This window comes from Lygodium microphyllum, chromosome 25, assembly GCF_053477565.2.
Source record: "Lygodium microphyllum isolate KBCC chromosome 25, Lygodium_microphyllum_v1.1.10, whole genome shotgun sequence".
Taxonomy (NCBI): domain Eukaryota; kingdom Viridiplantae; phylum Streptophyta; class Polypodiopsida; order Schizaeales; family Lygodiaceae; genus Lygodium; species Lygodium microphyllum.
This window is the reverse complement of record NC_141159.1, coordinates 100,843,981-100,988,159: the sequence shown is the minus strand read 5'-3', so window position 1 is coordinate 100,988,159 and position 144,179 is coordinate 100,843,981. Positions and strand designations below refer to the sequence as shown.

General features: G+C 40.3%; 1 protein-coding gene across 1 annotated transcript; it reads left to right on the top strand.

Moving 5' to 3' along the window:
- Window positions 1–88,364: 88,364 nt before the first annotated feature.
- On the top strand, window positions 88,365–122,631 carry RPL24 (Translation protein SH3-like family protein). The gene is made up of 4 exons (XM_087666836.1): window positions 88,365–88,595; window positions 89,063–89,101; window positions 121,744–121,977; window positions 122,057–122,631. Exons 1-4 carry the CDS (start codon window positions 88,461–88,463, stop codon window positions 122,258–122,260), a joined length of 612 nt encoding a protein of 203 aa, XP_087522962.1. The 5' UTR covers window positions 88,365–88,460; the 3' UTR covers window positions 122,261–122,631.
- The last annotated feature ends 21,548 nt before the right edge of the window (window positions 122,632–144,179 follow it).

The window sequence follows — 144,179 nt, the reverse complement described above, 5'->3', positions numbered from 1 at the left end:
AGGCATGCTCCTCTAAATCTAGTCCATGTTGCAGTATATGGACCTATGCCTTCCTAGTCACTTGGTGGAGTGTCGTATTTTGTGACCTTCATGGATCGTACTATCCAGCGTGTTTGGGCTTACCCTTTGGTACGGATTGAGGATGTTGTTACTATGCTTGACAGGTTTATGGATTTTGTTGGTAGCAAGCCTAGATGCTTGCAGATGGATTATGAGAGTCATGCTATCTCTCCCAGCTTACGAATCTCTTGTCAGCAGTATGGCATTGATTTCTTATGCCCCCGATATTATGGGATTGCTCATGGCATGTGCCTGACCTTACTTGCGAAGGTTGTTGCTATGCTTACCACAGCTGGATTGTCTTATGGCTTTTGGGCTAAGGCCCTTATGACGGCAGTCTACTTGGTTAACAGGATGTCGTGCTTGACTTTGGACGGTATTACACCGCATGAGGTATGGAGTGGTATGAGACCGGCCTCCTATGATCACTTGAGGATATTTGGCTGCAACGCCACTGTCAGTATACCACATGAGCCTATGTCACGCAGACGTCTTTTCCTTGGTTATGGAAATGGTAACTTTATAGCTTACAGGTTTTGGGATTTGGATGCCCAGCAGGTTCTACGCAGCCGTCACGTTGTCTTTTATGAGATGCAGACATCTCTCAGGCCTCTTGATGCACGTTTAGTGCACTTTATGGCTGATTCTATAGCTATATGTCAATCTTCCGCTTCGTTGAGGTTGCATACTGTCTTGAGACCCTGTCTGACTTGTGTTCGGGATGCTGGCCCTCTTTCAGTAATTGACTGTGGAGAGTTTGGATGCTCTCTATTGTCTTGTATGCGCCAAGCTGATACTATGCGCTACTCTGATGATGATGATATACAACCTTGCACTCATGAGTTGTGCTGGATTGCTCCGTTGTATGGAGCTGTGGGATCACTTGCCTCTTGGATGTCTTGGAATCGAAGATTCCCGACACTTATTGCATAGCTCGCTTTCTGATTGGGTGTTGGGTGAGATGTCATGATTTCTCACCCTGTCTCTTTTCTTTTCTTTTGTTTTTTTTACTCCCTGGCCCATTGGCCTTTTAGTGGGAGGTTATTGGGGTAAAATGCCCTTGGGCCTATCCGTGTATAGTGACCGCCCATATTCTTTATTCATATATATATGAAAGTGCAATAAGGCTGTCACAAGATTATTGACAGCACCTACATTGTGTGTCCTGCATCTCCTGCATCCCTTTTAGCTTGGAATACAGGTGCTACTCCTCGCTCTCGTGGCGGTTCGAGAGAGCATGGCTCAAGTGGTTGTTGTGGAGATACCGACGTAGTGTCTCCGTCTCGTCGTTCTGCTGGAGTTGTGCCATCCATGGGATTTGTCACACCTATGGAGATGTCTACTCCAGTCACTCCATCTTTTGCTCAGTCGTCTACAGGTGGCACCCCTATGGGTGCTACTCCGAGAGATACTACCCCCGTAGCTACACCAGATGTATAGGGGTCTCCTGGATATGCCCAAGAGCATGGTCTCAGGTGGGAGAGGACATATCTTAGGCATACCCCAGAGGGGTATGGATACCTTGTAGATGATAGGATAAGAGCCATCATCATGAATGATGAGGGGAGGAGGGTGATGGCTCGTATGAGAGAGTTGTGCCAACAGGTTTTTCGGCACAACATCTTGGATCATTGGAATAACATACCATAGAGGAGCAAGGACTACATAGTAACATCCTTGCATGAGGGGTTTTCAGTTCCTGCGATAGCAGATAGGTTTTCCACAGGTTAGATGATGGAGTGCATGCGTGCGTACATGTCACACAAACGATCGGACGCACACAAGGCACTTAAGAGTGGGGCCTCAAAGCCCGAATGGCTAGACGCGGATGACTAGCGCCGACTCAAGGAGGAGGCTATACATTCTCCAAGACGTTGGAGACAGCAGCGCAAGGCAGTGAGGGCACGACTAGAGGCAAGAGTGGTCCATCATCTTGGGAGTGGTAGCCACATGACATATCTAGAGGACTTTGTAAGTTTTTCTTTTGTTATGCTTACTTATTTTTTTGCAATATCCCTTGTACTGACAATCGTGTTTTTAACAGTTGTATTTTGTTTTCTTTGTAGCACTCCATTACAAACCACGATCCCACCGACCTAGAGACTCGATATGCAGAGACACATGGTCTCATTGCATTGATCGATCGATTGTATGGATGCATCGGCCCTGTAAGTCACTCATCTTTCTTGTTCAAAGTTACTAAATTTAATTAAAATTCATTATTGTATGGTGGACTGATGTGTAGTTTTTTTTTTTTGCAAAGTCTGTTCGATACTCCTTTGTGGCGAGACAAGGTTTCGAATGGCAAGGATCTATAGCTCGCCCTTGGATCCGTGGAGCTCACATACTCTTCTTTTTTGGTCACGTGATTTGTGTAAGCATTTTCTATGTAGTAGTAGTATATTGCTATGATTGTACCGTCGCTTTTATTATGCAATCATATATTTATTTCATATATCAGTGTTATGATTCAAGTACACTTTGCCTTCATTTACACGAGCATTGTACACATTACTGAAACTCTTTTGTATGGCCCGAATAAAGCACATCATAAATTTTTTTCCCTGTTACCGTCGCTATTAGCGTTACAAATTTACTGCACACGTTGCTATTAGCGTCGTAATATATGTCGCAAAGCGACACTGAAACCGACTGTTCTATGGCATCGCTAATACCGACGGTTTTTTGCGATGGCAGGGATAAATTTCTTTATGAACATTTTCATCGCTGTGAACGTCGGTATAAGGCCTATATCTTGTAGTGAGATGAACATAGAAACTACTTAAAATCACAAGACTGCTAACTCATAGAATAAGTACAAGACTAGAGATGGAAACTCATGACATTACATGGAACCATGGAGAGGAGAGCCAAAACAAACATGAAAATCTATCTGTAAATATCACAAAGTGTGATTTTATACAAAGGATGATAAGTATATCTAAGGAATGCTATATGGAAGAGGCTTGCACAGATCGCAAGACCAAAAAACACTACAAGATATAGACCTTATACCGACGTTAAAAGCGACAAAAATATAAATAACAAAATTTGCCCCTGCTATCGCAAAAAGCGTCGTTATTGGCGACGGGATAGAATAGTCGGTATCAGTGTCGCTATTTATACCAACGCAAATAATGATGCTGATACCAATGCTCTACGACGCTAATAACGACGCATGCAGGTAAATTTGCGACGCTAATAGCGACGGTAACAAGGGAAAAAATATTTGTGGCAATCTGCCCTACCACATATAGCACTGTGTGCTTTATTTGGGCCATACAAAATAGTTTATGCACTGTGTACAATGCTCATGTAAACAAAAACAAAGTGTACTTAAATCATAACACTGATACATGAAATAAATACATGATCGCATAATGAATGTGACTGGTACAATCATGACAAGATATCACTACTACATAGAAAATATCTACACAAATCAGGCGACCAAAAAAGAAGGGTGTGTGAGCTCCAGGGATCCAAGGGTGAGCTACATATCCTCGCCATTCAAAAGCTCGTCCCGCCGTAAAGGAGCATCGAACAGACTCTGCAAAAAAAGAAACAACTATACATCAGTCCACCATACAATAATGCGTTCTAATTAAACATGGTAACTACGGATAAGAAAGATGAGTGACTTACAGGGCCACCGTGTCTATACAATCGGTCGATCAATGCAGTGAGACTGTGCATCTCTGCATATCAAGTCTCAAGGCCGGTCAAATCGCGATTTGTAATGGAGTGCTGCAAAGAAAACAAAATAATAACGGTTAGAAACATGATTGTCAGTACAAAGGATATTGCAAAAAAATAAGCAAGCAAAACAAAAGAAAAACTTACAAAGTCCTCCAGATATGTCCTGTGGCCACCACTCCCAAGATGATGGACCACTCTGGCCTCTAGTCGTGCCCTCATCGCCTTGCACTACTAACTCCAACGTCCTGGAGAATCTACAGCCTCCTCCCTCAGTCGGCGTCAGTCGTCCGTGTCTAGCCACTCAGACTTTGCAGCCCTACTCTTGAGTACCTTGCGTGGGTTCGATCGTCTGTGTGACATATATGTACGCATACAGTCCATCATCCAGCCCATAGAAAATCTATCTACTGTGGCTAGAACTGGAAACTCCTCATGCAAGGATGCTACTATGTAGTCCTTGCTCTCCTCTCCGGTATGTTTTTTCAATGATCTAAGATGTTGTGCCAAAAAACTTGTTGGCACAACTCTCTCGTGTGAGCCATCACCCTCCTCCCCTCATCATTCATGATGATGGCTCATGACCTATCATCGACAAGATAGGCATATCCTTATGGAATATGCCTAAGATGGGTCCTCTCCCACCTGCGTCCACGCTCCTGGGCATATCCAGGAGACCCTTTACATCCGGTGTACTGACCGGGGTAGTATCTATCGGTGTAACACCCATAGGGGTGCCACCTGCGGTTGAGCAAAAGCCAGAGTAACTTGAATAGACATCCCCACAAGTGTAACAAATCCTGGAGGTGACACAACTCCAACAAAACGACGAGATGGAGACACCGCATCCCTGCCTCCACAGCAATCACCTGAGCCACGCTCCCTGGAACCGCCACGAGAGTGAGGACTCGCATCTGTATCCCGTACCGACTACGGGCTCACTGCCTCTATATCTCTACAACATCCCCCTAACCCTGAAGCACTCCCTCCCTCTGGCCCAAGTCTGGAGTGTCCTCCTCATTTGCTTGAAGTTGAAGCATCAAATCATGCCGAAGTAGATCTAATAGAGCGGCCTGACGATGTCGGAGACAGCTCCTGGTCTGCCATGTCTCTGAATCTCACCATCTAATCTGGAGACATGCGCGTGAAGATATCCTGCAACTCCTCATCGCTCATCCCTTGACTCATCCTAAAAAGATCACCTGCACATACAAAAAATGATGTTAGCATAATTAATTTAAATCATACAAAGCATGGTAATATAAATCCTAAAAAAATGATCTCACTTAAAATGCATATCTTATATACCCTTATACCTCTATTAGGTCTGTAACAATTGTCAAGACCAGTGCTACTCCAAAAGGGTCTCCAAAATGCATGTTTCCTTGGCAAATCCATCATCTCAACTTAGCACTCTCCAAATTCAACCTTGTCTTGCTACTTTGGCCTTGTCCACCATCAAGGGTCTTTTTGTTGATGACAAGGCTAAAAGAAAAGAATCAATATGGGAGGAGCCTCTATAGATGAACAACCATTGCTCCCAACTTTCCCTAATGATCTACTAGAGGTGCAGATGGAAGTTCAAATAATCTGAAAATGGAACTACTACTAGAGCATTGCCACGTCCTAGAGAAACAAAGTGCGGATCTATTAACATAGTTGCAAACCTTTTAAGTAAGTTGCATGTTTCTCCTAAGAAGATTCCCTTAAATTTTTTTAAAACCATATAACTTTTGATGGACCATCAAAATTTTAACATATATGTTTTCAATAAAGCTCAAATTTTAGAAAACTTTTTAAGCAAGAGAACTCATTAACATCATAATTCTGAAAAGCACCCTAGATTTGGTAGCATAAGCATATGTTGAAGCAACCCCAAAATCATGTATCATAAAATAGAAATTATTTATACACTAACTAATAATTGCATCTTAGTTAGTCATAGCTAACTCCTCCAAAAATTTCACATTTCATCCTTCAATATTTGAGTCGTTCTTTTAGATCATTGAATGCTCTTGTTAAAATGGGTCTATCATAATATCATAATGTCCATGTAAAAGATTAGTTGTGCTAAAATTGCTTCATGAGAACATGGACCAATAATTATCTCAGTGTATAAGTAAGAAAGTTATGGTTAATTTTAAGTGACCATGGCCATGGATGTTCAAAATACAAATAATCAATATGATATTGTAGATAGAATTATAGTATAAACTCCAAGAAGCATTTTTTATTGAGACCATAAAAAGTATATATACATGTACACTCTACATTAGGAATTTTATTATTATGACACAAAAGGTTTATAAAAGAGATATAACTTTTCATTATAATAAGGTTGGGCCAAATAGTATAATTGTAAGGAGATCATAGCCCCTACATTTTATATCGCACTTTTTGGATTCCAAGTTTTACATTAGATAATAATGACCTTGTGCATGTGCAACATAGTATTCCATGTACTACATTTACCTTGTCAAGTTTTAGGACCATGCAAAATAAGTTCATTTAAGGGCCATTCAAATGAGTTTTATTAACTAGTTAGTGTGAAAAACATGTTAGTTCATCACATTTGTTGCATTTCAAGAAAATAATCATATTAACCTTTTATAGTGGTTAAATTAGGCAAGGAGTATTTTATCTCTTACTACCCTTGACAATCTAATGCAAAGAGATTTAATTTTAGTTTAGCAATAATGCCCAAAAATCAAATCTTCCCAAACATGTTTTATTTTTTCAATGGAAAAATGCATTAAGATGACAATGCAATTGTATTTTTGAGTGCAATATAAACATCAAAATGGAGGATTGCAACATAACATTTGTGCACCAATTTTTTATGAGACTTGATGCATTGCATCAAGTGCAAGAGTAAAAAGCTAAATTTTCTCTATAAAATCTTTGAGACTTGATGCACCAAAAGAAAAAACAATAGTTTTTCTATTTTTATGGCAAGTTGATGAGTTACATATGAACAAATAAAAAAGTCTCTAGTATTTGCTAGATCTTTGGAGTACCTGATGTAATGCATGAAAAAAGGTGAAAATTTTGCAAGTTTTTTGGGGCATTGAATGCAATGCATCAAAAGAAGCAAAAATAAAAAAAGTTTTTTGAAGAACTTGATGCAATGCATCAAAAAAGGGTGAAAGACTAACAAGTATTTTCAAAAATTGATGCATTGCATCAGATTTCAAGACACATATTCTTGCACTTGTGATTCTCCGAATGGCACATTATGATCTTATCTTATGGCTTTTCTTGTTGTTAAGAAGTGGCTATGACATATCATAAAAACCTCACTTGCTGTGGCTATTGTGTTCCTTTTTTTAGCAATTGCCACTACCGCACTACTTGAAGAATTTTTCTATGGAGGAATCCCCTCACTATGCTTGATAAAGAAGGAGATTTTGGAAGAAGGAAGCTATGCTCCTTACTAGTGAAAACAAGAGGAGAGTTGAGCCGAAAATGAGTAGTTGGTAGAGAAGGTGAATGAGAGGCAAACATATATTGACCTTTCAAACCTAGAGGTACTTCAAGAGAAGGAGAGGCAGCCAGAACAGTCCCTATTATAGTGTGTTTTAACTTTGTTACAGGAACAATAGATGGCCTTGGGACATTCAAATCCATTGTGCAAAGCAGAGCCGCATTATAGCTACACCATGGCGCCTTTGTTACAACTGCCCATAGCGGGATGGTTGCAAAACTAGTCTTGTTTCTTTAATTCCAAGATTTAGAAAATGAAATGTTGTATATTAATGACTTAGGGGAACTCCTATCTCTCTCTATTGAGATTTTATTTTTGAGGGTGTATGATTTACAATGCAAAACAGAGTATGGCTTCTGTCACAACTTGAGACAAGATGTCCAATGTAACAATGTCTCTCTATCTATCGATTTGTCTACGTGCATTCACTCTACTTGAACATCTATTTAAGTTTTCCCTTGACTTTTAGATCAATGGCCTTGCATACACCATTTTTCCATTGGCCCTTGAGGCTATCACATGAGCTCATGTGGTAAGAGCCATAACTTGTAGCAAAGCTATTATTATCATATTTGTTCTCTACCTTTTGCTTTGCTTTTATAATAGGGTCACCGTCTTCTACAAATATATGTAGATCCTCCTAGCTTATACCAAGCATGTATACACTTAGCTTCAAGCACTTTGACTTATCTTCCATTATATCAAATGAAAAGCTGATTGAACTAGTTGCAAGTGGAGGAAATGACAATAATGCACTTTCAAAAATACTATTCATTGTGTCCATCATATGCATTAGAGGTTGTCTCCATCATATGCATCGGAGATATTGGTTGATCAAATGGGAAGAGCTGATCTATTATAAGACCACCTTGAGCTGCCTTTGTTTTTCTAAAGATAAAAGTAGGGTTGCCCTTCCTCTAACTCAATTGGCTATCATTTTGCCTATTACTTGGTGATACTAGGAGGTAGAAGTGACAAAATAAGGGGACAATATTGGCATAATCCATTATTGATCACGATGGCAACAAGGGAGGCAAGCAACAAGTCTCTTGGTGAGGGCATGGGCAAACATAGATGATTTCTTTAGAAGGTTAGAGATATGAAATTTGTGAGTAAGGAATCCTATTGCAAGGTTTCACTTATATACACATGGTAGGATTGATAACATCTGCCTATATTTGGGAGGATAGAATTTTGCAGAGTGTGTATATAATGTGTCCATCTATGCATGTGCAAGCAAATTTATCAATGTGTGTATGTTGGGGGGAGAGAGAGAGAGAGAGAGCTAGAAATATATTTATATTTGTAAAAAATATTTCACTTATTTATGAAAATAGAAATTATGGATGGATTAAAGTCATAAGACTAGATATTGAAGAAGAGCAAGTCAACTTGTGAACTTGTATGTATACTCAAAAATACCTAAAACTAAGTAGATTAAGTGTTCAAGAAGAGAAACTTCACGTATAATTTTGTAGCGGATCTAAAATATAACACTACTTGTATAATAAAAAGTTGGCTCTAAGCAAGAAACCTAAAATAACCTTCACATTAGCTCCACTTTTTAAAGATTGAAAAGTTTGAATTCCTTAAGTTGAATGTTTTTTGGGTCATTTTCATAAACTCGTGACTCAAAAACATTCAATTTTTAAAGATAGGATTGATTTTGATAAATTTTCATGGGAATCTTATAAAAGATTCCAAATGTTTCTCCTAAGATGCAATATTACCCAAAAGGTTCACAACTATGTTTATTTAGGGAGCAAGAAAGTGTTTGAAGACAATGCCCTCCACTACCATTCTAACTTTGATGCAGAGTGGCTACAGATGAAGTTCAAATAATTTGAAATGGAACTACTATTGGAGCACTACCAAGTCCTATATAGTGTGGATCGATTTAGGGATCAAGAAAGTGTTTGCATACGATGCCCTCCACTACATAGCTAACTTTGATGCGGAGGTAAAGTATCTTCTTAAGCATATCCCTAAGCAAGTGTGGGATATCTTGGCTCCTTGATTGCAGATGGCTCCTATTGCTATTCCTGCCTTTGTTTCTTTTGAATTAGCCCTAGTCCCAAGGGTTCAAAAGACCATTTGTCTCACCATGACAAATCATGTAGTAAGGAGATTGGAAGGACCTTACAAAATACTCACCTACAAGACATTGTGTAGTAGGATGGATGAACTAATACAAATTGATCGTGATAATGATCCTTATATCAAGGCACAATTGAAGCTGGTGCATTTGCAAGGTAGGTCAATTTCTATAGAGACTCTTGCTACGAAACATATATTATAGATACATTCTCTAGAGGAGCAAAAGGAGAGACTTCTACACCACATTGATCATACAAATCACTTGTTGATAACCATACACAATGTAAACTATGAATGGTTGTAGGATGAGGTGTGGGATGTTTATTGAGGCATTGGCAATGTAGTTAGTATTTTCCAATGTGCCTAAGTCGCCTTTGTGGAACTGGATTGACCTCTTGTGGATGCAATAGAATCAACATAATTAGCATCTATTTCTACCACTTCCATAATACCCTCATAATTCACTTATAGTCTAGAATTGGCCTCTGACTGTTGCACCTCCTCATCAAGGTCAATAATTGGGTGGTGTGTTTCTTGCTTAAGTGTGATCTCTAGTGCATGTTCCTATTTTCTAGTCCTATGGCCATGTTGAATGAACCTATTTTGGATGACTCTAGTGACCTTGAAGATTGACTATAGTGGGTTCAAGTCCTCCATGCATGCCATGTGTTGGATACTGAATGGATGATCACAACACATGGGTGCAATGAATAGTCATGTCTTTCACAATCTACCAATTAGTAGTACGGCTTTAATCGCAGATACATTTTGTTGCATTTGATTTCCTTTGATGGAAATGATCGTAATGAAGATATCAATGTTATTCTCTATGCAATCTTTTTTTTAAAAAACAATCTCTAAGTATCATTTCTTTTATTAAGTATTATTGTTCTCTATGCTCGATTATCTATTTCTCTGTGTCAAGTAGTGTGGATATGGGGTTCTCATGTATTTTGTGGGAATATTCATACGTGATTATATTCGTCATGGGATTGTCAAGGCTAGAACAGGTATAAGAATCCTAAGCTAGAAGTTTTGCAAGCATGGGTTAGAATGAGATTCATTGTCTCAGACACTTTAAGTAGTTAACATTTGGGCAATAATATTATCACATTTTTGCTTGCTTAAGTGTGCACATGTACTTCTATGTGCACATATACATTCACATTCCTCTATGCTCTTATGTGGGTGTTTTGCAATTACATCCTGATATATTAATACATCAATTCTACACACATGAGTGAAACTGCTACATAAATAGTTTCACTACATTCAATTGTGTATTATTGCATGAACTTACTACAAAAGGGTACGATATCAAATAATTTGGTACACTTATATATATTTTATTATTGCATGAACTTACTATAAAAACATGTGATATTTGTTGTTTTTAAACTGTTCAAATAGTTAATATCAAGATAACACTATTATCTCACTCTTACTCAATCATTTGCACACACATACATTGACATTGTACCCCTTCCTCGGTTCTTTGCATGTGCTTTATTTACAAATCTTATAGTACTGCAATTGTGCACACATGAGTGAAAATACATGTAGAATTTGCTTCACTACACATTCCTCTCTCTTTCTCCTATTTTATCTCATCCTCATTTGGTTATACTTGCAATAACCCTTGCAATTGCTAAACAATCTTTGTAAAGTGCATCTATCTATTGCTCATTGCATGTTCTAACTATTACTTCCAATTGTGTACCATTCAACACTCAAACCTTAATATAATCAAATAATTATGGAAAGGTATACTAAGTCTATAGCTACATTTGCAAGATGGTAAACTAGTGTGCATAAAACAAATGTGCACATTCATTATGCACATCAAATATCAATCAAGTTCCATTGCTAGAGGGTGGAATGGGTGATCCCTAACAACGTTCTAGACTATCCCATGAAAATATGCTAGCTCAGTCGAGTAAGGAAGCTTTTGTTCCAAGAGAACTCTATCCATGGGATTTCCCTTGAATGTGGGTAGGTATATAAAGGTGGTGGGTGGGCTCCTTTGTATCTTCCCCACACTGTTATCTACAAATAGAATCGTTGGGATGAAGTGTGGCCAATTGATGTCATCAAAATATTTTTAAAAAAGGGGCTTCATATGACTCCTTCTAAAAGAAGTGGTTGTAGGAGTTGTTTTGCGATTGCCTTGTCCATATTAAAATACAAATGTTGGCACTTGCTTTATCAGCTTCACACAATCACTTCTAACTAGTTGGACTAGCTCACTCGAGTTGTCCTTCATCATTGAGCTCCTAATGGCAATGTCAAACAAAATAGATATTTTCTTCAAGAACTTAGCAAGTCCTGGCTACAAAATCTCCCAATACATGCCCACTTTCAAGGGCTTCATTAGTAATGATCCTTTTGCATTGGTTGCCTATGTAGAAGTACCTCTTTTACATCGAACATTTAATTTTTGAGTTATGGGGAGAAGTTATACATGAGTATGTGGAAAGGTGAGCATGCATATATTGATATGATGAAAAAAAGAGCTACATCATGATCAAATATTGTACGAGTTTATGTAAGCATCTTACCTTTACTCTTAACAATCTTCCATCTTCGATAAAAGCGATATAAGCATACGAGTTGTCTATTGGAATCCAGCGCTATTGATACAAGATCATCACATCTTGCATTACAAGCTAATATAGTGTCCCCTTCTTTTGTGTACATTTGAAAAAATGAGCTTCAGAAATCCCTACCAGGTTGCATGCCACCTACAATAGGTGATATTGATACTAAGGGATTAGAAATCTATTAAATGCCTAGAAAAGAACTTTGCAATAGTTTACAACAATCGATCTCATATTGGCCTCTCATTAGGGCTCCTTATGTATCTTGCACCCACTCATCCATAGTAATGCTACCTTTCATGAATTTTAAAGGGATAGTTTCTCCATAATAAAATATATATCACATGTACTTGCATTTAAAGCATGAAATAAAATTTTTAGCAATTGCAATTAGTAAATGGAGCTACCAAGTGTGATATGTAAATAGAAGCTAACAGTGCCATATTGTGACTTTAAACCTCTCACCTCTCTATCACCAAATGACATAAACATGTGTCTCATTGTCAACAACCTGTACCATGCACAAGGTCCAAGACTCCATCCTTTGGTGCCCATCCTCCACAATGTACTCAATGAGCTCTGCCATGGGTGTGTTGTGGCAATGAAAATTAACATCCCTACATCCTTAAGCATGCATCTAGCTAGATGCATAGTGTTGATTGACTTTACCTTAGTATGGGAGTTCTATTATGGGGTTCCATCCCCCATTCCATGCACGACACTATCGTTAGGGAGGCATGAACCACCATCATATCACATGCCTTGTTTGTGGTTTCTTAGTCAACCTCAACCATTTTGTATTGGTGGATCTCCTCTAATGCATTTGTCAATCGTGAGAATACCTCACTTGGTTGATCACTTTGTAGAGCATTTCTTATCTCAAATAGGCAAAGAGAATAGTATGCCACTCCACCTTTGCCGTCGTAGAGGTGTAGGAGATAGTGTCTTGCGAAGGGGTTTCCACATGACTGCTAGTATGGCCCTCTATAAATGGACCTCACTTTTAGCAATATATTTTTCTTTTTGAACATTAGTATGCATAATATTCTTGATGCACATTTGTTTACCTATGTGTGTGGCTCATACATCCTTTGAAAGGTAGAGCTCGAGTGGAAGTACACAAGTGGAAGTAAGAGCTATGGCAAATGGAGCAAGAGAGAGCAAGAGAGAGAGAGGTACTATATATGTGGAAAATCCAATAGTCACAATGTGTGACTAGCCTTCCCTTATTCAATAGTCACTAAAAGAACAAAGAATAAAATGACAACAATGATGGGTGTCTATCACTTGTAGTGTGCAGATGTGCAATCATAATGTGTGAAGTAAATATAGGGTGATGTAGGGACACGCACCTTTACCCCCAATAACCTCCCACTTAAAGGCAAATGTGCCTCTAGTAAGAAGAGAACAAGGAAAAATGACAAAGTACAAGTGTACATAAAGTACAACAAGATGCAAAATAGATGTAATCTCATCCTACACCCATCATCTTCGTAAGGAAGGCAAAATATTCTATTGAGAGACTTTTAATGAGCAGATCTACAATATTCTCATTAGTCAAGATCTTGATAAGCTCAACAGACTTGTCCTCTATCAACTCCCTAATGAAGTGTTAGCACACCTCAGTGCTTTGCCTTCGCATGGAAGATTGAATTCTTGGCCAACTCAAATAGCACTCATAGAATTTGAATGCAATGTAGGAGTAATAGTAATATACTAAGGTATGCCACTAGATGACCTAACAATAGGGCCTCCATGTTGAAAGCTTTTGAACCTTCTTTCAATATATGATATTAATAGTGATGTTTTTGTCTTATGCAAGGAAGGAAAGAATGCAAGAATATGGATTAGCAATGCCAAGGAACATGATAACTACACATATCAATAAACAAACGTGACTCGTGATTTTTATATTCAATGTTGTATTATGTGAAAGCTTTTGAATCTTCTTCCACATTGCAAAGTCAATAATGATATTATGTCTTTTGTAGAGAGGGAGACAATTCATGATTATGAACCTACTATTTAGTAGGGAATGTTGGGGGTAAAGGCCCTAATGCCTATGCCACCTTGTATTTACTTCACATACCATGACCGCACACCTATACACTACATGTGGTAGGCACCTATCACTATGACCTTATTCTTTATTATTTCAATGGCTATTGAATAAGGGAAGATCTGTTACACATTTTAACTATTGGAGTTCCCACATACGATGTCTCTCTCTCTTGCTCCCTTGCTCCATTTACCATAGCTCTTGCTTTTGCTCGTGTGCTTTCACCCAGCTTTATCTTTCAATTTGTATTGGAGCCAACCATTCGAGGAGCTTCTTCATTCTTTACTTTAGCTTGGATTCACAACTTCAGCTCAAGGTTTTATGGCACCCATTGTTTCTTCCTCTCAAGGTATGCATTAAGTCTTTCCTTCTCCCCACTTATTCCAACTTGCTCTAGGCTTATTGAGGAGCTTCCCAAGGCTTAATTAAGCATGTTGAGTAATTATTAAGCTAAGGATCAGCCATTCTATCCATTTTGAGTGGATATAGGGCATAATATAGAAGTCATGGATAGCAATAGCAACTTGACAGCATTGTTGTATTTTGGCCATAACTTTTGCATACAGTATCGAATTCATGAGTTCTATGGATATAAAAAAAAGAGCATGGCAAGATATACAAATGTAAGCACTCATAGAGTTATCTCTATGCAACTTTTTGTTCTCTATTCCACACATAACAAAACAATTTTAGTTTGGATAGTAAACAATAAATTCAATAATACATGTTTGATGCTTCAAGGATGCTATTTTGGTACATGGATTGTAGGATTATGCTTTTGGGATGTTATTTGGATTATTTAGAACTTGATTAGCTCAATTTTGCAAAGGTTTATTACTGTCATAACAATATGGATAGCAAGATGTAGACAATAATAAGCTCCATGCTTTAAATGTCCATTGTGCCTATACGGTATTTGGGGTATGCAACATGTCTATAGCGATGTCTAGCATTGATGTATGATCCCAAATATGGTTATGATATGCTTTGACATTGGGATTTGGGCTACATTTGATGTCCTTAGGCTTTGGTTAGTTGTTTTGAGCTTTTGTATTTACTCGAAAATATTGAAGCTTCATTTGACACTTATGCTCTTGAATGTATTTGTGATGCACTTAGGCTTCTTGAATTCTTTGATATATGTGTATTGTGCTTTGCTTTCTTACTTTGCATTCTAGATTCACTTCCAATGGAAGATGATTATAGTTACTTTAGTAGAGCTTGGTTCTTTGAGATAATAGTGAGACTCTTGGTTCATGTATATGCTCTCTTCTATGCTATTGTCACTGTGAGACTCTTGGTTCGCGTATATGCTCTCTTATATGCTATTTGGATGCAATTACCTCCACTTGTGGGTTGATTTGATTCCATATTCTTTGGTTACTAATACTTACCTTTGTTACTAGTTTTTCACTGATGTATATGCTTATGGGATATATGGCTTACTGACAATTTGAGTTTGTGATAGTCTTTGATACTGGTGGTTTATGCTTAGTCACTACTAGTTGTATTCTTTGTATCTTGGTTGCTACTTAGATATCCTTGGCAATGAAAGCTTGCTTTCTTGGATATTTCCCCATAGTTGGATTGATATATACAATTATCTTTATTTCAGCATTGTCATAATTATAGTTTTCAATATTGTCTTAGAGAGCAAACATTGTATTTTGACACACTCAATTGCTTATAGTTGGTGGATAGCTCTATACTTTGGTATTCACTATTATATTTTCATTCGGGATGAGCTATATAAATCCATATTATATTTTCATTGTGAAAACATGTTTATTTCAATGTTGTGGCACATGAGGATAATGCTTGGTAGGTATGGGAGAATATATATAATCTTTACGATAAGCAAAGCCTTGCTTTACAAATGTATCGGTTGAAGCAAATCACCGATCTTTGCATGAAGAAAGAGACTAATGCATTCATGCATTTGATTTTCACTCGATTGACTTTGCAAGAAATTAAGTTTAAGGATAATCTTTCACTCTTGTTCTTGCTTGTGACACTTTCTTAGTCATGGGACACTTTTTGTACTACCATGTGTGCTAATATGCCTAAGGATGGTTTGAAACTCAAGGATGTTGAGGGTCTCTTACTCACAAGGAGATAAATAGAAAGAATGTGGATGCAACTCATACTTCTCATACATTAACTATTAGGGATAGAGACATGATGGTGAGAGATGTAATGACTACCATGGTAGAGACTCACAGTGTAAAGGCGATCAACCGCCAAGACCTAAGGACCACTTATTGCTTCAAGCATTCCAAGCTGAGCACTAATGGCTATCTCTCACATAACTGACACGCTATCCATTCCTACGAGTGTAGTGAGCTTACCTCCACGCCAGATCGAGTTGCCTCCTCTCCCAAGCACTCCGGTAGCTCCATGATCCAAGTGCAAGCTTCAAGCAAGCTCCATCCTCAAGCTCCACACTCCAAGCTCCATCGCTACGAGCAAGACAAAAGAAGAAGAGAGAAGAAGATGGAGAGCTTCTCCACCACGGTCCCTCACCCTCACACACTCACTCTCTCATACTCTCACACTCCCTCTTTCAAGCACAAGCTCAAGCAAGCAAGAAGAAGAAGAAGAATAAGAATAAGAAGAATAAGAAGAAGCAGAAGAGAGCTACTTTTGGTCACACACAGGAATGAGCTTCTCATTCACTTTTCAACTTTATATACAAAACCCTAAATCCCTTTTGGGCAGTCATCCCTTTTTTTACATGGCTGACCGTGGCCTAGGCCTTTTATCCCATTTTCCTCCTATTTTCCTAGCTTCCTTCCTTCCACCCATCTACCTTTACAATTTGCACGGGTGAGAGCGCTTGACACTCTTAAAATAAATCATGGTGTGCCTTGCGCTTTTTCTTGTGCACCTTTCTCCTTGATTTAAGACTTTTTTCACTTCTTGTGTTCCCAGATTCTTCTTGATGTGTCTTTGCCTTAGCTTTGCATTTGCTTTAGATTTTTTGGATTTTCCACCTTGTTCGTTTGAGGGTTAACATTACCCCCCTCCTAGATGAGTGCCAATCCCATGGCACTCACCATCGTAGGTAGCAGGCTTTGGCATCCACAGAAGACTTGGGTGGAAGGGACATTTGTGGTTTGCCTTGGAGGAGTTTTAGTGGTGGTGTGGATGAAGGTTGGTGGGGGCATGCTGTTGGCATGGGGGGCTGGTGGTAGGGTTGTTGGAGCTGGGGATAGGGCTGTTCGTTGTTGGGAATTGCACTAGTGGCTGGCATAGGTGGTGGTTTGTGGGGATTCTGCATAGAACAATTCTTTGGTGGGCTTGCATGATGAAAATGGATAAGAGTTCAAAGTTAAGTGTTGATGAAGAGCTGATGATGACACTTTCGTTGGAGTCTTCAATACTTGCAATTGGAAACCTCACAGATGTGGTCTCTCCCTAGGGGTAGTGCTAGTCTTCTTATCGTGCACAAGATGTAGTTTGATTAGTTTGGGAGATAGGTCGAACTCTAAGCGCAAGCTGAGAGTAATGTCTTGCAGTTGAGGACCCAAAGTGTGTATAGAGTGTGGTTTAAATAGTATGTAAGTGCTTGTGCATACTTAGATATTACGTAGTTTGGAAGACAGGTCGAACTCTAAGCGAGCTGAGAGTAATGTCCTACACTTGAAGACCCAAACTGTGTATAGAGTGTGGTTTAAATAGTATATAAGTGCATGTGCATACTTAGATATTATGTAGTCAGAAGATTGATGGTCTAGTACCTTGTAGCAACATGTGGATGAAGCAAGGGCTCAGTGGGGTGGAAAAATTTGTCAAGGTTGAGGAGAAGCACACAAGGAGGATGAGACATCATTTGTGCTGTTACAACATAATGGAGCATAATTGAACTCATCGACACCTTAACTTTTGGTAGCTGGTAGCTATTTGTATTGCTTGATGAGTACGGTATACTTTCCATGGTCATTTCGGCATTGCTTACCATGATCAATTACAATGGTACTGAAGTCAAGTGCAAAAAAGGAATCGTGCAAATGGGTCAGGGTGACAGGTCTAACAATAGCTGAGACAAGCTCCCTAGGTATGTCCTGCCCTTGATGTGCCCTAAACAATTGTGAGGGATGTGAAAAGGGCTAGGAGACCAGGGACGGAACCAATCGACAAAGGTCACTAGACGCACCTAAGTTGAGGACCCCTAGGTGTTGTGCTATGATTGTGAGTGCTTTTTGCTTGTTCTTTCATTGTTTCTTTCTTTCTTTTCTTTTATTGTCCTTTCTTTTTGTTTTCTCTTTTTCTTTTTTCTTTTTTAAAATACAACCATTGCAATATGTTGAGGCCATTAGCCTTTCATTTGGATTGGGAAATGTAGAGATTCAAATGCTTTGAAAATGGATATTACATCGATGATTGTGTTACTAGCCTTATTGCCAGGGGAATAGTTGTTTAGATGGGGAGATACACTTGAGATTTTTCAAAACCTCTTTGTAACATGTGATGTGGGTACAATTGAGGTAACAACTGCCATGAGCCAAATGTAGAGTTTGACCCAGAAAGAGAGAGTAGTCAATGACTATGCTTCGGGCCATGCAAAGCGGGCGGGTTGCAAGGGTAATTTTCGCTTTCAGTAGTGAGGCTTCCGTCATGGCTCTTTGTGGTGTTGGTGGTCTTATGGTACCTTGGACATTGAACGCTTTCATATAAAGACATGTGCCATCTTGTATCCACTTGAAAACTCGTGAGGGTACATGCAAGTCATACGTTTCAATTATTATGATTATTATTGGCTACCTCTCATGTAGCCGATGCGCTATCCATCCCTACCTCCACGCCCGATCAAGTTGCCTCCTCACCTGAGCACTCCGGTAGCTCCACTATCCAAGTGCAAACATCAAGTAAGCTCCATCCTCAAGCTCCACGCTCCAAACTCCATCGTCGCGAGCAAGAGAAGAGAAGAGAAGAGAAGAAGAGAGGAGAAGATGGAGATCTTCTCTACAATAGTCCCTCACCTTCACACACTCACTCCCTCACACTCTCACACTCCCTCTCTCAAGCACAAGCTCAAGCAAGCAAGCAAGCAAGCAAGCAAGCAAGAAGAAGAAGAAGAAGAAGAAGAAGAAGAAGAAGAAGAGCTACTTTTGGCCACACACAAGAATAATCTTCTCATTCACTTTTCAACTTTATATACAAAACCCTAAATCCCTTTTGGGTGGTCATCCCCTTATTCCCTTTTTTACTAGGCCCCTTTTCCCATTGTCCTCCTATCTTCCTAGCTTCCTTCTTACTGCCCATCTACCTTTACAATTTGCACAGGTGAGAGCTCGACACTCTTAAAATAAATCATAATGTGCATTGCGCTCTTTTACAAAAGCATTAACTTGCATTTTTTCTTGTGCACCTTTCTCCTTGATTTAGGACTTTTTTGCACTTCTTGTGTTTCCAAATTCTTCTTGGCACGCCTTCGCCTTCCATGTCACTTTCACCTTAGCCTTGCATCTGCTTTAGATTTTTTGAATTTTCCACCTTGTTCATTTTAGGGTTAATACACAGAGGTCTCATTCTTGTGGTAATTCTTGTGTTTGCAAGGCCTCTCTTAAATGTTATTAATGTGGGAATTAGGGTCATATAAGGCCATAATGCCATAAGATGTGCAATGATAAGCGCAAGGAGAAATGCAAAAACAAAGTGCAAGATAAGTTCGATGATGGTAGCATTATTTCTAGTAAGTCTAGTGTAGAAATTTAGGAGATAAATGCAATGGAGCCTAAGCCTAATGATTATTACATCTTAGTAGCTTCTTCTCTTGATACTAGTCAATTGACTAATGCCTCGTCAATTTTTTCTCAGTGTTGGTGGCTGTTTGATTTGAGGGCTTTTTTTCATGTTACCCTCATGTTACCCTGCGTAAGGATTGATTTCATCCCTTTCGTAGCATAACAAGTTCTGTGAGACTAGAAAATGACTTGGTATTGGATATTATTGGCATTGGTGATGCTAGTAGATGCCATGTTTTGGCTTTGACCAAAAGCTACTCTCTATTGGACAATTGGATGATGCAGGGTATCATGTATCTTTTGGTGATTTTGCATAGAAGATTACATACGGGAAGCTTGTCTTTGCTTGAGATATCAAGGTTGACAGTCTCTATCCTTTGCTTGTATTTGGATCTATTAACCATGTTTTGGTTATGGCTTACATACCACATGCATCTTTATGGCATCATCGCCTTGGGCACATGTCCTTAAAAGGAATAAACTGCTTTCTCGTTTGTAGTATCTTGAATCCCTTGACTATAAATGTTTTGATTCATATGATCATTGTCTTTATGTTGGCAGCAGACATGTAATTTTCATAAGAATTCTGGCATTACATGCATGGGTCAGCCTCTGGCTCTTGCTCATTTAGATATATGTGGTTCCATAGGTGGTGTGAAGTACTTTGTGACTTTCATTGATGATTATTTGCATAAGGTTTAGGCATATTTATTCAAAGCAGAAATCAAATGTATTGGCTACCTTTTAGCATTAGCTTACTCTTGTTGAGAACCATTCTAGGTATAGGTTGAAATGCCTAAGATTAGATAATGGAAGTGAAATGTCTCTAAAGCATTTGACTAGTTTTGCGATGAGCAAGGTATTAAGCATCAGTTGAACAACCCTTATATCCCATCCCAGAATGGTGTTATAGAGCATATGAATAGGATGATTCAAAGAGAGAGTTCATAGTATGCTTAGCTAGGCATGCTTACTACAATATTTTAGGATTGAGGTGGTTACTATTGTTGTATACATGATAAACAGATCCCTATGCACTGCTATTGATTGTTAGCTTATAGAGGAGGTATGGTTTGGAAAACCTCCATTATACACTCATTTGCATGTCTTTGGATGTGAGGATTTTTGTCAAATTTCCAAGGACAAATGCAATACGTTGGATCCTAAATTTGTTATGAAGATGTAAGTGAGATGGACTATTGCCTATGGGATCCACATGCTAAAAGGTCATTTATAGCCATGATGTTGTTTTCCATTAGTAGAAGATGCATAAGCAACCTTGATGTACGTTGAGCGATATTTCAAGAGGAGCCTCCTATTACCATACAACTAGCTAGATAGTCTACTATTGATGTTCTAGTGGCCATAATCATGATTTTGGATAGGATGTCTAGGCTACACAACCTATTTTGCAATGGGATTTACTAGAGATAGACATCAACTTGATCGGTTTGTACCTCCATGGACTATGTTATGATTACATATGTTGGTAAGCCTCTTACCTATGATGAGGCTATGCACACAAATGATAGTCACTCTTGGGAGAGGGCCATGCAATCAAAATATGACTCATTGTAGAAAAATCATATGTGAAATTCAGTTCCCTTTCCTAGTGGAAAGCATACTTTGCCATGCAAGTGGGTGTACAAGTTGAAGAGTATCCTTGGACACCCCAAGCCAGAATATAAGGCTAGATTGGTTGCAAAGGATTTTAAGGAGAAGCATGGTGGTGACTTTAATGAAGTCTTCTCTCTTGTGGTTAAGGTGACTACCCTATGCTTAGTACTGTCTTTGGTTGAGCAATTAGATTTGGACCTTTTTCATGTGGATGTGTAGAGGCGATCAGCTACCAAGACCCATAGACTACTTATTGCTTCAAGCGTTTCAAGCAAGCACTAATGGCTACCTCTCACATAGCCGATGCGCTATCCTGCTCTACGAGTGTAGTGAGCTTACCTTGAGGCCCGATTGAGTTGCTTCCTCTCTCAAGCACTCTGATAGCTCCACGATTCTCAATGCAAGCTCAAGCATCCTCAAGCCTCCACCTTCAAGCTCCATCTTCCACAGTCATACGCATAACAAGAGAAGAGAAGAGAAGAGAAGAGAGGGGATGGTGGAGAGCTTCACCTCCTTGATTCTTCACCCCCACGCACTCGCTCCCTCACACTCTCACACTCCCTCCCTCAAGCATACACAAGCAAGAAAATAGAAGAGAAAGAGAGAAGAAAAAGAGTCCACTTTGCCAAACACCAAAGAATAAGCTCTCATTCATCTTTTGAACTTTATATACAAAGCCCTAAATCCCATTTGGGTGGTCATTTCCTTTTTACATGGTCGGCCATAGCTTAGGCCCTTTTTTCCATTATTCTCCTATCTTCCTAGCTTCCTTCCTATCGCCCTTCTATATTTACAATTTCCATAGGTCAGAGCCCAGTGCTCTTAAAATAAATTACGATGCTTCTTGTGCTCTTTTACAAAAGTATCAACTTGTGTTTTTTCTTGAGCACCTCTCAGTGACTTCGGACTTTTTCACACTTCTTGTGTTTCTCAAATTTTCTTGGCATGTCTTCGTTTTCCATTCTTCTTTTGCCTTGGCTCTATCTTCTACTTTAGATTTTCTTGATTTTCCACCTTTTTCATTTGAGGATTAACATTACCCCCCTCCTAGTTGAGTGCCAGTCCCATGGCACTTGTTAGGGGATGAGTCGAACTCTGTTGCTGGAGTAGCCAAGTAGCTCTTTGAGTTTGTGCACGAGTCGAGTCGGAAGGTGTGTTGGAGGGATTTATGGACCTAAAGGGCCCTTGATTTTGGACTGAGCCCTGGTCGTGGAGAGAGGCTGGTGGGTGGATCTGGTGTTGAAATTGAATATTGTGTTGGATGGATCCGTCGTCTGGCCTTTTGTGGTGACCTTTTGATGCATTGTTCGAAATGAGCTTCTTCATTCACTTTTCGATTGGGGTTGTTGCATCCACCCCTAGTTTTGTTGGGTCACTATGGTAGGATGTTTCATAAGATGGGGAGCACATTGCATGGATGATGGGGTCACTGAAGCTGGTGGGAGCCTTCAGTTGTGCATTACGTGTGGGTGTGTGCCATTGTCGTGTGGTGCATTGTGTGCAAGCTAGTGGGATGGAGCTTAGGGTGACATGTCTAACCACAAGCGAGTGTTACCTCCCTGGGTGTGTCCTGCCCTTGATGTGCCCTAAGCATGACGTGGGGGGACCAAAATGAGGCTAGGGAGTTAGGGATGGAGCCGATCGACCGAAGCCACCGAATGCACCTAACTTGAGGTGCGGTGGTTGTGGTGGTTGTGCAACTTACAGTGGCGACACATTTTTTAAATAAAATAACAATAATAATAAAATTACACAGTCATGATAGAAGTCTAATCTTCGTCATTGAAGTGAGGTCGAGAAGGGGGCTTAAGAGATTTACTAAGGAATTGACAGCTTTAGAGATACCCCTTGAGGTTTAGGCAGACTTGAAGGGTGATGGTGGAGAGGAATGGATGATTGCATCGGGTGAAGCGGTTATCATTCATGTCCTCTAGTAGAGTTAAGCAAAATGAAGGCAATAGAGTAGCTCACATCATTAGCTGAGCCATCCCGCAACTATCTATGGCATTAGGATCAAAATGGAAAACTAGAAGGTCGTGCTCCTGCGGGGTGGGGTCTTGCCTAAGGAGTATCCTAAGCAATCTAAGGTAATTACAAGTGGTACATAGAGTGGTGGGGAATTGGAAGTTGAGTTTAAAGGGGCTCCTAGCCATTTCATGCCTCTTCGAGATTATGAGGTCGGTGTGAAAGCTTGTTGGGGTGTCGTCCGCACATGGTGGAATAGGTGCTTGGGGTGCCCTCACTTCCCCGGCATTTCATTTTCTCCTTGTCTCCTCCACCATTTGCTTTCTTCTTTCTCTTAGTGCCACCATTCTTTCTGCTGAGGTGTCTGTGTGTGGTTGCTCTTCAGGCCTCAGGGAAGGAGGCAGAGAGACAAGCTCGTCTTCATGTAGTCCCGTTTCAAAGTTCTCGTCCACCTCCCTTTCCCGGCTTGGCTCTTGCTACTCCTCTTCGAGGAACCTGAGTGCATCCACTTCTTGTGAGGTTAGTCCTGTTGATAGGAGATGGTGATGTTGTTCTTCTAGGCTTGGGCCAACTCCACTAGGTTGTGGTGGCATTTGCAGTCCAGCCTTCAGTGCCCTACAAGCCATTTCTAGTTTCTTTTTCATTGCTTCCATGGACTCTCCCTTCGTCGCCTGGGTGGTGTCCAATAGGGTGCAGAAGCTCACTTGGGCAGCCTCTACTTTGCTTTTGGCAAGTATCTTGTCTTTTTTGGCTTGAACGCGGCGATGCACCAAAGCCTTGACCCTTTTTCCATTTTGATTGGCCCATTCCTCCACCCTTTTGTTCATGTCTTTGAGGCTTTCCCCTTGCCTCTAGGCCAACATTGTCAACCTTCATTCTTGGTCTTCCCTTTCTGCCCTTAGCTATTGCTACTCTTCTTGTGCTGAGGTAGCCTCTTGTGTTAGTCTCTCTTTCACACCTGCGAGCTCTTTCCTCCCTCAGCTCCTCCAGCTCTTCTGTGGCTTTAGTGAGTTTCTCCATTTGAGCTTACAGACCTTCGTAGAGTGCCACAATCTCTTCATTGTGCTTCCGTAGGCATTGTGTGGCCTCGGTTTCTTCGTTCAAGTGCACCTACCATTCCGCTTCTGCCTCTTCCTTAGCTTGCAATTGCTCTTTCAGCTCATTGACTTCCCTTTGGGCCATGGACATTTGGCGTTTTCTCTTCAGCTAGAATGTCACCATGGCCTCCTTTTCAGTTTCAAGCTCTCCCATCATGCTTCTCTTCTCCTCCTTGGCTCTGTCTAGTTAAGAGAGGAGCTATTTGACGTCCTCATTGTATTCTTCGGGTGGCCTCTCTATTGTGGGGACGGAGATCGTAGAGCCTACCACCTTTTGCTTCTTGGGGTCTCACCTTGACTCGGTGTCTACCGCAGCTGATCTTTTGGTCTCTACTAGGGGGGTTCCTTCTACTGCTCCTTGGCCTATTTCCTTATTTACAAAGTACTAGACCCAAGCCATTAGGTTGCTGGCATCCACCTGGGTTGTAGAACTGGGAGTGGAAATGGCAGTGGTGATGGCGGGCGTCAGGAGTGGGTATGGGGGTAATCAGGGCCTTGCCTTTGCCTTCTTATACTACAGGTGACACGAAGTCAAGCACACAGGCACTTGAGCTAGGCCCTTCATCTTTGATGGGGCTTGCGGGTTCTGGCTCATCATGCGTGGACTACTGCTCAATAGGCCTGTGCATGGCAAGGGCCGTCTTCCTCCTCCTTTTTAATCAGCTCCTCCTCCTCTTCCTGCTTTCTCTTCCTTTCCTCCTCAGCCTTTCTAGATTCCTGTAGGCCTTTTGCAAGTCCGCCTTTTCTTGTCTCCTCTTCTTGCTATTCTTATGCAGTTTTCTTTTTCGTCTTCCTAGCCTCTCCCTAGCCAGTTTTCTCTTCTTGTTCTTTGCTTTCCTCTTCTTTGCTCAGCGTCCTCTCACTAGATTGTACCTCTCGTTCCTGGTGAGGTGGCAACCTGCTTGGTGTTTTATCCACCCCCTCTCCTCCTTCTTCCTGCCCCTGTCCCAAGGCTTTTCCTTATGATTGCGGTGAGGATCTCATCGAATCCAATGGTTGCAACCTTTGAAGACGAAGCTTTCCTTTTAGCTTTGGTGGCGAGAGATTCTCCTTCAGTGGGTTGCCCTCTCATTGCCAAGGCTTTTACTGAGGTCTCAATGGTCTTTCTCACAAACCCATTGAGGTTGACCTCATCCAGCAACTTTGCTGCGATACTCTCTAGTAGGGGGATGTTGATGTGGCTCATGATGGAGTTGTATCTTTGACTAGAAAATAGCACGTGCACCATCTTGGCTTGGAGTTGGATTTCAGGATCACGAATGTCCGCCAAGTTGATGCCGTCATTGGTGTGGACTTTTACCTTGTCCATCCCTAGTAAGGCATATACGTCTCTTTTTGGCTTCCTTTTCACTTTGTTTACTAGGCCCAATGCCTTTTCGACCAGCTCCGAGGTCAATTCAATCTGCACTTAGTGAGTCCCCTTCCCCTCATGCACAGTTATGGTGCCACGGTTTTTGTGGAAAGTCCTTAGGAACTCTATACAATGGAAGTAGTCCACTCCCTGACTCACTACTTCCACGTATTTCTATAGATTGCATTGCTCGATGATTTGTCTTATCGCCCATTCTTCAATGGCCACGGCATCTAGGTTCGCAATTTGAACTAGTTGAAGGCTCACGTTTCCACCAAAGTCCATATTTTGCTTGTTCTTCCTCTGAGAAAGGCAGTTTGCTAGTCTTCTCTTGGCCTCCCATGATGGGTGCCTGTCATGAAGCCATATTCACCATTAGTGGTTTTTAGAATAAGCAACATGAATGACTACATGCTTGTTGAACTGAGATGCTTGCGTGTGGAAGTAGACTTTTTCTTCCAGTAGCCTCTTGATTTTAACTTTTATCGACCTTTTCCTTAATCATAAGTTGTTGCTTTTTACCCTTGCAATGGTTGCTTTTCCTTTATTGTTTTGGTTTGATTTGCCTAACCGCTTCCCCCTTCACAATGGAAAGAATCCTTTGTAGGATGAAACAGTTAGAGGATGAAGGGTCTTTAGCACACAATCTTAGGGTTTTACTTGCACATGAGCCAGGCATAGAAACTTGAATTATATTCTAATTGAGCATTGTTGTCCATATCAAAAGGGTGGATGCCCACATGTGTAATGTAAGTGAGGACATCAAGTAAGAAGTCACCAGAGGCCACTCTACTAGCAACGTGCAACTCTTCCTTGGTGAGGATGCAATCTAGATAAGGGTGTTCTTTGATGTGGTCTTCCATGGGTCAATTATGGAGAGAATTCAACACCCTATATGAAGTTGGGGCATGGGTCATATTCAAATGCTTTGATTGTATGTCGCTATTCAGCATTGGTCATTATTTGGCATCCCTGTAGCTCCCATTGCAATCATAGAGCATACCATTTTAGCAAGAAGGGGGAATTGTTGTCGGCAAGCCATTGCAAATTCTCAAGTTCTTGGTTCGTGGCCATGATCGTGCTCTTGCTATATGATGTGATGAGACGCTGTTTGGTTGCTTGTTCTTTGGATACCTCGATTGCAATTAACTCTGTAGTTGCTTGCTTTAACGAATATGAATTCCGACTCCTCCCAAGAGCAAGGGAGCATTCGCAGTTCCGTCGCTATAGGTTCCAAGGGTCTTAGATCTAGTTGATCATAGCTTTTAGCCAATGTCATGAAAGTAGTGTCCAAGTGTCGGAAGCAAGCAACCAAGTCGTCGCCAGTATTTGCAACTAAATCTGTGGCGGCCAAGGTTAGAATTGAGTGCCGCTCATAAGAGGGTCAAAGCCCAGCCAGGTGGTTGAGGTTTGACAGTGCTAGAGAGGTCAGTAGCGAATGGTTGATGCGTGGTTTACTCACAAGTTTGAAGCTGGACCTTATGTTCGATGGGCGTGGTTGTGGCTGTAGGTGATGCACTACTTAGTGCACTTGAGAGTTGAGGGGGGGCATCACTGGGACTAGATGGAGTCACTTTGTTAGTAACAGGTTGTGGTTTTGGTCGATAGATTGGCTTAGGCCTTACTAACCTAGGCTTTAGGGGTTTTGTGCATTTAGCCATTTGAGTCGCTTTCAGTTTGAGTGGTTCTAATGGGACGTTTCGTGTGGGCAAGCTTGAGGATGGCATTTGAGTAGTGCCTTTGGATGGTTGATGGGCTTTCGGCAGCCAAATCTAGGTGTTACCTACATAGTAGCCTTGCGCTTGCAAAAAGGCCTTAGGGACCCATTATGGCTTGGTGTGGGCAAGCTTGAGGATGGCGTTTGAGTAGTGCCTTTGGATGGTTGGTGGGCTTTCGGCAGGCAAATCCAGGTGTTACCTACATAGTAGCCTTGCGCTTGCAAAAAGGCCTTGGGGACCCATTATGGCTTGGTGTGGGCAAGCTTGAGGATGGCGTTTGAATAGTGCCTTTGGATGGTTGGTGGGCTTTAGGCAGCCAAATCCAGGTGTTACCTGCATAGTAGCCTTGCGTTTGCAAAAAGGCCTTGGGGACCCATTATGGCTTGATTGTACGCCGATGTTTATAATCTCGTCTCAGCCTCTAGGGCTTTGGGTGCGGATCCTTAGCCTTCCAAAGCCACAGGTTTCCTTTTCTAGGTTGTGCTCTCTATTTAGGTACCCGTTTGAACTAAGCCTCATGGGCTTTAGTGTTGGTTCTAGTGGGTTTCGAGCCTCGAGGCCGGGCAAGCTGTGACAAGTCTCAACCCCCCTCCTGAGACTTGGCGGTGGGCTTCTCCACTAGTGGCTATGTGGACTTGGAAAGAGTCACACCGCCCTTGCTGAAAGCTATAACTATGTGGACGTTACCCATGGCTAGGTGGATACAGTGTGACTCATAGTCGACATGTCAAGAGGCTTACTTCTTGAAAGTTCATCCTAGCAATGATTCCGTGCCTGCATTCTTAGTGTTGGGCAACACATAGAAGATTATCGGCATGCTTTCGAACTCGATAGATACTGCAACCTTACACTTTCCCAAAAGTGTGTAGGGTTGGCCTCCATAAGGGGTGAGATTAGCAATAGTGGATTACAACTGCAATTTGCCAATTTGGGTCTAATGGTTATGAGTCAAGATGTTAAAATTGGCTCCCTCATCGATCAATGTGTCAATGGTGCATGTGCGTTTAGCAATGACCGTCATGTGTAGGTAAGTTAGTGGCACTGCTTCCTCATCCTCACCATCCAGCTCAGTGATAGTGGCTACTTGTACGTGGATGGGCGGTGCTAGCATTGGGGAACTCATGCAATGGGTGCATGGGAGGGAAATACTTTTTTAGGCAACTGCCATTGAAGAAACCTATGCCCTCACCCTCTAGGGTTTCCAACTCGACGTTGCGAGTTTGGCTGATGGTTCGAACCTTAAAAGGTCCTAGCCCTCAAAACTTCAGTTTTTGCTTATGTCCCTTGACCGAGTAGAGCAGTACTAAGTCACCTTGTTCGAAGTTTCATTGCTTGACATTCTTGTCAAACTAGATTTTGCGGCTTGCCTTCTCGCATATGAGTGCATGGGTGGCTAGAAGTTAGGTTTTCGTTAAGCATTCCATTTCAGTCAAACGTTCTGTCCATGTACCCTTCCCATCCCATCTTTCTTGAAGGGATATCCTGAGGCTTGGTACGAAGAATTTCAAGGAAAGGATTGCCTCAGTACCATATGTTAATCTAAAGGGGGTCTGTCGCGACCGCCGTCTTGTAAGCCGTGTGGTAGGCCCACAAGGCTGCCATCAGTTTGTTATCCCAATCCCTGCGTGACACAAAGACGACCTTGGTCAGCAGAACGTTTACCAGGATTTTATTTGTTGACTTGTCTTGATCTTTTGCCTGAGGGTAGTAAGGCGAGGATTTCCAATGGATGATTAGGAAGGAGGATAGGAGGTGAGCTATTACTTCGTTGATGAAATGTGTGCCTTGGTCGCTAACTAATTCGATGGGGTAGCCAAATTGTGAGATCACCTATTCCCATAAGAACTTAGTGGTGGTCCTAGCGTCATTCTTTCTCGTAGCTCATGCTTCTACCCATTTGGTTAGATAGTCAGTGGCCACAATGATGTACTTAGCCTGTGAATATTGTGTCACAAGACTAATGGGTCTGATGAAGTCAACTCTCCATTTCTCGAAGGATTGTCATGCGATAATTGGGGTTAGTTCCATGCGATCTTTATGGATGGGGACTTTAGTTCATTGGCACTCATCACGATGCTTCACAAATCGTATCGCATCTCGAAAAAGAGTAGGCCACCATAGCTGGGGCTACAGCACCTTGTGAGCTATCATATCTCCACTAAAATGTACTCCTACAATTCCACCGTATGCCTCCGTCAGTACATCTTGGATCTCATGCTCACACACGCATCTGTGCAGTAATGCATCTTGCCCCAGCCTATAAAGTTGGCCCGCTATTAACTAATAGGGTTGGATTTTCAAGATAAGCTGCCTAAGGCAAGCCTTTTCTATCGATCATTCTGGTAGTCCATGCTGAAGCACTTGAACTGTGTCATCTACCCAATACAACGTCAAGTTAGTTTTAAACAAATCTTTTTCACTAGATAAGCGGAAGAGGTGTGCGTCCGGCAATACATTCTCAATTTCTTGTCTAGCCACTTTTCCCGTGGGGACACGAGACAGATGGTCAACCATGTAATGCTGCTTTCCTTTATACATTACCATGGAGAAGTCAAATTCCAAAAGCAGAAGCAGTCATATCTGGCAATGCGTCCTATGGTGCATGGTTTATTAACCAGATACAACAAGGCTTGATGGTCAACAAAGAAAGTAAAAGGCGTAGCCAAAAGATAATGTCGGAATTTCTTCACGGCAAATACCATGGCCAAGCCCTCTCTTTCCGTTGTCGAGTAATTCATTTCAGCCTCAGTGAGTTGTCTGCTAGTAAAGCTCATTGGATAATCTAGATTGTGTTCACAAGGTTGTCACAAAATAGCTCCCACAGTGAATTTCAAAGCATCGGTGTGCACAAGGAACGTGAGTGTCCAATCTAGGGCTCGTAGTATCAGAGCGGTGGTTAGAGTCTTTTTTAGTTCCTCATACGCGCGTTGGCACTCCGTGGTCCATTCAAACACAACCAACAACTTATATAGAGATCTAGCAATCAATGCATAGTTTAACACAAACCGTTGATAGTACCTGGTATGTCTTAAGAAGCACTGAACACCCTTGTAATCAGTTGGGGGTGGAAGATCAACAATGACCTTGATCTTTGAGAAATCTGTGGCAATGCCATTCTTTGACACCAAATGTCCTAGGATACATCCGTGCTTCACCCTAATTGGCATTTCAAGGGGTTCAATGCGAGGCGGTATAGCCGACATCATTCAAAGACCGCTCGGAGTCTGCCTAAGTGTTCTTGCCAAGCAGAGTGAATGCACAAGTTGTCCACGAAGACTTCTAACTCCTTCCTCAGCATGTCTTTGAATATTCTACACATCAATCATTGGAAAGTGGCTAGTGCGTTAGTCAATCCAAAAGGCATGACTATGTAGGCAAAGACTCCCCATTCGGTAGCGAATGCTGTCTTATGCCTCTCGTTAGGATGCACTTGCACCTGATTGTATCCCGAGAAGCCATCCAAGAAATTGTAAGCCTCTTTTCCAGCCACTCTCTCCAACATGTGCTCGGTGTATGGTAGTGGGGTAATTATCTCTTTTTGTAGCTGCATTCACCTTCTTGTAATTGACACACACTCAAATCTTCCCATTTTTCTTTAAGATGATGACTATGGGTGAGACCTAGTCTGTGTGTTCAATTTCTTAGATGAATCCCGCTCTCATCAATTTGTCAATTTCTTCCTTAACAGCATGAGCGTGCTTTGGATTCATAGGATATGGTCGTTGTTTACCGGTGTTGTGTTAGGTGTCACGGGTACTTTATGAGTCACCACACTTGGGTCTACCCCTTTGAGCTCTTCTAGGGACTAGGCAAAGATGTGTACATACTCTCACAAGAGAATAATGAGACTTGCCTCATCTTGCTCAGCCAAGTCATAGCTATATAGATAGGTCGTTGGGTTTCCTCTTCCCTAGCTAAATCGACCTCGTTGACCTTGGTGGGTCCCTCAATGGGTTCACTTGCTTGCCCTTGCCATTCAACTCCAAACAAGATCACCACCCTATCTCCCTTTTTTAACTTCGTGAACCATTTTGGTAGGTCTTGTGATTTTCATTGCTCCTTTGTTCATGTATCTTTGCTTAGCATTTGTCGTTCCTCCCTTAATCGTCGGCGTCGTAGGTGAATAGGTAGGTCCCCCTTAGTGCGTCTAGTCTTGGGAGGTCGATGTATTTCAGGGTCACTATCTGAGCTGACTTCCGATTCGGAATCAAACTCTCTGTCTTCGCTAGAAGAGGGGCTCTCTCCTGGTGGTCATAGCTCAGAAGGTGAGTTCATTCTCGCAGTAGTGGTGTATCATTTAGCAGAGCTAGGCCTGCTTCTTCTAGTCAATTGCACCCATGTGCTCCAAGCAAATTCAATCACAACCCTTGTGCCTAACTCCTTTCTCTAATCTAAGTGCACTGTGCTTGCGTGGTCTAGGGTCTACTTGTATTTGTTCGATCATATGCCCCCCAATGTTGTACTTTAAGGTATCGACTTCCTTTTCGCTCTCCTTCTCACTGAAGAAACAACAATCCTCATATTCATCATCAGAGCTATCTTTTTCTAATTGCTCCTGACTCTCCTGGTTCTGACTATCGCCTTCTTGTTGGTAGAGAAGTAAGGCCCAATTGTACTTTAGGTTCAAATCGTGCACCTTGGACCATCTCCATTCAGGCTCATCCAAGAGATCCTGGAACGGCTTAAGGTTAGTCGTTAGATTACCAGCCAACTACTTGGTTAGAGATCCTAGGATCTCCTAGAGCTCGTGTCTATTGCTTGGGTCTCAAAATGCGACTTGAGCGGGTCTTCCATGTAGACTCCGAGTCATCATGCAGACTAGCACTGAAGGTGTGCCTTTGAACTTACCAGTTGCCTTGATGGTTTGTTTGTACTCCTCAATATCTGAGAATGGTAGGTCGATGGTGGCAAGAACGTGCATCCAGTCTTGCTCGTCCTCAGGGCACGGGATATATTTCCAAGAATCGCATGATGGGGGAACTTGTTTGAGCTGCTGCACCAAACACACATTATATACACAAGAGGAAGCTCACTTAAGAACACAAGAAGAGAGATGGAGGCCAAAACGTTTTCTTGCTAGTTTCTTCTTCTTCCACACACTATACAATGTACACAAAGTATAGATAAGATACAACATAAAGGAAAATGACCTACTAAGTCAAACAATGCATAACAGACTACACTAATTGACTGGCGCTATATCTTTGTCGGCTGTAGGTAGGTGTAACAAACTAACTATAATAAGTGATAAGTCAGTGGCCATGTGAGTATCATAATGACCACCAACATGCTAAGTGTAGATGTGCAAACCCATCTAGCCAGGCAGTCCATCATCAATGTCTGCAAGTGTTGAGCTTGCCATCTCAACACTCCCCCGCAAGCTCAAATCGATCTCTGCAACTCCAAGTGAGCTTCGAAACTTTTGAAGCTTCTCTGCACCCAATGCCTTTATGAAAATGTCAACTATCTGATCTTATGTGCTGACATATACCAAGTCAATCTCTCCTGCAAGTACCTTCTCTCTCACAAAATGGTAGTGTATCTCTGTGTATTGTCCTAGCATGGAACACTGGATTCCTAGCTAGTTGTATGATGCTCATGTTGTCACAATGAATGACAAATGGATCATCTCCCTACACATCCAAATCACCTAATAAATTTTGCAATCATACTACCTCACACGTTGCCATAGCAGCACCTCTATACTCTACCTCTGTACTCAATAAAGCAACTGTAGGTTGCTTTTTGCTGCTCCATGTAATTGCTACACTACCAAGGGAAAACATGAATCCACTAGTAGATCTTTTGTCTAACATGCTACCAGCCCAATCTACATCTGTGTATCCAAAGGCTTGTACATCCTTACCTGCCTCATAAAAAAGTCCATAATGTAAAGTGGATTTCACATATCTCAGTATACATCTAGTTGCATCCAAATGAATCTTTCTAGGCATCTGCATAAATTGATTGACAAGGCCAATAGTATAGCTCAAGTCTGGCATTGTGATAGTCATGTAAATCAAACTCCCTACCATCCTCCTAAACATAATAGGGTCTTCTATCTCATCCCAACGTCAGCACTCAACTTCACATTTTGCTCCAATGGTACTGAAAGAGGCTTACATGCTGTCATACCATACTTGGATAACATATCCAAGCAATACTGCCTTTGTGATAGCCATATAACATCATCACATATCACCTCAATACCAAGAAAGTATCTCAGCTCACCCAAATCCTTCATCTCAAACTTCTTCTTCAAGAAGTCCTTAACTTCAGCAATCCCATTGTCACTATCACCTGTAATAATCAAGTCATCCACATAGATGACTATGATGACTAAACCTGCATCTCCCTTTCTCACATAAAGTGAGTTATCAGCATCAGAAATACAAAATCCAATATTGACAAGATACTCTCCAATCTTGTCAAACCATGCTCTAGGTGCTTGCTTCAGCCCATCGAGTGCCTTCTTTAACCTGCACACATATGTGGGATGCTCTAAATCCTCATTACCTATTGGCTACTCCATATACACTTCTTGCAATTCGCCATGCAAGAAGGCATTCTTAACATCCATTTGCTGCAAACTCCAACCTTTGGCTGCTGCCAAGGCAATCGCACATCTAACATTTGCCATCCTAGCAACTGGACTGAATGTCTCTTAACACAATATTAATGAGTTTGGAAATCTCCCAATTCCCATTTTTTGAATACTAAAAATGTGGCACCCGGATAAGATGCCTATAAGTTTCTCAAAACCATATGATGTGACATATCATTGGAAAATGCTTGAAAAATAGAATCTATTGAGCTATAGAGTGCTTGATTTAGAGTTATAGTGTTCAAGTTATGACAAAACCAAAGATTTGACCATGTGTCCCAAACTTATGGAAAATTTCCATATGGTGTTTCTTCATAATCTATGCCATATGTTTGAGCATAGCCTTTTGCAACCAGCCTAGCCTTATACCTGCTAACTGAACCATCTGCATTATGCTTGACTTTCTAAATCCACTTACAACTAATAGCTTTCTTACCCTTAGGCAAGGATACCAAATCCCAAGTCTTATTGGCTTCTAATGCAGCCATCTCCTCATTCATTACTGCATCCCAATGAGCATGACCAATAGCATTCTCAAAACAAGTGGGCTCAACATCCTCAACTAGTTTCACCATATAAGCATAATGGTGAGCTACATAACCTTCAAAGCTAAATATTTTAATAGGGTATCTAACCCTGCCCTGTATATCACTAGATCCCTCAATGGAGACTTTACATTACTATGAGCTCTCTATACACCTGGTGTCCTGACTGAAGGAATATTAAGCTCATCATCCAAACTCTCTGAACCACTAGAATCTCCATCAAATCCCAAATGACTAGTAGATGCATCATTACCATCCAGCACTTTCTTCTTTCCTTTGTCTTTGCCTGCAACACTTATAGATCCACCTAAAGATGTGGGGCTACCCCTTAGTCTCCCAGACCAAGGGCTCACTATAGGTGTAGTACTAGATGATGTTTCTCGTCCACTAAGAATCCGTGATTCTTGCTTTTCTTTTTGCACATGGCTATCATGATCATTATCATCATCTAATACATCACCAGAGGTACATACCAACTACTCATCTCATAAAAAATAACATCTCTACTCACTCTGAACTCACATGTGACAAGGTTATAACAACAATACCCTTTCTGCTCTAAAGAGTATCCAATAAAAATACATTTTTTAACCTTTAGATCAAGCTTCTTCTGTAGCTCATCTAGCACATGAACATATGCAACACATCCAAATACTTCAACTGTGATACATTGGGCTTCTTGCCAGTAAAGCATTCTTCGGGAGTCATCCCATGAACTGCAACTGTGGGGGTTCTGTTCATAATATAGACAACAGTATGAACAACTTCAAACCAAAAATGTTTTGGCATATTCTTTTCAGCCATTAACGCCCATGCAACTTCTGTAATATGCATGTTCTTTCTTTCTGCAACCCCATTTTGTTGTGGGGTATACTTGCAAGTAAATTGCCTCTTTATCCCATGAGTCCTCAAGAAGCTAGTAAACTCATTAGAGAGGTACTCTCCCTCCATCTGATCTCAAGCACTTAACTTTCAAGCCTATTTCTGTTTCAACAACTGCCTTGAAATATTTGAAGTGCTCAAATACATCACTCTTTTTCTTCATGAAATATACCCATAAGTCAAACTGTGCATAACAGACTACACTAATCGACTGGAGCTATATCTTTGCCATCTGTAGGTAGGTGTAACAAACTAAATATAATAAGTGATAAATCAGTGGCCATGTGAGTATCATAATGACAACCAACATGCTAAGTGTAGACGTGCGAACCCATCTAGCCAAGTGGTCCATCATCAATGTCCGCACGTGTTGAGCTTGCCATCTCAACCTATATTTGGTAAGAGCTTCACAAGATCTCTCAATCTGTCCATTGCCCTTCAACATGGTAGAGATGGCGTCTGGGTCGACGGGTGTGGTATTCCAAGTGTCCATCTCCACTTTCACAACTTTTGTTCAATTGCCTAAGAAGATAAGACCATTGCCCCAGTTTTCTACGACTCTCGCATTGCGCATCTAGGGTCGGACCAGTAGGATATCATAGTCCACTCCCTTCATGACTATGAAGTCAATAGAGAATAGAATCCCTATGATCTTTACTAGCCAATTTTTAACACTCCGAACGGATTCACCTTCATTCCATTTGCCAATGTGACGTTAAATCTAGCAGTCTCAACCGATGGGTTGCCCCAAGTTTGGAGTACCACGAGGCTCATCATTGTCCACATAGTGGATTGGAGTGTCACTCAGTGGTGGGTGGGTCATGTAGGGTCCAGGTGGTCTAGGGATTCCTATAGGATTGATTTCCATCCTAGGGATAGTTGGTTTAGCATCATTTCGTGCCGGAAGAGCCAATGGGGCTCCCCTTCCAAAGAAATTTAGTGGTCTGTTCATAGGGTGGAGTTGACCGTAAGGTTGCGGGTATGGGAGCCTTCGAGGTAATCGACAATGCAGGGTTCATGGCCGAACCTACCACAATTAGCACAAGGTCGTGACCTAGGGTCATGACACTCAGGTGTTGGCAAGTGGTTTTCACTGCAATGCACACATTGGACATGTGGGCGCATTGGTCACCTCATCATTTCCTGCAAGTTTGGCTTTATCCATCTTAATCTCTGCTAGCTCTTGTCCCATCTTAGTGCCCTTCCCTTTGTCCTAAGTGCTTGATTCTATTCTCTCACTCGGCATTGAGGCTCTCTCGGAACTCATGGCAATGGACTCTTCCTGCAATAAGGAGCTCAACCTAGGAAACTTTCATGAGGTCGTCCAACATTTAGTGAACCAATATGACGCTCAAACCCGGCTAGAACACCACGGTAGGCCAGTAGAGGACATCATAGTAGACCTAGAGGAAGAGAGAAAACCGGCCCGCAAGGCTCTGCAAGGCCTATCTAGCTGCATACAACTAGGATTAGCAAACCAGCTCCAGAGCTTAGAAATGTGAGAGATCCAGAGAGTGCTAGCCTTAGCAATCAGGAATCGGTCAAAGAGTGAGAGAGCGTTGGAAGGAGACCCCACACTAAGTGAGCTCCTGACAAAGCGGCCGCTAGGTAACACAGCCGCAGAACAAAGTGCTACAGCATTGGCAACATCGCTACTGACAGGGTTGGGAGTTAATCAAGGCTCTAAGAGTCAGTCAAAAATCCCTGTGGTAGCCAAACAATTGAACAAATACCAAGCTACTAATGACCCATATAGCTTCGTGGAGCAGTTTGAGTAGGTCTACAAGGCCAACAGCCTCACTGACCCTACTCAATACTCCCAAGCCTTTGGATTGCGCATAGGCAACAAGGGTCAACCTGGTACACAAGTCTGGATGATGTGGAGCGTGCTAATTTCAATGGCTTGAAAAATCTCTTCATTAATAGATTTTTTGAACTTGGATACTCCGACAACCTGCCTAGTGCAACTCATGAATGTCAAGCAGAGAGAGAAAGAGGATATTCAAGATTATGTGGTCCATGTGAGGACCCTCTTTAAGAGAATCCCACTGGGTGAGAGACCAATCGAAAGAGCGATATCCACAGTATTCATCAGCGGAATACAAAGTGATGAGCTCCACAAAGCTTTGGCTGGCAACTCGAGCTTGCAGCGAGATGCACTGGATAGGGTCTTTGAGGAAGCTATTAGAGTGGACGACCAGCTCAAGACTGAGTTGCCTCCTTCCATATCTAGGACTTCATGTTCTTCCAATTTGTCGATCAAGTTGATAAGGCCGGGCAAATCCACTTCCATGGTACTATCTGTCCTTGTTGCATTCAGATTTTTGGCCATGTTCTCTGCTTGGTCCTACCTTTGTGGATTCGATATCCCTTCTTTGTCTTTGAGTCTTCTCTTGTTGGTGGGTTCCTTCAAGTCCTTAGGTCCAGGTGTGTTCCTTGTTACTTACAATCAACCCTCAACTTACCCTCACTCTAAGCGTGGGTGCACGTGCGTGCTCTTTTCTGTGCACTATGCGAAATCAGGCTTTTAGCTTTCCCTAATTGAGCTTCGAGTGGTGGAATTGAGAGTGAGGAAAAAAACAAGGTGTGCGTAGCTTCGGTGCTCTTGTCCACGAGTTGACTCGAAAGGGTCGTGTGCTTAGTCCCTGCGCTATCTCGTTAACTGGGGTTCATCAAATTCCCAGATTTTCCTTCTTCCTGTTGTGTCTGATTTACCAATGTCTGATTCTGGGGATCCGGGCAAGTTTAGGTCCAATTGTCACAATCGGATAGGGTCTATCCAATCGGACAGCTGGAGCTTTGGTCTGATTCTTAAGGTGGTCCAATTACTGTGCCAGGTTCGGCTGTCACAATCGGAAAGGGTCTATCCGATTGGACAATACTGATGGTTTGATTATAAGGGTTGATTGTCGCAACCAAATGGTTGTGTGTCCGATTCGACAGGTGGGTATTCGATCAGAACAAAATGTATGGTCCCGACTCTCGTAGTCGGATGGTTTGACTGTTCGATCCTGGATGGTTAGATTATGGAATCGGACAAGATGGACTGGTCCAACTCTATGGATCATCACAATCAGACAGTAGGAGTCTGAGCGATGATGGGTTGTCCGACTATCACAATCAAATAGGGTGTCCAATTGGACCGGGTAGGTTTGTTCGTTGGTCCGACTCTAGAAATCGCAGAGGTCGTTTGGTCCGCTAACTCTAGATATCGGACACTGTTGGGGGCATTCGATTCCGCTAGCCGAAACACATGTCAAGCCCAGACTCGAAAGACAGCTAGTGCTAGTAGCTATCAGAACTTTCAGGAATCAAGGAGGAGTGTAGGCCAATGGCATTCCATACCTGAATGTCACTGAGAGTCCCGATATGCTCTGATCAACCTGATGTAGACCTGGACCTGCAAGCTCTCTCTCTCTCTCTCTCTCTCTCTCTCTCTCTCTCTCTCTCTCTCTCTCTCTCTCTCTCTCTCTCTCTCTCTCTCTCTCTCTCTCTCTCTCTCTCTCTCTCTCTCTCTCTCTCTCTCTCTTTCTCTCAAAGCCAGAACTGTAAATGAAGTTTTTCCTGGTCACCCAGGACCTTAAGCCCTCACTGACCTGCACCTTAGCCTTCTCAATCACTTGACCTTAGAATTCGACACATCTGAGCACTCTTTTTTTTTCATTTTCCCTTGTTATGGCCTTGTTCAGGATTGTTTTACAACAATGAACTTCAAGATTCCCTCTCTGATCTCTCTTACCTATCCTACTCTAAATGCGACAAAAATCAGGTACTGAATGGATTTCTCCTACTCAACCAATCATCAAAACCAGAAATACTTACTTGTAGTTTCAGATTAAAATCCAAAACCTCCTATCTATCTCAAGCTCTGGTTCAGGGGTGAAACCCTTACTTCGATGCTCGATTTGAAGCATGCAAGCACTCAAGCTTGAATCCGTTGCTCCCGGCAATGGAACTAAAATGTAGAGGCAATCAGCTGCCAAGAACCACGGACCGCTTATTGCTTCAAGCATTTCAAGCGAGCACTAATGGCTACCTCTCACATAGCCGACATGCTATGCCTCTCTACGAGTGTAGTGAGCTTACCTTGAGGCCCGATTGAGTTGCTTCCTCTCTCAAGGACTCCAATAGCTCCATGATTCTCAATATAAGGCCAAGCATCCTCAAGCCTCCACCTCTAAACTCCATCCTTCTAGCCACGTGTGGAACAAGAGAAGAGAAGAGAGAAGATAGTGGAGAGCTTCACCTCCTTTATCCCTCACCCCAACACACTCTCTTCCTCACACTCTCACACTCCCTCCCTCAAGCACATACAAGCAAGCAAATAGAAGAGAAAGAGAGAAGAAGAAGAGTCCACTTTGCCACACACCAAAGAATGAGCTCTCATTCATCTTTTGAACTTTATATACAAAGCCCTAAATCCCATTTGGGCGGTCATCCCCTCTTTACATGACTAGCCATAGCCTAGGCCATTTTTTCCATTGTTCTCCTATCTTCCTAGCTTCCTTCCTACCACCCATCTATATTTACAATTTGCACAGGTCAGAGCTCAGCACTCTTAAAATAAATCACGGTGCTCCTTGTGCTCTTTTACAAAAGTATTAACTTGTGCTTTTTCTTGAGCGCCTCTCCTTGACTTCGAACTTTTTCACACTTCTTGTGTTTCCCAACTTTTCTTGGCATGCCTTCGTTCTCCATTTTGCTTTTGCCTTGGCTCTGTCTTCTGCTTTAGATTTTTCTAATTTTCCACCTTGTTCATTTGAGGGTTAACAGGATGTAAAGATGGATTTCTTACACATGGAGACCTTCATAATGAGATTTATATGTATCAACTTAAGGGCTTTAAGAAAAAGGCAAAGAACACCTAGTGTGCAAGTTGAGAAAGAGTATTTATGGCCTTAAGCAAGCACCTATAGAATGGTACTATAAGTTTGATACTTCATGCATTCATGAGACGGGGATATACATGTGATATGGATTGGTGTCTCTACACAAAGAAAGTTCATTATGAGCTAGATACCTTGAAAAGTCAGCTCAAGAAAAGCTTTGAGGTGAAGGATAGCATGCACATCATGTGCGATTGCTCTAAGGGGCTCCTTTACTTGTCATAGAAGGACTACATATAGAAGGCCCTTGAGCACTTCAATATGTAGGATATTAAGCCTATTATTTGTCCTTTACCTCCCCATGTGAAGGTTAGTGACATATGGCAAAGATCCTTTATGCATCCATAGTGGATAATTTGACATATGCCATGATAGCCACTTGTCTAGACATAGCATTTGCAATGGGAGTTGTGGCATGCTATATGGATACACCTGGTTGGTGACATTAGGACACTGTGAAGGGTATCATGAGGTACCTAAAAGGCATTGCAGATATGAGTGTTTGCTATGGTAGTCATAAGATACTATTAGCATGGTTACATTGACTCTAATTATGTAGGATATGTAGTTAGTAGCAAGTCTATCTCTTAGTATGTCTTTACTTTTATTGAAGATACTATTCTTGGATGTCCAAGGTGTAAAAATGGATGGCCTTATCTACTACCACTGAGGCTTACACGGTGTTGGAGGGATTTTAGTCAAGAGGTCGTATCCACTAGGGATTAGAGAGAGAAGGAAGCAGAGAATATAAGATAGAAGAGAAGAAAAATAATAGACAAGAGGTATACAAGATAAAGACAAAGCACTATGTATTGATAGAACCTGAAAAGATAAACAAAATCTTTGTTTGGGACTACTTTGAAGCAATCTCCAAGCATTAGATCTCCTGGAGCCCCTTGGTAGACCAAAAACGCATACCCAAATATTAACTTCTTCTCTGCTGCTCCTTAGAGTACAAATCTAATGGTTCTGTTAGCTCTAAAAGAAGGGGGTAAAACCATAGGACACCTGTTTAAGATTCTTCTAGACCACTCCTTCTTCTTCTCCTAGTTCGGAGTGTTGTTTGTTGCCTCTAAACTCTGCAATCGTGCACCATGTGATTTCGCAAGTCCTTTTCGCATGAAATCTCCCAAACTGGCTGAAAAAGCCACTTGCTTTTTACATGTCACCCTATTCTTGAAGTTTTCTACATCTTTTTAGGATATTTACAATAAATAATATCAAAAATAGACTAAACTTATTCAAAAATCTAGTATTTTTGAACCATCCATACTATGGACACTAACACTAATGACTTATATGGCATTGACTCTCTACATCAATAAGAAAGTCAAATGATGATGCACTCTGGGTTTTTTCACACTATGTCCGCATTAGTGGCACGACAACGGGCATGAAATTCATGAGCTATATTTCTACCTATATGTATACATGCCACATTCATTGTCACTGCAAATCCAAGATCTTCAATTCTTTCAACTCCTACACAATATAAAACATTATTGTTGATATTGTAAAGCTGAAGAATCTTTAAATGCTTTCATATCATGAGTTTGCTTCACAATCAAGTTTACCGTCTTGATGCTCTATAATATACATTTGAGTGAAGTGTGATATCATGTCCTCGGCTCTCTTCTCACCATTTTCATTACTATCGTACATCTCTCTAAAATGGTGTATAAGGTAAGCCTCTCCATCAAAAGATCTTGACAAACCTGCTCTATTATTCTATCAATGCCAATGATACAAACCTCCTTGGTGGTGCCTTCCACTACAAATCAAGTCCATTGGAAACATGCGTAACATAGAACAATATAGAACCTTTGGAACAATCTAGATGAATATGTTATACATGGTAAACTTACAACTATCTTCATACCTCTATTGCTTGAGTGCGTTGTGCATTCTAGTGGTGGGATTGTGATATGCTCTACTATGGTAATGAATCTTGGGGCCTACATAAACATGGTTACAAGTTATGTTTAGCGATATATTTTTACTATAAGAACACAAGAGATGTCTTGGTTACAATACTTTAAAACATAAAACCTTTGTGGTATGGAGAAAACAAATTAATCAACAATGAGGATAGATTTGGCCTTTCTTTGACAATAGCAAGTGTTTTCTTGCTCTTCTATTCTCCTTTTTTAACTACTGCACCATTGGTATCACTTTCCTACAAAGATCGCAAGCCATAATCTCTTTACTAGGAGACAACAAAGTGTAATATATTCCAAAGAATGTGTGGCTTTGTACTTGCCATGGCTCTAGATCCTTGTGTCTCTTGTGTTTGTTTTTTCTTTGAATATTTCTTGCTCTTCTATTCTCCTTTTTTAACTACTGCACCATTGGTATCACTTTCCTACAAAGATCGCAAGCCATAATCTCTTTACTAGGAGACAACAAAGTGTAATATATTCCAAAGAATGTGTGGCTTTGTACTTGCCATGGCTCTAGATCCTTGTGTCTCTTGTGTTTGTTTTTTCTTTGAATATTTCTGGTACAAAGCTTTCTCATTGGAGGGATATTCACCTTTTGGGTAATCGAAGAATATAGGGCATCTCCAATTACACCCCCTCATCCCCTTGTTGCTCTATCTCGTAATCCTTATACATGCACTGATCATTCTCTAGGTCCACCTAGTCCTTGTATTCTCTTGGAAAAGTTTGTATAGCCCCCCCTCTCTCCAATTGTATCTATATGAACTTATCAGATAAAGTCACTATTATTTGTGGAATGCATTAGTAAGATAGCATCACAAATATAGTATTAAATCAAGATAATGTGATATGCATGTATAAAAGCTTTCATGCTACCAACTTGAATCACTTATGTGACTCTATATCTTCATATGGTATGGAATCATAAAAGACGATACAAAACATTTGCTTTCTATGTTGTTTCGTTATCTCTTGTTGTGTGGATTAGAAGAACAAATCATTATGCACTCAAATGTTATAATAGTTCTCCCAACTTGAGAGTAGTCTCTTTTTGCCATCTTGTAACATGGCCCAAAAGGTATCTTGTCTCATCCAATTTTAAAAATGTGCATTTTTATATGCTCAAATCAAAGTGTAAATGTCATTTAATAATAATGTGTTAGACATGATGCAATTAATATAGATGAAAGAGAATAACCTACATTTAGGCATGCCCATCAATGTTCAAATTTTTCAATTAAAACTCTCAGTGGACTTTAATATTCTTACACAATCTACCTCGTTTAGCTTCAAGGATACCAATGTATATACTCTCTCCTCATTCAGAACAACCCCAATCTCGAAGCCCCACTCCAAGCATGAGACTGTTTCTGCAATGGTAAAAACACTATTACTTTAGACCAACGTAGTTTGAATATATATGTCAAGTAATTATTGAGAGGTAGCAACTTAATGATACCACTTCTCTCCAAGGCTAGGGTCTGTAACTCTTAGTAAATGTTGAGTTTTCTTAATGAACTTTTCATTAAGATTATAGTACACCTTGCTCCACTTGGTTCTAAATCCAAAGTTAATGAGTTGTGTTCATCTTTATTCGATTGGCCACACAACCATATCATACTTGTCATGCACTTGGTAATTTAGAACAATGTTATTCCATTGAGGAAAAAGGCATTACGATTAAATGAATCATTAACTTAGCTTGAAGAACCACCTTCCACATGACATGGGTACGAACGATCAATGGTGCCTTGTACCATACGCGGGAATGGGTGCTAACTTTCTATGTGCTTGCACCTATGTCTTCGCATCCTCGGTTACCTTGCCAAAAATAAATGCATGGGTAGCCTACCCTAGCAACCTTGCTTCGTCAGACAAGATCTAGATACAAGGTATGGATAGCCCCCTTTTTTGTACCAACCTTTATACATTTTGGATTAGGATATCAAGCACATTTATTCATGAGGGTAACATTTAGCCCATAAAAGCATTCTAAGCATATGAAAAAATGGTCCTCCATATACCCATCCCATCAGAACTCTCCAATGATACTATGAATATACCCATCTCTCTAATGTACCCATTGCTAAAAAAAGTCTCAAAGAGTTCCTTGTATGTCATTGTTGTAACTTGTCTTAAGCATGGCAACTAAACAATATAATAGGATGAGAGACAAAAGGATGGATGTGTGCATTTGTGTGAAAAGATGTAGTAATACTAAATTTAATATTCAAAGAAAAAATCATATTCAATAACACATCACCATGTCTTACAACTACTCATCGTCAAGGTTTCTAGCTGTTCTTCGATGTAACCTTGCACAATACATTTATCACAAGTGACTTTGAGAGCAGTCTCACAGCTCATATCCCGAGTTGGTCTTTGATGTAAGTTTGCACAATACATTTATCATAGGTGACTGTGAGAGCAGTATCGCCACTCTTTCATGTGCTCTTTTTTTGTTCTTTGCATTTGCTTCTTTTTGCTTTACATACATCCACGCCCTTATTGTGCATTAAACAAGTCGATGCTCTGCTGATCATCACTCTCCTCAACTCCAATCTTGTTGATTTTTAATACTACAAGCTTTCTCTTACCCTTCCTTGCCTACATCGTCAAAGCATGTCCACCCTCTTGTGATATCACTCCTCCCTCACATGCAAGTGCAATGGTTGTCTTCACCTCTATGGATGTTAGTAACTACATTTGTGTTGCTCTCCCCCTCGCTCTTGGAGGGTGTTCCCCCCCCCCCCTTGTGATTGATAATTGTTGGTTACATCAAATTGTCTTGCTCTAGGTCAAGGAGGTAAGTCAAAGTCCTTTGAAGACTTGTTAGGTCATCACTCTCTTTTCAGTAAAACGATCCAAAATAAGGTAAGAGGGGGAGGTAAAGTGGCCATTAAAAAAATCAAGAGATGAGATGCTTACCATTAATTCAATAGGCTATTGCACCGCTACATTTTCCTCAAAGTCAACCTCAATATTACTTATACCATAGGCCTTCACACCTCTCCAATGCACGACAATGACGAGAACTCCAACTCATCCAAGGAGCAAGCTCTGTGAGGGGAACATCTGACAAACACCAAGTCTTCTCCTATGCTTTGATCACTCTCAAAAAGGGAGGTGATGTGATCTCGTCTCTTGAAACTCGATCTCACTATGATGGCGGGGTTGATATTTACTTCTTGTAGATATATTGCTTCCTAGATTTCCTACCATCAATAATCCATTATGAATTAAGCAAAGACGATGACCAAGTGAGAACAAAGTCAAGTTGACAAGTTGAGACTCTCCTAGAGAGAGACACACACACACACAGAGAGAGAGAGCGCAATAACCATATTGAGAGTCGGGGGCAAAAATCACAATAAGGAGTGGGAGGAGTCCTTTTATAGACAAAGAAGAGAGAGATAGAGAGAGAGAGTTGTGAAAATAAGTCGCAATTTGGATACGGGGAAGGAGTCAAAAATGGAGAGAGAGAGAGAGAGAGAGAGAGAGAGAGAATGCAATTGCCCCTTCTAGGTGAATAAGAATTCCACATCTCTCGAAGGTGAATGTGGAAATATTTTTCCTTTGGAGAAGAAGCTGTTGACAGTCCCTTTCTAATGAAAAAAGTTTCCATGAGTTCCTTATGGATGGGGACTTGTGGAATTATTTTTTGTCAAATAAGGAGCTATCAACAACCCCTTCTCGACAAAAAATAATTCCACAAGTCCTCCAAGATGAAGGATTGGCTTCGTGGACTTTTTCTTCATTGAGAAGGGGTTGCCAATAACCCCTTCCTGGGTGAAAAATAAATTCACAAGTCCCCTCCTTTATCTCTTGGAGGGGACTTTTGAAATCATTTTTTGCCAAAGAATGGGCTATCATCAAGACCCCTTCTCAATGGAAAAAGAATACACAGATCTCTCTCTCTCTCTCTCTCTCTCTCTCTCTCTCTCTCTCTCTCTCTCTCTCTCTCTCTCTCTCTCTCTCTCTCTCTCTCTCTCTCTCTCTCTCTCTCTCTAATAGTTCCAAACAAATGTCTAATCTGTCTTTGCTAACTAAACAACTAATTTGTTAATTAGTATTAGTACTAGTAGTTAATAGAATTAATTTGAACCAATGTATTAGATATAATGAAATCTAATTAACTAGAACTACAATAAGTATTGTAATTAGACTAATTAATTACATAAACCTAGATATAAACTAATCATGCTTTTAATTAATTGATCATTTTAAATAATCATTTAATTTATCTAATTAATTATTCTAACTAATTAATATTTGTAAATAATTAATTAGTGCTACGAATTAATCTATTAATTAACAATAGTATCAGTAGTTAGGATTGATTAAAACTAAAATTAGGTCTATTTAACTAAAACTATAATTAGCACTGTGATTAAACTAGTTACTTAATTGAAACTATAATAATACTTATTATAGATTTACTTATAATTCTAATGGTATTTATAATACTACTTATAATGTTAATTAATTAATATTTCTAATTAATTAATTAATTTTTCCTTATTAAAAAAATAACCAATTTGTGTCATTAGTACATTGTATTAATATTAATTTAAAATTAATTAGAAGCTCATATTAATATTAGTTATAATAGTATTGATTATTATTATTAACTATTAATAAATATTAAGTTAGTACCTATTGATGAATATTAAATTAGTACTATTAATTAGAACCCAATTACTTAAATAGCACTTTAATAATGATATTATTAAAGTACTATTCTCTTTGGGGTTTTTTATTAAGATTCTCTCTCTCTCTCTCTCTCTCTCTCTCTCTCTCTCTCTCTCTCTCTCTCTCTCTCTCTCTCTCTCTCTCTCTCTCTTTCTTTTGTGTTTCCTTTGTTTTTTTTCTTGTTATGTTAATATTAAATAATAAGAGTTAGAAATAACTATTAATATAAAATTAGTTTTACTAATTAATATATTAATGAATAAAAATGAATATTAATAGTATAATTATAATACTAATAGTAATTATTAATACTAAAAAGTGCAATTGTATTAATAAAATTAATTATTATATTGGTAGTATAAATATTAATTAGTATTGATGTTAGGTACTATTATTCATGGTTAATAGTAATTAGGATTAATGAGATAGTAATTGGTATTAATAAATTGATAAAGTAGTATTAATATTACTATTAAATAATAGTAAATTATATATTATACTTAGCATAGATATTAATTAATTTAGAAACTAGTATTTAATGATATGTTATATTTAGTATTAATAGTAATTACTATTGGCCATGATCAATAGTAGTTAGTATTAATAAATTAATGGATTAGTAAATTGATATTAATAAGTTGAATGTTATTAATTAATAGTAAAATTAAAATTAAATTTTATTAATATTAATTAATATTAAATATATGTTATAATTAGTATTAATATTAACTACTATTATAAAATATTAATAAATTAATTGATAAAATTTCTATGATATTAATTAGTGTTGATTATTAATTTTAATATAATTTATTAATATATTTTATTATTGTTGTTATTGTTAATTATTAATATAATAATTGATATTAATTAGTATTGCCTACTCTATTGTGAATAATCTATTCCCAAGGGTCATGGCGCCTAAGAGTTAGAACTTGGTCTCCAAGCTTAGGGTAGTCAATGCCATGTGTTAGACATAAACATGACCATATGAACCCCAACACACACACACACACACACACACACACACACACAAAGGGACTCTTTATATAGGGCATGTCAATTCATGTGGTTTTGTAATGATAGTCCCTGGACCATACATGAAACATTTGTTCTTCCATTCATCATGCACCACCCAAAGTTCCACAAGTATGGCCAATAGCTCAAGGCATGAATTTGAATGCAAAAGAAATCCACATATTAGAGAGTGGTGGGTTTATTTCAGAAAAGGTAACACAAGTGGACACTAACGAGGGCTCACACAGATATCGGAGTACTATTTCACGGCCTATAAGGAAAATAATAGATTTAGCATTAGCTCTAGATCGAACAGTGAAGGGCCATATAGTGGTGAAGCCCTTGAAGCATGAGCTTTTCAAACTAGAGACACCTAACTCAAGTGTCTTGTAGGAGTATTATGATGTGCACATTTCAAAGAACCTAACATGTAATTTCTAATATTTCATGGATCATGTACCGGAAGGGAGAGCATATTTGGCATGCAAGCACTTGTACTATGTGTACCTTTGAGTGTTTAGAATAGATGCAAAATGTAAACAGGTTTATACACCAACCCATACTTACGAAAGAGAACTTGCACCTCGTGTTTGGAAGTAGAAGAGCTTTTCCACAATAGCGCCCATAATGTGACTAGCAAAGCAAAAACTATGCTACCTCTTAGCATAAATGAATTTCCATTTGCTGAGAAATTGTGGAATAGTAGCACACTTGCCAGAAGTCAAAGCAATAACAATGTAGATATGGATTGCTTGGATGAATTGTATTGTATTGAAATCATGGGGAAGGGGAGAGAGAGGGGAGGAGGGGGAGGGAGGGAGGGAGGAGGCTAGAGAGATAAACATACACATCGAGAGTCTATTCTAGAATAGAGGAAACTAATTGTTTATGAGGGGAGAGAGAGAGAGAGAGAGAGAGAGAGAGAGAGAGAGAGAAACAAAGAGAGGGAGCTACTTATGAGCAAAGTGAGAAGTATTTGTTGCAATGTATATCATAATCCAATGTAATACAAGTTCTATCAATCCATTCCAACAAAAGTTCTATCAATCCAAAGTGGTTGCACGTGTTTCCATTATACGAGAGAGAGAGAGAGGGGGAGAGAGAGAGGGAGAGAGAGGGGGGAGAGAGAAGAAAGATAGAGTTGGAGATGAAGAGAGAGAAGTGCTTACAATAAGTAATGAGAAGTGTTTGTTACAATACATGTCATAATGAGGTCATAATCCAATGTGAGACATGATCTATCAATTTGGAGTAATTGCACAAATGTTTCCATGTTGCAAATGAGAGAGAGAGAGAGAGAGAGAGAGAGAGAGAGGTGGGGGGAGGGGGAGAGAGCTTACTAGTTAAGAAATGTTAAATTTGTTGGAAATCGGAGTTGCAACATTGGAATGTGTGCACGAGGGAGAAGAGAGCTCAAAGTACAAGAACAAAATCTTGCTTACTAAGTTGCTTAGGGTACAACTTGGGTACACTCTCCCACACATGATAGTGACCCATAGGCTGTTTATATAGCCTTTGCCAAGCTAGGGTTAGGGTTTCCCCTGCCCCTAGGGCTATTCACACTCATCTGCCCTTATACTCCCTTGCTTATAGTGGGTTCCTATGCCTGTCTTCTAACACCCCCCCTCAATGCCAGGGTGGCATTGGATTACAAAGCATGTAAGAGGTTCCCGCCCTGCTTGGGATGCCTTTATAAATTAGGCTTACAAGGTTGTTTTAGGTAGATGATTTAAAGAGTCAAAACAGTCGATCTTCAGATGGATTGGAGGCATAGTTGGCCACCAATTCTTTGGGTATATCAGGAGTGTTGGGGCATTTACTAGTGATATGCCCTGTCTTCTTGCATTTGTTACATTTCATCTTCTCAGGATACTTCTTCCAGCAGTTGTTTACAAGATGTCCTTTTTTCTTACAGAAAGAACATCCAGTGAGAGCTGTATGTACCAATACTTGATCACGGGAAGTTGAAGTTGCCTGAGTGTTGTTGCTTTCTTTGTGGTTCCTCTTTTCTTCATCCAAACAGGATTGAATGGTACTTGCCAATGTAGCATCTGGAATGTTGGTGAGAGTGGTTACAAGAGTAGGAAACACCTGTTTTACAGCTTTTAGAAGAATAGCAATAGCATCTTCTTCATGTATTGGAGCTTGTACAGAGGCAAGTTGTGCCATAAGTCCCTTCATATGGGAGATGAATTTTCCCAAATCTTCTCCTGATCAATATTCCAAGCTAAACAATTCAATTTTAAGGAAGATTTTAGTATTTTTACCAGTGGCTCCATAGAGCGTTTCAAGCTCATCCCATTTTTCTTTAGCAGTGTTTAGTTGATCAACATGATGAATCAGGGATTCATCTAAGTGTAACATTATGATTGCTTGAGCACGTTGGTTATCCTCTATATCAATCAGATTTGCAAAATTTACAGCTCTACTGCCTTGAATGAGAGGCCAATACCCTCTCTCCATCATTTTGTATTTTATAAGTACCTGCCATGGGTGGAAATCTTTGCCATCAAACTTTCGAATTTGAGGATGGACATCAGCATATGTTGTGGTCATTGGGAAGGTCTTACCACTTGTTAGGACAAAGGCAGTGTCTAGTCCCTCACAAATTTTCCATTGAATGCGGAAGCAAATCAGACAATTTGAAATCAAAGTTGTAATGAAGAGAAAGGCTGAAAATCATATAAATTTAATATTGCAAAGTATGACTGTGGTGGTCCTTTCTTATGTGCAAACTTCTTCCGAGGTTTAATAGTCTTTTTAGGTTTTAATGAAGTAAACCTAGATTGGACTTCAAGCTCCTCCTTGTGGTATGGCTTAGTAGATGAAGCTTGTGTTGGACAAGGTTGGTCTATGATCTCAATGCTTGTTGCTGATGATTCCGAGGAGAGTACAATGACACTCATCCTTTTGATTTCATTGACCAGTGTACTTGAAACAAAGTCACTCACGGTATGCAATACACTTCTAGTGTATGATGGTCTATGTGTTTATAATTGTACACATAACCTTACAACAATATACGAAGAGAAATAAAAAACTCACTAGATTTTAGTGAATGCCCAGCAAACAAATGATTAGATGATTCATGATTAGTGTTTAGAAACACTAATGTCAAGCTTAGTGAAGTGCTTGAATGAAACCCGGTTGGAAGTCAGCTTCCCAATGCACTTAGTGATGTCCATTGAGCATGCCCAAGAGCTTTTGAATCTGGAATAAGCTTCAGAGATTATGCTTCAGTGATTAGAATCACTGTTAATGAAGCTCAGAGTGAAAAGATGACAAAATGTCAAGCTTAGAGCTTGCTGGCTATGGCTGCCACAAAATACACAGTTAGGGTTTGGCTTGTAGCAACCAGTAGAGGTTGAATTTCTCAGAGCCCTCTTAGGGGTAGATGGCTCACTAGGGAGGCTACAAAATCCCTATGGTAGCCACCATTAATGCACCTCCTATAGCCCGCGTTTTAGCACGAGGTAGTCTCCTGCCCAGAACTGTGCCATTCTGACTCAGAACGTAATGCCGTCCTTCTGTGTGCCTTATTCCATGGTCTATGGTGATAGGCAGCTCCACCCTGAGATGTGGAAGAGTTCCTCAAAAGGAACTAGGAGCTGATATGGCCTCGTTTGTCCTCCCCAAGTCCTCCAATGGAGGTAGGTTGCAAGTAGCTATGGAGGAAAGAAGGATAAGATGAAGGAGATGATAGCTCATGTGCACTTAGTGGTAGCTGAGGGTATAGGAAGCTAAGGGGATCAGAGGAGGCTCTGATACCATGTTGGAAATCAGAGTTGTAGCATTGGAATGTGTGCACAAGAGGGAGAAGATAGCTCAAAGTACAAGAACAAAATCTTGCTTACTAAGTTGCTTAGGGTACAACTTGGGTACACTCTCCCACACATGATAGTGACCCATAGGCTGTTTATATAGCCTTTGCGAAGCTAGGGTTAGGGTTTTCCATGCCCCTAGGGTTATTCACACTCATTTGCCCTTATACTCCCTTGCTTATAGTGGGTTCCTATGCCTGTCTTCTAACAAAATTTGATACAACACATATCATATCTCAATGTAAAACAAGTTTTGTGATTCTAGAGTGAACACGTGAATGTTTTCATATTGTATGAGAGAGAGAGAGAGAGAGAGAGAGAGAGAGAGAGAGAGAGAGAGAGAGAGAGAGAGAATTTATTACATAACATGAAGAACAAATTGGGTGTAGAGAGATAGAGAGAGAGACATAGAATTGGAGATGGAGAGAAAGAAGCACTTACATGTAAAGAGAAGTGTTTGTTATAACACATGTCATAATCCAATGTGAGGCATGATCTACCATTCTGGAGTGATTACACGAATGTTTCCATGTTGCAAATGAGAGAGAGAGTTTTCAAGCGGTGAGCTCACTCCCATTCAATTTGTAATTTAAAATTGCACACATGTGAAGGCACCATGTATGTGTGAGTCAATGGAATTAAAAATAGCTGCACCCAAGGGGCCAAATCCTTGAAGGTTGCAAGCTTCAAAATATCCTAGCATGATAGCCAAGAGTAACAGACCCCCCCCAATATATAAAAAAATCCCAACCATATTCAATGTGGAAGAAAGTAAAAGGAGAGCATTCTAGTTGCCATAAAATTGAATGTGGCTCATGCTTTAGCTTCTACTATCTTTGTTGATTTTTCTATGAGTTCATGAGTGGAAGGACAAGATGTGATCGTCTCCTAAAGACAATACAAGAAGAGGGATGTCATCTATCCACTCAATTTCCTTCTTATTCACCTTGTTTCTTTCATCTATTCCTATCTCCGAGTAGAGTGAGAGTGAGAGAAAGAATGTGTGTGTGAGAAGAGAGAGTATGTCTATGTGGGTGTGCGTGTGTGTGAGTAAAGTGAGCGAGCGAGCGAGCGAGTGAGAGAGTGACGTGTTAACACACACACACACACACAAAGAGAGAGAGAGAGAGAGAGAGAGAGAGAGAGAGAGAGAGAGAGAGAGAGAGAGAGAGAGAGAGAGAGAGAGAGAGAGAGAGAGAGCTTTGGCTTAGAGGAAGAAAGGGGGGGGATTCATTGTGTGTTGCACATGAGAGCTACCAGGAGTAGCTACTAGGATTGATAAAAGCTTCGGTGATCATCAACCAACCATCTAGACTACAACATGATGAGATTCTATTTTCCCCATCTACTTTATTTTCTTGTTTCAATAGCTTAGCTCAATCATAGAGTAAAATCTTTGATTAGGTGATATTAGTGAGATATGGTGGTGAGGGTGCTTCGTGAGGTGAGAGACTACAAGGCATCTAAGATTTAAGAATGCATTATCCAATATGCATAGATCCATCTTAGTTCGAAAAAGAGTGGGCTTTAATCCACTCTTTGAGTAGCATTTTAGCTATTTTATCCATTTTTCTACATATGTTTTATGATTAGATCCTCTCTATAAGGTCTCTAGATACTGTATGTACAACTATTTGTGAGACTGCTACTACACATTAGCCACTTTTCTACCTATCACTTGATCTAATTTATTGTATTTTTGGGATCTTGTGCATTTCATCTAACATCAATTTAACTTGTACCTTTTCAACTGCACAGTTTGGGTTTGATCATGTAGAATGAACACTTTGAGTAGCATTTTAGCTATTCCTTCTCTTTTTCTACATATATTTTGCTATTGGATCCACATTAGCTAGTTTTTTCTCTATCACTCGATCTAATTTCTTATTGCGTGTTTTTTGGGCTTCTATTCATTTCATCTAACATCAATATAATTTTGTAACTTTTCAACTACAAGGTTTGGGTTTGATCTTGTAAACTTGTACTAGGTCTTATGCTTTTTGTATGCTTACTTTGAGATCGTTGATTTCTTAGTTAGCCTTATTGAACTTCTCAATTGTGGTGCTCAAGTTCTTCTCTTTTATGTCCTCCTCTCTTTGTAGTTGTTCATGTGTCTCTACAAGTGCAATTGTTGTCTTCTTTCCTTCTACTATTGCCTTTTTGAAGTGTGCCTACAAATGTTTCTTGCCTCTCCCTTGCCTTAATGCGTTTGTCAAGGCTTTCTCTTAATCATTTGGTGGCTAACCTTTTACTTTTGGAGGTTGGTAATATGTCTATTCTTTGATAAGAGTGAGTCCTTCAAGGCCCTCATTTCCTATTGAGGCTCAACAATAATCTAAATTGGCATGAGTAAAACAACTAGCATGGGAATTGGAACATCATAGGTTGCACTTTAAGTGCAAGTTCCTTTGATTTGCTCAAGATATCCATAGTAGATTTAGCATCAAAGTGTATTTAGCCCAATCAAAAGTTGGGGCCGTATAGTTTTTTTTTTTCCAATTCTTCAAGGATGTCCTCTTTACTTATTTTATCAATCACTTCTTGCACACCATAAGCTTTACTTTTGGAGGATGTCTCATCATCTAACGAGGAGATTATTGTATCATTATTTTGTGATTGTGATAGAGAACCAATGTGTGAGTAGTTGTGATTGTTAAATTTTAAAAATAACATTATAATTGTATAAGACATTATGATCATGAAGACAATTGAATGTAATGAAGAAAATTTGGTTGTGAATATGAATGAATTGTAATGTTTCTTGTTCTTCTTTGAGCAAGAATTGCAATGATATTGAAGATAATGTGTGTGCTAATGAAGATAAGTGCATGGATGAAGTGTGTTATGTTATGTTGCAATATTGTAATGGTTTATATTTTCTATTCTTCTTATCCTTGGTTTTGAAATGTAAAGAGAGGATAAATATATTGTTTGTGGTTATTACAAGATAGACTTCTTGCAATTTTCCATATAACCCTAGTGTTCTTCAAAGGGCTCCATGTTTTTTTTTTATTGTGGAGAAATTACCATCAACATGCACTTCAAGAGGCTAAATATTGAATGAATGGAACAATTGAAAAGGAAAGAGAACAATGAAAGATTTTAAGAGCCCCCAATGTCATTCTAATGCAAGCTTTGAAAAATGGTAATGTTTCCACTTTCTACTAAAGCTAGGAAAGCTTGTGCTAATGTCCTAAGCTATTCAAAAAGAAGCACTAAAAAGAAAAAGAATGAGAAGCAGTGGATGATTTGGCTTTTATTGAAGAACTACCAATGGATGTCAAGTGAGAGATAGTCAAGGAGTTGGGGGAGTCTCGGGTGATAGAGGTCTAAATGAAGAACAAGAGTTGGGACTCTATGTGGACACTCTACAACAAGACACTTGAAATGCTTGATGCACTAACAACCTTCTATTTTATAAACATCATCTCTCTCAACTTCATATATCTCTTCATCTTTTTTTTCTCTCTCTTCTTCCTTCACAAAAAGTAAAAAAGATTTCCTCCCTTTTTTCTTTTCCTTATTTTCCATGCCCCATTTTTCTATTTTTTAAAAGCTTTCTTCTTTAAATGATCAATGTTTTAACTTCTAGAAAATAAGCACATATCAAAATGGTAAACCAAAAAAAAAAAGAACCTTATCCACCCTCTCCTACACTCCCACCCTATCCATCCTCTCTCTCTCTCTCTCTCTCTCTCTCTCTCTCTCTCTCTCTCTCTCTCTCTCTCTCTCTCTCTCTCTCTCTCTCTCTCTCTCTCTCTCTCTCTCTCTCTCTCTCTCTCTCTCTCTCTCTCTCTCTCTCTCTCTCTCTCTCTCTCTCATGTTTTTCCCCTCAAATCCTTTGCCTCATCACCACCCCTCCCATCATCCTCTCTTCTCCATCATCACTATCCCCTTTTCATAGCTTTCATCCCCAATATTAGATGCTAAGAATGTGATCAACATTTCCCAAGTCCTTCATGTCAAAGGATTCATGGAACCTTTTTTTAAGTGTGTCCACATCCACAATCAATTTTCCAAAAATCCGCATGTCATCCACATACATAATCAAAATCATAAGGATGCCATCTCTAGCCTTTCTAGTGTATAGGTGGTAGTTAATCTCACTTTTAGTGTTCCCTTGAGATCGTATAAAGACATCAAATTTATGATACCAATTGTTCTTTAACTTCCACAATAAACCTTTTAGGCTACTGCATATAGTGCTCTCATGCAAATCTCCATTCAAGGAAGTTGTCTTTACATCCATCAGAACAAGCTCCATGTCTTCCTTGGTGATGACCAATGCAAGTACAATCATCTTGACAATATCTCATCATCAAAGTGAATCCCCTTCTCTTGCTTGAATCCTTTGGCCACCAACTTGCCTTGTACTTAGGCAATGCATTAGATGGAGATGGCTTCAACTTTTAGACCCACTTGCATGCCCATGTATGTGTGCCCTTAGGCATATAAACTAACTCCTAAGTACCATTTTTCACCAAAGAATCTATCTCTAACTTCATAGCCTTCTTTCACTTGTGACTACCACCCTAGTCATAGCATTACCATATTAAGAAGGTTGACCACAATTGATAACCATGACACAGTCTATGAGGTGGTGTGTATCTATATGGCAACATAGAAACCCTCATAAATCAACATAAAACTTGCTCACCATGAGCCTTTGGTTGTCCCACTTATGCATCCTATAAAGCATGAGGTTATCCACCTACATGTGGGACTTCCACCTCAATATTAACTAGCTTGTCAGGGCCTTGCATCATATGGAACAAGCTGTGCATGCTACTCATGTGATGGTTGTCCATCCTCCTAGAATGCTTATTTGTATCTCTCAAGTTTCTTAACAAGTGTGCATATGCATCTTATCCTCATTAAAAAATGACATCATTATAAATGTTTTAATGATTATATATGCATATTATCCTCTTTAAAAATCACATCATACTATATACTGCCTTCTTAGATATAGTATCCCATAAGCAACAGCCTGTTTCTCTCAACTCGATGTCCAAAGATACAATTCTTGGACTTAGCATCAAGCTTACTTCACTTGTCCCTAGGTACATCCATAAATGCCTCATAGCCAAAGATATGCAAATGGTCATAATAAGGCCTCTTTCTAGACCATAATTCCCTTGGACCTTTGCCATAAAATGGCTTGATAGGAGACCTATTGATCATGGACACTACAATATTTACAACTTTAGTCTTAGTGAGACCAATATTACAAACCATGCTACTATGGCCCCTTTCTGGAATGGTAATTTTCATCTTCTTAGCAATTAACTCTCTTTTGATACCATTGCTAGCATAAAACTTTGTAAAGGCACAAGAAGTGTATTCACCACCATTGTCAATTCTTAAGCACTTTAAGTTTTTTGCCCAACTGACTCTCTACAGATACCAAGAACTGTTGAAATGCATCTAACATATCACTCTTATTATAAAGAGGGTAAGCCCAAACTTTCATAGTGGCATCATCTATGAAAGTGACAAAATATAAAGCTCCACCTAATGAGACCATGGACATAAACTCACACAAGTCACTATGAACCAAATCCAAGCACTTTGATCTTCTAACACTATCACCTCTCTTATGCAACAATTCAATTTGTTTACCAAAAAGGCTATGCTCACAAAAACCAAGATTAGAGAAATTCAAAGATAGAAGATAATTCAAATGCACAAAGCTTTCATTCTATTAATAGTGATGGTGTAAAGAAAGTGATGGTTATCTAGTATGTAGAGGCGAGCTTGAGCTCAACCATCGCTAAGACCCACAGACCACTTATTGTTCAAGCGTTCTAAGCCGAGCACTAATGGCTACCTCTCACATAGCCAACGTGCTATATATCCTTACGAATGTAGTGAGCTTACCTCCATGCCCAATCAGGTTGCCTCCTCTCCCGAGCACTCCAATAGCTCTACGATCCAAGTGCAAGCTCCACACTCCAAGCTCCATTACCGCGAGCAAGAGAAAAGAAGAGAAGAGAATAGAAGAGAATAGAAGAGTAGAGTAGAAGAGAGGAGAAGAAGGAGAGCTTCTCCACTACAATCCCTCACCCTCACACACTCACACTCCCTCTCTCAAGCACAAGCTTAAGCAAGTAAGCAAGCAAGCAAGCAAGAAGAAGAAGAAGAAGAAGAAGAAGAAGAAGAAGAAGAAGAAGAAGAAGAAGAAGAGAGCTTCTTTTGGCCACACACAAGAATGAGCTTCTCATTCACTTTTCAACTTTATATAAAAAACCTTAAATTCCTTTTAGGCGATCATCCCCTTTTCCCCTTGTTTACATGGGTGGCCGTGGCCTAGGCCCTTTTTCCCATTATCCTCCTATCTTCCTAGCTTCCTTCCTACCGCACCTATCTACCTTTACAATTTGCATAGGTGAGAGCCCAACACTCTTAAAATAAATCATGGTGTGCCTTGCACTCTTTTACAATAGTATTGACTTGTGCTTTTTCTTGTGCGCCTTTCTCCTTGATTTAGGACTTTTCTGCACTTCTTGTGTTTCCATATTTCTTTTAGCGTGCCTTCATCTTCTGTTTCACTTTTGCCTTGGCCTTGTCTTCTACTTTAGATTTTCCAAATTTTCCACCTTGTTCGTCTAAGGGTGGTGGTCATTCCCTTTTCCCCTTTTTTACATGGGTGACCATGGCCTAGGCCCTTTTTCCCATTGTCCTCCTATCTTCGTAGCTTCCTTCCTACCACCCATCTACCTTTACAATTTGCATAGGTGAGAGCCTGGCGCTCTTAAAATAAATCATGGTGCACCTTGCACTCTTTTACAAAAGCATTGACTTGTGTTTTTTCTTGTGCGTCTTTCTCCTTGATTTAGGACTTTTCTACACTTCTTGTGTTTTCATATTTCTCTTAGCACGCCTTTGTCTTCCATTTCACTTTTGCCTTGGCCTTATCTTCTGCTTTAGATTTTCTAGATTTTCCACCTTGTTTGTCTAAGGGTTAACATGGTACTAGCTACAACATGGTCTTTAACCCCATAAACGGTACATCATACTAGATCTAGGCCCTTTGGCTGCAAATTTTCCATGCATGATCTCCAAAGATCACCCTATAACCATACTCATCAAGTTGCCCAATGCTAATCAAGTCTACAATAATATTGTACATTCCACAAGATAAAAGAATATGATAATTATACATCCCCTATACCAATAATGCCACATGTATAGCTATTACCAAGACTCATCTCCTAGCATCATAAGTAATAAACCACTGTCTATGCATAGTGACATGGAATGATGCTCTAGAACCCAAAAGCCAATTTCATGGCATGCCATTATCCATGGTATTGAGAATGCATAAGCAAAAGAGGATACATCCTTCACATCGAATCAAAGAAGTCTAATAAGGAGTGGTTACATCTCATGTTAGAGGGTCTCATGGATCTTATGCCCCATCTTGATGCCATCAAGGTATGTATATACATAATGCTATAGAAGTTATGTAGACCAATAACACAAAATTCTGTTTATGGTATTAATATGCGGATCATACACACATATTGATGTAATCTGGCTCATCAATTGAATGAATTTTTCCAAGGTGCAAATTCTTCAATCTTGAGTTCAAATTTATATTTGCAATCCAACTTGATGTTACAAAGGTCATTGTCTCCAATCCACTCTTAGTTGGTTAGCCATGTGGCTTCAAGATGCCATTAATCTATGGTGCATCTAACTACCCTTTGCATGGAGAATTTGGGACCTCACTATTTTTAGATAACTATATGATGTGACATAGTCCTTTGGCTCTCCCTTATATGTCCACGGTATACCTTATTTGCCAATGTACTATAAGGGGGTATCCAAACTATATTGTGGAAGTCGAGTTTTATAGGTTTTTTTAAGTTAGCTATCATGGCAAAGCTTGAGTCATGGAATACAGGTTCATTGGATAGGGTTTCTATATTGTGCTTATTGCATCCAAGGTGGAGCATGATTGGGTATTGACTTTAGTGGTCAACTTTAAGGGAAACTTGTTTGATGTCCTTCTAGGGTGCTCCTCATTTACACTTAATGGAGTGCTCCTCCATGAATGTCTCATGTGGGCTACTTTCAGTGGTCTACCTCATTGGTTAGATGAAGAGACTACCAGTATCACTTCAACACTCATCAAGGTTCTATATGCCCAACTAGGGATGTGCCTTGGGGTCTCCTTAAGAGTGAGAGGTGAGTGTATTTCCTACGGGAATGATGCAACAAACCTCTTGAATTCCTACAACTTTAGCACTCAAGAGGCTTTGAAGTCATCGCCAATGCAAGTTCACTGTATCAAACAACTTGTTAGCCATGGTTTTACACTTTATGCATTATGTTTGCCTTTGGCATGGTTAATACCTTAGTCATAGTAATTCTATGTGTAAAGTAGTCTTAAAATGCCTCATGAAGTTATAATTATGTAGACAATTTCAATGTGGCCTAAAGAGGCAAATAGGGTTTCATTCTCGTTTTGGACCATTCTTGAGGTTCATGACTGATGTATGATGGATTTCCATGATGATACGTGAGATCTGACACTTGGCACCATTCTCTTTCTATGTTTCTGTCCATTTTTAGCATTTGCTTTCTAATTTACATCTCAGACCTGAGTATCAATGTTGTAATATGTATTCTCAGATTCCTATGTCATTATAGTTGGGTTTCCTATGAATCACTTGATAGAGGATTGTGTGTTCTCTGCACTACTTATAGAGTGAAATGTACTTTTTCCATATGAGGCACAAAGTCATATTATGCATTCTACATAGGTTAAAAGCTACAACATTTTGGCAATCCTACCATCGTCGTTTTGAACGTTGGTCGAAACCCCTATAAAAAAAGACTATGTTTATGGAAGGAAAACCTCAGTTCCTATACATACTTTGAAGGACTTTCTATGTATAGCTCATCTTTGTCCTTCCCTGATCTTGCCAGTACTTTCTTGTATCTTTGTGTTAAAATACTAGCAAAAACCGCCATGTTTGATGGCAAAAAATTGAAGTTATTGTGTGAAGCATTAACACATTTTTAAAAAACAAGAAGGTACAATCCTACCTTTGTTGTTTTGTAGCATTAGTATTAAAGCTTGATCACAAACGACTCTGTTTGTTGCTAAAAGGCCATAGTTTTTGCAGAGACTTGATGCAATAACCGACTACTTGAAGCGGCATAATGCAGTCTAATGTCCTAATTTTATTGGTTGGGGTATATGCCAGAGAAGTATCCATATCAGTCAAATGTCATTGTAACCAGGAGCAAATCTAGGGAATTAAGAGAGGTTTGGGCAAAAAACTAGCAATAGGGGGAAGTGAATAATGACACTAGAGTAGCAGGAGGGTTTAACACGCTAGATGAAGAATAGTTTTCGAACTATAGGGATACTTATGGAGATGCAAGTACCTTTGCTACCGCAACAGTATACCAATCTCTTGCAACATCCACAGTATTTCCTATAACTCCTACAAGTATACCAAGTGTGTCAAATGATGAGGAGACAATATTGTCACTAAGAAATCGGGATACTCCTCCTAAGCAGGCAATTGAAAGATTGCAGCATATAGTACTTTTGGCAAAACAATCTTGCTATGGAATACAATTCTTCCATCATAGAAGTCTTTGAACTTCAACCCATTACCCCCACTTAAGAAGCCTAAGTAGTAGTACACAATGAGTCCTAATTAGCTCGTTAATCCAAAGGTAAGAGCTTCAAAAATTTTCTAGCAGGAAGGGAGAAGACCCAAATTGCCATGTGGCTCAATTTGAGATACGGTGGATTGCGAGCGGCTTTAATACCATGTATGGGGCTTTAATACCATGTGGCTCAATTTGAGATACAGTGGATTGCGGCTTTAATACCATGTATGGGGATAAAGTTAAGAGGCAAGAATTTATAACAACTTTTAAAGGAAAGGCCATGGATTGGTATAATGTGTATGATGCTACTCATTTTACTACATATAATGCCCTTAAAAATGCTCCTCCTAGCAAATTCAGGAACCATAAAATTGCTACAAATGTCTTGAAGAGGTTGAAACAAATAAAGTAGAGATCAATGCTTGTGCAAGATTATGCTTAAAAGGTAAAAAAGTATGTTAAATAGATTGGATGCTACTGACATGCCATCTTTGGATTTGCAAAATTCTGACTTTGTAAAAGGGTTGGATAGAACTATTGCAAGTGCAATAGCTAATGTGGAATTACAAGCAAATGATACAATTGCTGTGTTGGCAAAAGCTGCTCAAAGAGTTTAGAGAAGACTTGGCAAAAGCAAGTCTAAGAAGAAGGCAACAAGGGATACATCTAATTCTAATTTAGAAGATTCAGATTCTAAAGATAGTAATAGTGATGGGGATACCTTATCAGGTTCAGATTCAGATATGGAATCAAGTGACTCAGAGGATGAGAGAAAAAAGAAGCGGTAAAGACACCAAAAGGCAAAGTCTAAAAAGAGCAAAGGAGCTTCTAAGGATAAGAAGAAGGGGAAAGAAACGGAAGAAAATATAGCATTAGAAAAAATATTAGAAAAGAAAATTAAGAAACAATTGCTAGACATGGGTGTTATTAACACTTCTAGAAATGTGAAGTCATGTAGCATATGTCAAAAGGTAGGCCATGAGGTTAAGGAGAGTGCATGTACAATCCAATGGTGCGGAATTCAAGACCGCAACTAGTATCGCTAGTGGCACTGATAAATCAAATTGCATATGAGATGGCACAACAACATGGATTTACATGTTTTGGAAGGAAGGGTTAGCTGCCTAAGCAATGGGGCAATGACTAGCTAAGGTAGTGGAATAGTGCCTAGTAGAGGCATCGAGGACCTTGCTAATACTACTATGGTAGACGTGGACATATGTTAGGACCCAACAAAGGGAAATACAGACCAAAGAGAAGCAAGAAATGCAGCTGATAGGACTACCCCATGGACAACAACCATTGACACCTGTAGCAATGGTCTTAATCAAGATACTTGCCGAAGTCATAAAGGGCAAGGTAGTAGATCATCAATTGGAGCAAAAAATTAAAGAAGCTTTCCAAAAACATGTGCCAAGTAAGGGTATTTTAAATGTAAGCCAACATAGAGCCACATGTAGGCTATGATTGTTCAAACTGTATAATAATGGAAATTTGTCCAGAAGAGACAACAGTTTTAGCCATAACTAGGGCTAAAGCCAAAGCAAAAGATAAAACTAGGATGATTAGGAACGTGCTTGAAAAGTAACATCTAAGGAAATTTGAAAGTTGCAAGAGAAGACGGAGTCAAAACAACTCAATTCCATAGGTTTTCCATATGAAGTGCAGGGGAATCAACTGCAATATGTAGCAAATCAATAGGAATTGCCACTTATAGGGTTATAATTTAGTGGCAAGTACCAAAGTGTGAATCCTTGATTTGATCCCAGGATTTAAGGAAAAGCTTTTAGTAAAGATCATGGTGAATCAAGAAAATATGCTAAAACACTATGCAGTTGATAGTAGGCGGATCTTAGAATGTCAAGTTATTATCCTCACATACTCAGAAGCTGTGGATGATAAAGTGCCAACCATTTAAGTGGAATACTTGGGTAGTAAATTGGATGATGTATTATTAGATGGAGACTCAGGAGTAAACATTATACCTAAAGAGCTCTATTTAGCACATAAATTATAAGGACTTGTATTGTCATCGTTTCAAGTTAAGATGGCTGACCAACAGAAGCTTCAGCCTTTGGGGATCCTAAAGAAATCATTCGAGTTGCAAGGTTGAAGTTTAAGGTAAGCTTTGTTGTTCTCCGCATGGAAGGTCTAGGAGATTCATATCACATGCTATTGGGAAGGCCTTGGTTTAGATTATCCAAGTTGAAGCAAGATTGGGGTGCTAATATGGTAATTATTCTCCATGGTGGCAAAGGAAGTAAAGTTAACTTTAGTTAATTAGGTGGTATTGAAACCAAAGTACCATCCATTGGTTGCTCAAACAATAAATGTTGCACTCGAGATTGAAGATGATGAGAAGAATAACTCTTTTTACATGCTAATCCTACCATTGTACCAGTTTTTGAGGTGGATGTTGATTTTTTTTTGTCTAAATATAATGTACTTACAGCAATACCGCTACAGGAAGAGACTTTACCACTATAGGTAGCAGGGTTACTACTACAGGCAAAAAGAGACTTGATACATGAAAATAGTGACTAATATAGTAGGACACTAAATTGGATATGCAGAAAAAAGTAATGATAGCCCTAAGGGGAGTAAGGGAGATCATAAGGAGACTCTTAAAGAGCAAGAAAAGGCTTCATTAGAGACAAAGGATGCCCTTGATAGAGCTAGTCAGCAAGCCATTGTTGATGTTGAGTTGAAATATGAACATACTATGAGCAAGTCGGCAAGAGTACTTGAAGATGATGTTCATGAAGTTTATTTGGATGATGTGTCAAATTTTAAACTGATAAAGGTGAGCATTTTTTGTTGAGGAAGACTTTAAGCAGCAATACTTTAGTTATGTAAAGAATTCCAATATATTTTTGCATGGGAGTATATGATATAAAGGGATTTTATCCAAGGGTGTATTAGCATAGGATCAATTTGAAGGCAGATGCTAAAACTATAATGCAAAAAAGATACTGCATGAATCCAAACTATGCTAAATAGGTAAAAGAGAAGTTTGATAAACTTCTTAGAGTTGGCTTCATTAAGCCTATGAATGAAGTGACTTGGTTGTCACCTATTATAGTAGTACCCAAAAAGAATGGAAAAATATGGGTTTGTGTGGATTATGGAAAATTGAATGCAGTAACTGTCACTTATCCATTTCCTCTTCCATTCATGGATTCTTTGTTGGATGATGTAGCAAGTCATGAGATTTATAGTTTTCTAGATGGTTTTTCAAGATACAATCAAATTTGAATGCATTTGGATGACATGGAAAAAAACCATTTTTATAACTAAATGGGGAGCGTTTGTGAGTACTATTATGAATTTTAGATTAAAGAACGGACCACCAAAGTTTTAGGGCGCAACACACAAAACATTTGATCCATGTCTTACTACCTTTAAAAAAGTTTTCATAGATGATTTCTATGTGTTTGTCAGAAACCAGACCACTTGTTGCATCTTAGGCTATGTTTCGAAAGATGCTATCAATTTGGGACGTCTCTTAACCCATTTATATCTGTTTTTGCTGCTAAAAGAGGGGTTCTTTTAGGCCATATTATCTTACAAGAAGGTATGACTATTGACCTAAGGAAAATTCAGGCAATTCAAAAGGCTATTATACGTGCAACGGTTCAAGAAGTGATGCACTTTGTGGGGCAAGTGAAATAGCATGGTATGTATCTTCAATATTTAGCTCATATCTGTGCTCTACTCACGTTGCTTACTAAGAAGGGAGTTTAGTTTGTATAGAGACATTATCAGGATAGGGCTTTTGGTGTATTAAAGAAGATGCTTGTAGTGGCACCGCAATGGGACATTCCTTTTCATGTATTTATTTGGTGCATTTGATATTACAGTGGATGTAGTCTTGATCTAGGAAAGAGTTACAAGATGGTTTAGACCTATTTACTATGCAAGTAGAAGGCTTACAACAACGAAGAAGAATTACACAATGACTGAGAGAGAAGCCCTTGTAATGATATTTGCATTACAGAAGTTTAGACATTATTTATTTGGAAATCAAGTAAGCTTTCACGTGGATCATCAAGCTTTACTGTACCTCATTAATAAACTGCAGCTTACAAGAAGATTGGCAAGGTGGATACTTCTTTTGCAAGAGTTTATAAAATAGTGCATACACTTGGGAAAGTTCATGCAATAGCTAATTTTTTTAGTAGGATTGAGTCAATAGACCCTGCACAAGGGGTAAATGATCAATTGCCTCATGGAGAGCTATTCAATGTTCAGGTGCATCAATTCAATTCTTTTTATGACCAAATGTTGAATTATCAGCTTGATGGAGTAATGCCTATAGAAATGTCGAGAGATCACTGTAGAAGGTTACCATTGCAAAGCCAACACTTTCATGTTATTATGGGAGTGCTTTATAGAAGAGGCATTGATAATGTCTTGAGAAGATGTGTAACTATGGAAGAACAACTCGTTGTATTGTATGAGGCACATGCAGGACTGATAGGAGGTCATTTATCCAATGAGATTATAAGCAAGAAGATTCTTCAGGCTGGTTTATGGTGGCCAATGATGCTTAAGGATGTTTATCAATATGCAAAGGAATGTATTATCTATACAAGGGAAGGTCAACCTCAGTCTAGAGACAAAATGCAAGATCATTCGATTTTGCCTCTTTAGCCCTTTCAAAAATGGGGTATTGATTTTGTGGGATCCATTAAACCAACAACCCATCAAAGTACATATATAGATTGCCGCACTAAGTCGATTAAAGCTAAAGCCTTGCAGGATAATAAGGTAGCAAGTGTAGCACAGTTTCTCTATTCCAATATAATGGCTCGATTTGGCTGCCCTATAGAGTTGGTAAGTGACCATGGTAAGCATTTCCTAAATGAAGTGATTAAGGAGCTGACTTCTAAACATATGATTTTGCATAAGAAATCAACACCTTACCACCCTCAAGCAAATGGGCAAGGGCTGAGAGCTCTAACAAGATCTTGTTGCAAACTCTTAAGAAGATAGTCACTGTGATAACCATAAGGATTGGAACACTAAACTAGAGCTCATTACCTTTCAATGGTGGTACAATCAAGAACACAAGTATGGGTCAATCAACAGACTAAGAAGAAGATATTTAAGAAAGGAGATCTTTTCATGGTATATAATTTGAAGCTAGGCAAGCACCCAGGAAAGTTAACGTTGTGGTATACAGGTTTGTATGAAGTGGTTAAGAATGTGGGCCAAGGAACTTTTGTTTTGGCTATACTATAGGGTTAGATAATCAAGCCAATAATTAATGGATTTAGTTTGCGAAGATCAATACAACTGGATTATGATGATTTATCTCAAGGGGCACAAGGAAAGCCGACAATTGGAGTCAATCCAATTTAGCCTTTAGCAACTTTGCTAGATACTATAAAAACTACAAAAAAGGTACTAAATCCACAAATACATTTGCAAGTTGGTGAACTATTATGCGCAAAGAAAATGAACATATTTATTGCAAACATTAAATATCAACCCAGATGTCCATTGCTAGAGGGTGAATTGGGTGTTCTCTAACAAACTCCTAGACTCCCCTGTGAAAACGTGCTAGCTCAATCAAACATGGATGCATGTATCCCAAGACAATACTATTGAAGGGATTTTCCTCAGTCAAGTAGGGAAGCATGTGTTTGACGAGGATGGTATCCATGGGATTTTCTTGAAATGTAAATGGATATATAAAGGAGTTAGGTGGGTTACGATGTATCTTCTTTATGCTATCATCCACAAATAGTATCGTTATAGGACTAAAGTGTGGCCAATCAATATCATCAAAACATTTTGGAAATTGTGGCTTCACCCTGACTCCTTACCAAAAAATGAGTTACGAAAAGAAATGCACTAGAAGTATCACTTTCCTACGATCAACCATATTCTCTTTAGAAGAATACATAAAAGTGTAACATTGCACTTTCTTTGGATCAGCTCTAATGCCTACCTTCACTGACAATGTGGCCCAAATACTCTACCTCAGTCTGCATGAACATTTTGACTCCTTAGCAAAGAGTCTATGATGTCTAAGTACATCAAATCCTACCTCATGTGCAATAGATGAGCTTCCAATGAACGACTGCTGTAGTAGAGAATGCCATAAAAGAATACCAACACAAATCTGAATAAAAATGGCTAAAGTATTTTATTCATTAGGCTTTAAAAAGTGGTGGGTGCATTTTTCAAACCAAAGGGCATAACCAAGAAGTGATAAAGCCCACGATCAGTCCTGAATGTTGTCTTAATCTCATCCCCTTCACGCATGTGTATCTAATGGTAGCCGAATCTCAAATCAATCTTTGTGAAATATTTAGCCCCTTTCAGCTCATCTAACAAGTCATCCACCCTAGGGATAGGTTATCTGTTCTTCACGTTGATCTTATTCAAATCTCTATAGTCTATGCACATTCTAAATGAGCCATCTTTCTTTTTGACCAGCAAGACAGGTGATGCACAGGGAGATGAGTTGGGCTCTATGAAACCCATATCCATCCTTGACCTACTTGGCCACTTCTTCTCTTTCACATTTGGACAGCTTGTAAAGCATGCTTATTCACCGGCTTTGAGTGTGGTTCCAAATCAATGGGATGGTCAACAACTCTCTTGGGAGGTAGTGCTATATGTAGCTGAAACAAACCATTGTACTCGTCAAGAAGAGCCTTTAACGCTGAATTGTCTTGCACATTGCTAGATTGATCTATATTTTCCTTATTTAACTGCAATACAAAAATTTGAGAGTGTTTCTTGAACTCTTTCTTAAGTTGTTTGGCTATAATGAGCTAATATTCACTTCTCTTTTGGATTCCTTGCAAGTGAACCAGCTATCCAACACTGAAAAACTACCATATATAGCAATGAGAAATCCATAGAAATGGTGCCCAAAGTCTTCAGCCACAAATCACAGCCCAACATAATGTCTGTTGGCCCCATGTCAAGTGAAATTAAGTCTACATTCTACCCACAATTTTTACCAAGATGAATATGTACAAGTAGGCATATTTGAGTAATAATTTATTCACTCCCATTGACAACTTGCACCCTCAGTGGTTGCTATAAATCAGTGGCAAAACATTTCAACCTATCCATGACTCCTCTATTTATGAAATTGTGTACTACCACTGTCTACCAAGATAAACACATATTACCAACCCATGAATCTTGCCTTGAAGATGAAGAGTATTAGGACTCTTTGATCCTTTCCAAGCATCTAGGGAGATAGTACAAATAGTGGCAGCAGCATTCTTATTCTTACTATCCCCTTGTTTATTCTTAGCTCTATCATTGTTTGCTGCCTTGAAATTATTGGTTTGCCTTGAGGCATTGAAGGTTGGGCATGTGGGAACTCTAGGGGTGCTAAATGGCATTAAGCCCTCTAGGCTGCCCAAAAGATGGCTAAGGCAAACCTCTTTGCTATAGTATCCCTATGATACTTACAGGAGCATCTTTCAGCCAATTCAATAGCCTTGAACAAATCAAAAGGTGACTACGTTGAAACATTAGCTGATAATAACTGAGGATCCAAGCCACACATATACTTATGCAGCTTTGCATAATCACTTATGGACTCAATATACATCGTGAAATTAAGAAATTGATTTGTGTAGTCCCGAACTGTCAAGCCATTAAGTGCTTTAAATGCATCCCAAGTATCAACTTGCTGATTTTCCCTCTTAATATTATGCCACCACATATGAGCAAATCCTTCCAAGTAGATCATGGCAAAGTGGATCTTTTGTTCATCATTTCTTAGCAAAATATCAAAGTAGTCTTCAAGCTTTGAAAGCCACTCTTCCAATTCGACTAGGGAAGAGGATTAGCCATTAAATTTGGAGAATATAATATTATCTCTCAACTCTCATTCATGAGGAGTGGCCTATCCAAACTGTCCCAACTGAAATTGATCATTTTGAGTGCCAAAAATAGTACTATTATGAGAGTGATTCCTGCTAAAAGACTATTATGAGGATTTCACCGTGATGAGGAAAACCTTGAAACCGATTACGAGTATCCTTATGACATTGGAAGCCTCAATCCTTGGTTCTCATGCATCCTTGATTTGTTGCTAAACATCTTCATTGGCCTTGGTTTTTCCCCTATTCCTTGCCATGGTTAGGTGCAGTCCCATTAGACTACCTATCACTATTTTGCCCATAACTTGAGCTAGGAATCTCCAATTGACCTACTTTTTTGTTCAAGTCGAATCCAAGGATGCCCTCTTTGAAGTAAGCATAAGAATGCACTCCCAAGTTTTATGCAGAAAAATCTGTAATAGGAAAAGTATTGTTGTACGGTGCAATCCAACACCCTATCTACACTTGTAGGAGTCCTGTTTTGACCTGTTAGTATCTTGTAGGGTCCAACTAGAGCTCCAAAATTGATCAAGGCCCTTAGTAGGACCTGTGGGTACTCTGCAAGACCTGCATCTCAGGTATACTTCTGTAAATGCTAGCAAATTGCTTACAACACCCTGCAAGGGTCAAGAAAGGGATGCAAGGAATCAACTTGTCAATGCATGACTGAAAGGTCATCCCACATGGCATAATACATTGCCTAATCATCTAAATTCACTGTTTGTAACCTTATTCCAAAACTGAGCATGTCATAAACATCTCTTAACTTAATTTCCCCATACATAGGCATCTCCCATACATTCTAAGCATCGTATTCACTGCCATTGACTGTATATGTATTCTCATATCTAAAATACATCCTCAGTAGTATTTTTCCATGCATTTGCAGCCAATAATACATCTATACATCAACAAATACATCTCATACATCACTGCCAAGTCAATATCTTGGTTCTTCATCAAGAGGGTACATGCACCTACAAGCAACTTCAGGCTCCATATCACCAGGAGGTGGGCAAAGTTCCCCCTGAGTCGGGTTGTGCACCCCTTCAAGGTCTTTGATGGCAAGGGGGGTTCACCCCTCTTTTGTCTAGACACCTCACTAGCATCGAGCTTTTCCTCACCCGCAATATACATGACAGACATTTATTAATTAAACACCCAACATGAGATACATTTGGAAGTAGGAATTGAACCTTTTCATGAAATGCATGGAATGGAAAATTGGGATCAAGGGTAGGGGCTTACCAAGCAGTGACTCACTGCTGACTTACCCTTATACAATGGATTTTTTAATGATTTAAGTGGCTCAGTCAAGAAACAACAAGGTAAGCAGAAGCAATAATCCTGAATGAGTTTCAGCATGAATTTACCCATTCCAATGCAATGAGAGTGAAGCAAAATGACTGTGAAGTATTGGACAGCAAATAAGCATCAAATTTATCTCCTAATGCCTACTTGAGCTCTTGCATTCTCTCAAGCAATTGGTTATGGCCCAACAAGAGGATGAATTTGAGAGAATAAGAGTTCAAGAACCAAGTACCTTATGATGCTTGATGAAGATTGCAATCAAACAATGATGCAACCCTTCTTGTGTGCTCCAACATGTTCCATTACACTCCAATAAACTCCATGGTTGCAATGCTCATCCAAGAGAGGAATCTTTGAGCTTGAAAAAGAAAAGTTATTCAATTGGAATAGAAGGATTGAGCTCTCAATAGCTCACAGCTTGCATACATGGGCATAGAAGGGAGATCTTCCATAAATGTACCCCATAATGCCTTCCAAGCATCAAAGGCTCTTCCCAATCATGGATCAGTCACATCAAAATTCCTGCATTGACTGCATTGGCAACAACTTCCTTCTGTCCTAGTTTCAGCAAATACCCCACCAAAGATTTAGTAGGATGCTCCTTAAAAAAATAAGGCATTAAAATGAATATAAAGCTTGATTAAACTCCAATATAAAGTGCTTGAGATCTAAGATCAAGCTCTCAATCATGAAAATCAAGCAAATTAAGACCAGGCTAGGGTGGCACAGACAACACATGCTATTGTAGACTCTTTCCCACTGCTTCTCGCAGTCTCTGAGCCCAACTCCATAGACAAGGAAGGCAATTGAATTGATCATGTTGGATATGGCTTGGCCATGCTCAAGTTGTTCTCTGATGTACTTGTGAAAAGATCTATCATTTCTTTCCAAGACAGAAGACAACATTTGGGTATGTGAACATTGAAGGTGCACCACATGCGTGTAAGGTTGATCAAGTACCCATATACAACTTAGCAACTCTTATTGTGGAAGGGGTGAAGTCTATTTTTGGGCACTTGAACACCGAATTATCAAGCGTGAGAGATCCTTGCCATGCTATTCTAACTAACTTGATGGAGGAAGTAGTAGTGTATATTCATGGAAAGCCGTTTGTATTGTGTGAACTTGAGCAACATGTTCACACACTCAAGCATGTTGGCATTCTTGGACCCATATACAGCTTAGCAATGGATGGTCCTTTGTCAAGGAGTGGACAACGAAAGTATGGGACCTATTAAATTGTTACAGTCCAGAAATAGATGTTCCAAATGTTTGTGTGCCACAGTTGTTACTATCTCTAGTACTTCTCCTTTCCCACCATCAAGTTTATTGTCTGGACCAAGCAAAAACACTAGATAGCATAGGAAGTGCATGTGTAGGGTTGCACGAGCATTTGCAACAGTGATGTGGATGAATGAGCTGAGAAATTGAAAATGCAGCCTCAGAAGATAATGATGAGCCACCCCCACCAATTCAGTGACGCCCGTGGAAGTTTAGGGACATGAGGCAGCAATAGGAGTCACCTCTAGCTGACAACATTCAGCAGCAATCACTATAGATTAAGATCTCAAAGTAAGCATCTAGCTTCTAGAGTAGCTCTGAGTTCAAGATAGTAGAATATAATATGCTATCTTGCCAAGGATCGCAGCCTGAACAACCTTGCAAAGGCACTCGAAGCTTCAATGACTATTCTTCTTGGAGAAAAGCTACAAACTATGAAGCTGAATGATCTCAAGGCCAATGTCATTGAGGCCCTAAACCTTAATTGTGGATGGTGCCCAGAACCTAGTTGTCCAAGTTGTTGGTTCTTCCTGCATGTACGGACGCCATGTTAAGAATGGGGTTACATAGAAACGCCTATTTCCTTAAGCTTCTATGGCATCATTTCATGCATCAAAACACAATGGCTCTAGATGCACATGACATGAGTTTGGGTCCAGAGAAGTTGAGGCAATGGTAGCTACCATAGCTGAGGAAAAATTTTCTAAGATCCAAAGAAGTGGGAGTTGATTCGTCCATGGAAGCTCTCTTGAAAGCTTGAGAAAGGAGAAGCTCAACTTTCCCAAAAGTTAATTGTCTCCTCCAACTTCTGAAAAGTCTTCAATGTTGCTTGTCTTCTTCTTGGAAATGTCCACTTGTCTCTCCAATGTTGCCTACCATGTCTATACCTGTTACCTAAAGTTCTTGGATTTATGTGACTGAAAAGGGAAAACTACACCAAATATGACTAATTGGATCAAGAACCTGAGAGTTCTTGATACCAATTGTCAAGGAGAGGACTAGGAAGAGAGAAAGAGGAGATAGAAGAAGAGAAGCAAAAGAGAGACAAAGACTAGAAGAAGAGAGAGAAAGATAGAAAAGGAAGGAAGGAAGACATGAAAGCTGGAGAGACGGAGAGAAGATGAAGGAGACTTGTTAATATAATTTGATGAGAAAAAAATATCAAGTCCCTTACATCTTATATACTCGTCAGTGTAGCAGGTATTTTTCCTCCATTATTTTATTTCCTTATTTCCCCATGGATTCCCTGTCTCTTACATACACACACACACACACACACACACACACTCTCTCTCTCTCTCTCTCTCTCTCTCTCTCTCTCTCTCTCTCTCTCTCTCTCTCTCTCTCTCTCTCTCTCTCTCTCTCTCTCTCTCTCTCTCTCTCTCTCTCTTTAGAGTCATTAGGACTTGATAGAGAAAGAGAGAATATATACATATATATAATTTTTTATGAGAGAGAAGAGGAGAGGGAAGTTTTAAAATAATGTTTGATGAGAGAGAAGAGATAAAAAATAATTACTAGCTAGGAAGATCAAATTATGTATATATTTATGATATGTTTTAATATGAGACCTAGTAGTTTGAGACTTTTTGAATGAACTATATTGAAATGTTTGAACCTTATAAACAAAAAGCAATCCTCTCTTTTGGGACATTTTTTAATCCTAACATAGAAAACTAATAATTAACATAACATATAATGGCTATTATTTTTTGTATTGTATATTTGGAAAAATAAAGACCTTATCAAAGATTTTAAAAAGTTTTATACTATTGAAATTATAATAAAAATGTGCCTTTTTGTCTAATTGTACTTAGACCAAAAACTTTTAAATAAAGGAAGTTGATCTCGAGTTGGAGAGCGAGAGAGAGAGAGAGAGAGAGAGAGAGAGAGAATGTGTGTGTGTATTTTGATAAAGGTCCAGACTTACATCTCATATTTGAAAAGAGAAAAAGAATTTCAACGTCACCCATAGTGTGACTAGCAAAGCAAAGACTCTGCTAATTCTTAGAGCAAATGTATTTTATTTTGTTGAGAAAATATAGACATACCTCGCTTGGTTAGCTATGATTAAATTCATGATACTATCATTGTCTATCAATTTGTGGAATAATAGTGTTAGGGCTCGGATTCCACCCTATATTTGCTCTTTTATACCTTAGTATTTGTGTGCATGTACGCTTGAAGGTTCAACATATGTAAAGTAGTCTTTATCTTTCATGTGAGGTTTCATACAGGTGCATGTCCTGGTGATCAGGCACTTGTGTCTTTTGAAACCCTGCATAGTGCAAAAATGTGGATATGTCAAGACAACACCAGATTCTTGTCATTGATGTCTGATTCTTATAATATATGCTTGTTTCATGAATATTGGTGCAGTCTACTTCAAGTTCTTTGATTAGGAATGGCTGTGACGGTGTAAATCTATGTGGTATCTTTCAAGACAACAATTCTGCATTGATGAATATGATATGTATCTCATGTCTATGTATTTTTCCTTAATATTATGTGTGTTTAATGGCTATGAATTCACCTGCAACAATAGGATTGTTTTGGCAGACCAGTGTGTCCTATGTTTCTATTATGTCTCTGTGGAGGCATAACCCTTTGGCAATCCTGCTAGTTTCGTGGGCAAAATTCTCATGATTTAGGCATCAAGCCTAGAACCAATTTTTTCATAACAAAAGTTTCAATATCTTTCAAGAATTCAAGGCATTTTTGCATTTTCAACCATTTTTCTACACTTCCACAAGTTGCAGATAGTAGGATATCCTTGCATAAGAAATACCCTGCAGTCAATTTGTTTGAAGGAGGATATCTTGAAGTTCTTGTTCTTGAAGAATCCACTCTCTTCAAAACTTCTTAATGTTATGGATTCGAGGCAAATTATTCAGATTTTATCTTTCTTCTTGAAGATCTTGTTTTCAATTCAGGCTAAAATTTTAGATCTATGATTATTTTGGGAGTTTCAAGATGAAGTCATCATATCAAGATGTCAGGAATATATATTCATAGAGAAAGAAGGTTATGAAGTTCAAAGATGGGAAATATTGATTTGCAATTTTTAGGACAACATATTGTTATGAACAATTGTGCTCTGTACCTAAATGGGCTATAATATTCATGATAGTGCATGCTTATAGCCAATTATGATGTCTATTGTAAGTATAAATGGCATTCCTCAAAATTATATGCAGTTTATGGTTGTTCTTTTATTCAAAGAGTGGTGTGCTACATTATGGATATTTCAAGAGTCCTCAGACTCAAACTTGCTAGTGCAAGAAGGGAGAAATCTCAACTTGTCTTGAATTTTTGGCTATAACCAGAATTGTAGGGAGTTTCAGGCTGATAACCTGAACCGCAAGAAGTTTTAGGCCGATACCCTGAATTGCAAGAATTTTCAGACTGATTACTTGAATTGCAAGAGTTTCAAGTGTAACCTGAAGTGCAACAGCGTCAGAGGGCTGTGAAAATGATAGGCATAACATGAATTGCAACAAATATTGGAGATAACTTGATAAACTTGAGAAATCCGCTCAATAAAGGAGTTTTCAGGAATTTTTAAGAAGTACCTATAAAGGAGTATTTCAAGCAGCTTGAACTGCTAGAATTGCAAAAGTACCTTGAGTATAATAGGCTGAAGACCTATTATCCATCATTGCAGAAAGAGGTTGGATCAAAGCAAAGCGGATCCTTTTTCAAACTCTAGAAATGCTTTATTATGGGTAAATCCAAGAAGAAGGAAAAGAGATGCAAAGTATGCTTTGAGCATGGACATACTTCAAAATGATGTTTATATGTCCATGACTCTAGATTATGCAGCAAGGGAGTCAGATTTCACTGAAGACGCTTTACAAGCACTTGCAATGCCACTACCACCTGTAGTGCAAAATCCATCATTTTAGGATGTATTTTTGCAGGATACATATATTTAAAACATGTTGAATACTATTCTAGGTCATGTCACTATTTGGCCTGAAGAAATTCACCAAGTTACTACCTGCTGTAAACTCTCAAGTTAATTGCTTGTATGAGAAATTTTCAGGACATCAAGCTTTAGGACAGCAAGTGATTAGTTTTCAGCAAGTTTCCATGCAACAAATGAACAATTTTCAACAATGTCCAGGTTCATAACAATAGGCTGAAAGTCAAGAATTGTAGAGATCACTCGGTTTGTGTGGTTTCCATGATGATCTAAATGAGTTATGCTTTATGAATCAATTTTCAACTAAGATGATTCAATGACTTTCTTCTAAGTTGGAAAAGGAGAGGAATGCAACAAAAATTGCAGCAGTTGAAGCTTTGTCTATTATTCATCAGTTTCAAGAAGAGAGAGCATGGCTTCAACAATAGGTTTTTCATGTCAAGACTGCAATGGATTTGAAAGTTTCTTATTATTCTGAGGTTATTGATTCTCTTGAGAAAGTTGTTTTGCTAAAAGATAATGAAATTGCTAACTTGCATACTTAATTGGCTTATTCCCGTATTCCGAGTCAAGATGTTATTCTTGAGGATCTGTATGCACAAACAGTTAATATGATTGATGAAATGGAAGAAGATGAGGAAGAATTATGCATGCAAGCAAATCTTTCTGTATTCCCTATATTGGAGATAGATGTTGAGGGCATCATTCAAGAGAATCAAGGTTTTCCCATAATTGAAGGAAATGCAGTTTTGGAACAGCAAATTGTTCATTCTGCAGTCCAAAACCTGTTAGGACAGCAAGCAAGCAGTTTTCTTGGAGATCAGAAGCACCATTCAGGCAGTTTTCCTGCAAATCATGAACAACAGCCAGGTAATCTTCCTGCAAATCAATAGCAGCCTAAATTTCAGGACAGGTTAGGGAATGAGTAGAATAAATTAATTCAGGACTCAAGAACAGGTTATCTTGAAAATAAACTCAATAGGAAACGTGAAAATCAGCATTCTACAGATTTTAAGAAGTTGGATAACTCCGATATGTAGGAAGGGGAAGGATAGAAGGTTATTCTTCAAGTTGAGCAAAGGTATGAGCACACTATTAGAGGATCTGTAAGGGTAGTTGAAGATGAAGTTCGGAAGGTTAACTTAAATGAGTAGGAAGAAGGCAAGCCTATTACAATGAGTATTTATGAGAAGGTTTTTTTTCTTCAAGAAAATTTATCCATAGTGCCAATGTTTGGAATGGATGTGGATATCATGATTCAAAGGTATCAACAGTAGCCCAACATGGCTGAAAATGAAGTCCCTATATAGCAAAATGCTCTTTCTACAATTTATGATGATTCACGACAACATCCTGGAGACTTTTTGGTTGAGGAGGATTTGTTTGAATTTTAGGGAAGTTTAGGGACTGAATTGGATAAATTATTTCAGAATTTTGGATCTATACAACTTTATCCTGAGCAGTAAACAAAATCTCTAGATCAGGATATGGAAGCATCTCAGTCTATAGTGAACATTGTAGATGTGAATGATCAAGTTGTTGATATCTCAGTTCAGTCTGATATTTTTGAAGTTTTTGAGTATTCTAATCAATTTGGAGATGAGGTTGAAGTGAGTAGAATCATGCAAGTACCTACAGCAGTTGATATCTATGTAGTTGATGCTACAGAAGGAATGGTTGATGTGGGTCATATTAATCGGTTATTGAGCATGGCTACGAGGATATTGGATGAGGTAGATGATAGTTTCAAAAGTATATTGTGGTTTTCTCCATCAGGAAATCCTTTACCTACAAGATTGTTTTTTAGGTTTGTTGAAATATTCAAGTTTAGATCAAATTTCAACAACTTAGGATTGTTCAGGTTTGCTACAAGAAATGGTATGGCAATAGCCTAAAAAGTAGGAAATGCAGCAAGAAGTACTACAGCAAGCTGGAAAACAGCAAGTACAGTAGCAACCTGAAGATCAAGTTTTTCAGAAACTTGAAAATCGACCTAAAAATCAGGAGATATGTGCTATATCAATTAGGATTGATGCAAAGAAATATTGTTCATGTGATATAGTGTAGATTGAAGGTCTGAATGAGTATGATGCAGATGCAGATGCAGTTCTATTTTGTTTTCTTTTATAGGTTTTCTTGGATTATCTTGCATATTTCTTTGAAGATGCAGTTTCTTGTTTGAAATTCAAGTTGTTTGATACATTTCCATACATTAATTATGATGCAGATGGAGTGTCATCAACATGTTTCTTGATTATTGTTCCTATTCTTTACCATTAGAGTAGTGATTTACTGATTCAATCATGGTTCTATATATTTATTCTCTATGATGTAGTATGGATGTCATTGTACTTAATGAGTTCTCAGTCTTGGCATGTTTACTTAGTTGCTATTTCAATTTCACTAACACTTAGGACCAATTATGTAACTACACAAGGGGATTATGAATATCCTAGAGGGGCTCTACTCATGGTACCTCAGTGTGGCTTGTTAAGAGGTGCAAGGCCTCTAGCATGGTATAATTGTGTTCTTTGAGTTAGTCTTCATCATAGTCAATTGTTTATCTTTTCTATCATTAGTTGCATGCTTGTGGATTTGAGTCATGATTGTCCCAGTCATCCACCGAGATGTGCCAGGTGTTAGGGCTTGGATTCCACCCTATATTTGGTATTTTATACCTTAGTATTTGTGTGCATGTAGGCTTGAAGGTTCACCATATGTCAAATAGCCTTTATCTTTCATGTGAGGTTTCACCCTAAAATACAGGCTCTTCCCAATCATGGATTAGTCACATCAAAATTCCTGCATTGACTACATTGGCAACAACTTCCTTCTGTCCTAGTTTCAGCAAATACCCCATTGGAGATTCAACAGGATGCTCATAGGAAAAATAAGGCATCAAAATGAATATAAAGCTTGATTAAACTCCAATATAAAGTGCTTGAGATCTAAGATCAAGCTCTCAATCATGAAAATCAAGTAGACTAAGACTAGGCCAAGGTGGCAGAGACAACACATGCTATTGTAGACTCTTTCCCACTGCTTCTCGCAGTCTCTGAGCAGTTGAGGGTTTTTTCAATTGATCACGCTGGATATGGCTTGGCCATGCTCAAGTTGTTCTCTGATGTACTTGTGAAAAGATCTATCATTTCTTTCCAAGACAGAAGACAACATTTGGGTATGTGAACATTGAAGGTGCACCATATGTGTGTAAGGTTGATCAAGTACCCATATACAACTTAGCAACTCTTATTGTGGAAGGGGTGAAGTCTATTTTTGGGCACTTGAACACCGAATTATCAAGCGTGAGAGATCCTTGCCATGCTATTCTAACTAACTTGAGAGAGGAAGTAGTAGTGTATATTCATGGAAAGCCGTTTGTATTGCGTGAACTTGAGCAACATGTTCACACACTCAAGCATGTTGGCATTCTTGGACCCATATACAGCTTAGCAATGGATGGTCCTTTGTCAAGGAGTGGACAATGAAAGTATGAGACCTATTAAATTGTTACAGTCCTGAAATAGATGCTCCAAATGTTTATGTGCCACAGTTGTTATTACCTCTAGTACTTCTCCTTTCCCAACCATCAAGTTCGTTGTCTGGACCAAGCATAAACACTAGATAGCATAGGAAGTGCATGTGTAGGGTTGCACAAGTGTTTGCGACAGTGATGTGGATGAATCAGTTGAGGAATTGAAAATGCAGCCTCAGAAGATGATGATGAGCCACCCCCGCCAATTCAGAGATGCCGAGGGAAGTTTAGGGACATGAGGCAGCAATAGGAGTCAACTCTAGCTAACAACATTCAGTAGAAAATACTACAGATTGGGATCTCAAAGCAAGCATCTAGTTTCTAGTGTAGCTCTAGGTTCAAGATAGTAGAAGATAATCTGCTATCTTGCCACGGATCGCAGCAGCCTGAACAACCTTGAAAAGGCACTCGAAGCTCCAATGACTATTCTTCTTGGAGAAAAGCTACAAACTATGAAGTTGAATGATCTCGAGGCCAATGTCATTGAGGCCCTGAACCTTAATTGTGGATGGTGCCCAAAACCTAGTTGTCCAAGTTGTTGGTTCTTCCTGCAAGTATGAACGCCATATCAAGAATGGGGTTGCACATAAACGCCTATTTCCTCAAGCTTCTATGGCATCATTTCATACATCAAAACACAATGGCTCTAGATGCACATGATGTGAGCTTGGGTCCAGAGAAGTTGAGGCAGTGGTAGCTACCATAGCTGAGGAAGAATTGTCTAAGATCCAAAGAAGTGGGAGTTGATTCGTCCATGGAAGCTTTCTTGAAAGCTTGAGAAAGGAGGAGAAGTTCAACTTTCCCAAAAGTTAACTACCTCCTCCAACTTCTGAAAAGTCTTCAATGTTGCTTGTCTTCTTCTTGGAAATGTCCATTGGCCACTCCAATGCTGCCTACCATGTCTGTACCTGTTACCTAAAGTTCTTGGATTTATGTGATTAAAAAGGGAAAACTACACCAAATATGACTAACTGGATCAAGAACCTGAGAGGCTCTGATATCAATTGTCAAGGAGAGAACTGGGAAGAGAGAAAGAGGAGAGAGAAGAAGAGAAGCAAAAGAGAGAGAAAGAGAGTGACGAGGAGAGAGAAATACTAGAAGAAGAGAGAGAAATATAGAAAAGGAAGGAAGGAAGACATGAAAGCTGGAGAGAAGGAGAGAAGATGAAGGAGACTTGTTAATATAATTTGATGAGAAAAAAATGTCAAGTCCCTTACATCTTATATACCCGCCAGTGTAGCATGTATTTTTTCCCGTCTCTTACACACACACACACACACACACACACACACTCTCTCTCTCTCTCTCTCTCTCTCTCTCTCTCTCTCTCTCTCTCTCTCTCTCTCTCTCTCTCTCGCCATTAGGACTCGATATAAAGAAAGAGAATATATACATATATATAATTTTTTGATGAGAGAGAAGAGGAGAGGGAAGTTTAAAATAATGCTTGACGAGAGAGAAGAGATGAAAAATAATTACTAGCTAGGAAGATCAAATTATGTATATATTTATGATATGTTTTAATATGAGACATAGTAGATTTAAACTTTTTGAATGAACTATATTGAAATGTTTGAACTTATAAACAAAAAACAATCCTCTCTTTTGGGACATTTTTTAATCCTAACATAGAAAACTAATAATTAACATAACATATAATGGCTATTGTCTTTTGTATTGTGTATTTTGGAAAAATAAAGACATTTTTATACTATTGAAAGTATAATCAAAATGTGCCTTTTTCGTCTAATTGTACTTAGACCAATAACTTTTAAATAGAGGAAGTTGATCTCAAGTTAGAGAGAGAGAGAGAGAGAGAGAGAGAGAGAGAGAGAGAGAATGTGTGTGTGTATTTTGATAAAGGTCCAAACTTACATCTCATATTTTAAAAGAGAAAAAGAATTTCAACATCGCCCATAGTGTGACTAGCAAAGCAAAGACTTTGCTAATTCTGAGAGCAAATGTATTTTATTTTGTTGAGAAAATACAAACATACCTCACTTGGTTAGCTATGATTAATTTTATGATACTATCATTGTCTATCAATTTGTGGAACAATAGTACACTTGCCAGAGATCAATGTAATATAAATCTAGATCCAGATTGGTTGTAGAAATTTTTTTGTAGTATAAATGAGTGAGAGAGAGAGAGAGAGAGAGAGAGAAAGAGTACAAGTAAAGAGCAAACTATTTGTTGCAACACATGTTATAATCCAATGTAAAATAAGTTATGTCAAACCTAGAGTACTCGCACAAATACTTTTGTATTGCAAACAAGAGAGAGAGAGAGAGAGAGAGAGAGAGAGAGAGAGAGAGAGAGAGAGAGAGAGAGAGAGAGAGAGAGAGAGAGAGAGAGAGAGAGAGAGAGAGAGTTCTATACATTAGTAAGGGGGGATTGTTCATTTGCAACACATGTCATAATCCAATGTAATACAAGTTCTAGAGATTTAGAGTGCTTGTACAAATGTTTCCATATTGCAAACATGAGAGAGAGAGAGAGAACTATTTATTGAAACACCTTTCATAATACAATATGATATAGATTCTATCAATCCAGAGTATTAGCACAAATTATTTTTGAGTTGAGAGAGAGAGAGAGAGAGAGAGAGAGAGAGAGAGAGAGAGAGAGAGAGAGAGAGGGAGGGAGGGAGGTGGTGGTGATGGTGAGATAGGTAGCATAATTTGAGAGAGAGAGAGAGAGAGTAAGAATGTGTATTGAGAGAGAGAGAGAGAGGGAGGTGGTGGTGATGGTGAGATAGGTAGCATAATTTTTGAGAGAGAGAGACTAAGAATGTGTATTGAGAGAGAGAGAGAGAGAGAGAGAGAGATAGAAAGAGAATGAACTACTTACAAGCAGAGAGAGTGGGAGGGGAAAAAAGAGTGAGAGAGTGAAGGTGGTGGTGAAGGTAATGATGGCAATGGTGGTGGTGGTAGAGCTAGCAGCGATGACTGGAGGTGGTGATGGCAGTAGTGGTGGTGGTGGTGGTGGAAGTGGAAGTGGAGATTGGTACATCTAAGGCTGGAATAAGTGAACCATGTGGAATAATAATAGAGGGGTTGCCAAAAGAAACTCACTCAAAAAACTCACTTCTTGCCCTTCCCTAGACAATTGTATGCAAACTTTTTCAATTACTACCTTGCTTCCGAATCTGGCCACCCTTTTATCTTGCACCATCAAATTATTGTTCCTTCATGAGCCCCAATAGATACAAATGTCGAGTAAAACGATATTGTGTTTACTGCATTTTCCAGAATACAGTTCCAATTCCTAAGAAGCCAAGCCATCGCATTCACAAACTAAAATTCAATGTTATTCAAAACTAATATTGTTTTATACTCATTGTCATGCATTCAAAGCATACAAACATATTGCCATGGAATTCTACATATTAATAAATGCCATAGCTATGTACACTATATGAATTGAAAGCAATTCATGCAATTTTCTAAGCTTTTGTTTTGCCTTCCTACAACTAATGGACTGTCCTTTTTTGCCACAACCTCATTTTCCTTGAAATGATGCAATGCAATAATGGTTGTGAACATGTTCTATTCTTTGTTGAATGCTATCTATCATTCAAGTTGTTACCATTCATATTACCACTCTTTGGGAGTATGTTCAAGTCACATCACAATGTTGATCGCTATTGCATTGGAATGAAGAGGATGACATGCCAGAGGTCTTCATACAACTTATTCTATCATTGTTTTGGGTAGCTTCTGCATCTATTTGTAGGCAACCACACTTCCAAAGATATTGTGGAATTGATGTTTCATGTTGGTATATAAAGCTCGAATCATTGATCCATTAGTGGAACCACTTTGTCTTCTATGCTCAATGCTTGAGCATTGGAGGGAGTTGTTTAGGTTCTCATATCCCTTGTTTGTGTCCTTATGTGACCTTCTCTGTATTGGTTTATAGCAAGGTAACATTCTTGCACCTCTTTGAGGAATGCTAGACTATCTTTTTAGTATGGAAAAAATGGTGGCCATTATGGTTTTGCTTATTGCATCTAGTAGTAGCCATGCACACATTTCCAACACCTTTGGCATGGCCATTCCATTATCACTAAGTTTCTCCATGAGTTGTTGAAGCTCTGATTCTACGTGGTTCTTACATCATTCAATTGCCAACAACTGCAAACAAGTTCGTTGAGGTGAAAGAGGGCTTCAAAACTTTTTAGGGCCTTCTAATTGCTATGGGGCAATTGATTGTACACATATCAATATGATCCTTCCACCTAATGACAATGGTGGTGCTTGGTTTTTTCACCACTACTTGTTGAGAATAGCAAATTATGTGTGCCCTGAAGAGGCTAGAAGATAGATAAATAATTATGGTCTAGGAAGAGATGCTCAAAATCCCATAAGCACTATGAGGAGAGTGGAGAAGTTGGAAAGCTATAAAGGCATGTATTTGGTTCACTTTTCAATGCAATGCTATTGTACCTTGTACTTAGAGTCTATAACCCTATCCACTCAAGATTGTGTTTATGAGCCCAAGCTAATCTATCTTGGAACCTAATTCACTTGAGTGAAAGTTTGTGTCTAGTCATCAGTCTTCATGTCCCTTGCTTATGAGTTCAAGCCTCCATAGCTAAAATGTGTTCAAGTTCCATGTTTCTCAACATGGTATTAGAGCCATGGTGAGCTCAGTTTAGCCCTTCTCCTTGCTTCTCCAACTTCTAATAGCTTAGCTCCAGTTTAGGACAAGTGTTTGAGGTCATCTCCTACTTCATTCTCGCACATCTCTTCTTGGCCACCATAGCCAACCTACACCCACTTACCTTGAAGCCTTTGGATCTATCCATACAAGGCATATCTCACTGAGGTTGCTTCAGGGAAGTTGCTTAGCAACTCAAGGTGCAACATCCTACTACTTGAGAACTCAACATTGAGGTGTATTTTGGGCGACATTATAAAAAACCAGCTCCTTGTCTCTACTGCGCCATGCAACAGTCATACGGTCTACACTACCTGTGGAGGCTACAAATCATCCTGCCTATATGGGGCATTCAAAGCCTATACTATAGGCTATCCTCTACCCCAAGTATTGGCCTGAATGGCTATGCCTATCTCCTGCGGCAATAAAAAAATCAGGGCTGTCTAAAACCCTAAGCAGTGGAAGCCATAGCCAGAAACTTAAAAAGCTTGGCAACTTTGTTCTTTTCTCACTGCCATCATCAATAGTGACTTTAATCACTCTGACATTACCTCTGAAGCCTCTTCGTAGATCTAGAAGTGCCTAAGGAAGTTCAAAACTTACCTAGCAACATTGAGCCAAATATCAAGATCTTCAAGAAATAGTATCTATTGATACTCAATTAGTGCTTCTTGGCACTAAGGGCTTTAGCTTAATCAAGAGTAACTCATCTTATGATTTCATTTTTGCTGGTTCAAAACCTATTATGAGTCTGTAATGATTTGAAATTTTGATCCAATTCTTTGTGAGTCTCAATCTCATTGTAAAAGGATAAACACTGCCCGAATGTCTTCATGGTTTCCTTCTAAGATGACTGAATTGGAGTAGATAACAAAGTTTAATGGTGAGGGCTTCCACACCTGGAAGGAGAAAACCATGTACCATCTCATGAGGAAAGACCTCCGAGATCTCTTTGAGGAAGATGATGTAGATGACAAGAAAGAAGATGCTAAAGAGGAAGATGCTGTAGAAGATTAGCCTAAAACAAAGGCATGGAAGAAGATGAACAACAAAGCTCTAGGCATTATTGCCTAGGGTCTATCATATGATGTATTACACCACATCTTTGGCATCAGGGATGCAAAGAAGGCATGGGAAGAACTTGACAGCATCTTTGGTACACAAGCAAAGAACTCAAAGGTAAAATTACTCGTGCAATTTTATAAGTTGGATGTTAAAGACAATTAAAGACAATTCGTCTATGACTATACACATCAATAAGTTCAAGAGCCTTTAAACTTAGCTTGCAGTTCTTACAAATAACATTGATGAGGATGAGGCAATAGCAATACTACTTGCTAGTGTTAATCATGAACCATATGAGAACCTTATTTCAACACTAAGTAATGTTCCCAGCATTGCACTTAAAGATATTGAGCACTCTCTTCTTGATGAAGAGAACAAACAGAAGAACAAGAATGCAAAAAATGGTATCCCATCATCTAGGGAAAATCTCTTATACACCAAAGGAGCTGATGGACCCAAAGGAAGATGTTGAGGATTCAAAACCGGCAACAAAAATCGGATGATATGTCATTATTGTGGTAAGATTGGTCATATAGCCAGTGAATGTTTCCACAATAAAAGGGCACGATGCTTCCGCTACCATCAACAACTTTGACAGACTGCAGACTGTTCTATAAGAATTTTCATTATATCTTTCATATGATTTTCCCTTAGTGGATTGCTTTTAAAAACTCCTACCAAAGATGTAAAGTTTCAAGCTTTAACTTGACTAGGTTGCCTATGAGCTAGTCTCCCGAGCCATGTCATCATGTGGGGGGGGGGGGCAAAATCTAGCAAGTGTACGAACTCATCATTTGAGGGTGGGGGTGTTGAGAATAATAAATGATGTGTGCCCTGAAGAGGCTAGAAGATAGACAAATAATGTATGCTCTAGGAAGAGATGCTCAGAATCCCATAAGCACTGTGAGGAGAGTGGAGAAGCTGGAAAGCTATAAAGGCATGTACTTGGTTCACTTTTCAACGCAATGCTATTGTACCTTGTACTTAGAGTCTGCAACCCTATCCACTAAAGATTGTGTTTATGAGTCCAAGCTAATCTATCTTGGAACCTAATTCACTTGACTGAAAGTCTATGTCTAGTCATCAGTCTTCATGTCCCTTGCTTATAAGTTCAAGCCTCCATAACTAAACTATGTTCAAGATCCATGTTTCTCAACACTACTCAAATTACACCTTGATCATGTAAGGCATTTGTGATTCAAACACGAAATTCCTCAACATTAATGTTGGATGGCCAAGCTTGGCAAATGACATGGTAAATAACAAACGAGTGTTGAAGAACTCCAACTTCTATTGCCTATTTCGAGGTTGCCAACACCTCTTGAGGGAGCCTATAGACTACTTGGGCCTCCACATTCTTGAGTACATTGTGGAGGATGGTGGGTTTTTCCTATTACCTCAATTAATGACCCCCTTTCCAAGAGCTATGTTGTCTAACCCTCACATAGTAGGACGTTATAACTTTCTTCAATCATCTACTTACATCATTGTTGAGGGAAGTCTAGGTCGAGATCATGTGAAAGGCACATGGAAAATCTTAGATGACAAAGTGTTGTCATCAAATGTATATTCTCTTCCTCGTACTACTTGTTGCATCCTTTATAATCTTCTAATTGATGTGTCCAATGAGCCAGTGCAACTTGATCAAGTTCACATTGATCTTAATGATCCTCTTGTGGGAAATCCTTTTGTTGATGTGGGGCATGATGATGCACTCAATGCCTTGGTAGGCATAGAAATTTGTGACAATGTTGTTGAGTACATCTACATGCAAGGGCTATGAGTGTCTTAAAACCTAACATTCCACCCAACATTGTCTTTATGTACGGCCATTCATTATTTTCATTCCATGGTCCATGTTATTCAATAAGCTAATTGAAGCTTGCAAAATTATGAGACTTTGTTTGATGTGTTACAAACGTTTGAATATCGTATGTAATGTATGTGAAGCAATCTCGAGAGCGAGTGCACTGTAATTGGAAATAAAAGAATGTTCACAAAGATTATATAAGTAATGTGACATACATTTATGCACTTTTGAAAATAAAGTGGAACACATAGATGCCTTTGTTGTTGTTGTCCGGATCATTGGATTACAAAGGAAATGATATTAGCCACTACAGTCATGAATGGAACAGGTAGACCATCAAATGCTATAACAAGCATTCATTCAATCCACACTTTTTCAACCATCATTCTTAAAGCATCAGCCATGCCTTGCACTCCTCCAACAAATTCCTAGGATATGCCAACTTTTAACCTCTAGATCTACCATCTCTCTATGTTCTTGCATTTATGAGTCCATAAGTGCTTCGATGCATAGCACGAAGAGAATCTAGGGGTGGAGCGCCTAGTATTTATTATGCACGACATGTCTAAAGGGATGCGTTCCATATACAAGCTTCTTCTTAACTAGGTTGAAGGAACTAGTCCTACTTTGTTAAGCATTAAAAAAACGATACATTTCGTTCTTGATATGGCTTATAAAGAAGCTACAAATATCATTTTTGATATGGTGATTGTTATGACATAGTTAGATGGCCCTAAAAAGGAGAGTGCTAAGGACAAACCATAGCTGATATGTCTCTTCATTCATACTGCCAACATCTCCAAACAAAGCTTGCTTCTAGGTTAAGCTATGGTGTAAGCCCATAAAGTATAGTGTCTTCTTGAGGTAGTTCTGACACTATCCAGCTTCTCAACAGTCCCACGTGAGGTGCTTAACAATCTATTCATGTCTCCCATAGAAGGGACAAAGGGTCTCGGGAAGTCTTCAAAGAATTTCACCTTTGCCTAATCGGAGGAAGGTAGATCCACATGCTACATTTAGAATGCGGAAAAAGAGGTTCAAAACTATTTGTTATGCAACTCCTTTAGGCTAAAATTTTATTTTAGTTTGGACATTGTGCTTTAGAAGTATCCAATTACATCCAATTACATTGTCTTATGTATACATCTTTTATACAATAATACTTTACATTCAATGTATTATGAGCATTGCTAATGAAAAGCATTAGAATGGAGGGGTTTTTAAAACAATTTGTATATATTTTTCATTTTTAAAATTAATCTTTTTATAAAATCAAAACTTTAAACCTTATTGTGTAAATTCAAAAGTAAAAAAAAATCTTTGCAATTTATTTTACATTAAACCTCAGTTTTTGATGGACGTTGTATAAGATGCACTTTGCTACTCGGTATATTAATCAAACTTCAAATTATGCTTGATCTTGGAATTGAACCTTCCGAATTGTGAAGAAGATAAGGTTCGGAGAGAGAGACAGAAGGAAGGGGCCGAGAGGTCTAGCGCTATGGCAATGGCGAGTCTGCAGCAGGCAATGAACACATTGTCGATCAATGGCCACAAGTCGAACAGTAGCTTTGCCAGCTTCTCCTCCAGCTCAATTATGGGCCTTCACGTTGCGCAACCCCATTCACATATGCAGGTAGCCTATGGCTTCCATCTTTTCCTTTCTGGACGAGAGAGAGAGAGAGAGAGAGAGAGAGAGAGAGAGAGAGAGAGAGGTTTTGACAGTAGCTGTTGACATACATGACTTAGGACGTTTATCATTCATTTGAATGAAATCCTGCATTATATTAATAATAATAATAATATTATTACTACTACTTTCGGGGGGGGGGGGTGTTTCTGAGCAACCACCCTGGTCACCGCTTGGCTTGTGCACAGCATGCCATATTGCAAGCAATTTGGATGTTTCATGGCATCACTTGTTCTTTGTATTGCTGAGGAACCTGTACAATTTCTTTGAATTTATTAATAGATTGGAATCCCAATCATGATTGCACACCGAATCCTGCCAAAAATCTAGAAATGCAGTGTCGTTTAACATAGTTACTTTAGGTTGCAAGTAGGTCAGCTTCTTATCTAACCATGAGCTGATATTGACTGCAGGTTAATAGTGGAGAAGCAAGAATTGGTATGATTAGGATGGTAAATGTCTCTTCCATATTTTCCCAGTTATTGTTTTCATCGCAGGCTCTTCTATATTTTCTGTGTATATGAGAGGGGTACATAGAGGGAGATAGTATTTCAAGCGACAAGCAATGCATCAGGCAGTTGTTTTTTTTCTGTGTATATGATTGGGTGATGGAGAGGCAGGCTATATTTTCAAGCCATTTCAGTACTTTATTTGCTTGTGATAATACTACATAAAGACACAGATGTGCTAACATTACTTTCCCAGGACCTTATATGTTGCATGTCTTCATTATATTGCTGATCTTTTATCTGACAGGTCAACTTGCTTTGTAGGCACGGTTTGATTTGAGGCATGTGCAATAATGTTGATTTTAACCCTGTAAAGCTGATCAGATTGTGTTTCTCTAGAATTTATGTATGGATACATATTATCAAAGGCAAGCTGACGCGTGCTTTGACTTTTCTTTAAATTTTCCAATGTATTCTTTACTTTTGATGGTAACAGAGAGGGAAACTGCTTTTGGCATGAGAAGGACACGTAGGGTCATTATTGAAAATCTGAAGATAAAGATCTGGGGTCCTAAGATTCAGATGCTTTGGATTCAGGGCACTTTTTTTCTGAATTAAGGATATAACATTTGACACAAATTGTATTTGAGAGCTCTCAGTTACACCAATTGCAAACATTTTACTACAATCAAGGTTGATAACACACGTGTAGTTTTTACTTTTGAGGATCCCCAAATATCCAAAAGTAACACGTACAAAGGTTTAGACGCTGTCTCTGTTGCCAACATTCTAAATATACTTGTCCATGCACATGCTTAAAAGGTAGTTGCATCTGTCCAAGGTTGGTGGAAGTGCAGAACACGTATCATGATGTTCTATCTAGGGTTATGAGATGTTGAATGATTTAAATGGTAAAGCAGCTGATGGGATTTTTCCCATCAAGGTGGACCCCTTAGAGCATCATTTTGAGGGTGCTGCTTAGTTCACCAAGTCAGAGGGGACACCATGGGAAGTGTTGTTTGAGAGTGGACAACCAGTGTCCTGGTCAGAAGTTTTTGAAACGCACTGAGAGGTGGTTCGTGTTTGGCAATTTTTGGCTGTGTGTACCGTTTGTTTCATCTTGTTGCAAGAATCAAGTATTAGTACTTAAGATTATTCTTAAGTATAGGCCTTCAGTTTTTCAGATGTAGGGGCTTCAGTAAAACCTACATGTAGGTCTCTAAAATCTGGCTATAGATTGAACCACAATTTTTATCATATGCATTTGCTTAAGTATGCAAATGTGTGAAGATAAATGCTATCTTTGGGGTTCTGTGGTTGAAATATTCTTGGTCCTCTCAGAAAGCATTCTTTTTGCTCTAGGAAGAATGCTCAAAGAAAATAGATTCATGTTTTTGGTTCTTCCTAATAAGCTGCTTGATCTTTTGGAAAAATGTGTTCTGCTTGAGCCTTGGTTTGTGTGGGGTTGTGACAAACCTTGAGGTTGTTGGCAGCCACCACTTGACCCTTTTCTCTCCAAATTGCTATCTCTCTCTCTCTTCCCCCACGGCGCCCCTCCCCCCCCCCCGCCTCCCCCCGCCCCGTGCAAAAAAAAAAAAAAAGACAGCAGAAGATCTTAATTTCTAACAGTCAAAACTTTAATCAGCAAGTCTAAAATCCTAATTCCATATAGTGGAACCCTACAAGACAAATAATGTGGAGAACTTGATTCTCCACCCAATCACACTCAGCCCGTCACGTCCAACATGATGATAAAGTTGTTTGGACACTTTTTTCTTTATAAATTCATTAGATCAAATAATATGGTGGCTTTATATGCGTAAGTGCTTGCTCATATGTAATAGTACTTTATGTTACATGTGCATACAACATCACATGTCTAAATGGCTAAGCTTCATTGAACCTTGTGTGCTGTATAATCCTCTCTTTGAGTGGTCCCCCTTGTCATTTAACTAACAACTCGATAGAACCAACCCAACACATGAAGCTCAATATAGCATATTAATCTTGAGCTCGGGTTTATGGTCATGGTGATTGTGAAACATGTTTCATCAGGGGGGAAATGTGAAATATATTTCAATAATGAAAGATTTCAATATTCAACATTTCGTCTCCTTGTTTCACTCCAAGAAAATAAAAAAAATTATATTGAAACAACGCTATATAAATGTATTATAAATATAAACATGTTAGTTAGTAGTTTCATTGCATTTCCCTTAGAACGTTCGAAGGGGCGAAATGTTTAATGCTGAAACACAACTTTTTGGGAGTAAATTTTGGTGGTTACCTTGAAATTGATGGTTGAGCCAAGGTACATACTAGCTCATCTTACCTTGGGGTTTGTTTAAGTTGAACTTGGCTTTTTCATATGGTATTGGAACTAGCTTACTTGCTGAAATTGATTAGATAGAGAATGATGGATAATTGTAGTATGGTTGGTGGAAAGATGGTATTCTTTTCCATGATTTGAAAGCTTGTCATGTGCCCTCTTACTTGGTCAAGCTTGAGAATGAGTTTTTGGTGTGGAACCAAATCAAGGTGGATCGTTTGGTTTAGGTGAATAGTTGAGGAAGAATTCTTGTTGTTGGTCTCATGAAGGTTTGACCTATTAGCTGCCCCCATAGAGCTCGAGAGTGGTTGAATTTATGGGAATACTGATAGCTTCTTTTCCTATGTGTAGACTAATTATTGCAACACTACACTTTTTTGACAATACACTTCATCTACAAAGGAAAATTATGGCCTCTCTAAAGGCCTATGAAGGGCTAGGGACTAGTTTTTTCTTCTAGTAGAAATCCTTTTATGAGGAAATTTGTTAGGAGTAGAGGCTTATGTCCACTTGTAGCAACAATATCAATTGAACGGTCTTGAACAATTGAGAGAAAGAAAGAAAGAAAGAAAGTTTTTTTAATGTTTGCAAAAGGCCAACATGGCCTTGAGAACAAAAATAGATATGTTTGAACTTCAAAGGAATTGTCATGTTTCCTGAGTAGAATAACAAAACCGTAATCTATAAGGAAACATCTAGATAGGAAATAATAGATTTTTGAAAATCGTAAATTAAGCACTAGAGATCTAATACAATGTGTAAGTTGTAACTGATATGGGGATTGGTATCATTCCAAGAAATGTCTCATGGGTTTATCCCTAACATGGATAGGATGGAGCGTTGAGGTAGAGCTCTTGATTGATGTGTTGGTATCATTTGTATCCTTCGATGGTGCCACCAAATGGGGCATGGACGAGTGGGCCGTGGGCAATGTGCTTGCCATCTCTTGCTAGCTCTATCTAAGGTGACTCCTTGTGGTGAAGCTACTAGTTGGTCTCGGGTATACTTAGAGGTACCAAGTGTAGTTGCTGCTTTGAAAAAGTTAGTAATTTACTAAGTGTGTTGCCATGAATCCCCAAAGCACTTTGTTTGGGATTGTAAGAGGTTATCCCTATATTGGCATAGCTCCAAAATGAAGAGCTTAAGGCAACATTGATTTGGAAAATCTATCACCCTTGATACGGTCCAGATCCATCTTGAAACAGATAGTGGAAGTGCCCTAATCTCACGATACAGTGGGCACCCTATGCATATAGTGCTCCTCGATTTCTAGCTTGAGCTAGCAAAGTTGACAGATTTGACTCTTTGGGAGAGAGGAATTTGCTCCATAGTGATTGGTCTCTATTTGTAACTAGTGTGAGGATATGTAGAGTTGATCAATGGCACATTGTACTCCATAGGATAGGTGTCTGTCCATGTATCTTGGTTGGATCACAATGCCACCATGGGATACATGTAGAAGATGCTCATAGTAGAAAGCCATCCTTGTTCCCATATAGTGGGTAAGTGCCAAGCAAGACCTGGTTCTATGTGATTGAATAATGTCCAAATGATAATCCTATTGAACTCCTCTTGGTTGAGCTCTAAGAAAAGGGAATCCAAGTTGTATTATAGAGTTGGAAGGTGATCCCTATGTAGCCCATGTAGCTGCAACCATGTGTTTGTCCAAGCATACCAGCTTTCAATGTCACCTTGCAGCGGTAACTGTTTAGATGACTTTGGAGCAAGTCTAGAAGAGTCTCTCTATCTTAGGAGGTCCCAAAGCTTGCGCATAAAAATTAGTGTTTGGAAAAGAGCCTCAGCGACATAGTAACAAGGGATGGCCATTTTCTAGCTTCTCGTCCCAATCCCATCCCGTTTCCATACTGTCTCAGTCCCGTCCCCATGTTAGAGTCCCCTATCATGGTAATAGGAGATGGCAATTCCTGCCCCCATTCCTATTCCCATTCTTGTTCCCATCCCCAAAACCCGATCCATGTTACTATGCGTCTCAGCCATAATAAGTGGTGCTCCCATTGCTGCTATATCTCATGTGGCATGGAGGTTCCACTCTTGATCATTCGGGAGATCATCATCAAGAGGGGTCCCTCCATTTGCTCCCATCCATTGTCAATCTCCCCTCCATTTAGTTGTGACTACTCTACTGTAGCTCTCCTCCAATGATAAGAGGCTCGATCCCCAAATATGAGCTCCATATAAGAGTGCTAGTGTAACCAATATATCAAAGAGCTAGAGCTTTGTCTAGGGTTCCTGGAGTTCTATATGAATGCATTGGCTCTCCATGGCTCCTTATGCTGTATAGCCTTGGGTCACTCAATCCTCAATTGCTCTCCTCAGTGTGAATCTTGGCTTGGCAAAAGTAATCCCTAGGTAGACATGTTTCTTGCTCCATTGTCTCCCCATCGTATGTAAACTGAAGCATTGATCTTTTGATCCACTAGGTGGAGATGTCAAACACTGTAACCTTGGTCTTTCAAAGGTTCGACATGAGGTATCTCTCTTGGAAAAATGCATGTAGTGCATCTAGGTGGTGCCGCAATCCCTTTGGGGTGTTTGAGATAAGCATAATATCATTTGCGTAGAGTAGCAAAGGTACCAGTACTCCCCTAAAGCTAGGTCCATCTCCTTCCAATCTATCAATATAGTCTGATATCACATCAATGCATAGCTTGAAGAGAGTGGGCTAAAGGGGACAATCCTGCTTCACTCCAATAGTGTTGTGAGGATCTCTTCTGACATCTTGCTTGGAGCTTACAATGCTAGGGCACCCAATTGCATCTTAGCAAGGACCCCCAACTCTTGGTAGTTGCTACATGAGCTTGGCTTGTGGGATTGTATCAAAGCCTTGTGGAAACTATAGATCGGTCTCCTTTGTGATCTACCCTCCTCAATGATAACTTGGAGTGTGAAGATGTGATCAAGTGTGGAATATCCTCTCTTGAGCCTTGCCTATCCATGTGCTTGATGATAGTGCATCTTTGCCCATTTTCTCAGCTCATACTTTGTAAAGAAATACTTGTCTATAGATAACAAACACAATTGTGCAACAAAGCATAGATTGATAAAGAATATAGTCAGTGTTAGGGTAACTCAAAGACCATGAACACTAAAAGAAGATAATGAATGACTAATGAATGTTGAATATTATGATGCTCAATGCAGCAAACACAATGTGCAAAGGCGAAATACTGACCCCCAAACTCTTGTCTCAAGGATCAGGGCAGAGAGTATGAGTTGGAGAGTGTGTCATACTTTGATGGATCTCGAAATGCACCAAACAGCCTCCATGAATGTTTGGTAGTAATAAGCGCAGCAGTAGGGAGCTGGATTAGTGAGACAGATGGGCAGCAAATAGCGGAGTTCTACAGGAGAGGTGTAGGTGACTGCTGCAGCAGCAAAACGCAGTAGTGGATGATGTGGCAGCTGTATGGCAGGGCAGAACAGCAAAATGCAGGCTGGAATGGTGATGTCAGCAGCTGGCGGCAGCTGTGTAGGTCCAAACACAGGCTGGAATGGCATAATCAGCAATAAATGCAGCCAACCAAGTGATCGGTGCAGGCTGGAATCTGTCGCCAGCAGATGGAAGAGGCTCTCGTAGAGGTTAGATTGGACAGTGGCCAATACTTGGGCAGGGCCAAGTTTTTTTCAAAATTTTAAAATAATAATGGCTGGAAATTCATTTCTAGAGGCTGAGTTCTGCATTGACAGGTTTGCTGCTTGGTAGGCAACCATGAATAGGGCCATGCAAGGCTAGTTTGGGCAAGAGAGGTTAGGTACTGGGGCTGGACACAGGAGCTGTATGAACTCTAGCGATGAGCAATGGTAGTTTTGGGGACATGGACAGCAGATCCATCTCCAACGGTAGACGACCTGATTGTAGGCAACCTTGGGAGCAAGTGACTTGATTTTTGACATCTTCTGGGGCAGGTGACCTGTTTTCTGGCATTAAAAAGGGCACGTGACTACTGCTGTTCATCCATTCCAGCCTGCAATTGATATATTCTCCTCCTCCTACTGCTAATCTCTCTCCTCCATGTTAGTGAATTCGCTCATCACAGGCTTGCAAACAGCAATAGTTGGGGTTTGGATCGTTGTCGTGGGATGCATGCATGTAAAATTCAGACATGCATGAGGGTTTGCTGCTGTGAAACAGTTGATTTACAGCAGATTGGAAGACATTTGAAAAAGGGCATGCGGCTACTGCTGTTCGTTCATTCCAGCCTGCAATTGATATATTCTCCTTCTCCTACTGCTAATCTCTCTCCTCCATGTTAGTGAATTCATGCATCACAGGGCTGCAAACAGCAATAGTAAAATTCAGACATGCATGAGGGTTTACTGCTGTGAAACAGTGGATTTACAGCAGATTGGAAGACATTTGATTGTCTTCAGCAAGATTGGGTTGCTTGCAATCATTGAAGACTCAATTGGTTCCCTAGGCTATTAGAATAAAGGTGCAACTTGAAGACAAGGATTGCTGATTGCTGTGGACAGTCAATAGCTCCAGCATTGTCAGAGACAATGCCTCGGTTTGTTGGAAATTGGGGGAGAACTTGGAGGGTTTTCAAGTTCTTGGCCAGGTGGTCTAATAGAGCTTCAGCCTTTTTCAGTTTTACCATCAGTTTCTGGAATAAAGATTAAATAAATACGGCAAGGGGTGCCAAGTCTTGGTGCCAATTAGTGTTGGATTGTCTCTTTTGATTCGAAAGTGCTGAATTCTGTTGGTTCATTAATTATTTGCTTGATGTGATTATTTGTGAATTAGCACCTAGGGGTCCTCAAATTAGGTATGTCCAGTGACCTTGGTCAGTTGGCTCCGTCCCTAATCCCCTAGTCCTTTTGTACATCCCCCACAATTGTTCAGGGCACATCAAGGGTAGGACATACCTAGGGAGCTCGCCTCGCCTATGGTTAGACCTGTCACCCTGAACCACTTGCACAATTCTTTTGCACTCCATCTCAATGCCATTACAATCAACAGTGGTAAGCAAGGCATGAAAGACAATGGAAAAGTACACCATACTTTTCAAGCACTACAAGTAGCCACTAGCTACCAAAAGCTAAGACATCAAGGAGCTCAATTATGCTACGTTGCCTTGACAAGATCATAATGATGTCTCAAGCAATCTTCAAGTGTACTCCCCGTCTTCATCGACAAATTTTTCCATCAACTTAGCCCCTTGCTTCACTGATCCATTGCTATACAAGGAACCAGGCCGATAGTCTTCTAACTAAGTAATACCTAAATATGCACGTGTACTCACTTAATATTCATACTATAACCTATACACGGTTTGGGTCCTCAAGTGCAGGACAATACTCCAGGCTTGCTTAGAGTTCGACCTATCTCCCAAACTAATCAAAATATGTCTTGTGCACGATAAGAAGACTAGCACTACCCCTTAAGGAGAGACCACACGAGAGGTTTTCAAATTACAGGTGTTGAAGGCTCCAACGAAAGTGTCGTTCGCTCTTCATCAACACCTAACTCTGAATGCTTATCCCTTACCATCCGACAAGCCCGCAAAGAATCGTCATGTGCAGAATCCCCAACAAACCAACACTTGTGCTGGCCATCAATGCAATCCCCAACACAGAATAGCCCTACCGCCAACTCCAATAATCTTCCACCAGCCACCTTGGCCACCAACACGCCCACAGGACCTTCTTCCACACCACCACCACCACTCCTCCACGGAAACCACATGCGTCCTTGTCACCCACGTCTTCGGTGCATGCTACAGCCTGCTACCTACGACGGTGAGTGCCATGGGACTGGCACTTGTCTAGGAGGGGGTAATGTTAACCCCAATACGAAGAAAGCAAAAGGAAATAAAAAAGACGCAGGGCAAGGCGGAAACAAGATAGCCCGACTGAAGAAAGAATAGGAGAAAAGGCCAAAAGCGCAAGGGCAACCTTAAAAGTCCAAGGCAAATGCAAAAGGGAAAAGACGCATTTTAAAATAAAAAGGCGCACCTTGAAATCTTGTAAAAGAGCGCCGGGCTCTCACCCGTGTAATTTATAAATGTAGACGGGCGGTGGAAAGGAAGCTAGGAAGATAGAAGGACAATGGGAAAAAGGGCCTAGGCTACGGCCGGCCATGTAAAAAAGGGGAAAAGGGGATGACCGCCCAAAAGGGATGTAGGGTTTTGTATATAAAGTTGAAAAGTGAATGAGAAGCTCATTCTTGTGTGTGGCCAAAAGTAGCTCTCCTCTTCTTCTTCTTCTTCTTGTTCTTGCTTGCTTGAGCTTGTGCTTGAGAGAGGGAGTGTGAGAGTGTGAGGGAGTGAGTATGTGAGGGTGAGGGACCGAGGAGGAGAAGCTCTCCATCTTCTCCTCTCTTCTTCTCTTCTCTTCTCTTCTCTTGTCTTGCTCGCGGCAATGGAGCTTGGAGCATGGAGCTTGAGGATGGAGCTTGCTTGAAGCTTGCACTTGGATCGTGGAGCTACCGGAGTGCGCGGGAGAGGAGGTAACTCGAATGGCATGGAGGTAAGCTCATTACACCCGTAGATATGGATGGCGCGTCGGTTATGTGAGAGGTAGCCATTAGTGCTCGGCTTGGAACGCTTGAAACAATAAGCGGTCCGTGGGTCTTGGCGGTTGCGTGAAAGCTCCCACAGCTTCTGATTTTGCTTTGTGCTTTGATGCGCGTGGGAGGCTTGTGCGTCCTCGGGATGTTTTTCGTTCTCAGCAACAAAAGTTTCCTACTCATCCTTCGATCGCTAGTTTGTAGAGGGTAGATCTTGTAGATGTGATCATAAGTGAGATGGAGTGATTTCAGGCATCTAAAGCCATTGATGTTAAGTGAAAGGGAAAGTGGTGATTCAATAGTTTTCTTTTCTGTGATTTATCATGAGACTTACTTTATGGAATGTTAAAAGGCATTTCTTCGGGCAATAAGCAATATCAGTTGTGGAAAGTTGTGTTAGCTGAAAATTGGGATGTTTTTTGTGCTATGGAGCATAAACAACATGCTTTGGAAGGATCTTCTTATATATATAAGAATTATACAGTTTTCTTTAATGGTCGCGGGCTCCACATAAATTTGGAGTGGGTGATTTTAATACATGTGTATCTATGGATCGGGCGACTTCACAACACTCGGTCATGGATGGTCTTGAGCGACAGGATTGGGATGCTTCTGCAGTTGTGTCTTTGAAATAGGATATATGGTCCTGGATGCATCCTTCACAGTCTAGATATACTTATTGTTCTCTTCAACATCCGAACACTTGGGCCAGACTTGATAGGATCCACATTTGTCAAAGTGATTCTTTTCTTCCTGTAGTCATTGATATGTGGGTGGAGCGACAGCATGTCTTGTCAGACTACTATCCTTTGGTTTGGAATTGACCCACATACCTGTTCATGCCTTTAAGGCTCTCCTTGCTCGTTTGCCTCTTCGTTTCAACCAATCTTTTCTAATACAAAATCGGTTTTTGGAATGTATTCAGCAATTGATTGCTTCTTTTAGCTGGAGGGTCCTATTTGGAGGGATGGAAGCATGGTTTGTTTTTAGGGATATTGCACGAGCGTTGTCCCAACAGTATGGTATTTAGCATGCTTCCTCTTTACAAGCTGAATTGCAATATGAGAAATCTTTGTTGGTCCACTTGTTGTCCCTGTATTAGTCAGGGGATACCATTGATGACTTGCTCACATGTATTGAATGGTTGAAATGTAGAGTTCAAACTCTTCAAGAAGAGAGAGAGAGAGGAAATGAAATGCTTTATTAATGTCTACAAGAGGCCAAAAAGGCCTATGTAACCAATAGTTACAACCAAAAGACCTTGGTGATACAATTGTTCAGTAAAGAATGAATGCATATGAATAGTAAAAGAAAAAAGAAATCTATATAGCCATACAAAAACTATATAGCCAAAATTACATTGAGTCTAGTTGTTACAAATATGGATGACAAGATCAAGGGATATGTGTCCTCGCTTTAGCATGGGTAGTAATCCCTTGTATCCTCCTTTTGCATGCGTTACCAACACCTATGTCGAGGTTTGGGATGCCTAGATTGGCCAAGTTGGATAGCTCAATCTATCACAACCCTTGTGTATATATGAGCTGTGACCATGGTTGTGTTGAAGTCTCCTCAATGCCCCCACTAGGTGCAAAGTGAGACTGGGATTGCTTTGGGATCCTTTGGATACACTAAAGAAATCTAGAAGCTACTTCTGGGTAGGTCTGTGGCAGCCTAATGCGTTGCTCTTGCTCAATGTCTCTCTAAACCAGTGCATCTCTAGGAGAGGCCCAAACATTGTTGGTCAATACGATCCATGATCCTCAATGATGGTCCAAAGCCGTCTTTGAATAGACACAATGAGATTGGCCTCGAATCTCATAGTATGTTGGGCAACAATAAATATTGTGCTCCTTAGTCTGTGGGCGTAGTTGACATATTTGGCATATGTGTTCCTTTAGGGGGATGGCTCTATATTTGCTAGTCTCAATCTCTAATTGGTGCAAGGAGGGGTGTGGTGCCAATAGCTCATATTTGACTCCATGGCATAGGTGGCTGTTCATATATCTTAGGCGGACTATAAAGCCATCCTCTGTGGTATGAAGAAGATGCTCCCAATGGAAAGCCATCTTCATCCCTAGTTCCTATACCAGTGCTATCCATGTCCCTTTGATATCTAATTGAGTGAGGTCTGTTCTGATAACTCTACCAATCACTGAGTGGCAAAGAGGAAGGGAGGATGCTCAAGGGAGTATTGAAAGGGGGGCAATCTATCCATGTTGAGACCATGTAGCTCAAACTAGACAAAGATTCACCAATACATAGGTATGCACAATTAGCCCTCGAGTCCCCTTGACAGCTGGCTAGAGAGGGAGATACCACGTGTTGGTATGTGATTGAGTAAGGGTCTCTAGAATTATTGGTGTAGCCTCTAGCTCAGCTCTGATGATCTCATGTGGGACTAAGGCCTTATTTTTTATTAGCCTAGAGATCATGGATACAAGAGGCCTCTCCATCAATCTCCACCCATCATAAGTATGGTCAGATCTACTATGGTGGTCAAGACTAGGGCCCCATATTTGCAGTCCATGTAGCAATGTGGATATGACCAATGTATCAAACCATAGCTTAGTACGTGGCTTTGGGAACAATACTTTTGAACACATCCTTTCTAGTGCTATATACCTTTGTGTCTGTCTAGTATGTGTTGCTTCTTTCCTAGAGAAGATGGGACTTGTGAATAAGAATCCTGGATATGTATTAGAGTCCACACACTCAATCTCACCCTGTCCATAAGTAAACATAGGTGCAAACCTCTTGACCCATTGTGTTAAGAAACCCTTCACCTGCAATTTGCGTTTTTGCGTTTTGCGTTTGGGGTTTGCAGCCCCAAGAAGGGGCGCCATCCTAGACTGACTGTGCCTATTTATAGGCCACTCTCTCATTCATTCCTCACGGCTGATTCATTTAGTACGTCACCTCTTCTCTCCAGCCTCTCCACTACCCTCACACCCCTTCAAGAGGACATTGTGATTCGTGGTTCGCGGCTGTCTTCATCATCTTCCTTGTGCTACGGCACCCTATTCCCTTGTATCACATTCACTCCATGATTCAGATCTTCATCATTTCATTCATCAGAGTTTCTTCTTTCTTCTCTTCTCTTCTCCATGTTTGCCGAGTTCACTTTGTGTTTCTCCCCCCAAACCCTACTGTCTTGTTGGTACACCATCTTTTGACATGGTATTAGAGCCAGATCTGCTCACCTAGTAGTGAAGATCCTCCACTCCAGTGAAGGCAAAGACCGGTAGTGGGTTCGACATTCACTTCTTTTCTTCTTCTGCTGCATCAAAATCTCGTTTTTGTAGGTTTCAGGTGTTTTCAGCTTGCTGCCCACACCCCTTTCGCATAGGACATTGCAGTTTCAGCTGTCCCTTGCTGTCATCTACAGTCTGGTGCATGTTTCCAGCCTTCCACCCACAGTTTGCAGCTGTTTACAGCAAAACGACTGTTGCTGATCACTCTCCATTCAGAAAATAATCTCGTTTTTGCAGATTTCACACACACTGCACCTGTTTCCGGCCTATCACACACTGTTCGGAGCTGATTTCAATATATTGACTGCTGCTGCTGTTTTTTCCTGCGTTTTTAGTCTTTCTCTCACTTGTTGCCTACGTTTTTAGTCTTTCTCTCTCTTGCAAGCTGTCCTGCCTTCGTTTTTAGTCTTTCTCTCTTCTGCAGGCTGTCCTGCTTGCTTTTTTAGTCTTTCTCTCACCTATTGCCTAGGTTTTTAGTCTTTCTCTCTCCTGTTGGCTGTCCTACCTGCGTTTTTAGTCTTTCTCTCTCCTCACCTGCGTTTTTCTACTGGTTGCAACCTCTTATTGCTGGTCGCATCCTCCTCCCACTGGCAGCTCACTTCCAACCCTTCCACTATCCTCCCACCCCTTGAGGTGGACATTGTGGTTCGTGCTTTACACTACCCTCACACCCCTTGAGGCGGACATTGCGATTCGTGGTTCATGGTGGCTGACCTCTTTCTTCTTTAGCAAGGCACACTGGTATCCATGGTTTCTTTACCAACAGATGACCAAACTACTGGGTACTCCTACTGTGGCATCACCAGACACACCATCGATGCTTGCCGACTTCGACCTTTGCTCCCCACTCTGGAGTACATGCGTCTTTCACCAGGCACACCTTGTGCCACCTCTCCTTTCCGGGCCAAAGAGATCGTTCTGCATCGGCTATCAGCGTACTATGCTCAAGGCAATAAGATGCATCCGATGCGCACTAAGTCCTTTCGAGCACATGGAGGATCGATTGGCGCTACGACCTCCTAGAGATCGTCGCAATGCCAGCTGCAGTCTTCTCCCACTTATTTTCAAGTACTGTGGCTTCCATAACCTATGAATCTGCAGTCCTCTCCATCGAGAGACAGTGATTGTTTGATACTGTCTCCTCGTCAGTCCGCTCCTTCGAGAGACAGTGACTGCTCTACTCCTTCCTCTTCTTCGGCTACCTAGTTTGCTCCACTAAGAGACAGCGACTGTTGCCCACCTCTTGCTCATTCTGAACCCCACCGTTCCTCACCCTCGACTACTCAGGCTCGAGAGGCTACCTCTGGGAGCTCTTCGGCACCCCAAATACCTTCTTGAGTACGATCGACGGCACTTCCTTCGTTATCAGACATTTCAGAGTTTGTGATCCATGAGTTTTTGGATTTCCTATCTACTTCAGAGGTGGATTTAGAGGGGGATGTTATTTCTTTGCCCTCAGAGGGGAAATCTACTTCTTCTTTGACTTTAGTGGGGGCCCCTCCACCTCCCACCTCAGAGGGGGAACCTACTTCACATGAAGTTTTTCACCCATCCTCTACTTTCTTGGGGTGGTTGTCTTTGACTAGTCATCTCTTCTACTGATACCCAGGATCTTTAAGTACCACCTAGATCGGGACCTCGGAGGTCCAGCCGTGGCTTGGTGATGAGGGCTTCGTATTCCTTTCAGGATGGATGCACAGAGCTAGTGGCTTCTCTCCTGAGGTTGTGTTTCGGGTTCTCTAGCTCACTCTGCTACTAGTCTTTACTGCAGGTTCCCTTTCCGGTGGAAATCTCGGATCTTAGGGATCCTCTACATCTTCCGCCTCTTCTCTTCTTGCCTTCGTCACTAGGTCAACATGAAGCCACCTCGCGAGATCGAGTACAGGCATATCCTTATGGTTCTCGGCACCGCACAAAGTCCGACATTCCTCCTATGCATTGCATGTTTTCATCATCTTTGTACTAGGGCGCTTGGGCAAGTGAACAATTTCCCCACGTGGGACACTGTCCAAGTGGCACTTGCTGCATGAGCATTCTTCAGCATGTAGCATTGCATCTCCACCTCACTCTTCTCTTGTTCTCCTTTTTGGGCCTGAGAGGGGGTGTTAAGAAACCCTTCACCCTTCACCCGCAGTTTGCATTTTTGCATTTCTGCGTTTTGTGTTTAGGGTTTGCAGCTCCAAAAAGGGGCGCCATCCTAGACTGATTGTGCCTATTTATAGGCCACTCTCTCATTCATTCCTCACGGCTGATTCATTCAGCACGTCACCTCTTCTCTCCAGCCTCTCCACTACCCTCACACCCCTTCAGGAGGACATTGCGGTTCGTGGTTCGTGGCTGTCTTCATCATCTTCCTTGTGCTACGACACCCTTATTCCCTTGTATCACATTCACTCCATGATTCAGATCTTCATCATTCCATTCATTAGAGTTTCTTCTCTCTTCTCTTCTCTTCTCCATGTTTGCCGAGTTCACCCCGTGTTTCTCCCCGCAAACCCTACTGTCTCGCTGGTACGTCATCTTTTGACACATTGTGGTGTAGTATCAAATACCATAACCTTGGTTTTACCAAGGTTCATTGGAAGCTTGCTATCTAGTGCATATTGATGCAATGGCTTCAAATATCTTTATAATCCCTTTGGGGAATTAGCTATCAATACGATGTCATGTGCATATTATAAGAAGATATGCAATCAAAGTTCTCTTTCTTCCTTTGTAATCTTCCTATTATAACAAGGCTAGTGGAGCTTCTCTATTTTACTTTTGAGAGATGTAATCAGCAATACCATCAATGTGCAACCCAAATAATGTTAGAGAGACAGGACAACCTTGTTGCACCCCAATGGTGGAATGAACAGGTGCTGAAAGGCTCCATATGAGTTTCTTACGACCTCCCATACCATATAGTTTGCACAACAGCCTGTCTCGTGGTACTGTATCAAAAGCCTTTTGGAAGTCCACAAAGCAACAATAAATCTGTGGGTCATGAGCTTTGCCCTGCTCAATGATCACTCGAAGAGTGAGGACATGGTCCAAAGTGGAGAAGCCCCTCCTAAATCCAATTTGTCCTTGTGCTTTGTAGCCCACATCTCACCCAACAACTCGGCTCTTGCTCAAGAATGAAGACATAACTTTTGCCAATGTTTGGCCCACAATAATAGTTTGGTAGTTATTGGGTAGAGTAGGGTCCACTGACTTGAGGATAGGCAAGTGTTAGTGCTCCAACTCTTTGGGAAGCCTTCACCCGTAGCCCTATTAAACACCGAGAAAACATAGAATATATAAACACACTGAAAACACAATAACTCAAATAGTAACACAAGAAATGCAAAAACCCTAAGCACAAAATGCAAAAACACAAACACAAAGGAAAAAGAGAACTTTGAGTTGAATCAATCAATGCTGTAAATGATGGAAAGAGTGTATAGAATACTCAAATGTAGAGCAGTGAATGTGGTTGGATTACGATGTCCACCTAGGATGGATCTCAATTGCTGTAACCACTAGTCAGAGCTGAAAGAATGTTGAATGTTGAAGGGTAGCAGACTGTCACCAAAATGCAGCAGTTTGGAGCCTTAATCTGGCAAACACAATAGTTTACCATCCACTAGAGGCTGGGAAACTAATCACCAAGGCTGTAAATAGCAAGCCACAGCAGGCTGAAAGTGCACTGATGGAGGGTGGCCTGCACAGCGGCAAAAATGCAGGCTGAATTGGAGAAGAATTTACATCAACTGCTGGTGATGATGAGCTGGCAGCAAACACAGCAGCCTGGAACCTCTTGACTGAAGGGTGACAGCTGAAAAACAGGTATTAGGGGCTGAAAAGCAGGGCTGCACTCGATGATGGGCGGACAATATATAGGTGAAGGCTGAAGGTTGGAAACAGGGTGCCAACATCAGTGGAGTGTGTGTGGACTGATGTGACCTGCAAAACAAGGATAAGCTGAATGGTAGGTAGCCCATTTATTTATAAATGCAGAAGGGTCTCCCAAATTAGGGTTTTGCTTATGGGACATAAAGATTCTCTAGGACTGTGCATCAATTAATAAAACTTTTGGTAATTTACATGTTTTGGTGCTGTTTTAAAAAGATAATCAATTTGTAATGCATTTTTAGTCCAATACTATACCTTACCTCGATTATGTTTGTCAATGGCTTCTCGGATCCTCCCCGAAGTAAAAAAGGTGAATGTCTCTGGACAAGGCTCAAGTGGGTTAGAAAGGGGAGGCTAGATTGCTACAGTGTAGAGTGCGGCTGCATATTGCTGCCATGTAGCTGAAGCTATAACAAGTGTGGCTGAGCACAATGCTCTCTAAAAGTCTCCATGCCTCTCTAGAGTCCTAGCTCAAGAACAACTGATATAGATCTCCCTCTAGTTGAGCTAAAAAAGCCCTCTTCTTTTGCCATATAAGACATTTGCAGATCATTTATGCCCACTTGTGTGTAGTGGAGCCCAATGCAACCTCCCTCTGTAGTAGGCAGTGGGTGACACTCATCATTGAACCAATTGTATGGGGCATCGTCCTATTGGAGGCTCTCTTTGTTGGTTGGAAATGTGGAAATGTTGTACCTGTTGCTACATGTAGAGCCTCATTGAACTGGTAAGTGAGTTTCTATGGTGGGGTGTCAAAATCTACGTCATACAATAATATGAAGATGTCCTTTGCATAGATATTCTCTCTCTTTGGATAAATAATATCTTGGGTATTGATGAGTCATCTAAGGAGTTTGCTCATGGGTGAACTAGGGATCTATCGTGAATGACAAGTAGGCATGATTCATTACGACTCCAATGAGGCCAGGCAGGATTGTGAGATCCTGGATGTGAGGTATCAACAACAGAGAGATAAGTACTTAATACACCGTATTGGCACCATGTCAATGGGGATAGCATGTGAAGGCACTTGATCAAGGATATCATACTAATCCATTAAGAATGGTTATTCCATGCACCATACACATTTCCATTGGTGTAAAGAAATACTTATCTATGGATAAAAAACACATTATGCAAAGATGAGATACTACCCCCCAAACTCTTGGTCTCTAGGTTTGGGGCAGAGAGTATGAGTTGGAGAGTGTGTCGAACTTTGATGGATCCTAAAATGCAGTAGACAACCTATGGAGATATTTGGCAATAGCAAATGCAGTAGTGTGGATCTAGATCAGTGTTAGATGGGTAGTAGGAAGGTAGGAAATCTTCAAATGCAGCCGGTAGCGATGACATGGTAGGCTTGCGATGGCTGCAGATTGCTAAATGCAAGTAGCACAAGTGACAATTAAGAACGATAGATGTAGGGTTTCGTGATGACTTCAACGATTGGCGGTAGCTTGTGTAGGTCCAAACATAGGCTAAAACAACAAGATCAGCAATAAACACAATAGTCAGGGCAATGGTACTAGGCTGCAAATGGTCGCACATAGGTGGAAGAGACTAGGCAACAAGTGCTTGATGATGGATAGCAATGAACAACTGCTCCAATTGAGATATTCTCCGCAAAAAGGGTGTGAATGGTAGAGACACGTGTGAGCAATTTGCAAAAGAGGATTTAGGCTGAGTGGTGGGCAGCCTATGTATTTATAGATGGACAGGTCCTCCTAAATTAGGATTTGGCTTATGGGACACAAACACTCTCTAGGATTGGGTTTCTTTGTTAGTGAAAGTTTGATAATTTGAGTTTTAGGGCTGTAATTAAGAGCTAATTAGTTTATAATGCATTTTTAGCTTGACATCCCCCTCTTGGGAATATTGGAACTAGGAAGGGATTGTTAAGATAGCTTAAGCCCAAATTTTCTTTTTCCCTAAGATATCCTTTCCCAAAGCAGTGAGGGCACTAGGCAAAGGGTGCTCATTGATTGCCTAGTGAGCTACCAAGACTATAGAGGCGATGGTTATCTTACCAAGGAAGTCCAAGTGATCACTAGAAAGAGACCAAGGCGTTGGACAAAGGGTGCTCATCAGCTGCCTAGTAGTCTATCAAGACTTGCAAAGGCAAATGGAACCACATTGAACTTTTTTAAGTTGATGGTTTTTGTCCTATGAAGTAATCTGTACTCTTAGGGGAGAATGAAAGGGACGGTTAGATCTAATACACAACAAAATATATAATCTATCCCAACCACGGGTGGGTGTTGATGATGATAAAAAGATATAGGGAATATGTGGTCATGAAAGCAAGGAGACTACCCTTGGAGTTTGCCATGGGAGTTGCTGTAAATATGGTGGATCTAGAGTTGATCACTCTCTAACGGAAAAGGGATAAATGTGTACAGACGCATTTATACAAGAATTGAATGCCAATGCATGGTGTAATGTAAGGGAAATGCAAGACATCATACTCATGCAAAATGCGATGCAATGGTGCCACTTGGACAATGCCCTTGGTAGGGGAGTTGTTTACTTGCCTAAGCGTACTTTTACAATCATAGTCATCTTGATGATGTGAATGATGATATAATATACAAAAATAATAGTGTCTATGAAACAAAATCTAATTAAAATCTTGTTACCACCAAGAGAATGATACGGCTCTCTCTCAAAGTACAAAGGCAAAAATTTTGACAAAATTTGCAAAATCCCCAATTTAATTGAGGTCACCGCTCGCGATGTCTGCAATTTCTGACTCAAAAGTCACTGACAGGCATGAATGATGCCAAATTTGAGAAAAGCCCCAAATTCTGTAGCCCGATTTGCATAGATTTTGAAACTGTGTCTCTGGTGTGTGAACACCCGCCAAGGCCAGTGGTAATGAGGGGATTAGAGAAAAATTCGATTTGTTTTTTGAAAAAAAAAACAAAGGAACTAACCAAGGGGAGATCCGTTGACCCCCATCGTGTCACGTCGCCCGCCTGTCCACGTTGCGAACCGTCACACGATCCGATCCCGTCACGTCCGACTGACGCTTGCCCGCCAGCGCCGCCTGCCTGTCACCCGTCACGCGAACTGCCCGCAGAGGTTGCCTGCACGTCGCATCGTTCCAATCGTCGCCTACACGTCTTCACCGCGCACAGCAGCAGGCGCCTAATCCACGCCCGCTGCCCAGTGCCACCTGGTCTTGTTTGCACGTCTGCTACCAATCGACTCTGCCCGTCGCTTGTTTGCTGAAGGTCGCATTCAAGTTGGGAAGCATACACAGAACCTTAAGCTCTGATACCAGTTGTTGGAACTGGAGGGGGGCACAACAGAGAGTAATGGAGGTCGAGCAGGAGTGAACCAGTGAGTGTGACGGCTTGAGAGAGTTTGAGCAGAGTGAAAAGTCCAAGACGATAAGAGTGTACCAACAATGTGTTGGTACACAAAGAATAAAATGTATTTATACTTAGGGTACGTAAAGGGTGCGTTCACATGTACAATGTGCGTATACTATATACACGGAGGTTACCGGGCCTTTATATCCCAACAATATGAAGAACGGAATCTGAAGAATGCTGAATGCATATTATGAAGATGATACAATTAGAAGGCCTCGAACCTCCATGTCTCTAGGACTGGGGCACAAGTGTTAGAGGTAGATGTCAGAGCATGTCATACTTAAACGAATCACAAAAATGCAGCAAGCAGTCTTTGATAATGTCTGGGCATAGGCAGCAGTAGTTTGAGGTACCATTAAACGCCACTTCTCTAATGTCACCAAAACTGACACTTATGACCAAATAAATGACCTAGGCCAACAACTGGCACCAAACACCACCAAGTATATATGCGGCATAACTTATAGTAACTTTTGCCTTTGACATCCCATAATTTCCTCAGGTCTCGAGCTCATAAATTTACTCTAACCCCAATTACACCTCACATGTGCAACATTTACTTAACCATGTGGTTAAAAATTAATCCACATGTTAAGTGAGGTTTCAAAAATACTTGTCCTCATGACATCTTGACCTAGTTGGTTAACAGGTTGATTCACCAATACTTGCTACCATGGATCGAGTGAATGCTTCCTCTCCTTCTACTTCAAATTGATGGGGAGAGGGGATTTTCTCTATCTTTCCCTTGTACCCTAGAAATTTGGGGCTTTTTCATTGGCAAAGCTTTACTCAGTTGGGTCAGATTGACTGACATTCATGCAATTTTGGACTTGAAATTTTGGGGATTTGCGCAGAATTTGGTAAATTTCTTCATCTTTTGCCGGTGCAGTGGCTGGTTAATGTACAAACAACAGAGATTTATTTCTGGTTGAGGAAAAACAGCAGGTATTTTACTAGTTCAGCTTGTGTTCGTGATAAAATGGCTGCAACTTCTTCCAGTTCAGACATCAAGAGTTTGATGGAGATCAAAAGGTTTGATGGTCATGGCTTTGACCTTTGGAAAGACCGTATGCAAGGCATTTTGTTCCTGAAGGATTGTGAGGATGCTTTGCAGGACGATAAACCCGCACTAATGTCTGATGCAGATTGGGCCAGAGTGAATAAAAAGGCTGTGGCTTACACAAAGATGGGTGTCATTGATGACTTTCTGACAGACTTTAAGGGTTTAGACACAAGTTATGCAATATGGGAGAAGCTGAAGACTACTTATGAGATCACCACACCTGTTAATCAGGTGCATTTAATGCGCAAGTTGGTGAATATGCGACTGGATGAGTCAAAGCCTGCAGCTGAGCACTTGAGTGCATTTATAGGGATTCTAAATCAGCTCAAAGATGCAAACTCGGACTTTGATGATAAGTCAAGGGCGATCTTTTTGATCATGACACTGCCGGACTCGTGGGAAACCTTGGTGGTTTCACTCAGCAATAACCCCAATCTCTCATATGATGGGGTGAGGGGTTCTATCTTGAATGAAGAAATCAGACGTATGTCTAGTGGAGGAGGCAGTAACTCAGCTTATAATGTAAGAGGCAGGGTTGAAAAGAAAAATGCATATGCAGGGTAGAGAAACAAGAGCAAGAGCAAAGGAAAGGATAAGAGTGACATTACTTGCTATCATTGTGGTCAGAAGGGCCACAAGAAACCTGATTGTAGGTACTACAAGAAGGAACAAGAGAGAAAGAAAAATGCAGGAGATAAAAAGAAGAAAGAAGAAAAGACAGATGCATTGGAGACATCCAAAGGCAAAGAAAAGGCCAATGTGGCCTCTAGTGTGGTCATAGAGGAGCTTTCAGATACAGAGGCTGATGTATTATGTGTAGTTGATTATGATGCCCTTGTATGTCACATGCAGGATATGCAGATTACCAAGGCTGATGTGATTGTTGCACTCTTGTCTGTTGATGATGGTGTCACTCAGACTTGGATTGTAGACTCTGGTGCCTCTTTCCATGTAACTCGTTGCTTGGAGTGTTTTGCTATGTTCAATGCAGGCAGTTATGAAAAGGTGTACCTTGGAAATAACCATGCTTGCAGCATTGATGGGATTGGTACACTTGTCTTTAGACAATGGTCAAGAGCTTGTGTTGAAAGATGTTAGATATGTGCCTGGCATTAAAAAGAGTTTACTGTTTGTTGGTCAGCTTGACTTGCATGGCTACACCACACTGTTTGGTGGTGGTTTGTGGAAAGTGAAAAAGGGTTCCATGTTGATTGCAAAAGGAACCAAGAAGGGCACATTGTATTGTTTGTACTGTAAAGCCTTGAATTGCAAGTTTCTTGCAGTTGCTGAAATTTGCAGCCACTTGGAGTTATGGCATAAGAGATTAGGCCATATGAGCCAAAAAGGACTTGATGTCCTTACCTCTTTGAAGAGGGTCGATGGAAAAGGCTCTAAACTTGATTTTTGTAATGAGTGTTAGTTTGGAAAGCAAATAAAAAATTCTTTTTACTTTGGTGTCTCTCGTAAGTCCAATGTCTTGGACTTAGTGCATTTAGATGTATGTAGTATGCCTGTGAAATCATTGGGTGGTGTTGCATATTTTGTCTCCTTTATTGATGACTGTTCCAAGAAGATTTGGGTGTACTTGTTGAAAAAGAAAAGTGATGTGTTTGCTGTTTTTAAAAGACTGAATTCAAGTCCTTTTGTGACTTGCATGGTATTAAGAGGGAGCTTACAGCCCCTTATAGCCCTTCTTCAAATGGGGTGGCTGAAAGATATAACAGGACTTTATGTGAAAGAGTGCGGTGCATGCTGTCCACTGCTAATCTCCCTCATGCATTTTGGGGAGAGGCACTCAAAACCATGGTTCACATTTGCAACCGCTCTCTAAACAGGTCCTTAAATAATGGCATCCCTGAGGAGGTTTGGTCTAGCAAATTGGCCTCATATGACCATTTACGCATTTTTGGCTGTGATGCCTTTGTGCATGTTAGGAAGGAACTGAGGAATAAACTTGACCCAAAATCTACCAAAGGCATCTTCATGGGCTATGGTGATGAGGGTGAATTTGGCTACAGAGTGTGGTTACCTCAGTCCAAGAAAATTATTCACAATCGTAATGTTGTGTTTAATGAGGAAAAATTGCTGAAAGGCACTCTAGCCTCTAATGAAGATCTAAAAAAGGTAAAATTTTAGAGTTTGCAGCCACCCATTACTTCAGAAAATGAGCCTCAAGGTGCTGTACAACAGGCTGAAACTGATGATCAGCCGGTTACTTTTGAGCTAGATGATGATGGACAGCAAATAGAAGCACAAGGAGGTTATGGACAGCAAGATAGGCTTGCTGATTATGAAAATGCAGGTGCTGGAAATGAAAATGAAGGTGCTGTACAGCATGAACAGCATGCTGAAAATGGTTTACAGCAGCAAATGAATACTGAAAATAATGTACCTCTTGATGTAGACCCAATTCCTAACAATGTTGATCATTGGGTACGTAGGTCTACATGCGTAAGAAGGCAACCACATAGGTTTGACTCCTTGCATTATGTGATGCTTACAGATGAGGGTGAGCCTCTTACATACAAAGAGGCCAAGTGATGTGAGTTCAGCAGTAAGTGGGAGCTAGCTATGCAGGAAGAGATTAAATCTCTATATGCAAATGATACTTGGGATCTTGTGTCATTACCAAAGGGAAGAAAGCTGCTTCCAAACAAATGGGTGTACAAAGTCAAGACAGTTGATGGAAAACCCAAGTACAAGGCAAGGCTAGTTGCCAAAGGTTATGCACAAAAGGAAGGGATTGACTTCCAAGAGGTCTTCTCACCTGTTGTGAAGATGACCACTTTACGTGTGCTTTTTGCTCTTACTGCCGTTTTGGATTTAGAACTGTATCAAATGGATGTAAAAATAGCTTTCTTGCATGGTGAGATTGATGAGGAAATCTACATGAAACAGCCCAAGGGCTTTGTAGTTCCTGGAAAAGAACAGATGGTGTGTAAGCTAAAACGCAGCCTGTATGGGCTGAAGCAAGCACCACGGCAGTGGTACAAAAAGTTTGATACTTTTATGCTATCTCATGAGTTTACACGCAACCATGCAGATCATTGCTTGTACATGAAAAAGGATACAGATGGCAGCCCCATAATACTTGTTTTGTATGTGGATGATATGTTACTAGCTGGGAAAAGAAAGACTAGCTTGGATGCTCTCAAAAATCAGCTGAAATCAGCTTTCTCCATGAAAGATTTGGGGAATGTAGAGCATATTTTGGGCATGAGGATTCGTAGAGATAGAATGCAAAAATTGCTGTTTTTATCTCAAGAAAAGTACATGGGAAGGTACTGGACAGATTTAACATGGCTGAAGCTAAGCCTTTTGGGGTATCCTTACCTCCTTATCTCAAGCTTAGCAAAGCCAACAACCTGAAAGATGATGTAGAAGCAAATGCTATGAAGGGAGTTCCTTATGCATCAGCTTGTGGCTCTCTTATGTATGCTATGGTTGCTACTCGTCCAGACATTGCTCATGTAGTGGGAGTTGTTAGCAGGTTTATGTCAAATCCTGGCAAAGCACATTGGGATGCTGTCAAGTGTATTCTTCGATACCTTAAGGGTACACAAAGAAAAAGTATTTGCTATGGGCAGGGTGCACTTAGTTTGCAGGGTTATTGTGATGCAGACATGGCAGGTGACTTGGACACTCGTAGGTCCACTAGCGGGTATGTCTTTACAGTTGCTGGTGGGGCTGTTTCTTGGTGTTCTAGGTTGCAAAACATTGTTGCACTGAGTACCACTGAAGCTGAATACATATCAGCTACTACTGAAGCTTCTAAGGAAGCTAAATGGTTGAGCAGACTTGCGGTATGTCTATGGGTGCTGCAGTTTTGGGATGTGATAGCCAGAGTGTAGTGTATCTGGCTAAGAATGCCATGTATCATTCACACACAAAGCATATAGATGTGTGATATCACTTCATCAGACAGATTCTGGAAGATGGTCAAATCACATTGACTAAGATTAAAACACAAGATAACCTTGCAGATGTTCTCACTAAAAGTCTAAGCAGAGCTCAACACGAGCATTGCATTCGACTAGTGGGAGTTGGTTAGCTAGAGGTTCATATTGGACCTTTAAGTGGGAGGTTGTTGGGATATAAAGGCCCAGTAACCTCCGTGTATATAGTACACGCACATTGTATATGTGAGCGCATCCTTTACGTGCCCCAAGTATAAATACATTTTATTCTTTGTGTACCAACACATTGTTGGTATACTCTTATCGCCTCAGGCTTTTCACTCTGCTCAAACTCTCTCAAGCCGTCACACTCATTGGTTCACTCTTGCTCCGCCTCCATCACTCTCCGCTGTGCCCCCCTCCAGTTCCAACACATGTTGCTATACAATTTTTTAAAATATGCATTCATGGTCCTCCCATTAGGTGTGCAACTGGGACATGACCTCGAGTACATCATCCTTACCATGACCACATCGATTGTTTCATAAGCTCTTGCCAAAGTTCCTAAAGTCGCATCAGGTGAACAAGCATTTTGTCACTGTAAGATCTGTGGCCTCTATCCAGGTGTAACTAGGTTTAATTCTAGCTGGTAGTGTCCTTGAGACATGCATGCAAGGGCTCAATCCATCATATGCAATCCTTCATTTTCTGCAGCATATTCAGGATTTCATTCGTCATCTTGGTGTAGTCATCTATGATCAACATGAAGTATGAGCTTCCCTTCAAGGACTCATTTCGCATTGGGCCATAAAGATTCGTAGATACAAGCTCCATAGGTGAAGTAGACCACCTCAAAGCTTTGTTGGAAATCGCATTTCTATCCTGCTTTTCACGAATGCAGGAGATGCATGGCTGTTGGCTCACCACTATGTCCAGCAAACCTCGAACAAGTGATCCTCGCGACGCCCTTCGAAGATACTCATAGTTCAGGTGGCCAAATTGAGCATGCCATAGCTTGGACTATGTCTGAGAGGTAAGAAAAAGAGCGGAAAAAGACTTCAATTTGTAGATTCCATTCTCCTCATACCGTGAAGAGAAAACCTTTCTCGATTCATGATCAAGGTCTTAAACATCATCACTATCAAACTCCACCAAGAGACCAAGAGACCAAGAGAACAAATCTTATGTACTGAAAGTAAATGATGCACTAAACCTGGTATATGCAACACCTCGGAAGTGTGGGGACCACCACGTCCATTTGAAATCAGCTGCATCTCACCCCCTTGCAACAATAAACACAGAAGAGCTGTCTTCTATGAGAATCTGCCCACGTGAGAGTTGCAAATGGGCAACACCAATTGTCGAAGGAGTCGTGTGCCGTGAGGCATCACTGTCCACGATCCACTCTCGAGCCCAGGGAGCTGTCATTGCAGCATCAGAAGTCTTCTGTGAAGAGTCCTTAATGACCGCTAAGTGTAGAAAAGCAGCTGATGAGGGTGCAGCCACCGCTCCCGAATCCTTCGTGTCCTCCTTCTTCATGTCCTTGTTGGGGCAGTCCTTCTTCTAGTGGCCGGTCTTGCCACAAATATGGCATGCCAATTCTTTCTCTTTGTCCTTCTTGGACTTGTTGTCCTCCTCCTTCTTTTGGTCCTTTCCCTTCTTTTGAGAGGCTTGACCGATCAATGCCTTCGATTTGGAAGCATTATGTCCTTTCAACTTTTCCTCTTGGTCCAAGACCATAGCAACTAACTCTTCCCAACGAAGAGTCGACTTCCACCCTTAAGCAATAAGAGTGGAATAAAAGGTATTGAATCGTGGTGGCAAGTGGGACAATATGGTGATCACCATGTCTTTGGAGGAAATGGGCTTCCCCGCATTTTGAACCTGTATTTGAAGCTTCTGAAGCTTGTTGATGTATTCCCAAAGCGAAGAAGACCTATTTACGGATTGGGTCCGCATCTGCACCTCCAAAGAAACCCTCTTCATAAGGGTCATCTGGTTGTACATCTGGTCAAGCTCTAGCCATATCTCTTGAGCCATCGTCAAGTGCTCTATATGGGCTATCATGGTTGTTGTACAAGACAGAAAAAGAAAAGTATAAATCCTGGCATTCAGCTTGTCCCAATGAGATTGGGCCTTGGTCAACTTCGCATGAGAATTTGAAGAGTGTTTGGACTCATCTCTCATGGAGGGCCGGTTGATCTCCTCCATCACAAGCTTCGCCAAATCGTACGACTTCAATATGGCCAACATCATCACTTGCCAAATGCGGTAATTGTTGCCATCGAGCTTTTGATTTGATGAAAGAACCAATAAAACAGGCACCTTCCGGTCCATGATCACCTAGAATTCCACATCAGTCTCTGTAGACATCTTCACTTGCAATGCCTACACAAATGCAAAGGAAACCCCCTCTGACTGTGAGAACGCAGTCTACTAGGGGTCCTTTCTCCGCTTCGTGAATCTTCTTCAGCTGCTGGAGGCGATGAAAAGGTAAAATCTGCACTTGAAGGCCAAAGACACAGCCTTCTTCCTTCTTTAACAGTAGAAAAACAGCAGTAGCTTCAGCAAATCTTCGCTTTTCTTGCACGCCCATGCTCGCCTCAGCATTGTTTTGCTGGAGGCGATGAAAAGGTAAAATCTGCACTTGAAGGCCAAAGACACAGCCTTCTTCCTTCTTTAACAGTAGAAAAACAGGAGTAGCTTCAGCAAATCTTCGCTTTTCTTGCACGCCCATGCTCGCCTCAGCCTTGTTTTGATGTGCAGCCCACGTGCTTGCACTTGAACGCTGAAAACGCAGCCTTGTGTCGCACTGAAAAACTCCTCTTGAGATAGGTCCACCCTAGTCCTTCAATGCTCTGATATCATGTTAGGGTGAATCAATGCGGGAGCGAATGACCGTGACAAAGAGTGAATAGAGAGAGAAGAGAGAGAGAGACAAAGAGACAGTGAAACACAGAAAATCTGCAGTGAAGAATACTGTATAAGAATGCAGAATTCTACGTGAGTGCAGAGAATATATCTGTATGTCTCCACCTTGAGAACCTCGATATCTGTCAGAGCCCTGAGTGTAGTCTCTGTCACCAGCAGGCTGAAATTTGTTAGATACAAGTATACGAGTCTGGGGGAAACTTAGCCTTATAAAGGCTGAAACCCGAAATAACCAGGTCGGCTGCATTTAATGCAGCCGATAGTCGGACAGTCTGACTATTGCCACATGGCACTGCTGACGTGGTGTAGGAGATGATTGTCAACATCGGGTCTTTTTTATTCTCTTTAGGGTGAGGCGGCGACTGCTACAGTTCACATCCCCAACCAGTCCCCTACTTCGGCTTTATAGGACATGACTCCCTTTGAGGCTTTCTTTGGTTGGAAGCCATTTGCATCTCACTTTTGCATCTTTGGGTGCGATGTCTATGTCCATGTGGACAAGAAGAAGAGAGGGAGCAAACTTGACCACAAGTTGATGAAGCTTATCTTTGTGGGCTATAGCACAACCGCGAAGGGCTATCGCCTTAACGACCTGAAGAAGTACAAGATTGAGGTGAGTAGGGATGTGAACTTTGACGAGACTACGGTCTGGAGGATCTTGTTGATGGTTCTTCTCTTGTAGATGGTTTTTCATCATTGACTGTCTTGCCCCCACCATCATCTCCTTCCCTTTCTTTCAAGTTAACTCTTCGCACCCCTTCTTCCTCTATGATTCCTTTTCCTCCATCTCCCAATCCTTTGTCTTGGCTCTCGCAGCCCATCACCACTGGCTTGTCTCTTAGATGGAGGGTAAGTTTGCCTTTTTAACTGTCATCCTCGAGAAGGAGATTTATGTTTTGTAGCCTCCTGGTTTCTTGTACTTGGAAAGGAGGACTATGTCTACTAATTGCAAAAGGCTCTTTATGGTGTGAAGCAAGTTCTTGGGGCTCGATAACAGAGGATTGATCGATTCTTTCTTTAGAGTGGCTTCCATCAATCTGATCATGACCCCAACCTTTATTTTAAGATTGAGGGTGAATTGTGTGTGTTGGTCATTTTCTATGTAGATGACCTTATCATCACAGGGAGTAACTCATAGGAGGTTGATTGGACCAAGTCTATTTTGTGATGGGAGTTTGCTACGACCAATTTTGGGATACTTCACTCCTTCCTTGGCTTGGAGATATATCAATTGGAAGAGGGCATCTTTATCTTGCAGCACTGCTATATCTCCGAGATACTTACGAAGTTTGATATGGTAGATTGTTGGCTTATCGTTGTGCATTCTCACATGCAAAACTGCTCAACTAGCTGAAGTGCATACTTTTGTTGGAAAATAAAAATGGAATCTTGAGATCAAACTACTTTCATTCCCAAAAAATAATGCATTTGTTTGAGGTCAGTCATTGCAAATGTAGAGCTAAGTTTGGCCTTAATATCTCTAATGGTAGTAGAATTTGAGTTTGCAATGAATAAATCATCCACATACAACAATATATAGTTGACCTCCTGTGAAGTGTGTTTGATATATAAGTTCAGGTCATAAAGAGCTTTTTGCAAATGAAAGACTTGATCTTCATGGTCCGCAAGAGAAAATCAGAGAGGCTACTCCACATAGATGTCTTCCTCCAAGAAACCATTTAGAAAGACACTTTTAACATCCATTTGATAGAGTAGTCAACCATAGTGAGCGGCTAGTTCCACTAATAGGTGGAATGATGTCAACCACGTGTGCGCAAAGGTCTCTTCATATCGATGCCATGCTTTTGTCGAAAACCTTGTATTGTAAGGTAAGCCTTGTATTTATTCAAAGTTCCATTAGCTTTCATTTTGGTCCTAAAGATCCACTTAGTCAATGACCTTGTTGTGGCTTGAATGATCCACCAAGGTCCAGATTCTGTTTTGATCAATGATCTCAAGCTCCTTTTCCATGGTCTCATGTCATGAGGACATGTATTTTTGAAACCTCACTTAACATGTGGATTAATTTTTAATCACATGATTGAGTAAATGTTGCACATGTGAGGTGCAAAAGTTGCTATAAGTTATACCACATAGGTACTTGGTAGTATCTAGTACCAGTTGTTGGCCTAGGTCATTCATTTGGCCATAAGTATCAGTTTGGTGATACTAGAGAAGTGGCATTTAATGGTACCTAATGCCAATCTGATGGTCAAAGATGACGTAGAGACACTAGGGAATGGAAGTTGCTTAGCTAATTTAATTATTGGCTAGTTAGATTATTTTTCAGGGCACCGAAATAATTATTAGATTAATTTTCAGTATTTAAAGATTGAAAATTAATATTTAATTATGGACAATGCTAGAAAAACCATTTGGGAAGGCTGTCACTTGTCAAAAATGCCCATGAAAAATTGAAAAACGTCTTTAGAGGTTGGAGCAAGCATTTTTAGTGTACTCAACCTGCAAGAGAGAGGGAGGAGATGCTGCTAGTTTGATTTGCAGCCATTGGAGGAGCTTCTGAGGCAGCCAAGGGCGTGAAGACCAATCAACAGCAGGTGACAGCATCTACAGGTGGTTGAGACAAGGCAACAGCAATAAATGACTGATTTTCTTCAGTTCTTTGTATCTACAAGTTGGTGGGGCAGGACAGCAGCTGCATTTGACTGATTTTCAGTCATTCTTCGCGACAAAACTCTAAATTTTCTCTCTCTATAGCTTTCTCTCTCATCTTCAAGCCATTTCACAGCCTTGCTTTGAAGATCTTAGTATTTGGATCCTTGGAGGCTGAGAAATTGCAAATTTTTATGCTGTAAACCCTAATTTACAGCAGAAATTAGGGTTTACCAGTAGCCTCGGGAAGTGTGCCAAAAATTGGAAGCTCCAAGAGGGCTGAAGTTGTTTTTAGCCTATTCAAGTGGAGGGACCAGCAAATAATTGAATTTGGGGCATTTTCCATCTCCATCAAAGCGGGTGAAGGCCAATTGATTGCCCGAATCAAGGGGCAAATTGGATTAAAGACTTACTAGTGATTCATCACAGCAAGGGGAGTTGGAATACTGAAAGGGATTGGGAGAATCCCATTGTAAATCAACTTCTTCTTTAATAAAGCTAAAGAAATACCAAAAGGGGTGCCAATTTTGGGGCCAATCGGGTGTGCATTGTCCAAGATCTATAGGTAAATTTATGTTTTCAGATTTGCACTAATTATTTGCTGCTGAAATTAAGTTATAATTAGGGATTTACCACCCGTCCATGGAAGGAAGGCTGGTTTCACCTCATGCCATTAGGGATGCTTTAGAGCCTCCTGCCAACTCTCTGGCTAGGAGTGCACTATGTAATCTGCTATAAAGAGAGATGGAAATGTAGCAGTAGATGCGAGCTGGGCAGATTTTTTGGTCCCTAAGGGATGGAATCGTGTGAAAGGATCCTAGAATTTCGCATGGTTTGCTGGGACATTGGAACTAGTTTTGCATCACATTGTTAGCATCCTCTTCAACATTCAGCTCCAACATTGACATTGTAGTTGAAAGTTGTAAGTTTACGAGTTCCTCTTTGCATTTCTTTTGTGCTTCACCCACATAAATTCTGTTGACAGCAGCTGGTTGGAACTATCAGCTACATGCAGGAAGCAATGGCAATTGTCCCACATGATCTGCTAGGACATTGGAACTAGTTTTGCATGTGCCCCCCATCTCCTGCGCCACCAACAGTTCCAGCTGACATGTCCCCTGCACCACTGGCAATACCAGCACTCTACCACCTCCCTACTAGCTGCACTATATCTTCAGTTCACTTAGTACATGTCCCATCCTATATGTCCACATTGGGTCCTCAGCTCCATCCAACTTATCAAAGTCCCCCAGCAGGTTAATAAGTCAATTCAACTTCCCATTGCTTGCGGTATATAATTGATAGTTCCAACCAGCTGCTGTCAACAGAATTAATGTGGGTGCAGCACAAAAGAAATGCAAAGAGGAACTCATGAACTTACAATTTTCAACTAAAATGTCAATGTCGGAGCTGAATGTTGAAGAGGATGCTAACAATGTGATGCAAACTAGTTCCAACCTCCCAGCAGACCATGGGGGATTCTAGGATCCTTTCACAGGATTCCATCCCTGAGGGCCCAAAAAATCTGCCCAGCTTGCACCTACTGCTACATTTGTGTCTCTCTTTACAGCAGATTACATGGTGCACTCCTAGCCCGAGAGTTGGCAGGAGGCTCTAAGGCATTCCAAGTCACTTTAAGATGCCATTGCTTCCAGTATATAACTGATAGTTCCAACCAGCTGCTGTCGACAGAAATTATACGAGTGCAGCACAAAAGAAATGCAAAGAGGAACTCATAAACTTACAATTTTCAACTAAAATGTCAATGTTGGAGCTGAATGTTGAAGAGGATGCTAGCTGGTGAAGGTGGTGCACAAGGCAGGTGACATGCAGCTCCAGCAGGTGCAGGTGGAAGGCAAGCAGCAGAGTGGCATTGCTGGGTAGGGACAACAGGTGGCAGCGCAGCTTGGATGACGAGCTGAGATGTTGGATGTCCTAGTTGCAGCTGGGCAGTGACTGAGATGCAGGGAGCTGCTGTTGCTGGTGCACAGAGGTCACGAGCTGCTGTCTTGTGGCAGCAGCTGCAGTTGATGGCAGCTCTTTAGTGGAGGTGGCTGGCAACACGAGGCAAACTTGAGCCAGCTGAGTAGAGAGTGAGAGAAGGCCGATCTCAAAGCTCTATGGCATTTGTGGTGGGAGCAGCTATGAGCTGACTGGATGCTTTGATGCCACTACTGGGTCAATGTACAGTTGCATGTGCGTGAGCATGCCCGCACTCATAGTGAACAGTGAATGACAAGAAAGAAGAGATTGCTGGAAGGTCACATCTGCTAATACTGGAATAATAGAATGGAAGTATAATCCCTAAGGTACTATAGTACCACAGCCAAAGGAGGGGATTTATATGGGGAAAAACCCTTTTCCAGCTGGAAGGTAAAAAGTGACAGTGGATAATGGAGTGTTCAGACTAGAAATGGAGCTTGGGAATCTTTTTATTCAATGAGTATCAAGCACTTCATGGGTCTTATTTAGCAGCATTTGACCATTTTCTATGTACAGAGGTGCCCCTCACGTACACTCTCAAGCAATCACTGCATGTCTTGTTGTTGGTGTTAAGATATAGTATTCAGATCCATTCTAGTCGCTTCCCTTTTATCCAATGCCACTGCATGTCTACTGCTCAAGTTCATTGTTGCCAATGCAATGATCACCATGCCCAGAGCTGAAGTGTTTGCCTTAAGTGAAATAAAAATGAGATTCTTTCTACTTTTGGAAGGGGAGAGAGAGAGAGAGAGAGAGAGAGAGAGGGCCCAAGTTTGTGTCTGTTGTTGCTCCAGGCAGTACGGCAATGGGAGCGCAAAAAGTGCAAGCCAAACAGCAAACCAGTCTGGTTGAAAATGCATGTCAAGATTGGAGATACTGTAAAAGTCATTGTTGGGTCAGACAAAGGAAAAGTTTCAGAAATCACCCAAGTGTACAGACATAACAGCAAAGTCCTGGTGAAAGATGTTAACATCAAAACTAAGCATGTAAAAGGGAAGGAAAAGGGTGAATCTGGTCAAATTATTCAGGTGAGCTTTTTGAGATGGAATAAAGTGCATGAAAACAGTATATGGACTGTGTACACTGACGAGCGTTGATAACTTACAGGTGGAGGCACCTATCCATAGCTCGAATGTGATGCTCTACTCAAAGAAAGAAAAGGTTGCTAGCAGAGTTGGACACAAAGTTCTGGCAGATGGAAGGAAAGTTAGATACCTACTTAAAACAGGTGAAGAGCTCGATAGTCCAGAGGATTGGAAACGAATCCATAAGACACCCAAGAAAGAGGAGAAATCTGCAGCAGCAGCTTAACCAAAAAGTTTTGCAATTGACTTATATTGTTCCTGTGATCTTCAAGTCCACTGTGGGGGTTCAGTTGTAAAGCCCAGCCTTTCAGAGCTTGTTCATTTCCCCTTGTGATGGTCGAAGGAAGTTCTTGTCCTTCTGTAGAACCGTTGTATAATGTTTCAGAGGCTGAACTTGATGTCGAGCATTGACCTCGGTAGTGCCATGAGGAATGTGATCACCCACATTATGGGTTGGAAGTTCAAAGTTTTTTTACCCACCAAAATTGAGAGTTACCTTCCTCTGGATCAGCATGATAGCTGGCTGCACTCTGAAAAATGAATTTGATGTGTCTGGATTCGCCAAAGAAATCTTGACATACCTTTCATTTCTTTCAACTGCAGGAATATCTGGAGTCACTTAAACCCAAATGGTTGATGGCCCTCATCCTGAATATCAAACCTGTGCATTCATCCATTTAGCAGATATTGTTCCTCACGCTGCATTTGTTTTAGCCCTTCCAGAGTTCTAAAACATTGATGCATTGTTCCAAGTAGTGTCATAGTTTTATGTTTAGCTTCTTTGACCTGTTCACGAAAATTGATGCTCTTACAGCCTAATAGGCATTTACAATTGTTCTCTATCACCTTCCAAAGAATGGCTTGATCTGCTTGGTAGATCTTAATGTGGACTATTGATGGCAGTGTGTGTAACCGTGCTCAATGTTTGAAGTGACATGTAACAGTTGCCCTTAATGACACACCTGGTTTGCCAGTAAAGCTTTACATGTTGTGGGAGTATTTGTTTCTCTTTGGGAGTACCTTCTTGGTAGGAAAAAAGGGCCAATAAACAGCCCCCTACACCAAAACACGTCTCACACCTGTTCTAGAACAGGTCCAACCTGATTATATTACATTGGGTCTGTCAAGTGTTCAACAAAATGTTTTTGAAAGCCCCATGATCGTAAGCTACACTCAAGCTCCCGTCATCAATCAATACTATATTATTTGTCATGATTCATCACACGTGCTCATGAGCGTCCATGAGATTCTACCACAAAGTAAACTCAAATGTCACCGCCACCTACCAAAAATCACAAGGCTCTTGCATCTACACACAACTTACAACAATATGTTTGATACATTTATATAGGCATATAATTTACATAATATCCTTATTACCATATTTTCACTGATATTTGTAGGAAGGATACATCGCCTTAGATAAATAAAAGCTCAGATCCTATTCTTCTATCGTATGGAAGAACAAACCCATCTTTTTGCCTTCTCCTCTCCTTTGCTTCTAGTTCCTTAAACTATTCTAGGTACTTAGGTAATTAATAAAATATAAAAATTAGTAACTCTTGTAGGGTGATAAAAATTAACCATGCGTGAAAATCAACTAGATTTGCTAGGAAAATTTAATTGATGGATAAAAATTAAATTTAAAGATTATTTCCTAAGATATCTAATGGCTTCTTGGTGAAATGTGCTTATGCTAGAAGTTAATGTTAGGAATTAGAGGTGCATGCTTGCCTCATGTACCAATGTGGTTAAGTTAGAAACACCTTAGATGGAAAGGTTTTGTCTTATGTATAGGGGTGTAAAGCAAAGTACCCTTCATTGGATTGTTGAGCGAGGGCTCTTGTACTTGATACTATCAAGGCACTAAAATCAACTTTCATCCTTCTCAACTGGTGGGTCATGTAGCCAAGCTCCCTTTTGCCATTGCACTTGAAGGTTGACTTTTGTTTGGCTTGATGGTGCACACCTCTGTTACCGTGGGAAGGCCTACGCCCCATAGACAATGTGTACTTTGGATTGCCCCTTGACTCCAGTCTAATACAAGGTTAGAATTCTAGCCCTTTTAGAGTGGTGCTTATAAAGGGGCCTTATTTTTTGCCACCTAAGGTATGTAAGAGGAGATCAAAGCCAATCCCAAAGAACTATGAAGCTCCTACTACACATTTTGGTATTGGATAGGTAGAATGGGATATAATAGTTGCCCAATAAGCATTTACATTATTGTCGTGGTGTGTCCTACACCCCTAGGATATGTTGTAGCTCACAACCCCTTAGAAGTATAGTTGGGTATTATGTTGATGGCTTGTTGCAATAATTCTTAGCAAGTTGTATCATATGACCATCAAATGAATTAATCATAAATAAAGACTTAAGAGGTCCAATTTTTTGGTTAGATTCTAATAAATGAAAAGTGAGATTCAAATGAAACACACACAGTTATTTCACTTCACATTTTAGGTTTCTCATGGTTCACACCAGTGATTGAGCAAGGAAAGGAAATCTTGCAATATGCCAAATTTCTCTAGTCACATAACAATTCCTAAAGTTGCACATTCATGTCCAACTAATCATGGTAGGAGACTTCCCATGAAGGTCTCTCTATTGAAGAGCCTCTACTATTGCATCATTCAAGCATTATATTGAGAGCTAATGATCTCCATCAATGCATATTCAAACACATGAAGTTTGGGCTGTGTACACTCAAACAAGGAGGTCCATTTGCAGTAGCCTTGAGGCTATTGAAACGAGTTCAATCCATACAAGAATTATGCCTCTTGACTAGGCAATGGGGAAATGGTGATGGTTTGAATGGTTAGGGTCATGGATAGGGCATTCCCTAAGGAGAACTACATTCAATCATACTTCATCCGATAAATTTCAACAGTCCCAATGGAGCACAAAGTTGTGCCTTGGCATTTACTTCTCACAATTTTATCATTGTTCAATGCAAAGGCTTTGTGATGTGTCTACTAGAAGAAGAGCTTGTGCTAGTATTTCACCTTTGGAATGGCTCCAATCTCCAACTATTGGGCTCTTCAAAACCAATAGTGGGGCATTGCTAGAACTCTTGTTGCTTCAAGAACTCCACTTTATACAAATCTAGCTACCTATCACATAGCTAACCTATAACCTAGCTCCAAATCAACTATGCTCTCTCTTGTCAAACACATAAATGTGGAAGAACAAGAAATATTAAAGGTGTAGTAGGCTCACCAAAAATTACCTTGCTTTTGTTTGATCCATTGCAAGGAGCTTTGATGGCTTCATGATTCATGGGATGCTTGCTTGGTGCTCTCAAGTTGCCTCTCAATCAAATCTTTCTTCAATTCCATAGTTGCCTTGATGATATGCAAAGAAAGAGGAAGTAACATACATGCAAGAATGGAGAAGAAAGCTTCTCCTCTTGATCCCTCACTCTCTCCTCACACTCTCACTTAGTCTCCCTCATATCCTCACTTGGTCTGCCTCACAATCAATAGTGAGGCTATGGCTATTGCAAGCTTTGGATGTGGTGATGGAAAGAGGAGGAGAAGAAGATGAAGCAGTGAGCTTCTATTCACAATTCCTCACTCTCTCTTTCACACTCACTCAAGTACAAGTATCACATGTATGCGTTATTGGGCTAAAAGTACATGGTAGTGTGGAGGAAGGCAAACAAGGATTTGTATTCAAAGATGAATATCAAGAAGACCTTACACACATAAACTTGGAGAGCAAATGAACATAGTGGGATGGGGAAATATCAAAAGAGCATGTCCTCATCTTACATTTTTCCAAGTGTGGAGGCTAAGAGAGATTTCTTAGCTCAATAGAAGGCATAAAGGGAGTAATTGTGTTCTTAGGATATGACCTTACATCCATACACTCAATTGGTTCACATGAAGGAATGTATGCCAAGAATCAATGTAGCTATGAAAGAGGATGAGCTAACATTTTACACAAGTAGAAGAGTTGTAACCTTAGGGAAACATGCCAAATGACATTATAAGATGTCTGAGATAGCTTGAAAGTAGTAGTTTTGAAATTCTAGTGGTGCATTGCATATTGATGCATTTGAGGAGACATTCACATATAGAGACATTCTATTTTACTTGGAGATACAATGGGGTCTACATATCGCACTCCCACAAGTCATTGGATGCAAATAGAAATTAGTTTACAAGATCAAGACACTTACTGAGCATAGAAGCCACGATTCTAGTGGTTTGACAAAATTTTTAAGAGATGAAATGTACTCAAGGGCAAGTAACCTATTAAGATGAGTAGGCTAGGTATATGTGGTTGAGGATGTGAGGTGGCACTACATAGTTTTTGGATGAGGACATTTGGGAGCTCTCAAGAGAGTGTGGTTTCATTTTATGAGGGGACCTTAATGCTTGCATGCCATAAGGTGCCCTTTGATACATCAAAGGAGATGTTTTAAGAGCCAAATCCAGTGGAGCATGTCATCAATCAAGGCATGAGTATCCCTGCCAACAATCAGCATGTCATCAACATATAGAACCAAGATAATTAGGCCGCCATCTACTGCCTTCTTGGTGTATCAGCAGTGCTCAACTTGGCTTCTCTAAAAGCCTTGAGACTGCATGAAAGTATCAAACTTATGATACCATTCCCGCGGTGTATGTTTCAACCCATACAAACTCCATTTCAATTTACAGACCATTGTCTCTTTGCTTTTAGCAACAAAATCCTCAGGCTGCTATATATATATGTCCTCATGTAGATCACCATGAAAGAATACAATCTTTACATCCATCTGTATGAGCTCCATATCTTCAATTGCAACCAAGCCCAAAATGGTTCTTAGAGTAGCCATCTTGACTGCGAGAGAGAAGATCTTGTCAAAGTCAATTCCATGTTTCTGCTTGTACCCCTTTGCAACCAACCGTACTTTGTATTTTGGCGAAGAACCAGAAGTGACCTTCATCTTGCAAAACCCACTTACATGGAAGAGTTTTCTGTCCTTTAGGCAGTTGCACCAAGTCCCAAGTACCATTCTTATCAAGTGATTTCATTTTCGACAGCATGGCCTTGAACCACTTCTTGATATCCAGTCTAGTCATTGCTTCCTTAAAGCATGACGGCTCACCATAGTCAGTAACCATGACATAATATGCAGCATACTGCGCATGAGAAAAATACCTCTTAGGTGGCCTTGATGGTCGGGTCGACCTACAGAGCAAAGGCTCAACATTTGCAAGCTATGGAACTTGCAAACTTGCATTTTCAACTTGTTGTCCTGAAATTTCAGCATGCTGTCCTTGCTGGCTATCTTAATTGCATATTTTCTTGTTGCAATTGTGGACCGTCCTGGGTAATGATTTGCTGGTCATTTCTAGTACCATTCCCTGCATTTTCAGGGTCATTTATAGGTATACGCTGTTGTCCACACTAGGCACAAACGACTGTCTAAAAGGTACATTCTCTCTGAAAACAATCCTCTTGACTTCCTTAGTTTTCTCGAGCTACTTATGCGTGTGATCTTCATGGAAGATGACATCATTGTTGCATACTTTCTTTTCTCAGGATCCCAAAGTCTATACCCTATCTCACCCTCGTCACTGTATCTTAGGAATATGCATTTATAGGACTTTGGTTCTAGTTTGTTGCGTTCTTCTTTCTATATGTGCACAAAAGCCTCGCAGCTAAACACTTGCAAATGAGCATAAGAAGGTGGCTTGCCTGACCACTCTTCTTGAGGGACTCTCCCCCCCAAAGATGTGTTTGGTGATGTGTTAATCAGATAAATGGTTGTCATAACATCCTCTGCCCAAAAGCCATGGGGTATGCGACAACATCGTACGGAACTTATCCTGTATGGTCTGATTCATGCGCTCTGCAACTCCATTTAGGGGTGGATTATGAGGGGCAGTGAGCTCCCTCTTTATCCCCTTGCTGTCACAAAATGCCTAAAAGGCTTTGGACACATACTCCCCACTGTTGTCAGAGCGAAGACACTTAAGTGTCTTATCAGTTTGGTTCTCAAGCAATGCCAAGAATTTCTAAAACTTATCAAGCACTTCGTCCTTGCTTTGAATAGGGTAAACCCATACCTTCCGATTAGCATCATTGACAAATGTGACAAAGTATTTCTTTCCTCCTAGAGATAACCCTGTCATTTGACATACATCGGAATGTAGTAACTCTAGAGGCAAAGATTTCAGTAAAAGAGACTTTTTATGAGATGTTTGTGCATGCTTACAAACACAATGATCATAGTGCTCAAAATCAACATAACGAATACAAGGCAAGTAACCCAAAAGAGAAAGTACTTTCATTCTTGTTTGACTCATGTGTCCCAACAATCGGCCATGCCACAAGGAGATACTTGGTTACTCGGTCACGACGATAACATGGTCACACACACTAGATACATGAAGTGGATACAAAGTATCACTCTTGCAACATTTGGCAATAACCCTAGATCCCTTACATATCTTCCATTTCCCATCACCAAAGGTGGTATGAAAACCATCATCATCTAGCTGACTAGTACTAGTCAAGCTCTTCTTGAGCGGCTACATGCCTTACATTCTGAAGAGTGAAGACAGATCCATGTTGAGAAACTGTAGCTGCACATTGTCAATGCCTACAATGTCACATGCATAGTTATCCCCAAGATAGACAACACCATGTCGATCTCCTGTATAGTCTGTAAACCACTCACAGTGAGGGGTGACACGAAAAGAGGCACCTGAATCCAAAATCCAAGTGTGCATGTCATCATCCATATCGACTATCAAAGCACGTGCACTGAAACATGAAGAGACAAAGAGTACATCATTCCCATTGTCACTCTCATGGCTAACTACATTCACCTCTTCGATCTTTACACTGCTCTTCTTAGCAGGCTGACTCTCTTTCTTCTCTTCCTTGCTGTCATCTGTCTTCTTGCCCTTCCCTTTCTCTTTCTTCCATTTATAGCAATCACATTTGAAGTGACCCTTCTTGCCACAGTGATGGCATTCAACATCCTTATTATGTGATTTACTGCATCCCTTGCTATCAGATTTTCCTTTCTCCTCTAGTATGCAAAGCACTGGAAGACTTACTGGATGCATTGTTTTGTCGATTCATTTCTTCCATGAGTAAAGCACTCTCTACATTAGCATAGAAAAGCATAGCATTAGAATCGCTCATAATAGTCCTAAAGGTATCCTAGCTCTCTGGCAAAGTGCAAAGCAAGAACGTAGCTTTCAAATCATCGTCAATATTGAACTTCAAAGCGGCAAGCTGGTTGAAAATGGAGTTAAACTCACTAAGGTGACTAGACATTGCAGTACCCTCTTTCATACGCAAATCCATGAGTTTCTTTATCCAGTATACTTTGCTTGTAGCACTTTTCTAGGCATACAATTCTTCCTCTCGCTTCCAAATGTCATAAGCAGAATCCAACCCTTCAATGTTAAACAGCAAGGCATAAAAAATTGATAGCTCAATGGTCAAGCGTGCAAGCTCATTTAGCTCATCCCAGTCGTCCTGCTCCACATTAGCTGGTTTTCTTCCCTTTACTTTAATTGGCTTTGCTTGCTTCTTTTGTAACAAGATATTATAGCACTGATTTTGCCAAACTGCAAAGTTGTGTGCTCCTTCAAGCTTCTTGATATGCATAAGATGATTGTCATTGCTACTAGCCATGATTCACAGCCAAATAATTGTATAACAGTAAATGACAGCTAATGCCAAGCAATGGGAGCTCCAAAATCCCCTCAATAGTATGTTAGGAATATCCCCAAGTATGTAGTAGCAAGAACATACATCAGCTCATTGCCCAGAATGCCTCAAAAGCATTCAATGACAGTAAACATACCAATTTTCTAACAAAAACAAAGTGCAGTCCTAAAATTCTTGACAATACAAGTGGCTTTCCTCCAATTCAAGAGTGCAATCCTGACATTCACGAAAAATCTATCTTGAAAATTCAGAACTGAAATAACCTCCCAGACTGATTGAGATTGAGCTCCAAAGATCATGCAAAGCTGCTCAAAACATTACATAATGTTCTTCCATAGAAACATATCAAATTTCCTAAAAGTGAGGTATGATGTCATAAATATGCAAGAAACTGTCATGAATGTACAATAGTAGACATGTAGGTAAAGTTGATCCAAAAATGAGCTTTAATCACTACTCAAATGCATTCTGGAATCAAATCCAAGCATGTAACATCAACCACAAGCATGAATACATGGTTTAGAATGAGCGAGACCAAGTCTGAAAGCGAGTCATAATGCATACACAGTCAAAATGTCATTCAACTTGTTATTCCAACAGCCAAATCTCTATCAAAACCAAGCAAAATAATGACTCTAAGCACCCCAAAATGATCTCTAATCATGGACATAACATCTCCAAGTCATATAGCACCAAATGGGATTAGACAGTCATCACATAAGTGAATCATAAGCATTATTCACTCAAGAAATAATTTATGCCCTATTTTCAGCTACAAATGTGGTTGCAAAATGAGCCAAATCCTTGCCAAGATTAGCTCAAAATGGCCTCAAGACAATGCTACATGGTTCCCAAAGCATCCAATATCAAGATACATCCAAATAGCTATCATATGAGCATCAATCTCAAGAGAGAAGGTGTTGCCCTGTTTATTACAGATCTAGATATTGTGTATTTCAGACTTGAAGTTGAATGTATATCAGCCCCAAGTCTAATACTACACTTCAATACTCAATGCTAAGTATTAAATGTAGAGTCTGGAGCACACCATGATGCCAAATGAAGAGGAGCAACTGTTGTAGGTCTTGAGCATGCTGAAAACCAGATCTGCATATCCACACTAATGGCGCCTTTAGCCCTAAAGAGATTGGAATGCTGGTCCAAGTGTTGGAGATGATGGGGAGGGTCCCCAAGTGGCCAATGATGGCTGCCAAGAAGCTCAAATGAAGAGGGAAGCTTCAAGCTTCAAGAAGAAGCTTCAAACCTTACTGCCCTGCCTACAGACTCTTCATAGTGAACTCTTCTTCAACTTCAAGCTCCTGCACCTGAAGAAATGCCAAGCTCTTGATTCCTTGAACCAAGCTCTGATACCACTTTGTTGAGTTAGCTACAATGGAGTTTCTGTGTAGAGATTTAGGTTGAGAGAGAGAAGAGACAAATACACAAGATTTGTGGTATTGAAGAGTGCCTCAATAATGTTTTAGATAGGTATATATACTATGTATAGCTTGGCCCTTACAGGCAGATACATGCACTGCCCACACACCAGTCTCTCGATTCTTGCTTGAAGCTCCATAGCTCTTGCTTCCACTTCCGCTTCACCTTTCAACTAGCATCAAAGTGGGCACTTTGAGAAACTTCATCCTGTTGATTCTTAGCTTGTTGTTGTCTTATCAAAGATTTTTCCAAGGTTTCAAGAGGCTCCATTGAGCATTTATTAGTGATCATTGAGGTGGAGGGAAGTAGTAGCAATGCCTCGAGTAGTTAGTGCAATTTGTACTGATTTTCAATCCTTGTTTCCTGGCTTGGATAGCTTATGCTTTAGTCACTACTTGCTCTAGGGTGCTGCTCCTAATCTTTGCAATCTCTATTGCATTAAATAGCTTCATCTTGAGCTTCGTTGGAAGATTTTTTACTTAGCCATTCACTCACAATTTGATATAGGTATACTTTATACACTATGGACAATATACATTGAGTTCCATAATGCCTATGCACTGCTTCTGGGATGCTATCTTAAAGATCGGATGTTATGGGATGCTTTGAGGTGCTATTTGGATTATATAGAGCTTGTTTAGAATAGTTTTACCATGCTCTATTGCTATAATATAGTTTGGACAGCAGGCATATAATAGTGAAGCTTTATGCTTTGAATGCCTACAAGCAATTCATGGATTCTACATGCTTACATGAATGCTTGGCATTAATATATATACCTAGATATGATTATGATGTGCTTTGAGCTTCATATTTGAGCTTTTTGGATGTACTTGGGCATTGTACATTTGCTTTAGTGATTTCAAAGACATATTGGATATATATGCTCCTGAACGTACTTATCATGTAACTTGGTTGCCCAAATGCTTTCTATGAAACTTATGTAGTATTGGGCTTTGCTTACTCACTTTACATTCCAAATTCACTTTTAGTGGGAGACATTTGTATCTACATTATTGTAGAGCTTAGTTCTTTGGAGATAGTAGGAGTCTCTTGGTTATGTACATACTATTTTTTACTAGTTGAGAATATTAGTGATTTGTCAATTACTTATTCTTTTTCTATAACCTTTTACTAGGCAATTCGATCGAAAAATGCTCAATTGAGTCTCTTGCTTATGTGCATGCTCAATTTATCCACACAAACACAGTGCTTGTAGATACTGACTCTTGTGGGTGTTGGGAATAAGGGGCCACCATGCTTGCACCCACATTGTGTGTGAATGTACCCTTTGTGATTGTACCATCTTCATGCATATACCTATATAAAAACCTAAAGTGGTACTATTGTTGTACCCACATATTGTGTCTGCTTCTCTCTCACTCTACCTACATCTCCATTGACATTAACATAGCTTGAAGCTCCATCCATGGATTCGTGCACTTCAAATTGGTATCAGAGCTTGGCACTTTGGAGAAGGGAGTTCTTACATTTTACTTGAGCAACAGTCAAAGGGTAAAGCTTGCAATTTGAGAACCATGCAACCCATCAATGAGGTATGAGTTGATCTCCTCTAGATTTATAGATTCAACAGGAGTTGTAGAGATTTCTTCAAGGTAGTGTCTAGCATTGCATTGAGTCTTCTTCTCAAGAGGGTATTGCTCTTATCGGCTCCCACCTCAGATCTATCCAAAGCATATCATCTCCCAATGTGGTTGCATCACATAACCATGTGTTAACATCCAATAGGCATAACCATTGAGCAATAACTTAAAATCGGGGATGCCTGTAAATTTCAGACTATAACCTATGTATTACAGCCACACCACTGATTGAGAGTATTGGTTTGGAGCTTGCCAACATTGTCTTTGGCAATGTAAAATTGCATGTTGTAGGAACCATACCTGTTTGAGAACTTGGTTGAGTTTTATACTTCCAATGAAGTCCTACGGTACTAATTTGGTACTGACATAATAGCATATGCTTGAGTAGTGATTGCACATGCTTTGTGCCTTATCTTTGGGCTGAAATAGATTAGCTTGTGTAGACATTTTGATGTTGTACACCGTGAACAACAAATCCCATATGCAAACAATTTATGCATAAAGTTGTCAAGTACTATTCGGGGGTGCATTCATGTATGCTACTAATCTCAAATGCCTTGGCTATATTGGAAGAGGATCAATAATTAATACTGAAGTTAAGAATTCGGGAATATCTCACTGGTTCAATTTTGCATCTATTCTTGGTCAGTTGTGTGATAGTTTGGACTTGTCTTTGGTGACATTTCTTGTCATTTTGGACTGTAATCAATGGCTCGCAACAATGATAGAAACAACCTTCTGCATATCAAGAAGCTTGAGGGTGCACATAACTTTGCCATATGGCAAAACTAGTGTTGTAATGTCTTGGTGTAGAAGAAAGAGGTGAAGCCCATTAAGACGAAGGGGATTTTATTGACAAACATAGAGCTAGAGGTGGTCGGTGTGACCAAGGCACACACTTCATCCATGAAGTGATTGCTCACTTTTTATCCACCTTCTTGATACTCCACAAGAAGTCCTCACCATATTATCCTCCACCTAACAGTCAAGCTAAATCCACAAACAAGATCTTGGTGAATTTCCTAACAAAGCTAGTCTCTGTTTCATGCAATGAAGCAAAAGACTAGGACAACAAGCTCACGACAGCTTTATGGCCGTATAGGATGGCCTACAAAATGGCCGTAGGACAAACCCCATTAAAATAAACCTATGGGACTGAAGCAATTCTACTAGTAGAATTATTTGTTCCAAGCTTGAGAATAGTAGTCCAGAAGCAATGGGAGGGCAAGGAACCATGGACAAATTGGTTGGTAGAGCTAGAATGTCTATTCAAGACTTGTCTCATTGCAACCCATGCTCTAATATGTGTAAAGATGCGACGCAAGAGCTCTCCCTTGTTTTTCACTCACTATGAACCAAGTGCAACATTGTTCTGCTTTAGTTTGAGTTGACTTGTGAATGTAGTGGCTCAAGAATCAATGCTAGTTTAAGCTAAAAGGTGACCTTAGCATCAAATTAGAAACCCAGATTCAAGTCAATCCTTATGGATTATAGTCAAAACCTTTTGTTGCAGAGTGGACTCATGAGAGCCTAGGTTACAAACCCGTGTTACTCTAAGGAGTAGTGAGTGGCATCACTTAGGATAGCCTCTTGATGGGCCACTAAATCGTGTCGCTGAGGGGTCCTCAATCACATATGTTGCACGACCTCAAACTCAAACCTCTTGCTATGGATGGGGGAAGAAGAAGAAGAAAAGCAAGAAGAAGATATAGAGATTCACTTTCCTTTAGTCCCCCCTCGCTCAACACACCTCTCACTTACTATCTTTATCACTCTCAAGAATGGAAACAAGATATTGGAAAATTCCTAGAAAATAAAATAATAATCTTAAATAGATTATCTACATATTGAAAATAGCCTAGCAAAAAAAATAACAAGCTTAAATAATTGATTTTCTCACATAATTTGCATATTGAAAAAAGCCTAAAAAATGAAATTACAAGCTTGAATAGTTGAACTAATATAGCTATTCACAAAGTACATACATTAATAAGCAAGTTCCATTCTAATTGCCCTGAGGCATGTTCCCACAAGGCTACTACAGACCCAATCATGAGATGATAATTAATGTTTGATGGATGTGGATCTAAGGCTCTAGATCAAGTATCCCCAAGGAATTTGAGACATGCACTTTCAAGAAAGATGTGAGTGTCATGCATAATCCACTACATGGCCAAGAGTGCTACTAGTCTCACGGGTCATTGACCTTGTACCAAATGCTAAGTAGGCCACCATTTATTGCTTCGTTGGATCATGTTGTAGTTTGCAGTGGTTTTAGCACCATTATTTGCTATTGAGGTGGATGGTCACTCTAACCACTTTATGGTCAAGTTCACAAAGAGCAACCAGGGCAAAGTGGAATGGTTCAAGTCCAATATGGAAGAGTGATTGGCCAATGTGGGTGCAATCACATGGCCGAGCATGAGCATTGTAGGGTGGCTAAGCAATGAGCAAGTGCCAAGTGTGAGGCTGACTATGGCCTCCCTACTTGTCTATCTAAGATTAAGTTGTGTATGGAGTGCAATGATGTGGAGGGACATTGGGATGGATGTGAGGCGGATGAATTGGTTGCTCGATGGAATTGTAGGTCATGGGTCTAGTTTGCAACAAATTTTCTGAGGATTGAATGGTCTAAGGGCCATCTAGGTTGAGGGTCGCCAAAATGGTTGGAAGGGCTTAACGAGCAAGCTAAGGGCCATGGTAAGTTTGTTTAAGCCATTTCAAGGTGACCAAAGGTCACAAGCTGTTGGCCTTGTGTCCCTAGTTGGATTGAGGGCCAAATAGGTGTGGCCAAGAGTCAAAAGATCATGCAAAGGGCCTACTACCCTAGTTGAACCAAGCAGCTAAATTGTAAGCAACCATCTAAGGCTAAATGTGTGGTATACTCATCGGAATCCAAATGAGCGTAGTCATCCAAGGCCAAAACTAGCCATCCAAGGTCGACTATTATGGAATCCAAGGTTCGTGCATGGCCATCCGAGGCAGAGTGCATCCATTTTCAGGTAGAGTCATAGACAATGTGTCCCTTATGGGCTAAGCAAGTGGTGACTAAGTCAAAATGTGCAACTAAGCAGGGAGAAGTCAATGCAAAGTAGATAAGGCTAAGTGACTATATAAGGCCTACAAGAGTAGGCAAGGGGGTTGCATTTGAAGAAGGGGGTACACAAAGCTGAGTGGCAACCACCACAATGAAGAGCATCATTTGAATCATGGAGCCTTTGTGGAGCTATTGAGAAGCCCATTCTTTCTTCTTCTGTGTGGAGCAAGCTTGAATCGTGGAGTCAAGCAAGCTCCACAAAGAAGAAGGAAGACGAGGTGAAGTGCTTCACACCCCTCTCTCTCTCTCTCTCTCTCTCTCTCTCTCTCTCTCTCTCTCTCTCTCTCTCTCTCTCTCTCTCTCTCTCTCTCTCTCTCTCTCTCTCTCTCTCTCTCTCTCTCTCTCTCTCTCTCTCTCTCTCTCTCTCTCTCAACAAAAGTAAGAAGTAGAAAAAGAGCTCTCTTAAGATTGCACACCACAAGAATGAGCTTATCCATTCTATATACATGGGTGTGGGTTAGGCACCCTACCTTTCTTTTTGGCTCAAAACTAGACCTCCTTTGATTTATGCATGCGTTCTTGCCTCAACACCTCATGCTTGTCACAAAACTAGCTATCGTAATTTGAAAAATATTTTACAATTTTCATAGGAGCAAGCCTAGGTGTCTTTAAAAATATGAGTACAAATTAGTGTCCTTCAAAAAATTACAAGCACCCAATGATAAACATCTTACGATTCTTAACCCGAAAAACGATTTTTGTGTGTCTCAACAATTAATATGCCCCTGTTTCCAATGCTCCCAGTGCTTGTGCCTTTGTTTTGCTGACTTCTTGAATTTATGATTTTTTTTTCAAAAAGAGGTTAATATTCTCATTCCAATCATTGGTATACTTCCCCTTTTCATCCATGAAGTCAATATCCTGCAAGATGTGCATAGAGAGGTGAACAACAAAGCGATATTGGTGGTGTTAAGGTATATTAAGGCTCAAAGAGTATGGATAGTCCTCTTGAGTAACATGTTGTACTTAAAAGTTATCTTGTGGCTAAGTGCATTAACTTTGACATAGTCAAAATTGTTATTTTGTGATATAACAAAAGATAAGCAATTTGTTGTGGTGGCTCTTTGTCTCTTTCCTAAATTGCTATTCTTTTTTTTTTTCAACATTATAGTGAACATTGGAGCTTGGTTTTGTTCGTCATGGAAATATGGCAAGTCTTTGTTGCTAGCGTAGCATTTGTATTTTGTGGCAAAGTCAAAGACTAGGTTCATATACTCTTACAAGATTCTTATACAAGACTCCTTTGTTCACTATTCAAACTTGCATATCTTTCAAGGCCACCTAAAACCTTATAAGTGATCTCAAGGGTATTGTGCTTGATGTTTACTTAGAAGACAAAAAATTTACATGTGCAAGAGTGCTAATGCAATACAATGGACATAGTTGTGTTTAGAGGGTATGCCTAAACACAAAACTCCTATTACATAGGATTTTGAAATTCAAGCTAATAATGTTGGTCTCTTTGTCATTTTTATTTTTTTTACTTCATTCATGTCACTACTATGTCAAATGTATTATTATCCCACGTCTTTTTTGTCAAAATATGTAACACTTGTGGCTAAAAAGTTACTAAACTTGGTTTTGCTACTTTTTTGACAAAATTCGATTGAATAACTAATTGAGCATGTATTGACACTACCTCCTGATGTATCAAATGCATTTATACCAATCCCACGCTGCCCACCACGAAGAGAATGCCCTAATTTAGAGCTTTTACACCCTAGAAATGTTGATACATTTGTATGATATGCCTTAAGATCCTTTAATTGTCTATCATACAGTGTAGCATTACATGAGCTTCTAATATAAAATTATGTACATTTGAACACACATCTACCAATGATGGTTTATCTCCATATTGTTAGGGGTAAAGGCGCCTCTTCCTAGCCACCCGTGTATTACTACACTGACAGTATCAGGACCTGTACACTACAGGCGGCGAACGCCCATCACTCTCACTTCATTCTTTATTCTTTCAATGACATTTGAATAAAGGGAAGGCCGGTCACACATTTTGACTGTTGGAGTTCCCACATTGTGTGTGTCTCTCTCTTTTGCTCTTGCTCCTTCCACCATAGGTCTTGCTCCCACTCATGCTTCCACTTCACGGCTCACCTCCCTTCAACTGGTATTAGAGCCTTCTTCTTTGCGAGCTCACTCTCAACTTTCATTTAAATACCTACCATAGTCATTTCTTTGTTGGCAGCCATAGCCACTTCGTTCGAGCTTCCTATCGGTTGCATTCTTCTTGGGAACTCTTTGAGCCTTCTCGAGTAAGTTGGAGTAGCCCCCATAGCCCTCACCTTGCTAGTGCAGCATCACGTTATGTGGAACATGTCCTTTTTTGGCAGCAACTCATGTTTTTTATCTCCTACACTATATTTTCTTCATTGGGCAGCTATACAAGCACTTATACGCTTGGTTTTGATGCTTGGCATTGATCCTTCCACTCTTGGCATTCCATTTGAGTGCTAAGCTTCAGTTTTGGACTGTTATAATAGTCCACAGACTATCAAAAAATAGGGCAGCACTTATCTTTGATGTCTATACTCATTGCCATTGGTTGGATGATGCTCCGTTATGCTCGGTTGATGCTTATATATTCGAGGATGCTATATCATTGCTTGGAGTTAATTTTGGACTAATTTAACCACTTCATTTACTCTATTTTGGCTAAGGTTTACTGGCTGGAAATACAAGGGAGTACTCTATTAGATGCTTCTATGGTCAGCTTTGTTGGTCTTATGATGCCCGATTATCCTGAAGTGATGTCTACATATATAGGAATGCTATGCTTTGTTATGGGTTGGATTTGGAGCTGATTTTGGTACTAAAATAACTCCGTTTGACGGTGTATTCACTACTGTATACAACATTGCTAAACCTCTTTTAACAAGGATTTTATGTGCCTATTGCTTCTGGCTATGATTCAGGTGTTCTATATGCACTCTTGATGTGTACTATTGATGCTAGTACATTGGTATATCATATGCCCATGATTTGAGGCGGCTTTGAGCTTCATTTGAGGGTTGATAGTGAATTTATTGCTGTAATAACTAGGGTTGAAGCCTATTTGGTCAGTGTATACTCTACCTATTGGTCATCACGGGTACTTCTCAGGTGACTTATATGACTACACTGATGTACTAAGGTTGGCACATGTCTTATATTGCTCCGAAATGCCTTTTGAGATTCAATTGAGCTCTGTCTTGGTTGGCATTTGATTGACATTAATCTATAGTGGCATACTTTGTGACAATCATTATGCCTATGGTCTATGCTTGACCCTTCAATACATGCTTTGATGCATATGTCAAAAATACATGCTCCTTACATTGTTTGTATTTGATTGCCGCTTGAAGCTTCAATTGGGTATTCATTTGCATACTTTGGAGCTCTTGGATGCTTATTTGGATTGTTAGAGATTTGACATTGACTATTACGTGATGTACTGAATGTTATAGGTGATGCTTGACCAATCCCTTACTCTTGATGCTCCATTGATATATGGTCTTGGCTCCATGATGCCTTATGCATTCACATGCTATCTTTGAGCTTGGTTACTCAATTGGCATTGATCTTTCTACCAGTGGGAGCTTCATGCTATCTCTGGATATTGCAGAGAGCTTGTGGTTTATGTAGTTGAGCTTCTTGAGTAGACAGGGATCTCTTACATGTCTATGCTCTTGATAGATACTTGTCTACATTGGATGCTTTTGAGATGATTTGATCCATCTTCTCTTTGAGCATACACCAAACTTTGTCAATTATTTAGGTGTTTGGCTCATGGTTCTTGGTGGCTGCTACAGTGTTTGTTACATGCCTGCTTCATGTAGGATATCTGACAACCTAGTAGTCATACTTGACTTTGCTTTGGATCACTGTTAGTTCATTGTTTACTCTCATTTTCTCACTGTTGTGATTTATTACAACAAGCTATTTTATGCAGATTGTGATGTATTTACTAAGCTTAATCATGCCATTTTAATGTACTTTTGGTACTATTTGGTGGACAACTGGTTATTTTGGTAGTTTCTCTAATTTTCAACTTGCTTTGGCAGTGGATTTGGCTTGTTTACTAATTATAGCAAGTTGTTTTATGCATAGTTTACCTTTTTTTGACTCATTATGGCTAGTCATCTCAAAGATACAGCTTTACTTAACATTGCTAAGTTGGATGGCACCAACTATGGCTACTAAAAGTCTCAAATATGGCAGATTTTGGTACAAAATTGCAGATTAAGCCACAAAGAAACAAATGTATTAAACCCAAGAACATGGATGATGATGACTGGGCTGATTTAGATGCATTATGCAAGTCCACTATCATTTTATCACTCTCTGAAGAGGTCCACAATGATGTTGTTGAAGATGAAGATCAGAGTGCATGGAATATATGGGAAAAGATTAAGGAACTTTATGCAAAGCAGAGCCCTACTTCACAGATGTATTGGCTTAAATAGTTGATGGATCTCCATATGAAGGAGGGGACCCCATTGTCTACTAATTTTAGCCAGTTTCATTCAATCATGACAAATCTGCTTCAATAGGGTATTGAGTTTCAGGATAATCTGCATCCTTTGTTTCTGCTTGGCACTTTACCTGAGACTTGGGATGTATTTTCGCAGTGTGATCTATACCAACAAACTTGATGGGTTGAAATTGAAAGATGTAGAGAGTGCTCTTGTGACTGAAGAAATTAACATGAAAAACAATTATGCTTCCTGCAGTTAGAGGTGGCAGAAGTGGCAAGAAAGATAATGATCATCATGGGAAGGACTCTCAGAAGTCCTAGTCTAAGTCATGTGGACGCAGCGTCCCTATTGGACGTAAGTCTACTCTTACATGCCATTATTATGGGAAAGCAAGACACATACGGCCGTAGTGCCATAAGATGTGCGATGAGAAGCGCAAAGAAAAGGGGAAAGAAAAATTGCGTGAGACATCCAATGATCGAAAAATTATACATGCAAAGTCCAACGTAAAGATTGAGGAGATAAATGTTATGCAGCCTAAGGAGTTTGATGGTGACTACATCTTAGCAGCCTCTTCATATGATGCCTCTTAGTTGACCGAGGCAGCTTAGTCTATTCATGCACAGTGTTGACTCTTGGATTCGGGTGTGTCTATTCATGCACAGTGTTGGCTCTTGGATTCGAGTGCGCCTTTTCATGTGACCCCCTACTGTGAGTGGTTTCATATCTATCGCAGTGTATCTGGTATTGTGCGCTTAGATGATGATCGGTCTCGTGCTATTATTGGCATTGGTGATGTCACACGACAGTTTCCCTCTAGTAGCACTTTTGTTCTGCATAATGTATGTCATATACCCGTCTTGACTAAAAGTCTTATGTCTACTGGGCAGCTTGATGATGCAAATTATCATTTATGCTTTGGTGATTCTACATGGAAGATAACTCATGACAGGTTTGTTCTTGCAAGAGGTTCCAAGTCTAGCAACCTCTACCCCTTGGTTGTATCTAGTACTATTGACCATGTTTTGTCAGTGGGTTCTATCCCACCTGGCATGCTCGTCTTAGGCATATGTCGCTTAAGGGAATGAAAATGCTTAGCGCTTTGCAGTATCTTTTGCCTTGTGACTAATCGTGTTTTGAGTCATGTGATCATTGTTTATATGGCAGGCAGACTAGGAATTCACATAAAAAGTTTGATATTCCACGCATGGGTGAGCCTTTTGCTCTTGTGCATTCAGATGTATGTGGACCCTTTCCCTGTCAATCCTTAGGGGGTGCGAAGTACTTTGTCACATTTATTGATTTATTCACGTAAGGTTTGGGCTTATCCCATAAAGTAGAAATCTGATGTCTTCGTCGTCTTTCCGCGTTGGCTTTGCTCTTGCTGCAGGGCATAGGCAGAAATGCCTAAGGACCGATAATGGGGGCGAGTACGTCTCACATGCCTTTGAGTAGTTTTGTGATGAACGAGGCATTAAGTGTCAGTTGATTGCCCCTTATACCCCTCCCCAAAATGGTATGGTTGAGCATATGAATAGGACTATCCAAGAGAGGGTCCATAATATGCTTAGCCAAGTAGGCTTACGACAACATTTTTGGGCTGAGGCAGTCTCTACTGCCGCACATGTCATCAAAGGTCACCTTGCAATGGTATTGGCTTCTAGGTTGCAGAGGAGGTGTGGACAAGAAAGCCTCCCTCATATGCTCATTTGCATGTCTTTGGATGTGAGGAGAAACACAATAAGATGGATCGTAAAAGTGTGAAATGCATTGTCCTTGGCTATGGAGATGCATGTGACATGGGATACCATCTTTGGGATCCGCGGCCATGATGTTGTGTTCCATGAGGACAAAATGCGTACACAGCTTGAGAAAGTTGTTGAGATGCGCAAGGTTATCTTTCAGGAGGAGCCCCTTGCTCTCGCACAACCAGCTAGACAGCCTGCACATCAACACTCAATTCTTATGGCTAGGATGTTAGATAGGATGTTGGACAGGCAACATAGCCTACATTGAGGAAATCTACTAGAGATAGACGACCTCCTGACTATTATGAGGCCTCCATAAATTATGTCTTGGTTACAGATATGCAGGAGAGCTTCTCACCTATGATGAGGCTATGTGTAGGGGTGACAGTCACTCCTAGGAAAGGGCTATGCAGTCTGAGATTGACTCCTTGCATAAGAATCGTATGTGGGATTTGGTTTCCTTGCCTACTAATGGCAAGAGGGCTTTGCCTTGCAAGTGGGTGTACAAGTTAAAAAGTACCCATAGACACCCCAGGCTATCATATAAGGCCAAATTGATAGCAAAGGGTTTTAAGCAGGAGCATGGTGTTGACTTTGATGAGGTTTTCTCTGCTGTGGTTAAGATGATCACTCTACACTTAGTCTTGGCTTTGGCTACACAGAGCTTGACTTGGACTTGTATCAGTTGGATGTCAAGACAGCTCGCTTACATGGGGACTTGCATGATGAGATATACATGGAGCAACCTAAGGTCTTTGTAGAGCCTGGTAGGGAACACCTAGTGTGCAGATTGAGGAAGGGTCTTTATGGCTTCTTGAAGCAGGCACCTAGGGAATGGTACCACAAATTTGATGCATTCATACAATCAGAGGGCTACTGTCGTAGTGCTATAGATCCCTACTTGTACAGGAAGAAAGCCCATGATGGTTTATTACTAATTTTGGCACTCTATGCGTGGATGATATGCTTTTAGCAGGGAAAGCTCATGATGAGCTAGATGCTCTTAAGGCTCAGCTCAAAAAGAGCTTTGAGATGAAAGATCTAGGACATGCCTCTCATATACTTGGTATATGCATTATGCGTGACAGGTCTCAAGGAGGGACTACTCTATCTGTTGTCACAAAAGGAGTATATCCATAAAGTCCTTCGCGCTTCCATACGTAGGATGTGAAGCCCATTGGTTGTCCATTTCCTTCTCATGTGAAGATATCAGAGGCCGATTGTTTGCAAAGAGACAGATGAGTAGAGCATCGAGATGGCCAAGATTCCCTATGCATCCGCAGGCAGTCTTATGTATGCCATGATAGCCACCTGTCCAAATATTGTATTTGCAGTTGGTATTGTGGCACGTTATATGGCTACACCTGGCAAGAGGCATTAGGATGTCGTGAAGGGTATCGTGAGATACCTGAAGGGCACTATTGATATGTACATATGTTATGGTAGCCAGGATATAGGAGTCGTGGGATACACTGACTCTGACTATGCATGACATGTAGATAATAGGAAGTCCACTTCTGGTAATGTGTTCACTTTTGCTGGAGGTGTTGTTTCATGGATGTCCAAGGTGCAGAAATACATGGCCCGTTCTACTACAAAGGCTGAGTATGTTGCAACCACTAAGGCTTGCAAGGAGACCATTTGGTTGGGTAGTTTGGTTTTGTTGACCTTGGTATTGGAGATGCTATCCCTACACTACATTTGGATTCTATGAGTGTTATCCAGTTAGCCAAGAATCCGATCTTCCATGCGAAGACAAAACACATTGAGGTGAGACATCACTTCATTCATGAGGTCATTGAGGACAAGTCTGTTGACCTTGTCAAGATCTCAATTGACCAGAATCTTGTAGACTTGCTCACGAAAAGTCTCTCTGCGAAGCGCTTTGCCTTCCTTAGGAGGTTGGTGGTTGTTGGATGAGATATCTTTCCTCATCCTGTTGTATCTATGTATATCTTGTATTGTCTTTTCTTTTTTTCTTTTCACTCCTCATTGAGGCAGAGTCGCCTTTAAGTGGGAGGTTGTTGGAGGTAAAGGCGCCTCTACCTAGCTGCCTGTATATTACTACACTAACAGTACCCAAGCCTACACATTGCAGGCACGG

Excerpts from the sequence above, each read along its gene's own strand:
- RPL24 (XM_087666836.1), top strand. The coding sequence starts at position 88,461 with ATGGCAATGGCGAGTCTGCAGCAGGCAATGAACACATTGTCGATCAAT. Across the intron at positions 88,596-89,062 it reads AACCCCATTCACATATGCAG|GTTAATAGTGGAGAAGCAAG; the intron begins GTAGCCTATGGC and ends TATTGACTGCAG. Across the intron at positions 121,978-122,056 it reads AATCTGGTCAAATTATTCAG|GTGGAGGCACCTATCCATAG; the intron begins GTGAGCTTTTTG and ends GATAACTTACAG.